This window comes from Sinohyriopsis cumingii, chromosome 19, assembly GCF_028554795.1.
Source record: "Sinohyriopsis cumingii isolate HCF-2022 chromosome 19, ASM2855479v2, whole genome shotgun sequence".
NCBI classification, from domain to species: domain Eukaryota; kingdom Metazoa; phylum Mollusca; class Bivalvia; order Unionida; family Unionidae; genus Sinohyriopsis; species Sinohyriopsis cumingii.
The window spans coordinates 70,586,215-70,730,393 of NC_142979.1; the positions used below are offsets into that span (position 1 = coordinate 70,586,215).

General features: G+C 35.2%; 1 protein-coding gene across 6 annotated transcripts; it reads left to right on the forward strand.

The window, feature by feature from the left end:
- Window positions 1–6,979: 6,979 nt before the first annotated feature.
- Window positions 6,980–91,798, forward strand: LOC149775923 (uncharacterized). 6 transcript variants are annotated; one of them, XM_089943550.1, is made up of 14 exons: window positions 21,293–21,760; window positions 22,562–22,653; window positions 28,138–28,218; window positions 30,008–30,131; window positions 57,997–58,044; window positions 59,353–59,456; window positions 62,420–62,540; window positions 63,076–63,207; window positions 70,859–71,020; window positions 73,124–73,351; window positions 82,171–82,206; window positions 84,443–84,530; window positions 87,180–87,227; window positions 88,927–91,798. In XM_089943550.1, exons 4-14 carry the CDS (start codon window positions 30,074–30,076, stop codon window positions 89,522–89,524), a joined length of 1,623 nt encoding a protein of 540 aa, XP_089799676.1. In that variant the 5' UTR covers window positions 21,293–21,760; window positions 22,562–22,653; window positions 28,138–28,218; window positions 30,008–30,073; the 3' UTR covers window positions 89,525–91,798. The 6 variants fall into 6 exon arrangements, with proteins under 6 accessions (XP_089799678.1, XP_089799680.1, XP_089799676.1 ...); XM_089943552.1 differs by lacking the exons at window positions 21,293–21,760; window positions 22,562–22,653 and adding an exon at window positions 6,980–7,087; XM_089943549.1 differs by lacking the exon at window positions 22,562–22,653.
- The last annotated feature ends 52,381 nt before the right edge of the window (window positions 91,799–144,179 follow it).

Here is a 144,179-nt window from a genome sequence, read left to right on the forward strand (position 1 = left end):
ATGTATTAGTGGATTATAATGTGACACTGGTTGTCACACAACGCGACTTAGATTTCGTGGGATGATTGGCATCACATATTCAGCATGGCCCATTTTACCTTCAATTCCATGATACGATAATTGCATTGGATGCTGGTATGCCATCTGATGCAGACTCATCTCTCTCAAGAGTGATGCAGTGCTTATTTAAATTGAATGAACATAGAAAATGACTGCTTATCATTCAAGTAATTCGTACGGTAGTAAAGGTCAGTGCTGAAATATTTGATCTCAAGTTAGAATGCAATGAGATTAAAGTTTTTGGTGGAAATGGATAAAATAGACAAATTAAATCTCTAAAACTAAATGGGAATTATCAAAATCTGAAATAAAGATCAATTCTGTCTGTAAAACCAACTTGTGAAGAAAAAAAACACAGTTTTGAATACTTTAATTATCCCAAAGTTTATTTTTTTTGTCTCGTTGCAAAATCATACGTAGATGCTATCAGTTAATGAAATGTTATTTTTCGTCTTTATATATATATATATATATATATATATATATATATATATATATATATATATATATATATATATATATATATATATATATATTAAGGAAACATGTTTACGTTTTGCTAGTGTTCCTGAAACATTAATGCTCTTGTTTTGGAAAATGTAATGTGTTAAACAGTCTATGAGATGATGTATGTCTGACTGGATTTGGAATAAAAGGCACACTGGTGCTGTGCTAAGTGTTATAACTGCTGTAATCGAAGATACACAAATAAAAGGGACATGTAAGCAACCTTGTTTCATTTTCCTCCAAGCTAATACTATATGTGTAAAACGGAAAGGAATACACCCAAGCAAGATGAATTGAAACATTTTCTTAAAGACAACTATAACTTAGAAAAATATAACGAGTTTCACATCAAACTAAACACATAATTCTTTAATTTATTTGGGATCTTAGGAACAAAGGAAATTTCTTTTCTAGTTATTACTCATTATGATTGATTTGAAAACTGTTTTTATTCTTCCTCTCTCTCTCTCTCTTGATTCCAGAGAGAGAGAGAGAGAGATTGCTGCGCGTTAAAAACTAACACCTTAATATGACAAATAGGCTACTCTGGCGTATGACAAATAGGCTACTTGAATATTGCACCTGGTCCAAACTGACTGCTGGGGAATGCCTGCTCGTTTGGAATGGAAAATTGGCATTCAGTAGTTTCACAACTGAGTCATTGCCCTGTAAGATTTTAGTATCCATTGATAATTTATCACACCTTGGTAATTGCAATCATTTCAATTAAATATTGAATAACTTTTTGGCCTGCTTTAACCTTCTGATTTAATTATACAATATATAAAATAAAAATTCTACAACATTTTCAACCGAAAAGTGTTTATGTAAATATCATTTTTTTTTGCTGAGAACTCTTTTAAGATTACAGTAATTTTGACCGTCTTTATTGATCAATTCTATAATGTAGTTTCTTAATTTGCCTTACTTAGATAAGAATAGATATTTGACAGTTATTGATGAAACACATATAGGGGGAAAATTTACGAATTACTATTTTGCAGTCAATATCAAAATAATTGGGCTAAACATTACACCATACAGCATTCAGGAGAGAGAGAGAGAGAGAGAGAGAGAGATGCTGCAGCTGTCACTGCAACATCTCATGGCAGTATCTGAGCCCATTACCAGATAAAACCTCCGGTTTTACAGTTAAACTCAGATCTTACATTTCACAGAAACCTCTCTCTGTCTATCTTTTTGTCTCTTTCTCTGTCGCTAAAAATAATTTTAAGAATCATCTTTTCGGATTCCCTTTGCAAAATGAAAGCTTTGGAAGACCTTAAATTGGACAATTCATTATTATCCCATATATGTATGTAAGTGCAATTACAGGTATATATGTATACATGTACGTATAAATATACGTATGCATGATGTGTTGTGTGTGCAAGCTTGCTCAAGTTACTTTTGCTCTTTCGTCGTTAAAACCAAATGATCAAATATAATACCCAAGGAAACACCACAGTAACTGTTCCAAGTTAATCTGATGACAGGATTTGAATCATCCTGTAGTTAAGGCTCATGGGCTGTAGCTCAACTGGCAGGTCGTACAACTTGCGGTCTATTAGTTGTGGAATCTATAACGCCGAGCCAGTCCTCGTCAAAGATTTCAGTTTGTCCTGGTAAAGGTACTGTGATACCATTCACTTGGCATGGTATACCGTTAATGTGTTAAATGAACAAACCAAATAAACCTAAGATGCATTGTTCATTGGATTATATATTTTAAAAGCCGGTATATTAACCTTGTCATTCATAGACCCAACACAAAAACATTTACATTTTAACTGACAATGTACAACAAGTTGATAAAACTCATTTTTAATATCCAAGAAGATCATGGTCGAAGCATAGAGTGGGTTCTAGAAGTAACGGGGACTTCTGTGTCCCAAACGGGGCATATCAGTTTGAAAAATTACTTCCTGGCTTATGGAGATTCATTCACTTATTGTCAGTTCAGCAAAATATTTCTAATATGCTTTGGACAGTATGATTTTCCATAATAAACCCAACTTTCTATCTCTGTATATCGCAATATTAATCGGCTGTATGAAAAGGTACTTTACTTTAGTAATGAGTACCTCCTTCTTGTTGAACATGGACTCATATGTTTGGAATAAGCATATTCCCTATACTCCCGAACTAGAGTAAAAGGTACTTTTTGTCCCTATGGAGTCTCGTCGAACTATCTTTAAATTATCATTTTCTTGTGAACTCATCTCTTTATATTTTCTGCTTTGTTTTCACATATATAACTAAACCAAAAATATTTAACTATTATCAAAATTTGCCTAAATATGATGACCTAAATAAATTGTATTTCCCTTGTGCCTGTCGAAGGCGTGGCGAAATTACACTGCTCACACCTCCTTGATCTTATTAGTGGATGCATGTGCTGTGACGCACCACCGTTCCAAAAAGCTTCAGACAGAAGCCCTAAACCCGAAGGAATACTATACCCCTTTGAGATAGTATACTTTGTGATAATTATTGAGTTTATTCGTGTTATGCGCTTTAAATATATGCCTTATTAATCATTTTGTAAAGAGATGAATTCACATTAATCCTCGTAAAATGAATTTGTCCAAAAGTCAATAAGCACTTTATAATTCCAACGAATAATTTAAATTGATGAATCCTCTCAAATTATAGCTGATGACGACTAAATCTGATTCCACAAATTACTGATGCTAACACAGGAATGAGTAATTCTGATGTGAGCTACCGTTATATAAAAACCTAAGACACGATTAAAGACCATGAGTTCATTTCCAGAATATTCTATGTTGTAGACAAAGAGGAGGTCAGGTCTTTTATTTTAGTAAAGAAGATGATACTCATTAGGTAGACCAAGAATACCCAAGAAGAAAATCAATGTCATGAATTCAAATCCAAGTAAACTTGTTTACCTACAGGAAATAATTGTCCGAAAATATCATTTGCATTCAAATTAGGTATGTATTAAGTATTGAGTCATTTACAAAATGACCCTGACAATCTGCAATCTTAAACAAAATTAAACATACTCACTATATATATATATATATATATATATATATATATATATATATATATATATATATATATATATATATATATATATATATATATATATATATATATATATATAATCTTTGATAAGAAGATTGATGCGATTCAGTTTGACATTCATGCGAGTTCAAAGCCTAAATCACATCAAATACCGACTGGATAAAATGCCACTGCTAGAATCCTGTATCCAGGTTATTTATATAATATGTTGACATTTTGTCCTTTGGGCTCATACCCCCTTTTGTCTTGAAATTATAATTTTAATTCACTTTCTTTTTTATTAACCGCCTAAGTTTAGTAAAAGAGTGGAAACTTTATGATGCAACCCGTTCGTATAATGTTAGTACTTCACACAGACATGAAACCCAAAGTAGCCATTTAGCAAACATAATACCAAAGAAAACATCAAGATTATAACAGAAGGCTGATGTCTCATCATTTGTCAAAATAGCTTGCATGTCGTTGTACGGTGCTTTCTCGAACACATCCAAAATATTCGTCTGAGTGTTGCTGCTTTTTAGTTGAATTTGAAATTCAGTTGATTTACAGAGGAGCCTAGTAATAATAATCCAGCTGTTAAGTACACTACCAAATGAAATTTAATTCCGCACGATGGTGCTGGATCAATAAACGTAATGAATGGATAGATGATGATACCTACAGACAGACACAAAATAGAAGATGACACAATGTTCCCGACTCTTAGTTTCGAAAGCACATGGATAACACAAACGGTGATGTGAGGTAAAGAGGTATTAGCGATATTTATCAATTTAATGCTTGTCATCCATTTCTTATTCTCTTCCATTTTTTTGCTTAGCTCGTGCCAAATGCATTTTCATTTACGACTTGAAAAGATCAAAATTAAATGTGATTTTGTGTTCAATTTTGCAAATATGAATATCATGCAAGCGGAAAACACAGAGTTAAAGGGGGATCAGAAACTGTATTCATTGTTATCAATATACACTGTTCCTGTTTCTCTTGTAACTATTAAATGTGTGATAAATACAACAATATTTTCACTTTCAGGGCCGGATCAGGTCAATTATTTGGGGGCTTTCCAAAATTTCAAAAGTGCCCTGTCTTTCTTCGAAAGGGCACCGAAGCAAAAATGTATGTGTCTGTTTACTCAAAGTGTACATAATACCCAGTAAACTTGCGCAAGAATAAAATGATCGTCATATTTCAAATGACAAGTGTTACATGTTTAGGCTCTTAAAAAACGTAACAAGAAAAAAGTGACCACAACAAGCTTTGTACAATTTAACAAATAATTTAGTTCCCTAAAAAAATCAGGTATAAATGAGAAAAAGAACTTTTCCAAAATTAATCAAAGCATTAAGAAATAGAAGTCCTAGTAATAAAAGGTCCTAACGAAACTGAGTTCGAATCCCTATGAAATCCAGAATGGAAGACGATGACGTATGCAGTAGTCAGCATCGTACTGATGTGTCAACAGTTCTTTGTCGAATCACAGAAGATAATATTCCAGTTTTATTTCTGTATAAACTTCGATAACTGTCTTTGTCCAAGAATTAATTTAAAGCACAACTATTTCCAGGGGAAAATAATCTTCTTGGAATCCAAATAATTTGAAGAAAAAATAGAATAATTAGCCCCAAAACTGGTCACAACATAGACTTTGACTTCTCAAAATGTTATTGCAAGAATGACTATTATTTCTCAAAACATCAATAATCAATCTAGCTACAAAGCAAAACAGATGCCCGGATAAGGGTCAATCCTCTGGAAAAACCATACTACTTGACACGTAGGCCAGATATGGCCTTGATTCCACTTTATGAATCTTACTCTAGGAAAGAATAATAATAAAAAGTGGTTTACTAGAAACTATCACTGGTTCTAAATCAAGGTCAAGAACTAGGTCAGCATTCTATACAATGTTTCTATTATTAGTTGTTTACTTTGATAATAATAAAAAACCAATCAGAACTGAAATCTATTCCAGTAATTAAAGTTACGTTACGATAGCATGTAATGGAATAAACAAAACTTAAAACTAACAAACGAACAATTAAATTAAATCAAATATAAATTAAATCAAATATTCGTAACACAAGTGATTATACGATTGTGTGTGTGTAGGTTTTTGTTTTAGTTTGGGAAGCAGGAGGGTCCTGATACTCTGAAAACTCCCCAATCTGGCCCTGACTTTATTCAGCCGTCATTTTACAACTTTTCTTAGGGTCTTCTTCGTTTCCTTTTTAAAATAGTTTTAACACATTATATTATCATTTCCTTATTATTAGTTCCCTATTATTATTATTATTATTATTATTATTATTATTATTATTATTATTATTATTATTATCATTATTATTATTATTATTAGTAGTAGTAGTAGTACTAGTAGTATCATTATTATTGTTATTATTATTCGAAAGGATGGTTTCAAAGATCTCGGTGCTCTTTTCCCTTCATGAAATTTGTTTCTATGAGATATATAACGTTCAAACCAGTCGTTATATTTTTCAGTATTGTTTCATCGTCGCTTCAAAACAGATCAACACTTTTACTAATATAGTCAGTCCCTCTAGTTACCGCCTTTGTATCAGCACTAATATGAATTTAACCATTTGGTACAAATTTGTTCGAATAAAAGAGCTCTACAACAATTACGTTCTTTATGATAAATATAACAGAGTTTATGCTACGACTCTTCGTCTGTTCGGTTCGTTTCGTGTGTTGCTATTGACGTTCTTATCGTAACTGTTAACAGATTTGCCTTTGGGACACATGCATCTTAATAATGGTTCCTGTCACATCATATGTTGCATAACTAAAAAATATTACTAGTTAATCAATTGCAAATGCATAAAGGAAGTTTATTAATTCTTTTTAAATCAAGAACATCCATTTCTATTTCACCCTTTTCTCTGTATAATCATTTAAATTTTACAATAGTTCTGTCAAACGGAAAAAAGTAAAACAATGAAAACTACTCGTAGCACGTGTGATTTGCATTTAAATGTTATAGGAATATAAAAAATTGAGTCTTGCATGGAGGAAATGTGATAAAACTGAAAAAGAAAAAATAAAACGTTTCGAATCCAATGCACATAAAAGTACATTTCATTATCAAAAGCACAACATATTTATAAGAAGCAATGAATACTACATATATTAAATTAGCGAGTCTGTATTATGTTCGTGAGTCAGGTTCTTTAGCGTTTTCCGCTAAATCATTATGTAGGCGAAATTACGGCATGATTATATCTGGTGATATTGACAAAACTCCGTGTGCTTCATTTTATACATTGAAAAGGTGAACAAAATCGTTGAAATAGTCACTTCACTTAGAAATGTGTATATATTTTCTTTCGGACGGGAAGTACTTGTTTAATGCTGTTTACTCATTGTTCACCCTGTACGTGAGGCTACACGTTTCAATCCGGGAAACGCATACTGGTCGGGCTTTGAATACTATCCTATCAAGAACGGGGTTTGTACTACACATAAAGGTGTTTTAAAGACTTTTTATCCGATTTTATTTTCTTCTGACACGTTAACTTCTGCGTATAAAAATTTTTTAACTTCATAACTTTTCATCGTTACATGAATGATTGTACTGGAAATATCCTCTTTGTGATGTCAAATTTCAGGCTCATGCTTGTCAAAAGATATCTAAAATAAAGTATGTTTAAAACTTTGACAAAAACAACAGCGCTAAGTTACTACGTGAGATGAACATCTCGAATTAACTTATTTCGGACGACATATTTCTTCTGTATTGATCTTCGCATATGTAATTCACTATTTGACGGACCTCAAATAAAATGGAAGAAAATAAAAGCGGAAACATATAAGGTAATTAATGGCATTTGTGTATTGAAAACAAAGAAGAAATCTTAATATTTTTAATCTATTATTTATATGCTAGAGCAATGGTTGAGCCTGGATGTAATATGGGCTTAATATCATACGTAGGTTTCACTGCTATTCGTGATAGCACGAGGATTTACGTTAGCAGTCTACTTTATCCGAGCTGTTCCATTAACATTGCTTAATGTCTCTCTGTATATAACGTTTGAGACAGTCTTAATATCTACGATTGACCTATGCCGTCATATGCTTTTAGATATTTAGTGATTTTGTATTATAGGTTGGTGTTTACGAAATTACATTACGTTGTTTTAGAAACCAATATCCATTTATATTTCTTGGTCTGACATGTATAATTTGTGTTTTTATTTATGCATGTTTATATACCATACCCCCAAGTGATCAATTAAAGTTTATTTTTTCAAACAAACTTCTAAACCTATATATATGTTTAATCTTTCAAATAAGGTAAAGGTTATGAAAGAGTTATCATTCCTCGTAATAGTTCATCGATGCAATAATTTTCCACAGTAAAACAGCCTAAATACTGACAACTTAAACTCGGTTCCACTACATAATATTTTACTACAGTTTGTACAATAGAAAGTATAATACGATCCATCTAGCTTTATTTTATACAAATAATCCTATGAACTTGTGTGATTTTCTCTGCATTATAAACAGAAGATGTGTGATTGACATTTATGGATGAAACATAACTACGCACAAAACATAAAAACTTTTATTTTCAACGATATTTTCGAGGTAATTAGTGAACCATTATGTTCCTTAACATAGGGTTATAAAATTTACATCGTCCACTATACGACTGTGATATCATTATGTTCCTTAACATAGGGTTATAAAATTTACGTCGTCCACTATACGACTGTGATATCATTATGTTCCTTAACATAGGGTTATAAAATTTACATCGTCCACTATACGACTGTGATATCATTATGTTCCTTAACATAGGGTTATAAAATTTACATCGTCCACTATACGACTGTGATATCATTATCTTCCTTAACATATGGTTATAAAATTTACATCGTCCACTATACGACTGTGATATTATTCTTTGATACAAATCATGCCAAAATCGCGTACGTAAAAGGAAGAAGTTAACGGGTCCGATTCACGCTTAACAGTTGAAAGATACTTTAACTTCAACTAAACTAAGAAGATTGAATCTATTCATACTTTCTTATTACATCAGATATAATTATATCTAGCATCCAGGTGGAGTAATACAAACTGAATTGCCTATAACAAAGTTACCATCATTTTGATAGGAAGTATACATTTCTATTGAATTGCCTATAACAAAGTTACCATCATTTTGATAAGGAAGTATACATTTCTATTGAATTGCCTATAACAAAGTTACCATCATTTTGATAAGGAAGTATACATTTCTATTGAATTGCCTATAACAAAGTTACCATCATTTTGATAAGGAAGTATACATTTCTATTGAATTGCCTATAACAAAGTTACCATCATTTTGATAGGAAGTATACATTTCTATTGAATTGCCTATAACAAAGTTACCATCATTTTGATAGGAAGTATACATTTCTATTGAATTGCCTATAACAAAGTTGCCATCATTTTGATAGGAAGTATACATTTCTATTGAATTGCCTATAACAAAGTTACCATCATTTTGATAGGAAGTATACATTTCTATTGAATTGCCTATAACAAAGTTGCCATCATTTTGATAGGAAGTATACATTTCTATTGAATTGCCTATAACAAAGTTACCATCATTTTGATAAGGAAGTATACATTTCTATTGACCTTGAGTATTGGTTATACACTAGTTCGATTGCTTTTTAGAGAAGAGGTGGTTTAGTTGTTAGCATGCTGGATCCGAAAAGTGTGGGTTCGAGTCCTTCAATCGGAACAGCCTGTGCCGTATATCGTAGTGTGTCCTTGGGCAAGACACATTACACAAATTTCCCTGTATTAAATAATCTGCTTGTGCTGCTGTGCCTTAAAACACATCAAATCAATATTAAAGTGACCTCATTTTATTACGTGGCTTCGATGTATTAACATCGCATCTCTAGTTTCTTTAGACAAATCTGCATATAAAATTGAGTAGATACGCATAGAATGACACTTCATAATATTTCCACCCATCCACCCACATATCCACCCATCTGTCCATCCATCCATCCATCAATACATACAAATACATATACAAATGCATATATGTAACAAGATAACCACGTTTGGGTCGGATTTATAACGAAACACTAATGATGGTGATACAAATAAAATGTTTATTGATGAATGACTCAGATGAAAAAAGAATTATGATTAATACGTGTGTGTATATGAACCAATTATTGGACACATTAACACATTCCGTACAAACCTTATAATGTAACATAAATGTGAATACAAGTAATTGACCTTACATAGTAAAGGACAAATGTTAATGATTTACATTAATTTCACACGACGAAAAAATTATGTGTTTTACTCAAATAGTAAACATGATGTAAAAATGGGACAGATATCATACAATATATCTTTACAGTCCCAAAACACTGGGTATAAGAAACCCCAAAATTAGCCCACGGCTAAATGAATACCACCTGTACGAAGTTACACAAAGCACTCCGTCGCTGGAATACTTGGCTACCAGTAACACTGGTCAGTCAAGCAGTCAGCTTTACAGGTAATTACCGATCACCATTCATTCACTTCTTCAATCAAGCAATGAGCGCCCACCAATCAGTCAGCAACGTCAGATCACAATGCTACTCAACCAGTAAAACACTGTTTAGTCAGCTCTATGGCTGCTATTCAACTAGCTTTGTCTTCAGCTCTATGGCTGCTATGGTCAGCTTTACAGCTGCTATTCAACTAGCTTTGTCGTCAGCTCTATCGTCAGCTCTATGGTCAGTTTTACAGCTGCTATGGTCAGCTTTACAGCTGCCATGGTCAACACTGATCAGCTCTACAGCTGCCACCCCGTCAACTTTTATCAGCTCTACAGTTGGAGATCTGCAAGTCCTTTTATTGGTGTGGTCCGTCTCAGAATATACATCATTTGACGGACCCCCTAGCGCCGAAAGATTAAAGGATTTTTGTTGTTGTTGCTTCCCCCTCCGTGTATGTGTAATTAATTTAGATCTAGGGTTTGTACACCCTCCCTATTCTAGTGTATAATTACTCCTCAACCCTGGCTGGTCTTGGAGTTTATTTAAGAAGCAGTGTTCCTTGCCAGGGAACGGTTGTGTCCAATGTGTGCTATGTGTATGTGCTATTGTTTGTATATTAACTTGTTTAGTTGTAAAGACTGGCCATATATGGGTCAAATTCAAAGAGTTGTCAATTTTTTAATGGTTCAGTTGAAACTCGGGAAGTTCGGTTGTGACGCGAACGTCGTCTATGCCGTGCTTCCAGGTCTGTATAACCTTGTATATTTTTAGTTATGTGCTATGTAAGAGAATGATAGATAGGTATGAATTTTGAGCATATGTGTGTGCATTTGTATTATTGAGTGTGTGTATGTCGTGCGTAATATACAGTGTTTCTGTGTTCGTAATGTTCTTATTTCTAGCCTTTGGGAAAATCCGGTTCGACCTGTACTACCACACGTGAGTCACGTAGCACAGGCGTCGTACCATCATATTCTCCTTACTCAGCAAGGCCATAATCCTGTTCATTGTATATGTATCTTAGTTTTGATATGATAGTGAGAAGAAGATCTCAGGTACAACATTGTTTGAAAGTTAGCAATTAAATAATAAATAATTGGAATAATCTATGAATTACAATTCGAAGTCTTCTCTTAATGTTTCCATATTTGAGTTAATGTATAGAACTAAATCCTTGTAGATTTCTTTATCAATAATATTATTTGTGTAAAGTAGTTGTTTATTAACTCCATACTTAGCCTTAATTTTGTCTTTTGACACCTGTCTTTCTATTGATTTCTAACAACATATAGTGATTAAATGAGTTTTAGAATCTATAGAGTTTCCGCACAATCTACATTTTGGTAAAATAATTACTAAAGGTCTATTAAAGGCAACTTTACCCGTCAGCCATATGTCGTGCACATATGGGAACAGTCTCCCCTGTATGGATGCTGATCCTATACCAGCCCAATGTTTCCAAATGGACGTCCAGTTTAAATCAGGGTAACGGAGTTCAATTTCCTGTTTATCCTGGGTAGCTACATCATTCAGGGTTGCATAGATATTGCTCATCCTGTCCCATACTCTTGGGTTATCTCTATAAATATATAAGAGCTCACTGACTCTTCTACATGACCCAGGGATTTTTAATAATTTGGTTAGTTTATTGTTTGTATAAATTTCATTATTAAAATGGCATACATAACCGTATAAATAAATACTTATTGCTTCCCATTGTTACTTGGGAGAGCTATTTAGTTGACTAAACCTATTTAAAATAATGGCTTTTTGTTTACTGCTAAGGTTGGGCAGGGCTATCCCTCCTTTTTCTTTAGGTCTGCATTTAAGTTTTTTTCTTCAAGTTATGGATTTTATTGTTCCAAATGTAGCTCAATACTTTTCTTTCAATGTTGCCAATCATGGCTTCCTTGAGTTGCACCGAATTCATCATATAATCCAATTGGATGTACATGTAGGTTTTAGCGACCTGTATACGGTCTCTTAAGTTAATATTCGTGTGCGACCAAGTTCAATCTGCTTTTCTATCCTAATTAGTAATTCACTGTAGTTTTTGTGAGTAGAGTTCATTCCGTAAATTATCTCTAGTGCTTTTGCATGATCTTTAATAGAGTTTTATTTTTTTTGGGGGGGGGAGACCGGGATGGTTGCCCCTCCAGTTTCCTGTTAATAAAATTTCTGTTTTATCATGATTAATCGCGGAACCAGATGCTTTTCAAAATTGTTGGATTTCATAATGTAATATTTGAAGGATGGTCCATCTCTGGTGAAGTTTGTACAGTCATCTGCATGTAGTATAGTTTTAAGATCATGTTTCAAATTTGGTATTATGATTCCTTGAATATTAGTGTCTTGGTTGATATTTATATTCAAGGATTCAATTGCTATTACATATAGCAATATAGATAAAGGACAGCTCTGTCTTACTGATCGTTCTATTTGTATCTCATCTGTAATTACTCCATTAATGATTATTTTAGACGTAATATTAACATACATGGCTTTAATCCAATTTATGATATTTCTACCAAATCCACACTTTTCCAAGGATTTAAAAATAAAGTCATGCTCTTATTCAATCAAAAGCCTTCTCTTGATCTAATAAAAACATGACTCCCTTTTCATCTTTCATTTTTAAATCTTCTATTATGGCTGATATTGATAACGTATTATCAACAATTTTCCTTCCTACCCCTCCACAACTTTGATTTATATCTTTTATTGAATTTAAGCAATTCCTTATTCTATTGGCGATAAACCTACTTTTATTTTATAACCATTATTTAATAAAGTTATAGGTCTCCAGCTTTTGATTTCTTCCCTATCCCGTTTCCCTTTATATAATAATGTAATGATTCCCTCCCTCTGGCTTTTTTGGCATTTCCCCATTTAATAATATATATTGTTATAAAGCAATTCTAAAAAGTCCGACATAATAACATCCGACCCTGGAGATTTTCCTTTTTCGAATCCTTTTATAGCCTTTAAGATTTTCTGAACGCATTTTTCACATTCATTTGTAGATATTTGTTTAGATTTAGTTTGCTGTAAATAGCTACTTATAGTATTAGCATCAATATTATGAGTTTATATATATATATATTAGCGTAATAGTTTTTAATACATTCTAATGTGTCTTTTTTATCCTTGTTAAGCTATGTTGTTAAAGCGAATTGATTAAATTGTTTGTAGTTTCAGTTTTATTTCTAATCTTTTATACAGTTCTCTTTCTTTCTTATATAGATACTAATGTTTTCCTGCTCTAGTTTTGATACCTTGAGTTGATTCTTTTTCTGTCTCCTCCCATTGTTTAATAACTTTGTCATCCTCTTGTGTTAGAGGTTCATTCTTTGTCTTAATTTCAGAATATCTCTTTTTAATCCATTGTTTACAGTTTTAATTTTGCTAAAATACTTAAGTTATTCTCCTAACCTCATTTTTTATTATTTCCCAATCCCTCATTATATTTCCTACATATTTAGTTTGAACACTATTCAGGTGAGTACGTATGGTATTTACGTACTCCTCGTTTAGAAGGTGAGCAGTATTCATTTTTCTGCAAGTTTAAGAAGACAAAGCGTTTCCGTAGTGTAATATTTTCGTCCTACGATGAGGTATTTATACACAGAATACGTAACCCTAAATCATCTGTGCGCTTGGTGAATATCGGTTATTCCCATCTAAAGCACTTCGCACGTGTTGCATAGGATGAACCGAACTCATTGTTTCAAAATATTTTACAATATACATAAATCACCCTCGGGCATCGTAGTACATAAAAAACGAAACTCGAGTACATGTATTTAATAATTGACAAAGGGATTTATACATTTCCTTGACAATTTATAAAAATATACCTTCATTGTTAAATGTTATAGGAATGTTTCATTTAACCTAGGTTGTAAAATGTTTTAAAAAAGAATATTCTATTACATTATTACAAATGACCTTTTACCTTCGCAGAAGGTCCTAGGTTGCACAAATGAAAAATATAATGCCATACTACAGTATTACAAATATGTTCCATACATACATACATACATACATAAATACATACATACGGACAGACATACATACATACGGACAGACAGACAGACAGACAAACATAGTTATTTGTAGGGGATTTTCTCATTGGACCTAGAATGTACAAATTAAGCAGAAAACCCAATTACTCTAATGCAAATAATATTTCTACTTTGTACAAAATAATGTGGCTAGATATTAAAGCCCCAGTCATTCAATGTGTACAAGCTGCCGATCCTTTGGATAACCGTATCTATGTAAAGCTATTTACACAGTGAATGTTACTAAAATTTCCCATGCCCTCCTGGAGCTTTATCTCTAACAAAACTAAAATACATTGTGTCATTCAGTGCTGGATAAGGTCGTGATTAGCACTATGGATCTTGTTGTGCATTTGGTTATAAATAATTATATTTCCTACAAATTGTTTTTTCGAGTTTTCTTAACATACTTACTTTGTTCCTTTTCGGAGCTTCATAACACATTTTCTTATTTAGTAACAGCTAATGATATTTAGATGATTCTTATAAAGCCCAGGGGAATTACAGCAAACAAAATACGTCACATAAGCAATAATTTACTCTTCGTATAGGAACATAACTGATGACTAGTTTTATAACTGACTCACTATGTGACAATAGTATTAAAAGAGTGCAGAATAATCGTATGGCTCTCCCCTCAAATTAGTATCCGTAATACAATTTAATTAAATGTTAGATAAGGAATGAAGATTTTATTCCTGTAACATTTCATACAAATGATGTCGTTTCCTGCTCCTATAATCCAGTATTTAGTATTTTATATGAAAAGGCAGTGTAAGCAAGCTAACCTGCATACTACTTGGAACAAATGTCCTGGTCTCGGGAGAGTGAAGAGCATTTCTTAGCAATTTGTTTCAAAGTTCACTCATAATAAAAGTCACATGTACCTATGCTAAGCATAGCGAAAAAGTCTGTGCTATATGAGAGCATACTATCTACTTGCATGGTGCGAGTGCGACAGAATGAGAAGGGATGTCGTCTGCTGTTGCCCACGCACAACAAATGCAAATAGCATACATCTCGTAGTGGATCCGATCCGATCTTCAGCCAGTTCCTGATACTCGTCTTCCAGTCTATCAAGCCTCAATTTGTTTAATATGCACACAATATTGAAAGAATGAGTTACAATAACAAGTTAAAAATAATTGCCAATATTACAATACCCCATAAAAGCTCGTGCAAACATCACGAACGCCACAGAGATCTCTTTTACAATACTTCATATCAGCTGATGCAGAAATTAGGGTCACTAGAGAGATCCCATTGAAAATGCAAAATACACTGTGCCTACCACTGAGAATCACTAATGAATGTATATACTTAGCTAGTAAGATTGACACAGAGGAAAAATACACAAATGCAAGCTGCACCGTTGATCTTTATTCAGCTCGATTGAGTAATATAGGAGTCAGTCATATAAAAAGAGGGAAACTGTGAGGGTTTGAATTCGATTAAAGCAACTCGGCCTAATACCAAGATCTAATTACCTGTCCATGCGATAAAGATCTTGTACGATTATTGGCATCACATGTTTCAAAACTCTGCATATATCTCAGCACTCCTGCGCTAAATATCTAGACTAATGAACGAGGAAAATCAATATGTAGCGTCAAATAATGAGTGTGTCTTTAATGGATAGTTACTAAGTATTCGGAGGTGGTTATGGTTTCTCATTATAATATTCGTATACAATGTCCTGCAGAAAGCTTTAAAGTTTGAAATTGGAATTCATTCTTTTGGCTAACATTACACGCCACCCTATCAGTAACTCCTGAAAGGATTCTAATAAGCTTTGATGGTACTCTGTTGGTTCATGGATTTGGAGAGGAAAACTGCAGCACTCTGAATACGCAATTAAGGCATGGAAAAAAAACTTCTACTTACGCGAAACTACTTAGTTCCATTGTAGAATTCAGCGCATTTTTATGCATTGGTAAGTCCCAAGGAACAAATGGTAGAAATGTGCAATAGGCTTGATCGTTTCTTGAAAGTATTGTATTATAATAGGCGCAATTGTTATGCATTATGGAGAACAAAAACAAGCATCCAGTTGGTTTGTCATTCAAATATCGCGTGGTTTCTGGTTGTGATTATTATTAGAAATCAACATCGTAGGTATCAAAATGCGTACCCTTTATTTTAATAGTTAAAAAGTAATGTGAATGTAGTTATTCATTATATATGTGCCAACATTTTTATTTTAATTTCTACAGAAAAGAAATGGCTTGGAATAAATAGTTTATTTTGTAGTTTGATTCACCGGGATAAACAAAATAGTGTATAATGTCGATGCAGTAATATTTATTGCCGTGACCTTTAATAACAGTTGATTGAAAATATTTTCATTAAATTCTAAAGATTGACTTGTAAAGCCTGCCATATGCTTTCTTGGGCAAGCTGGATGAATGTTGGATTGCAGGAAGGTCAGTGCAATTACATTGTTTTAATTTTTAATGGGCGAATTTAATCTGGCGGTTGTACATTTTAATCGGAATTCACATGGATGGGTGGGTGGGAGTTTGCTGATGCTTTCATTATGGTGTAAGGCGTTGGTATGGATAAAGCTTTACATAAAATGAATCGGAAACAGAACTAAAAGTAGGCTGCATAATTTAGTGATGTGTAAACATTTCCTGATCAGTATCACTGACCGTTTGCATCCAATCAGATTATAGAAAACTTGGTGAATTCATACAAACTGGATTGTCATAAACTAGTAAAAGAGCCCAGTTAACTGACTTCATGTGACGTTACTGATTGATATAACTTTAGAGATATGTCGCAATGCGACTCCCATATCGTTCATGGCGTTAGCTTATAAAACCACTCTACGTTGCTCGATATAAATCTTGATTGTTTTCGCTTATTCTCCCTTTTCGGGTATATGGTTAGGATTTCGCAAAAGCTTCAATTCGATTAACTGTAGATTTCAACTGAGAGTAAAATTAATGGTGGAAGGTATTTCAAGAAGTAAGTAGTGATATGTTAATGCAGCAAATAATCAAGTGTTATAAATAATTCTTTCTCTTCTGGTTAACTTACAATATAAGAAGAGTACGGCAAGGATACCAATTTACATCATGTTTTTCTTTTTTATTCTAAAACCTTACGCTTATTGACTTTGATATTCAAATTCTGTAAGCATGAGTCAACTACAAAAGATGAAAATAGCTAACTTTGCTGATGTTAGAAATTCGAATCTTACAATTATTGAGTCGGAGTGGGAATGGAGTTTCCTATTTTGCGACAGTCTGACGTGGCTTCTGGTCTAGAAGTCGATAAGAAAAGTTTTGACGCAATGGCGGCTGGATGGGTACTTGAGAAACAAAAATTATGATAATTTTGATTTTATTATGGAAAATACAATACAATTTTAGGTGTATATAATTAGGATGGTGAAAACGTGATACACGGTTACAACTCAAGTAAAAAGCAAACTCTATTAAGAACAATATGTCAGGAGAAAATCAATAAATTCATTATGTTCGGGGAATCACTTGATAGAAAAGTCATTGAAATAATGAATTGCCCACTGAACTTAGACACAAAGACAGTGATCCCATTCAAGAGTGCTCTCAAAACTCACTTATTTCGACTGCAAGAACAAACTTAAAGACCTAATAATGTTCCCTACCTTAAATATTCTCAGCATGTTTTTTATGTTTTCTAATTTCATGGTGTTTGTTTTTGTAATCATATCTTTATATATGTTTTTATCTTATAGATGCTGTCTAATGTTGTAAAGCGTTTAGAGCTTCTAAAGACTGGGCGCTATACAAAGTCCTCATTCTTCTTCTTCTTCTTCTTCTTCTTCTTATTATTATTATTATTATTATTATTATTATTATTATTATCATTATTATTATTATTATTATTATTATTATTGATTCCAAGTCTACATACTTTTGGATCATTTCCCACAAATTCATTCTATACAGCAAAGAATTAAATGACAAATATCACTGGAGTATCTTTTACTAAGAAACCCCGTTATTATAATTATCATATTCTTTGTATCACTCCACACTGTATTATTTCTGTAAAAAAAGAAAAAATCAAATGACGGGGTCCCTTCTGGACAAAATTGGTGCGGATCATCAACTGTGCACAGATGTTGTTGTTGTTGTTGTAGGGTTAAACGCCATTTTTCAGCACACGATAGGCTATACATGCGGCCAGTATGGTGGAGGAAGAACCCGGGAAAACCCCGGAAAGAACCACCGACCCACGAGAAGCTACTGGCAAGCTTTCTCACATACCCACATTGGCCGAATCCGAGAATCGAACCCACGCAGAGATGAGATGGCAGTGATCCGTAACGGAGAGCACATTAGACCACTCGGCCACTCGGGGCCCCGTGCACAGACGTAAATCTTTATTAGCAATGCATTTCACCTGCACTCATTTTCACGGTGTTGACGATTTTGTCAGATAACAGCACATGTGCATATAGTTAATCATCTGTGCACTGGCTTAGTGAAGATGGAATGATCAGCTTTGCAAGTAAGTCAATGTCAATGATTGATGGTGGACCAGGTTTTTAATTAAACAGGTCCGTTTAATGAATGGTGTACGCAAGTGTAAGAGTGTTTTGAAATTACTGCATAGAATACAGCATTGATGATGTTTGTTTTTTTAAATTACGCTTGACATTATTGGTGTAGCGAAAATGTTAGCCATATGGATAACATAGTGAGCACATTTCGGTTATCGCTTTGAACAAAGAAATAGGTTTATCTTGTAATTTTGAATCTACAACTTATGTTGTACATGCTTTTTTCAAATGTATCATAACCTTTACTGTTTTAGAACATGTAGCTCCATCAACTTCTTTGCACTGTCTGATACTGTAGATGTTGATTGGTTTATAGATATTCTTATTTGTAACCGTCCAATCAAAATGCAGATTACGTATCAGCTAATAGTTTGACTCAATCTAAATATTCCCTTATCTGTCAGGACATTGCTGTATTGCAGGAAAAGTCTGAACAACGAGTAGATTATTCTTTGGTAGCCATGTAATCTATTTCATCAACTGGTAGTGTCTTTAATTATTCAAAAGTACCTTCTGCATGGTTATATTTAAGTGTGTAAGCAGATAACATGACAACAGAAATATGTTCCGAAAATTCTTGACATACGGTTTTTCTCTTCTTCTGGCCCTATATATCGATCAAGTACTGGTGTTTGACTTTGACATATCCACAATTATGATTTAAAAATTGCTGTAGATCAATTTCGTTCGTTTCAAAGCTAAGCTGTAATTAATTTGTTTGAACGCGTTGTCTCTAGGCCGACGTAGTTTACATTCAGACCAAAGCTTTCGCAGCTGGAATTAAATGTGACTTTATATATTGATTTTACTAAATTAGGTATGTTTTTATCTATCACATTTGACCGCTCCAGTGGTCAATGTGGTTAGAGCGTCCGCCTTGGATGCGGTATGTAGCTAGTTCGAACCCCGGCCAATTCGTACCAAAGACTTATGAAAATGGTACTAACAGCAGCCTCCAGTGTTAGGACTGGTCGACCTGGTGTGGGAATAATGTGACTGGGTGGGGACATCATGCTACATGTCTGTGGCATGATGACCCAGTGCTAGACCACACTATAAACTGCCACAGTACAGACATCGTAGCGATATGACTCAAATTGTCAATGCTACGTTAGCACACACACACACACACACACACATTCCAAGATCAAGTACGCTACCCAGTTAAGTGGTTTCATTTCATATTACGAGCTGCATCTTTTATTTGACTCTTCTCTGTCAAACTAAATAGTATAGTTTTCAAAATGAAGCCCGGGTAATTGTAAGTAAAACATTGTGTTTCAGTGTATAAAATTTATATCTCATTCAAATCCGTAAATTATCTCGGTTGACTGGAGAATTAATATGAGATGTTGGGCAAATGTACAGTGTTGTACTGGCTAGCATTAATAAAGGAAAGTGAAGTTCGATATTTAAAATCAAGAAAATAGCGTCAAATCGGCTTCTCTTGTACAAATACATTAAGCCTTTATTGACTGTTTTGTTCACACTCACATGTAAGTACATGTTTCCTCCATCACAGTATCATATTAATCTCGTGTCTCTTTGCGCAATCTCTGCTTCTTTTATAAGCTGCATTTTTTTGCCATTTATTCCACCAGATATTCCACGTGACATTTGTAGCTTTTTAATACAATTGGTACCTATACTTGTTTAATTTTTTTAAACAGCTTTGTTAATTACTTGTTGATGTTTGTTAATTGAATATAGATTCAAAATATGCATTTATGCACACAGTGAACTAGTTACTGGTTTGTACCTCTTCTATGATGTCATCAAAGACCTTGACAGAATACTGTCAATATTGCACCTGGCAAATCACGCGTTTCCAGTGTACCATTCTTTTGTGTATCTGCTATGCTTTTAGACGTAGCTGCTTATCTCAATATGTCCATCATCGATGCCATCTGCCAATGGTTGAAAACCATCTGTCAATCATCATCTTTGCATAAACACTGTAGGATTTGTTTTTAATGTTTCAAATAGACAAGTCTATATTTCATAATCTTGAATGTTGTTTTGCATCTCATCTAAAGTGTCCACATTATAATCCCATCTAAGTTTGTAAACAACCCAATACAAAAATATAAAACTATTTTAAATCTAACAAGTAGTCTTCTAAGTTCAGATTCTCACCTGCTATTATCGTTTTTCGCGCATCATTTTTAAACAAACTGTTTCAAATTCAATATCCATTTTATTCGCATTCATACCATCTCTGCTTTTTTCCTCTGTTTCATACTTCAACCAAACCTCTGGACCAAACGTATATACTTTCAGGTAAAGTAACAAGTGCTCGTAAATGTAAACTGAAATATAATTTGTTTTTCAATTGAATCGTGTTGTGCATGCATGTAGCTTCCTTATTATGAAATGCGAGAACTGTCATCGTTTGTAGGTTATCCTGTTGATTTATAAGCATAGACTTTTCTAAGGAAAACTGATGGAATTTTCATCAGAATATGACGTTACGAGTTGAGTCATCCATTGTTTATCCGGAAGTACAATTTTTGTCAAAGTTGAGGATGGTTGGGAGTATTGCAAAAGATATTCTAGAGATCCGTTGGAAAAGTATTTGAATTTTACACATTCAAATCACAAAGGGAAACAAGTTGAACTAGAGACACTACTTCGATTGTGTAACCGCGCCTATCACTGATATACCAGATTTATCTGTTGATATGACACACGTATTCTCGGGAGGACAGGTTATGAGTTGACAGTAGATAAGCACGGTTGCTAGAACGACGCGTCTAGGGAACTATCGCCAGGCAGATTTATTTCAAATCTCACCAAGTAACCATACCTAATTCTCCGGACACAAACCATTTGAGGTTGAGAAAAGTGGTTATTTTGTTGATACTTCATGGATCGGATTTACAGTTTGGAAGCTAATTTGTGCATTTCCTGAAAGGTAATATAACATTTTATTCAAGCTGAGTTTCCACTGATGGCGGACCAAACGTTACGGTGAAGTCGTACCTATCAAAGTAAGTATCTGTTTGAAAGTGAACTTCTGTCAAAAAAATCGTACATTCTATGCAAATCTTCCTAATACATTCGATTTAAACAATATATGCAAATCTTCCTAATACATTCGATTTAAAAAAATCTACGAATATTTAAAAGTTTCAGAAGAGATAGTTTTTCTAAAATCCAATCCATTCGAAAGGACATAACGTAATTCGTAAGGACTAAATATTGTAAGATTTACGATATGTAGCGAAGGCTTATTCCACAAAATGCATTGCAATTATCATGAAATTATTGACCGTACTTTTATCGTCGATGCAGCACGTAGCAAACATCATTTTCTCTGAGGAAATTACCCTAATAAATATCTTGAAGATATAAAATATTCAGTTGGTTTTATCGACTCTAAACTAACGACACTACACACTACTAGATCAAGAATTTCTCTGATCATTTTAGAACATCAGTGGTTACAATAATAATTAGCACTCCTTTGACATATTTCCGCCCTCAGAGTGTAACATATGCTTATACTTAATCTCTTAATTGATTGATAATTAATATGATCACTGCAATTTAGGACACGATAATTAATGAAATCACACACTTCGTACAGCATTTCTGCAAATTGTGTTTTCCTTAGAGAGAAATGTCAAAAAGGGAGACATTCCCTAATTATATAAATGACATGTTCTGCAAAAGTGCAACTAATTTTAACTCAGATTCTAGTCTACCAACACTACGTTTTGTCATCTAATAAAGGTCTTCTTCCTAAGCCCAAAACAGAATTGTATAAGGACATTTTATTTTTGGTTCAGTCATTTGGAACTGTCTACCGCAAGGTGGTAAGAAGTGTCATCAGTGCCTTCCTTTCATCGCAGATGTTTGAAATGGATGCAGTCTAGATAATGTAAGAAAAGGTTATGTCCAACTTGAATGATTCTTGTTAGATATATTTACCCTTACGTATGTAAATAATTGAATCACAGAAGAGAGACTAGTTTTGTATATATTGTGTCGCCCTCATAAAATAAAGACTTTATTATTATTGTTATTATTATTATTATTATTATTATTATTAAGTCAATGTACACTTGGACAAATTATTTAAAAACGGAATCGTTTGAAACCTTCCCAAACTTGGAGCAACGACTATCCCATCGTAATAATTTTAAATCATAAAAGCGGAGAGAAAAATAAATAGAACAAATACTATTGTTATCATTTTCGATTTACTTTTGATTCGCCACCTGCATATGTTTTACTGCTGTTCGTTCGTACGTTGTAATGTGAATGTTATTATGTCCATACGTTACTCCTGAAATCGTTTCTAAAAAGAATGCACACACACACACACACACACACTTATTGAACGTAGAACTATGAAATTTTACACACTATATTAAGGTCAAAGTACACGTGCTGATAAGAATTGCAGACGATTAGATCCCATGTTCCCTTTTTATAACATTGAAATCTGGCATGCACGTTTCTATTTTTATTGAATATCTTGAACTATTTAAAAATAAGAAACATTGTTGATATGATTGAACAAACCAACTTGAGGTAGACATGTTAAAACTGTTAGGCTTATTTATATTAAGATGTACGTTTCTAAGTCCGTTAGACAATATAACATGCCCCACACCCCTATCATCCATCCCACCTTTTAAAATATTTTTGACTTAGACTATTGTGACAAAAATATTGCTAGCAGGATTAAGGAACCAACACTTGATATAATCACACTAAGTGTATCACGCTTCTTTGTATTTATATGTGTATGAACTAATTATATGTGCGTACCGCTACAATATTTTTTTCAATTTAATTTAGCAAAAAAAAAAAACCACTCTTGAACCTTGACCTTTTGAACGTAAACCTTGCTAGCACGGTTAAACAAAATCAAGAAAACGCAGACATTGAAATCTGGCATGCACGTTTCTATTTTTATTTAGATGACCTGTTAACATTTTCAATCCATTACAAAGAAACAAACAATTGCAAAAAAATTTCGGTGGTAGAGGATTAGGACATTTGTGTCCTCAGCGCAAACAATCTTTTTTCAGAGACGTATACTAACATCATTACATGTATCTGGGAATATGTTTAATAAAGACAAATTTCCAGTTTATTAATCTCTCATTTGTTGTAGTTATCTTTATTTTATTTCATCTCATTATTCTTCTGCAAATGTCAAGCTCAGGTGGACATATTGTTACCAAGTGTGCAAAAATCGTGGAAACGTGGAAACATGTAGATCAATTTGTTCTTTTATTCAGAACAATTTTAAGTATTTCTATTCTTGTACACTCAAGTATGTCATACGTATCAGTATTCCCACCAGAGATCACATGAGATGTAGACAAGCGTTTCTACATACAGTATTACCACTGATGAAAAACACGTTTAAGTGGATCAACCTAATTTGTTTTCCAGGGGTGGGCAGTGAGTCGGTTGGATGGAGAAGTGGTAGTTTGATAAGGTTTTCCTGGGGTAAACCTTGAGTGGGTAGAATGGATTCGTGGTAGATGGATAATGTTTTCCTGGGGTGAGCAGTGAGTGCATTGGAAGGAGTTTGGTAGTCAAATAATTAAGCTCTGTACGAATAGATTAGAATCCTGTCCAATAGTAAATGGCAAATACGAGTTAAGCAAAATCATAATCTAATGGACAAGTTAGAGGGAAAAAAATACGTAGAGTGCGTTTTAATAAAATGTGTATATCGTACTAGTATTTAACAATAATGGGTAAAATGTATTAGTCATAGACAAATCATATTATTTACTTATAATGAGATACTACAGTACGTTTTACTACAATCAATTTTGATTAATTTATCCGGATCATGCGGCAGGTCGCCATCTTACAGTTAAATGTATGAATATTGTAAAATTACGGCAATAATATAAATTTTAGAGATTTTTTTCCCATGGTTTTCTGGATTATTGTTACCAAAATAATGCAAAAACAAAGCGTTATGATTAGACTCAAATTTGCATGTATATACTAAAATGCAGTATTCCAAACTGTTTTAAATGGACTTTTCTGTGTGTATGCGTATGTTTTGGTGGTACGAGTGGAGTTTGCCTCACCAGCCAGTCAGGGTCTGGATCTGTCACTGACAGCTGTCTTTGAAGTTGTTTCCATTCTCAATCCTATATGGATAAATTGTCCATTGAAGAAACATAGTATGCACGGACAAATGAAAGAGAGAAATATTTATAATTTTTGGAGTGAACGACAACCAGACATAAATATTTTGAAATTAGTGACGGACTAATTTCCGGAGAAGACGAACAATATAAATTGATAGGTCTCAAGTTGACCTATTAGTGAGAAAAAGAAGGGAATTCCTCATAGGTACTGAGTACACAAACATCAACGGCGGCATTTTGCCGGCCTTCTTTTTCATTAATAATCAGTAGACTTGGATAATTTATTGGAAGTGGAAATTGTAGAAAACATGTTTATAGTGACTGCTTAAAGCATATGCTAGAAATATGAGTATGTAGAAATTATCCCACCCACCCCACAGAAAAAAAAAGAAAGAAAAGAGACCTGAGCCCTGTGGCGGATTCGTTAACAATAATTAAGAGATAAAAAGTACTTCGATGTCAAAGTCATATCTACAAATATCTTTTTCTGTAGAGAGTAGAATAGTGTATCTGTAAAGTACAAACAAAAATAGTTAATGTGTCCGCCAACATTTGACTGTAACATATTGATATAAGACAAAGTTATGTTATAATGACATAACAGGGCACCCGTATCTCTAAGTCACCGCCCCAATAGAAAACAAAAAAGACCCCCAAAATACCCCCAAAACGAAAGAACAAACAAAAAATCCAAACGGAAATCCACAAAAACAAAGAAACAAAAGAAACAAAAGAAGAAAACAATATAAACATGAAAATTCATTTTATGGATGATATTACGTCCCATACAGCTTCCACTATATACAAATATTTTCAAGTATCAGTAACAAGCTGAAATAAACTAGCTGAAGCATAATAAAGTTGTAGCTCTTGTAGCTCAGATATCAACACACTGATGTATGCATGAATTCATATTTATAACTTACGTTCATATTTATCATTTATGTTAATGTAAATAAAAAGGAAATTGAGGTTCTGATGATCTGTATTTCTTACTAAACTATGTTAAGTGTTAGGATTATGTACTATGCTTGTTCATCTTTTGGACAGACCATACACTAAAAAGCGTGACAGAAGAGAAAAATAAATGTTTCATTTTGCATGAATTTATATGTCATGCAATATTTCTCCCTTGTCTTATTTACAAATGGACTGCTCCTGTAGTGGTTAAAGCGTACGTTCCGGATGCGAGAGGACAAGGGATCGAACCACGGCCGAGTCATACTAAAGACTTAAAAAATGGCACTAACAGCTGCCTCGCTAGGCGCTCAGTTTTAAGAGGTTAGTGTTAGGACTGGTCGGCCTTGTGTCAGGAAAATGTGACCGGGTGGGACATCATGCTACATGTCTGCGGCATGATGCCCCATGCTAAACATCAGTATAAACTGTCACATTGCAGACATCGTAATTGTATGACTGAAAAATTGTTAAAGCTAAGTTAAAAATCTAAATCACACACACACACACACACACACACACACACACACTTTCCAAATGTAACAATTGTATTCTGAATAGCAACTATCAGGATTATATAGATGAGCCGTCTTTACAGATGTTCCTGATTTTACTCGCACTTGTCAGCTGTGGTTAAAGATAAAGACGTGCTCAACAATGCGAGGTGGATTACAATATTTATTTAGCACTTCAGATAACGTCACTCCTGTGATGAGTAACGTATGTGCAAGCATGTATGAACGAAACCATGTACTACGTTGCAAGGAATATGTATGCATTAAATTACACAACGGCACAAAGATAAATATTCATGGTTCGTTTCTTACAAACTGTCGACTGTTTTGCATAAAAATATATCTCTTTGTTTCAGATAAAAACCTGGATTATTCTAATTATTTTGATTCACGATTTCTTTTGTTTGCAAACATCCGGTACAAGACAGATATTCAAAAGGTTGGGTCGGCATGACGTCACTAGCTCAGCGACCTACTTTCCGCCATATTGCGGAGGTGAAAGCAATTGCTTAGAAACACTACGATGACGTTAGCTATGTTCGATATTGCAAACCGTTTTAGTTTACCTATATTTCGTTTATTATTTCTGTTTTCTGTTCAGAAGTGCTGCATAGTCTTCTGTATAAGCAGGATATAAAACCACGAATGAATGTCTGTCGAATATTCTTATAAAATAATAAAATAAAATAGAAACAGACATACATATAATTATATTGTTATAAAGGTTATACAGTATATCAATTTTAACAAAAATATTACAATTTTATATAGTACATTGGCATTAACCCCATTAGGATAAGAAGCATCTAATTTATGAATCCAATAAGTTTCTTTTATGAGTCTATTCATGTCACCATGAACAATATCTATTTGGATGAAAGAAAAATCGAGTAGAGAGTGACTATTGGTGTTAAAGTGTGTTGAAATATTAAAGGAAAACTGAGGTTTCACAGGTTATCAAATAAATCATATCAGTTGATATGCAGTCAGTGTTATCACGTAGAGGAAATACAGTGGCAACGCTAGGGGGGTGCGGGGGGTGCGGACCGCACAGGGTAACAAAATCTCAGAGGGGTGACACCAAAATGAAAAATTGCAAATTTTACAGAGCACACACTGCTCGGTCTAGTCGGATTTCATAAGCGGATAACCGATCATAGTTAAATACAAAACTAGCAGGCACAGCAGTGGCGTCGCTAGGGGGATGCGGGGCGGGGGGGTGGGGTGCGGACTGTACCGGGTGACACCATCAGAGGGGGTGACACCAAAATGACATTACTAAGGATTCTGTATGGTCTGTTACGGAAGAAGGACCATGGGGGTGACACCATGAGCTACCGCACTGGGTGACGCCAACCCGAGTGACGACGCTGAGGAAATACAATCTTTTGTATTAGCGCTACTGAAAGAAGTACTTTCTCTTATGTTTGCACAGAATTTTCGGCGTTTGTGTTGTTTAAAAAAGAAATCCCAATTCTGAATATAGTTATAGAGGTAATATATTTTGCATTTATAAGGGTGGCAGTGGTGTGTACGTGTCACGTACATGTGTACACGACAATATACGCCAATTAGTGTCAAGGCAGTTTGAAGGCTGTGTTGTTTATATAGTTTGTGTATTAAACACTTTATAAAATGACGAATATAAATTCATTCTTGCAATGTCTTACGTTTACAAAGAGACGCTGGAGATCGATGCTAATGCACGATATTTACAGAAACTTAAGGTTGTGGAAATTAATGATTGTCTTTATAAATTTCCAGCAAATGTTTGGGTAAATAACCCAACAAAATGGCCTGAAGTGACATGGAATGATGTTTGCAACTATCTTACAGATACAACTGGTAAGTTTGTTTCTCAACAAAATATTTTGTTGAAATCTTTTTCTCAAAAATATATTTCTTTCCATAAACTATATCAGAATCTGAAATTTTCAGTCTGTATTACCTGTGATCCTAATTATTTTTTAAAGTTCACATTAATTTATATTTTTCCATTATTATTATTCCTTAATTGTCCTATTAAACTTTTATTAATAAGTACTGAAAGTTGTGTATTTTTCAACCTATGTACATTTATCCACACTGCGTTTATAATAATAATTGCCAATCTTAGGCATATCTTAAAATGGTGTATAAATGTCACCCACACGTTACTTAAGGAACAATGGCGGTCGTTTTCACTTCGGCGGTCGTACCTATGCACTGAAAATGCCCAGATGTGAAAAAGTGCCCGGATTCCCGACCCAACCTATACTATACAAGCACGCAAGAAATAGCATTCTGTGGAATTCTTATTCTTTGTTTCATGTCCTTTTATTTATCATTACAATAACTAGTAGCTTATTATTTAGAACAATTTGTTCAGGCGCTAGGGAGCGAGGTTTGTCTGGGCTCAACATGCAGCCTGAATCCGATAATGTCGAAATTTGCAAATTAATTCAAACAAAAATGAACGTTGACACAAGCCCAAATACTAATGAATGCAACATGTGTCGGTATTACCTACTTTCCAAGAATGCATACATATTTGTTACAATGTCCACGTCTTTTAATCCATTGCCACCAAATTCTCATTGAAAGCGCATCTTGCGATGAAGCTGGAGTGGTACACCAATACGGATTACACTCAGCTATCTTTTAACATTTATAGAACACTCCTTAAAAGATGCTGATTCATGTCAAGGAAGCCGGGTTATCACGTGACCTCCTGCTCACTAATAACCACTATGGAATTTACAAGGTGTCTTGATGCTGCCGATTGGGTTTTAAGCTTTAGACAGTACGTGCGAAATTACCACAAATATATATATATATATATATATATATATATATATATATATATATATATATATATATATATATATATATATATATGTGTGTGTGTGTGTGTGTGTGTGTGTGTGTGTAGATATAAAACATAATGCGGTTCCTATAGGCCAACACCTATCGCCAATATACACAAGAACCTAAAAAACACAACATCAACCTCAACTCCCACCTGGAAAACCAAAATAGAAAGACTGAGGATAGAACATCAAATGTACATTTCTTCACATAATCATCATGTACCTAACATATACTATGGAATCTAAGGAAGAAATGATTTTTTTTCATTTATTTTGTATATTATCGTCAATCTGAAATTAATCTATAATGCGTGTACCTTGCATTTCTTGAGTATTTAATTCCATTTGCTGAGTATTACATTTCATTTGCTGAGTATCAAAATCCATTTGCTGGCAAACGAAGTCTCGTTCACATTAGATCATGTATCATATTTTATGAGGGATAGGCGCCTGGTTGTTGTTTGTTAGGGCGCTGGTACATTAGTGCTAGGCGATAGGTACCATTACCCGCATCATGGGTTCAAGTTCTGCTTGGAAGGAATTATGATCCTCTAGCATGTTTAAATATAATCTTGTTTCCATATAAATTCCATTCACGTATCCAACCTATCACGTGACTCAAGGGATAATACAACTTTTGTGTTTGTTGGGTGGGTATATATATATATATATATATATATATATATATATATATATATATATATATATATATATACAGTATATATGTGTGTGTGTATGTGTGTGTGCCAGATGAAAATTGTATCTCTTCCGTTTCTTTATTTTAGAAAAGCGACTACTGCCATTAAAGAAGACAGTTATTTAGGAATAAGAACAACATATAGGATAAGACAATGACAATGAGGAAACCTGGATTAGTTTTTATTTTATGTGTCGGCATGTTGCAGTTGGGTAAGTAAATGCTGAAATAGTATTTGTCTATCAGATGAAGAAAATTAGCAACAACAAATTGGATGTCATCATACTGTAGCTCATGAACGTTTACAAGTTCAAAAAATATAAAAGCGAAACCGAACAAACTGATGAAGGCCCGATAAGAAGTGAAACATAGAAAAGGGAATCACGCACACGTTGTTATTTCGCTTCTTGCAATAGACATTCAGCAAAAACAGAGATAACCATGCAAAATACCAATTTTTTGGGAAATGTGTCTGTTTCAGATTCACAACAATCTGAACAAGGGCTATTTCTATGTTTAGCAGTTGCAAATTTCTGCATCTGCGCCACCAACCTCAACCGCACAAACCCCCTAAACTCACTCTATACCTGGTTAGTTACCCAAGTGCCAGAATCATCATCAGACATATAATGGGGTTTCCTGCCATGACTTTATATGAGCAGTTTGGTAAAAAGTACTTAAACATTCATACTTCAAGCCATCTAACAATGTATCATAACATTTGTCAAATCGAACACGTCCCCTGCTTTTCATTTTTTTTTTTTGTAGTTATTCATTACTTTAATTTGACTTGGTATCAGACTTCTGTCAATGACATACTTTGTACACCTAATCCAGGTGCCAAAAATAGGCAATACGAATGTGGTGTGTCTTGAATTATTTAAGAGCAAATCCAGAAAGAAACAGAGAAAGGCTATACAAAAAATAGAGTAGAGATGTATCTTTGACATTGTTTTAATGTAGGCTAGATGGGGTTTGTGTGATTGGGAAAGGTGGAGCTAAAGGTTTCCTAAACATAATACTAACCTGCATTCCATTCGGAATACATTTATATCGTTTGAAAGCTGTACCATAAACAAGCAAAACATAGTCTTGGAGTCTACATAATACCAACAACAACGCTTTTCATGACATTCTGATTTTTGTTTATGTATTTCACTTTTAGTGCCTGCCTCTGGACTCCAGAGGCTGGTGAGAGGATAAAAGCCCAATCAACGCTAAAGCATGCTTACTTTCTCTTGATGTGACACACATATAGGTGTGTCGTTGCGATATAATATATACCTTGCTTCTATTGATCTATTTGATTCCTTAATCCGGGGTCCAAACATCATTAAGTCTGAACCTGAGTATGAGGTTTAAATTTCAGCAAATCAAAAGTGACATTTCAAATGTAATGTCATTTGTGATTAGTTGACACAAAATTTTAAGAGCATTTATCATTCAATATAGAGAAAATGCAAAGTTGGTCTGTGGTCATACACCATCAGACAAACAAAACCGTAGGTGCTCGAGAATAATAAGCATTGATACTATGTAATAATTATTGAACTTTTTTATTAATTAATTCAATAAACATTCTAAAATTTCTGAAACGGTGACTTGATGATGGGTGTATTGTAACCCCTTACGAATTCTGAATCTATTGTAATTACTCTCACACATGATACATAACAGTTGATCTAATTGGCTAACGTAAACGAGGAAGTCGGAATCTAATTGGCTAGTAAAAATGAATGAAGTAGGAATTTAACTGTCTAGTATACATGGCTAATTTGGGAATTACAAAGGCAAGCAGATCATTACTTTATCTCAGTTCTTTTTTCGAGCTCACATTTAATGAGACTGGGTATATTAGTCTTATCTAGTCTTCAGTTTGATTTGTCAGCATTTCATCGAACTTTGATAAGACGATTTATTAAACACTGCAAAGACAGTAATCAATACCTTCTGAACACTATTACAGCAAAGACCCTGCTTGCAATGTGAATGCTATTTTAGATTAAATATTCAGGCATTACAAAACATTACAAGCTTTAGAGCCATGAGTAGTGAAACTACATCTTTTCAACAATTTCAATCAATGAATTAAAATTTAAAATTTATATGAATGTAATGAATAACAATAATAACTTGCCAAGTATACAATAATGAGAATTCAGCTAGTGCAATGGAAAAAAGGAATGCAAAATATCATAATCTGTGTGCGTGTTGAAAGGAAATGGTTAACGGGGGAATACATACATGCTTTCTCTACCCATCGTAAGTCATTGATTGCTAAACATTTAAATGTCTGTGCATCAGGACAATAAAACGAAGAAGAAAATTACGGATAAATAAAGTTCGTTTAAATACTGATTGCAGATGGTAGAGAAGCGTACTACGCCGGACTAAAGGAAAAGCACCACCCCTCGAAAAATATCCCCAAAACAGCACAAACAAAAACAAATCATATCACACAACTCACACTTTAAAATTATGGGTAGATGTTACTATAAAACTATAACCATTATAAGCCTTATTTTCCGTGTAGTTCCCACCCACGTTATTTTCCGGAATTGATACAGTCTCTTAACCACGTCAATACAAATAGCAGCTCTTGTTTTTACGCATTTTCGCTGGGTTTTTTTCCACGATGGTCCAGAGAGAGAGAGGTGGAGGGGAGTAAAAACAACACGTTGAAACTGGTTTTGATGTCATCGTAGCAACAATCGATTGTAAGAGCGCATACACAGACTTATAGACTTGGAAACAGTCAACATTATCACGGATAGGTATCTAGTACTCAGCTAAATTATATTCTTATTTAAAACATCAAAGCGTTTTAATGCTGTCATAGCCCTAACATTGCCTGCTAAACAAATTGGTCGCAATGGTGGTACCTTGCTAACAATCCTACTTCTGGTAGCCTGAGCTCCAAAATATTGCCCGTTCTTGGTTCCGTAGGAATGGCTACGGCGAATGGAACGATATCTGTTACAAAATAAAAGGTAAATATCGGTTGAGAATTACGGCGACTAAAAAGATGTTTTTCTAAACATTCTACATAGAAATGTCGTAACAGGAAGTGGAAAATTCTCTCCCAGAAGTATAACACAAAACGTTGTTACTGGTGGCGTCACGTTGCTGGCTGCTATCGTTTGGCAAACATCAAAATAATTATCTTATGTCAGCAACAGGCTCATGCTTACAGAGGGGAAGGATAACGAAAACAAACGGCGACCAAAAATGGCATTGCCATTGACATGTATGCAGCGCTACTAAAGATGCAAGATGTAGTCTTACCATTTCTACCGACACTTGCTGTGTTGTTGCCAGGACAAACTGGCAAGCTTTTTGGACGCGGGGTTAGAGCAAGCTCCCCCCCCCCGCTTTAAAAATATTGCGAGGACTACAATACCTAGCAACATCACGCCGCTGAGCAGCTATGACATCGGAAAGGCATTATGTTTTCTAAGGGTAGGCTGGCCCCAAAATCTGAAGAGGGAAGAATGATGCGTCATCAATATCAAGAACTATTTTTATGGTTTTAGGACACGATATGTTGCAGTGGTCAACAAGCCAGAACGCGATTAACGTTTAATCGTTTCGTCTACCACCATGCTACGCCATTACAATGCATGCTTCTAGTGCAGGGTGAGGTTGTGCATATAATTCAACTCAAATTTAACATATGGATAGCTCAGCTGGTGAACTTTTGTTGTATTTATTTTCTCAGAACACGATATGAAGGATAACACTCATTAAACATACTAGTAGAATTTAACCTTCATTAATCGCTAGACAACATCAATCTAGTTTGGAAGCCGGTTTTATCTTCATGCTAGCAGGAACCTAATGGAGCAGCAGGGGGGGGGGGGGGGGGCGAATCCGACAACTTTTTCGACAAAATTTGATTGAGGCTTTAAAACGACAAATAGAGCCTTCCTTCGAAATCTCACTTTTCGAACAAAAAAAAAATAAAGTCTCCGTTTGGCAAATGGAGCCTTAGCGTTTTTTGCTCGAAAACGCTATATTTCGCGACAACATCTCGTTGGTGTTTTCCCGTGGTAATCATCGGGCGTCCCGCGTCGATGTCATCGCCCCCCCTGCTGCTATGATTTAACCGAATATTTGGTCAAGTCCGATACGATATCGTGTCCGAGGATCATGTAAATTTATCGTTACAAATCCATGTGGGGTCGACTGAGCATGACTAAAAAAGTTTCGAAAAACATTAAAGTCCATGTCACCGCCGCACCATGTCTGCCAAATATTTCGTAGCGTGTGTGTATCAACGCCGTTGAATACAGCAAGAATATTACAGTTGTCTCTGATTACTTTTGGAATCTGAGTGTATCGTTGAGTGACATATATCACGTCAGTGTTTTTATGCCTGCCTCTGGAAAATATCCTAGCTGGGTTTTTTTGATTGTCTAACATAACATCATCGTACACGACTAGATTGTTAACGTCGCCATCAATATCATCGATACCTGGTGCTTCATTGATATCTGTAATAAACTCAATAACATTTTTTTCAGCGATCGCTGATGCATTCTCGTTGAAATCTTTCAACACCTCGTAGCATCGTTGATCATCTACGCTAGGAGCAACCAAATACAACTTATCCCACTTCATCCATCTCATTATTAAATTAAGTAACAATTGCGTCTTGCCGGATCCAGATGGTCCGATGATAATCATCCGGATCGAGTTTGGTAGCGCTGCAACATGCTTAACTGGTTCTCTTGTTTTAGTCGCTGAAAAGTCAATTATATTCATGTCTCTATACATAAATTATGGATCTATATTGTGTAAAGTGTAGAGTGCGTACTGGCACAAATGATATGACAACCGTTACAACAAGAAATAACAGATCGGCGCTTACTGGCAAGTGTGCACAATGCGGTACAAAGAAATTTAGATTTATTTCTATTAAACCCGGGGATGTTTTAAAAAAAAGCGAGGAGGTGATATTGCAGCCAAGTTATCAAAACTCCCCGGAACCCCGTGGGCAAAGTATCCAGGAGAAAAGCACCTCCCAGGATATAGCTACTGTGGCCCCGGAACACGATTAGATATCAGACTCGATGATCAAAATCAACCCAAACCCGGTGAGTACCCAATAAATGCTATCGATAAGGCGTGTCATGCTCATGATGTTGCTTACAAAAGTAGCGATCTGCAACAGTGCCATATCGCGGACGTAAAATTAATTCACGCGTTAAATGCTATTCCTGATAAATCCGTCAAAGAAAAATTAGCCTCATGGTTGGTAAAATCGGCTATGAAAGGTAAATTAATGATGGGTGCTGGTAATTAATAACAACATGGAATCCATCTATTATTCTCCGAGAGGATACTGGAAGGGGAAGGCCGCAATTGGTAAGCTTGCAAGCGCTGCAAAGGTAACAAAGGCCACTGCGGCTAATTGGTTATCCAAACAGGCTATATGGCAAATCTATCTACCACCGCCTAAACAAATCAACTTCTCGCGCTTTGATGTCAGCGTACCTAATGAAGTTCATCAGGCTGATATACTATTTCTGCCGCATGACAACGGTTACAAATACGCGCTAACCGTAGTTGATGTTGCGAGTCGATACAAACAAGCGGAGCCGTTAAAAACAAAGTCAGCAACTGAAGTGGCCGATGCGTTTGAGCGGATTTATCGAAGAGGTCCTCTGCGCTGGCCAAATCTATTACAAGTTGATCCTGGTAGTGAATTTCGCGGCGCTGTTTTATCAACGCTGAAACATTATAGCGTCGCGATACGACGAGGTCATACTGCGCTACATCGTGATCAGGCAATTGTTGAACGATTCAATCGGACTCTTGCTGAACGGTTATTTGGGTATCAATACGCGAAGGAATTCATCCAAGAAAAACGATCTCGTGAATGGGTCAAAAGGTTGCCAGGCGTAATTGCAGCGTTAAATAACGAGATTACCCGAGCAATCAACATGAAGCCCAGCGACGCGATTAAATACGAGTATATACCCGGAAGATCAAAAATAGATAGCGTTTCCAAGCCGATTCTCGGCGATGTCACTGTTAGATATCTGTATGAACCAGGAGAGCTTGAAGGCGGTAAAAAAAGAGCTACTGATCCTATCTGGAGTGTTACCACACATAACATATCAACGATAATACGATCAACTAATAGACCACCGATTTATAGACTGGATTCAACTGCCCCACAGCGGGGGTTTACACGCGAGCAACTACAAGTGATACCTGACGATACTCAATTACCCCCGCGTGGTCTTAACTAGCGCCGTTGCGTCTATTACACTCAAGACAAGTCAACCTCACATTGTTTTTGACATGACCGAGACTGTTATCGATCCTGTCCACGGTAAATTGGCGAGTGTCTTTATCCGAATAACGCCAACTCATTATACAATTACAACTCGCGCAGTGATTATTCTGTTGTTGTCGTAGCGAGATTATTAATTCGGCATCAATATCAAAACGCCGCTGTTTTTTTTTATCCTGTTGGCGGTAACCCGAGAGTTTTCTATCAATGACGCTTGCATCGATGGTGACTCCGTCACCGGCTTCGTCACTGGCTTCGTCAATAACAATTCTTCGAAGCTGATTTATTCTCCGTACTCGGGACACCGCAAGATAGACTAGATTGGACCATTCGATGCGATTATCAACCATCCAAACAATTGTATCCGTGATAGTCAGTCCCTGCGAGGAATGTATTGTTGTTGCGTATCCTAGCGTCCACGGGGATTTATCAGCACGTAGCGCGTCCTCGACGACGCTGATATCAACGAGCACAATATCATTCAGCACGAGAATTTGTTTTTCTGTCCGGCCTGGAATTTCAACTTCAATGTTCTGCCGCCGTGTATCCGCGGGTCTATAACATAACGGCACTGGACGCGTTGGAAACTTTTCCTTATGCAACGTAAACAACTTCCGCTGAAGTGTGTCCCTGACTATCTTTCTACTCGCTACAATCAAATCGTTTGGTCTCCATGTTTCCCAGAATTCATTTAACGGCGTTTCCGGAATCACCTCGCGGATTATTTCACACTGAATTCTATCCGGCTGTAATCTGATTAATTTTTTAACCCCGCGCAGTTGTTCATCAAGTGCTCGGTAATCAGTATCGGTTTCTTCATAATAGTCCACGAACCCGCTCAACCAATTATGTGGACCCTCGCCGACAAATGGTGGTGGTTGGCCATGGTCACCACACATGATTACCGCTGTATTCGCGCGCAGCAACCACTCAAGAAACATTTGTAAAACGTCTAACGAAACAGTACATATCTCATCCCAGATGATAACTTCAGGAATAAATTTTTCACCCATTCGATCAGGAGTCCACTCGCCGCCGCTGTATCGAAAAAAGCTGTGATAAGTAACGGCGTCAACATTTCGTTGTTTTATCTCTCGCGCTAGTCTATGGGTCGGTGTAAGCACGATTATACTTGCACGCGTTCGAAATAATTCAATTGCCCGAGTCGTCTTTCCTGACCCGCCACAGCCGCTTAAATAAACCGTCTTGTGTCTACAAATTGGATCAGAACACGATGGTGCATTAGACCATTCTGACAATTTATCACCGCGTAGGTAATTGTTTTCAACGGCGACATCTGCTGACGGGGAATAATCGCGTCGTATTTCATTTTTAATTCTCCATGTACCCCAACTCTCGTCCGGACTAGTAAACTCGGCTACGTTTTCCTTATACGCTACGTCAACATAAAACGAATCAACGGCTACTCTAACCGCGGTGTCAGGAAATCTATTTATCATCGAGAATAAATTGATAGCGGCGTAACCCAGCATAGACGCCCTCAAATGCGGGTATGCTGGGCTGTCTCCATCGCTGTAGGTAACAACTGTACCCAACTTTGTTCCATTGGACAAGAAAGCTGTTTCGCAGTTCACGTATCTATTTTTCGCCACTGCGTCCTTGATTACGAAATCATATTCTGCGTCATCTATAATCAGCCGTGAGCAATATCGTTTGTAATCGCAGTTTTTTCCACCTTGTGTGAACTTACCGATTATTCTTCTACCGAGATCTTTTGCCTCGCGGTTTCGTTGGTTGAATATCCTCCTGGACCATTCGACGATATATTCCTCGTCGGCATCGATGTGTTTTCTGGACTCGTCAATTATGCTATCTAGACGCTCCGGTTCTGGTAACCAGACTTCAGTCTGCGCTCGGTATGATATAATCGCGTCACTGACAATCAACGATACAAGCATGCTACAATCAATCATATACCGTAGCAGCGCTATTGGCAACCACTTCTTTTCAGCCATGTGTCTACCGATCCAAATATAGCAACAGCGATGAAGTCCTGCCGCGAATTCAAATGATACTATGCGAGCGAATCCGGTTAAATCAAAATCAGGCAGTGGTCCATTAATAGCAACACGAGTCATTTCATGTCTGGGGTGTCCAAATCGTTTGAAATACTCAGCGGCGGATCCATACCCGAGAAAACTCGCTGGATAACAGGCAACCATATCAACGGAAATCATAGCGTCGCGGTTGTATTCAGTGTTCCATAGTCCACCGTGATAGTATTCCAAACAACTGGATTGTACATCCGGTAGAAATTCCTTGCGTGTTGGACTCCACGCATTTTTCCTCGCTGCAACATGAGCTGCAACCGATGGAATCGTAAAACAATTTGTTAACAGTTGTTCATCATGCTCTTCAAATTCCATGGCGGTTTTTTTCATCCTGCTGTGAAATGCTTCAGTGCGATATAATTCACCGTTTGGTCTTACAAACTGATCAAAGGTATCAGCGCTGCGAAGTAACCACACTGATACAGGGTCGTTTTTACACAAATAAGCGATAGCATCAAATAGTTTCCTCTCCGCGAGAAACCCGTTCTTTTCCAGGAATTCTTCGGGTATATACTTTACTGTTCTATCCCGTGGAAACACTGTGATCGCGGGCGTCCATGCGTGTTCGTTATGATCAATAATTTTGATTGGGGCTCCATTTGATTTGTACTTCGATTCGTATAATACTTCACCAGTTATCGTTGTAACGGTTATTGGAAATCTCAACGACGTTTCTAATCTCGCTATGTCGCTGATGGTTGCTCCACGCTCGCGCACTGTCTCCTCCCACTGGTTGATTTTGCTACGTCGTAAATCAGTCAATTTGTTTCCTCGACACGCATTTGTAAAATGCTCTATTACTCGTTCTGCTACACAATTTATCCCCGTTGACTGTTTCATTGGTTTCAGTTTTCCGATATCAGGTTTCTTATTTAACGGGTATATTCCATAAACAACTGCTGTTTCAGGATACGCTCGTTCATAGTATGGTCTGTCAATTCCGGTTAACAGCCCCGGCTTGGAGTCGCGGCTAACAATGACTGTTTTCTTATCGCTGAGAACTGGTTCAAATTTATCACGTATGATCCAATCATCTGATTCCACCCGGACAATGAATTTTACTCTGAAGAAATACCTTTTACCGTCAAGTTGTGATATTATCGTTGCTGCGCGGTTGTCGTTCATGGTAGCATCAACAACGCCATCAATTCGAAATGTTGACCAACTATGAGATGCACCATCACGCTTGAATTCATCGATACAATCGCGTATTTTACTCAACAGGGTTCTATCGTTTATTAACGCTTTTGGTGCGTCCTTGAGGACTCTATCAAGATTGAACTTAATATTTTTCCAGGGCTTAATTGCTGCTAATCTCTCGAACTCATCCATATAATTAAAACAAGTATTTAAATGAAAGAATATAGTATAATGAATCACTGCAAATGGTTGATGATTGGGTCGACAACCCCGTGCAATAAATCATGTAGAGGTGAATTCTGCGGGTACCATTTACAAAGCGTTCGTAATGGTTCTCTTGGCCCCCTCCCGTGCTTGGTTTGTCACGTCGGTGTAAGAGGAAAATCGCAGTTGTGTATCAATTGTGGCGGAAAGCGATACAGGGAACTAAAACGCTATTATGACAAGCGAATTAAAAACGCCGTCATTGACCCTACCGCAGACTTCGTCATCAAAACCCCCCAGGACTACGTTGAAAGATTCATAATTAAACCAAATAATAAATTAGACAAGTAGTATTATTATACAAATGAACCAAGAATTTCAGCCGCATCCTGTGCTCGTTAATTACGAGGTATCTCGCGACGGCGTTGTTAGAAATCGTAGACTGAAGAAGCCGGTTGGTACCGTAAGTAATCAGGGATACTTGCAATTTACTGCAGGAGGAAAAAACTATTATGTTCACAGGATTGTATTTGAAGCATTCAACGGATTAATCGAAAATGGGCTTGTGATTGATCATATTAATAATAATAAGACTGATAATTCTCTTATAAACCTGCAAGCCATCTCTCAGAGTGAAAACAATAAAAAAGGCCAAACTGGTAAATACTCAAAGAAAGCAAAACCCGTAAAGTCATTTGATACAACAACTCACGAGGAAAAAATATTTCAGTCGATGAATGAGGCAGGAAAATATTTTGACATTTGTGGAGCCTCGATACGATTTGTTGCAGAAGGAATACAGAATTCAGCGATCTCAAAAAAGACCGGGCATAGAATTCGATTTTCATATATAACAGAAATCAGCGAGTGACAAGGTCACCGGCGCCTATGGCGCTGACGAGGTCACGTCTAACGAATTATTAAACACCTTCGGAATTGATACACGGGGGTTTCATTTTTTTTTTATTTAAAAACAAGATGTTTTATAAGAATAATGAATATCGAAGACATCAATAATATATTAGCCGAGATTTCAAAATTAAAAAATCAAGGAATTGAATTATCTGATGGTCTCGACAGTGAAAAAATATTATCCGATTATGAAATTATTAACGAACAATCGAAACGGGGGCGTTTTACCCTGGCCCGCGAGTATTTTTTTATAAAACGATTACAACATACGATCAATGAAAACTTGTACCACAATGACGCAAATGCATTCATTGGACTATTTACCGCCGTTGAAATAATACGAAAAAAACTCGGACGTGTTTATGAACGACGCCGGGAGATTTCTAGCAAGATCAAAAACATTAGAAGGATTATAGACGAAAACTCCGTGGAGCCCCCGATGGTACACTCGGCGGGAAATTAGAAATTGCTTCGCAATTGCAATAATGGTAGGTGAATCACTCACTACTCGGCTAGCCAGAGAGCGGCTAGCAGCGCTTAGAAAGTTCATACCGTTACGAGACAGGGTACGAGAGCAACTTCAAACGCGGCAGCAACTACAAACCGATTTTACTGTTGGAAGCGAACAACTCTTTGCCCCGGTAACTAAAGCGACCAAAGATGTTACGGCGGAAACTGTACCCGTCCTCGATGCGCTTGAAAAGATAGCGGCTCAGACCGAACAAACAAAAAGGTCTTTAGAAACACTAGCGGCTGCTACAACACGGAGGCCACCACCACTCGCTATAACCGAACCACAAGAACCTTATGTTACAATGGCCGACGAAGAAGAACTAGGTGCTACCGCAAGAGAACCAGAAGAAGAAATACCGGAAGAAACACCGGAAGAAGAAATACCAGAAGAAGAAAAAGAGAGGAATATACCCCGTAATGTACTTAAGAAGAGCACAAGGGATCAAATTAGAGACCTCAGCAACAGGAGGGGAGAATTAATTGATTTTGCTACCAACAATTTTGCTAAGAGCATACGAGATAAGGAGCATATCAATAGCGGTTACGAGAAAAATATAAAGTCGTTAAAGGATTGGACAAGAATAGTGTATTTAGCGAGTAAACATAAAGATGTATTACTACGTAGTGATGGTCCCGATTACGACGCGTTCCACAATAAAGTAAAAAGTAGAATACCAAAAAAAGGAAAAGGATACTCTGTTGGTAAAGAATCCTACGGCGTTACCTGTCCTAACAGTGTTCTCAGTGATATATCACGGCTAGAGGTACTAATCGGAGGAAAACGAGCCGGAAATAACTCTCCGGAAATAATCAATGAGGCCGCTGATATTTGCAAGCGGTTATTTACGGGCGGTATCATGGACGTTAGTGCGTATCGAACGCTCATAGACGAACTCGTGGATGATTAAAAAAATTATCGTTTTTGTTAATTCTGGCCGTTTTGACCGTTTTTGGTCGTTTTTTGACCGTTTTTGGTTGGTTTTTGAGGGCAAAAACCCCAGGAAATCATTTAGAGAAAATCGATGTTTTTGCTGAAAAATCGAAAAAAAACGGTCAAAAAACGACCAAAAATGACTAGAAATCAAGAAAAAACCGGAAAAAAACCGGATTTTTATCGAGGGCAAAAACCCCAGGAAATTTTGATAAAATTTATTCCGGTTTTCCACACGGCGGTGGGAAGGGGGGGGGGTGATCACAATCACTAATTGAAAAACCGGTGTTTTTATAATAAAGATGATCATACACTACAACCACGATAAACCAGTACTCGTCTACGTGGTAAACTCGCGATTGCCTGTTTACCGCGCGTACTATGGAGATGGTCTCGGTAGCACCATTGCGGGGTTATTTACAAGAATGGCTCCAAAAGTAGCGCCGTTAGCCAAACAATTAGGAATGAAGGCTATTGATGTTATTCGTGATAAGGGTATTAGTGCTATTGGAGACGTTGCCGGAAAGGCGCTTTCTGCAGCAAAGGACAAACTAATGTCGTTGGTGAAATCCAGGGGATTTTCGAGAAAAAAACAAAAACCACCGGTGATGCCATCAACGACAGTGATGCCTGCAAATGTCAGTAAAGTAATAAATAACGCCGTGGAAGAAAAACTAGAGTCGTTGGCGGCTCAGTCATCCACCAACGCGCCCATGAACACAATAGCGGGAGAGTGGTCTTAAACAGAATTCAAAGAAAATCGCAATTGAAAACATCAACATGATAAATAATAAAATGTTTGCGCGAACCGCTGACCCCGCGTTTGATATGGATGCCCCAGTGCGCAGGGATGATTCTGTCCGTGATTATCAATATTATTCTTATTATGCAGCGCAACCCGACCTACGATCGCGAATTGAACTTCAGGTCCAAGATACCAGTAGATACTTTCTGCCATGTGAAGCGTTTATCGAAATTGAGGGAGAACTCGTGACAAATGCTGCCGATAATGCGCCATACGCAGATGACAATCGTGTTCGAGTTGGCTTTGTCAACAACGGTATCATGGCGTTATTTGAGAGCGCCAGATATCTTATTGACGGGCGAGAAATTGAATCAATAGAACGCGAGGTTGATGTTGCAACAACGATAATTGGGTTAGCGAGATACTCGGATGATTATACAAGATCGGCGGGCCCATCTATGATGTTTGCAAAGGACACCACCGATAACGCTGACCATATTCAGTACGTTAACGTGCTGGCGAAAAAAGAGACCGCAGGTGATCAGGCTGAAGCAGCCAATCCAGACCGCAGAGCAAAACCGGACACTGATTTCAATATTATAAAAAGTCTTAACGATAATTACAATATGGGATTCGCAGCACGAGTAACAATGTTGCAAAAACCACGCCGACAGTTTTCATGCGCGATTCCACTCCATCACATATTTGGATTCTGCAGAAATGTCAGAAAAGTTATCTATGGGGCTAAGCATACAATCGCGCTGACGCGAAGGGGCGATGATAACAATGCAATATGGCGTGCTGCTGGCGTCGCTGCCGGTAAAGTCGTTTTAACTAAAATGGCATTGTGGATGCCGGTGCTGACTCCATCAGTTACCACGGAAGCACAATTGTTATCATTTATGGAACAGGGAGGGAAATCGTTGTTGAGTTGGCTAGCGGTAACAACTGATGCTAAAGAGGATAACGTCGCCGATACGTTTACATGGCACTTGGCATCAAAACAGGGTGTTTCAGCCCCGCGTCATATTTTTATAGCGCTACAGAATAGGGAACGATTGGGTAATCAAGAACACAGCCATATGATATTTGATCAATTAGGAGTCAGGGATGTTTCGCTGAGAATAAACGGACAACAGGAACCATCCGAGGATATACAGCTTAATTACGGCGACAACCATATCGCACGTGTGTATCATCGATTGCTGTCATATATGGGCCGTGATCAAAACGTCGACACTGGTTTGCAAATATCACAACTTGATTTTAAAAAGCTGTATCCGATTTATTATTTTTCGTTGGAACATCTTGATTTAACGAGACAATCCGTCGTTGATATACACTTCCGAGCTCGTATAGCCCCGGCTGGTGCCAATTATAGGGCGGTTGCTGTCATTCTCAGCGATAAATCAATGCTGTTGGAAGGTGTTGGTGGACGAATGAGAATCATTGATGCGCCAGTGGAAAACATGTAATTGAAAGCACAAACACGTTTACAATAAAATGTCGTATAGTGTCGTCAGTGTAGAATTGACTGATGGTCAAGTCAAAAAATTACGATCAAAGTCGGCTAAACAATGCGGGGCCACAATAACGCTGAAGCCGTCACAGATGGCAGGTGGTAATCATAAGATATCGTTGACGGCGCGTCAAATAAAACATTTCAATAATGCGATGAAGAATAAAAAGGGTGGGATATTTCCGTTGTTAGCTGCGATTCCGGCGTTGATTGCCGCGGCCGCACCAGCAGTGGCTAAGGCGGCTGCGTTAGGAGCCGTTGGTACCGCGGCGGGGATGGCATTGAAGAAGGCAACCGGGAAAGGCTATAAAAAAAAACGATCCGTGGCCGGAAAGGGTCTAAGACTACCGGGGACCCCGTATTCATGGTACTCGGGAAAGGGTCTAAGACTACCGGGAACCGTTTATTGACTCGGGAGTCTATGACTCCCATGTCTAATTTTGATTTAATAGACGCCGCAGACGCGCTAGCGATAAAAAACTTCAGAGGTGTTTTTATGAGGGATCAATTACCGGCGGCACCAAGGAATATTGAAACCGGCATAATTAACCTCGATGGGTCCTCCGGAGCGGGAACTCATTGGGTTGCATACGCGATTGATCCGCGTGCGATCGTCTATTTTGATTCATACGGGTTAGCCCCGCCGAACGAGTTTATGCGGTATATCCGGACGTGTTCAGCCCGGGTTTTTTATTCCACGCTGCCAACACAGCAGTTAAGCGACCCGCCGATATGCGGCCGTGAAGTATTGAACGTACTCGCGGCGATTTCATCATCGCGAAAACCACCTCATGTGGTTGTAAACGAATACACTAGTGGGGTCGTAGAGGCCCGGCGGGTTAATTAGAAACGCTGTTTTTTTTTACAATAACGATGATTGATATTTGGGGACGACCGGTTTCGGCGCTGAAAACGCCCGCCACCGATGACATAAAAAAACTAATCGAGGATGAAATCGCTGATATGTTGAATTTAACCAGTGTTGACCCAGGTGAAATAGTTGTATTTCAAGACCGCCAGGGTAAACTGAAATCCAGTAATGTGTCGCTGGATGACGTTTTAACACGACAGCGTGACGCCGCCGAAGACACTATCGCGTTGTATACCAGCGACGGACGACTCAAACCGGGTGAACATATATCGGCGGTAACATTAATCCGAGACGGTTTTACAACGCTGTCGGGTCAATTTTACACGTTACGAAAAAATTTTAACAGGATCGATAACAACTTTGATAAATTCTTTGGTAAAAAAAGTGTCAAGCTGGATGAGATTACAACAACTATAAATGATATCACTGCGTATGGACAGGAAATAAAAACAATCAAAACTGATGTTGAAATGAGCACAGGGAGTATAAACGTGCATGCAAGGGAAATAATAGCGCTCAAAATCGAGGTTGACGCGAACACAAGGAGTATAGACGCGCATGAAGGGGAAATAGCAACGCTCAGAACCGAGGTTGAAGCGAACAAAGGGAATATAGACGAGCATGCACAGGAAATAGCAACGCTCAAAATCGAGGTTGAAGCGAACACAGTGAGTATAGACGCGCGTGCAGGGGAAATAGTAACGCTCAGAACCGAGGTTGAAGCGAACAGAGGGAATATAGACAGGTGGGTAAGGAAAATAAATACACTCGCTGTTAATACTGAAGTGAACAAAAAAAATATCGACGAGCATACACAGGAAATAGAAACGATCAAAACTAATGTTGCAGCAAACAAAAAAAGTATAGACGGGCATACACAGGAAATAGGAACAATCAGAACTGATGTTGAAGCGATTAAAGACGGACTACCGAGAGTAGCAGAGCGATTCGAAAAAATAAAAATCCCTCATGAGAACATCATCAACATAGTATACACAATTCGGCATGGATCATTCGATTGGACTCCTACACAGAATACAGTAAATATCACCGCAACTGTTAAGGGCATTTATCGATTGACATTGATTTCGGCGATGCAGTTTAGTATATCATCGTCGAGTTCATCCGGGTTTAACAATACAGTGTCAACAATCATTGACAAGGATACAATTGAACGGTTTATAATTAAGGCCGTTGATAGCAGTCTATTTAGGACAAACATCACATGGTATGTGGAATTTGTAGCGAATCTAAGTAATTAAAAACACTAGCTCTTTTAAAATAAAAATGACCACCAGGGTAATTGAATCAGAGGTATCACCGACGTCACATCAATATCGATTCGATACCGCAAAAGAATTCTCCGCGAATTTGAAAACGCTTTCCGAACAATACCGCGCAAAAATAAAAAAATACCGCAGAAAAATAACCACCATCGACGCGGTCGTGTACTCGGTGTCGGGTATAGTAGCCGGTACCGGTGTTATTTTATCCACGGTAACCACGATAGCCCCGATCGCTGTTCCAATCGCTATCTCCGCGATGACAACAATTGCTGGAGTCGCCAACGCAATCACTAAAAAGATATCATCGTGTTTTCAGAAAAAACTCGACGAGTATACAGTAAAACATCAAATAGTATCCGACGCGTACTCGAAATTATCCGGGTTGATCTCGTTATCGATTGATAATTTGTTCATATCCGATGTTGAATTCTCCACGATGGTCCAGTTGTATAGCTCCGCGATGTCAAAAATCGAGGATTTTTAACTGGAAGTCGGAACCACCTGGTTGTTGAAATTAGACACTAAAAACAACGAATAATAATAATGTCGCTGAACCCCGAAGGGTCTCAATTACTTCAGCGGATCGCGGAGAACACCACTCCGGTACAAACAAGTATGATATCGATAACGTCAACGAAGCCAGAATTCAGTGTGAACTTCCCGTCGCCGGTTCCAGTGAAGGAAATAGCGCTGGCAAAATTGCGAGTATATCACAGTTGGCCTAATATTCGAGCGGACGCATTTAACGGACAACAACCTAATAACTCGCTGGTTTTTGCATGGACAAATAAGCCCGATGGGACCCCAGACTGGAATGAGGTTACAATACCAACTGGGTCATACCAAATAGAACAAATCAATGGAGAATTTCAGCGCAGGATAAAATCGATCACAGGAAAAGAATCAAAAATCGCTATTACGGTTCATGAACCGACGTTATCGTCGACGATTGAAATAAGCACACCGGGGTATATGGTTGATATTTATAACAGTTCAATAAGAACCATACTAGGATGGCCTAAGAATCCACCCGAGGACTTGCACACGAATGCGAAATCGTATCATGAAATTACCCCCCGGTATCTTTATAAATTATCTACTATAAAAAGCACGTTATCACCCAGTTGGTTTTTATTTCAAGACAGGAATATCATGCAGTGGTATTTTCAGCATAAGGAAACTACTGAATCGGTCGCCATATTAACATTTATTTTAAGTGATATCACTGATATGTTTGCCGAGATTGATTATTATTACCAATTACAACTAGAACAGCTACGGGAAACAAAAGAACGAAAACACGTTGAGGTGTTAAATCAATTTATATCAGACATGGAATATATCAATGAACGAGTCGTTAAAATGATATCCGATAACAGCGATGGTAGTAAACAAAAATTCCTAACCGAGTATAATATCACAGAAGCCGATTTACCCGATTTCAAGTTTCCAGGATACAACGCGCCAGAACTAAGAAAGTCTCTTAATGATTTTCTCGGTCCATCAACTTATATCCTCAAACACGATAACGGAGATGGTGGTAGGCATATTGCCCCGTACAACGTAAATATCGCATCAGTGATAGCGATCAATCTAGTGTGTGATGTTATCGAAGGGAGTTACCAGGTGGATACCAAGCAATCAAATCAAGCTCAACAGGGATATATCCTTTATTCATTTTCACCAACAGCCCCTCCGGGATTTTTGATCATTGAGAGTCCGATTAATCCGGTCTATATGCGATGCCATAATCGGTTTTTAACGAGAATTAATTTCAGACTTACCGATCAGTCAAATAACCTAATTGACCTACAAGAGGAGGAGTTAGTGATCACTCTGTTTGTAAGATCATAGCAGCAGGGGGGGCGATGACATCGACGCGGGACGCCCGATGATTACCACGGGAAAACACCAACGAGATGTTGTCGCGAAATATAGCGTTTTCGAGCAAAAAACGCTAAGGCTCCATTTGCCAAACGGAGACTTTATTTTTTTTTTGTTCGAAAAGTGAGATTTCGAAGGAAGGCTCTATTTGTCGTTTTAAAGCCTCAATCAAATTTTGTCGAAAAAGTTGTCGGATTCGCCCCCCCCCTGCTAATGGCCGCTGCCATACATTTTGTCTGACAACAAGCCGCTACATATTTTGTGTTTTTTCTTCTCATCGTACAGTATAAGGACATCCTCCTGGTACGTCTTACTTTTTGCTGAAAGAATGCAGACAGCGTAGATAAATCTGAATTGCAAACTATAAAACGGTCCTCAAGTCATAAAGTCGGTGTGCGCTGTTCGCAGCATACAATATCAATGTTAGATAAAGCCACTATTTCAGTCGACTGCGTTGAAACCTACAAACCCATTTTGTCTTAGACACTTATAATATGTTTGTATTTTAGCTTTGTATACAAGCACGCATGTGGTGATGCTATTTGCATTAAGGGCAATCACAGTAGTTGAATAATGTGGTCTCTGCAAACAACATCGAATGCATAGAGCTGTGTCACTGACTTCGACAAACTTTATTCATCTACTTCTGAAACTAAAAGGCGGTTGGACTTTGGTAGGACGCAAGTACATCGGTCTCTTTAATATTCCGCATGAGTAACTGTATACCAATTAGTAACCGCTGCCTCGTCAAGAACCATATAACCAATTAGCAACAATACGACCAAAGTTAGTTAGAAAACGGCTAGATATAGCCTTTGTGAGGGGCTCCACAAAGGGATTAAAGGACGAATTTTGAACAGGATTAGAAGATTAGAAGATATGTTGCGTAAACCAGTAAGAAAACGCTTTTTTTTTTCTTTTCAAAACACATATCAGTTGCTAATGGTGCTGGTGACATTTGGTCTCCTGATATGATAAATGTCAGAGAATATTCTAGGAGTAAAGATGGAGCTAAGTATTTGCTGAAAATTGCAGATATTAGCAACTCAACCTACCACTCAAAAGTGAACAGGAATTGCTACCAAAAATACTTTTGAAATAGCTTGAAGATTACGCCAACCATCAAAAGTCTGGGTCGAACATGGTGGCGAGTTATACAAGTAACACATCTGAAAACTGGCCTGATCAAAATAAGATACATAAGTAATCTACTTTCAACGAAAGAAAGGCAGTATTTGTATCCAGATTCAACCGTACGCTAGAAATGCAACGAGGAGTCATTTTACAAATGACCTGGGGTGCGGCTGTTAAGATGTCTAAAGTTCAGCGGGAATTAATTAGAATGGAATATCAATGGTCTAGACCAGACATTCGATTGCAAGAAACGGTTTCATGCCAAAAGTCAAGCAAGCATATTTGTTTTACCAAGATACAACCAATCTTTACGAAGGACTACGTCAGAAAAGGTTCTTGTTGTCAACTTTGGTTCTTTATTTTATTGTATTTGTAAAACTATCCAGGACGATTATCATATAATTTTATAAATGCGCTACAGATTTTTTACTTTTGATTTAAACGCTTTCGTACACCCATATAGTGGGTCAATGAAAACTTGTACAAATGTTCTAGTGATCCAGACATTTTTAGTTTTGTCGTATATACGAATGGGTTGATGTACACATTTGCATAGCAGTAGAATGATGTGAAATGTTACAAGTGTACTAGCCTTGCTCGTATCCATCTACCAGCGTTGTTATATGTTTGCTCATTTCTTGCAAATGCGGAAGATCAAATCTCAATATGCGGAGTTTAAGAACGTTGTTCCTGTATGTATACAGTGGATACAAAACACTTGTTTGTGTAGCAATTGACGAGTGCCACTTTGTTTTATTTTACAAATATATTTAATTAGTATGCAGATTCTTTTAATTATGAAAATGTTTCCTTGTAATATATATATATATATATATATATATATATATATATATATATATATATATATATATATATATATATATATATATATATATATATATCAAAAGCAAAACGCTTTGCAAAATTCAACAGGTAACTTATTTCTCTAGAATTAGAAAAGAAAATGAGAAAAAAGTACTTACGGTAGTGCGAATTAAATTCCAAAATTATCCAAGAATTACAGACACAAATCTAAATAATTTACCGTCCCGAATAACATTCAGTAGAATTCCAGAATAAATCCAAAAACTGAAGACGCTGATGTGACTGGTAGATTGTAGAGTGTTGATGTGTCAATAGTCTTTTGTTGAATCATAGCAATATGATTCCAATTTTGAATTCACTATAAATTCCAGTGAATGTCTTTGTCCAAGAATTTTATCAGAGTACGTTTGAATTTTCAGAGAAAATAATCACTTGAATTCAATCATTTGTAGAATACCAGTTTCAGCAAAAAAAAAAAAAAAAAAAAAAAAATAGTGGACACAACATATAATACAAAGGAATAATCAGAACCTGGATAATATAAAAGAACCTAAGGAAATTCCAAAACGTGGACCTAGACCCCAATAAACCAATTCACTTCTATTCATAATTATACTGATTTTAAACCCATACAATTAGATAATAATTTCCCTACAGATTAGTTGTTTACAGAATGAAGTCAACTTAGGTCAAGCAGAAATGAACTCAATTTTGGACAAACAATGCAAATTAAATATACATATATATATATATATATATATATATATATATATATATATATATATATATATATATATATATATATATATATATATATATATAATGAGAACTTGTATAGCGCCTAATCTTTAGAAGCTCTAAGCGCTTTATAATATTAAACAACACGTATAACATAAAATGAAAACATATATAATGATATGATTACAAAAACAAACACGATGAAATTAGAAAACATAAAATACATGCCGAGAATATTTAAGGTAGGTAACATTATTAGGTCCATAAGTTTGTTCTTGCAGTATAAATAAGTGAGTTTTGAGAGCACTCTTGAATGGGATCACTGTGTCTTAGTGTCTAAGTTCAGTGAGCAATTCATTCCACGTTCCTGGGCAAGGTATGCAAAAGAACGCTGTCCATATGACTTTGTTTTCACAGTGGAAATAATGAGTTTACGATTGTCAGAAGAGGAGCGTAAGTATCTTGCTGGTGTGTACACATGGGTGAGGTCGGATAGGTATGTTGGACTAGAGTCCGACAGTGAAACGTAGCACAGAAAACAAATTTTGTGTTTGATTCTGGATCGAATGGATAGCTAGTGTAGGGTACAGAGCAGCGGGGAGATGTGCATTGATCGTGGTACTATAAGTATTATCCGAGCAGCTGTGTTTTGGACTTTATGAAGTTTCTGGAGCAGATATTGAGATGAACCAGACAGAATTGAGTTACAGTAGTCCAGTCTTGAAAGTAATAATGAACACACAAGTGTTTTAGTGACATCAACTGAAAAATATTTGCAAATGGAGCTGATGCGTCTCAGATCAAGATATGCAGCCTTGCATATGTTCATGACATGTTGGTACAATGTGAGAGTACTGTCCAGAGTAACACCTAGGTTTCGTATATTTAATGTTGGTGTTGCTGATATTTATTGTTTGAGGTAAAGGATGTGAATGAGAAAGTCTTTGTGTTGTGATCAGAATAGCCTCAGTATTATCATCATTTATCTGCAGCTTGTTACATGTCATCCATGATTTCACATCAGAAAGGCACCTCTCTACACCTTGGATGGTAGCATCAGCTTCAATTGGGTGGCTAGATTTGTATATTTGGGTGTCATCAGCGTATAATTGGTGAGACACTGGATGATGATCTATGAAACTTGAGAGCGACTGAGTGTATAGAATGAAGAGAACAGGTCCAAGAACACACCCCTGTGGAGCACCACAACATAGATCAACTGGGCTGGAGTGTATTCCATTTGCAGACACAATTTGTGTCCTGTTGACCAAATAGGACTTTAACCACAGTACAGCTGTATCATGAATGCCAAATACTGCTGGAGACGGTGAAGTAATATATCATGGTCTATTGTGTCAAATGCTGCAGACAAATCAAGGAGGGTAAGGACTGTAATCTTTCCGCTATCCAAAGCAGAAAGAATGTCATTAACTAATATTAGAAGAGCAGTTTCAGTACTGTGGTAAGGGCGATATGCCGATTGTACATTGCTTAAAAGACTGCTTGAATTCAGATGAGATACAAGCTGGGATAGAACACCTTTTCTAAGATTTTTATATGAATGGGAGATTAGAAACTGGGCAGTAGTTCTTTAAATCGTTATGGTATAGTGTTAGTTTCTTCAGCAGAGGCTTTACAATGGCAGTTTTGAAAAATGATGGGAATTCCCTGGATGAGAGAGAGGTATTAATGACATCAGTCAGTGAAGGCAATACTGGATCGAAGCACTCAAGCAGCAGTGATGTTGGAATTGGATCAAGTTCACATGACTTTGGCGTACTCTTCATCAGGATTGTACATGCAAAATCCATTATGACAGGTTCAAATGTTGCTAATGGTTGCCACTCAAATTCGTATTCCAACTGTATGGTAACGACGAGTCAATTGAAATTGTGGTGTCAAGCTTATCTCTAATGGTTTGTACTTTGTCACGGAAGAAATTTGCAAACATATCCGGAAAGGTCGACTGGAGAGAAGGTAGTTGGAAGTGGTGTGCATTTGTTCCTCGACGTTAGCTTGTTAGTAATCTCAAAGAGCTCCTAACAGCTGGAACTTTCCATAATCTTAGTTCTGTAGTGGGCTGATTTCGCAGCATGGACTATATTTGTGACATTCTTCTCAGCGGCTTCATTGATTTGCTTCTGAATAGCGAGTCTTGTGGAAAGCCAAAGTCTCTCAGCTTTACGGCGATCTCTTTTAGCAGTGCGAAGCTGGTCCCTAACATTGCTTTACCATGGAGAACACTTTTGAACTGATACTCTGCACTTGGTAGCTGAGGCATGTTTGTCGAGCAATGAACGCAGGCATTTATCGAGTTGTTCTGCTGTAGGAGGTAAGCAAGTTGTTAGGTTTGCTTGGATGTCTTACATTAGTTTGGTTCTATTTATCATACGGAGGTTTCTCTTAGTAGCAGATAAAGGTGGAGGGTTAGGGACTGATATGTCAAGATGGCATATAATGCAGAGGTGATCTGATGCAAGGTCATGGGATACCAGGGAGGACCGTATAATGTTATCATCAGGTCTATGAAGAATCCAGTCTAAAATGTGACCATGTTTATGGGTGGGTTGGTTAACTGGCTGTTTGAGGTTGAAAACATTAATAGAATCTATGAGTTTTGATGTGTTTGGGTTTCAGGGATAGTCAAAGTGAAAGTTGAAATCTCCAAGAATAACACTGGTCAACAGTGAAATCATTACTGACTTGAAAAGGCCCTAATCTGTAGTATTTTGGTGTGCCGAACACGAATATAACCGTGAAAAATTTGTATTGGCTCTCGTTTTGAAGATATTCATATACCTCATTTTCTATGTTTCACTGTGTAAATTTCTCCAGTAGGACTGCAGCAACATCCGGAATAATGATGTAACATTGCATAATACCATCATGCTCACATCATCCACAGTTGATTGCATCATTTTCTGATGCAATGCAATACTAATGCCATGCGGCTGCTGAAGTAAGTTGACGTCAGCAGTGTACTATACATGTGTAGGCCTATTATACTAATGCCAGGCGGCTGCTGAAGCTGACGTAAGCAGTGTACTATATAAAGCCCAATCAGATAGGTTCAGCATTTAAAATATTTTAGACGTTGTGCGAGACAGTTCAAGCTACTGTTACATAAAACTTATTATTTTATCCATTTACGTACAATAAAGAACAGTAATGCCTCGAAAGTGTGTTAATACCGCGGACAATTTTTGCTATATTTGTGGGGAAGTGACATTTGCCAACCAGAAGAAAAGTATCAATTCTCAAGTGAAGAAGGCATATCATCTTTACTTCGGATGCAAGGTTGGTGACCAAGACAAGCCTTGGGCTCCGCATATATGCTGTGCTACATGTACAACACAGCTTTCACAGTGGTTGAATTACAAAAGGTCATCAATGCCGTTTGCAGTCCCAATGGTGTGGAGAGAGCCAAGCAACCACCTAAATGACTGTTACTTCTGCTTGGTTCCTCCTCTTTCCGGCGGAATAACGAAGCGAAAGAAGTCGAGAATAGTCTACCCAAACATTCCGTCTGCATTGAGACCAGTTCCACATGGTGAGGGACTTCCTATTCCAGAACCTCCAGCAGAATATTCTCTTGATTCATCTGACGAAGACAAAGGTGAGTCGACCTGTTCTTCTCCTGGTCCATCAGCATGCAGTGATCCAGATTTTCACTGTGGTGCATCATCAACCCCACACAGAATAACACAGGAAGAACTAAATGACCTGATTCGTGATTTGGACTTATCAAAGAACAAGGCAGAATTGCTAGGATCAAGACTCCAACAATGGAATCTTCTAGAAGAAGATGTCACAATTACTGCATATCGAAAGCGCCACCAGCAATTGGAGCCTTTCTTCAGAAAGGAAAGTAATCTGATATTCTGTTCCGATATTGAGGGCCTCATGAATGCTTTAAAAATCACTCATGACCCACGAGAATGGAGACTATTTGTGGACTCTTCGAAACTGAGTCTCAAGGCTGTGCTTTTGCACAATGGAAACATTCTTCCATCTATTCCAGTAGCGTATGCTGTCCACATGAAAGAGACATACGATAACTTAAGGCAGCTACTGAATTCCATTGAGTATAACAAGTACAGCTGGCACCTCTGTGGTGATTTGAAGGTAGTTGCCCTTTTAATGGGACTGCAGCAAGGATATACAAAATACATGTGTTTCTTATGCGAGTGGGATAGCCGAGCAAGGGAAATGCACTACATGAGGAAGGAATGGACTCACAGGCAGAATGTAGCCATTGGAGAGAAGAATATCCAACACCCAGCTCTGGTTGAGGCTCAGAAAATCTTGCTACCACCCCTTCACATCAAACTAGGTTTGATGAAGAACTTCGTGAAAGCCATTGACCGGACTTTGCCAGCATTCCGATACCTGCATGAAAAATTCCCTCGACTCAGCGAAGCAAAGATTAAAGAGGGAGTTTTTGTGGGTCCTCAGATTCGAGAGCTTTTCAAAGATGACCGGTTCAACAACTTGCTGGAAGGTGACGCGAAACAAGCATGGAATGCTTTTCGCCTAGTTTCTACAAACTTCCTCGGAAATGTTAGGGCAGAAAACTATAAGGAACTAGTAGAAGACATGTTGATGAAGTATAAGAAACTTGGCTGCAATATGTCTCTAAAGATTCACTTCCTTCATTCCCATTTGGATTTCTTTCCTAGCAACTGTGGTATTGTTAGTGATGAACACGGCGAACGTTTTCATCAAGATATCACAACAATGGAACAAAGATACCAGGGAAAATGGTCCACTACAATGCTGGCTGACTACTGCTGGACACTCCTCAGAGATGCTCCCGAACAGCTGTACAAGAGACAGGCGAAGAAATCTAAGATGTAGTCAATGACTTGATTTTTTATAGGTAGGCTATTACAGTTGACCTTTTACTATTGGAATGCATTTCGTTATGTAAACATTAATTTCTTGCAGATTACAAAAAAACTAGAGCCAATTTTGCAATTTGACTGTCATATTCGTGTTCAGCACATAAAAATTGATAAGAATTGACTAATTTTATTTCAGTAACATGACTTTTGTAAAAATTTGTTGTCCAGTGTAATCAGGTTGCCACCCATCGAAATTTCATACTCCAGGATATTCGGAAACTGCTCCAGAAAAAGAGATTCAGTCAGCTTGTTTTTTCTACTAAGAGGAGGGCGGTATAGGCAGAAAAATGGACTGACCTTTGCTCCGGTGTGAGTGTGGTTTGGACTAGTTCAAACGATGTGTGGTCGAAATTGAATGTTGTGGTGTGGTTAAGACGTTTGATCATGTTCTTTGTGATGACAGCAATTCCACCTCCGCGAGAGTTACTGGGGAACGAATTGATGGAGTAACTAGTGGGTGTTAGATCCGCACACTTGGGCTAATCGCCTGATGTTTTTAGCCATGTTTCTGTCAGGATAAAGACGTGAATATTCTGGTCGTTGATAAAATTAAATATTTATGTGCACTTTTCCGGTGGTCCTGCTGATTGGGCATTGAATAATGCAATACGCAGAGGTATCTCTTGGATAGTTAACACAAAGGTTGACGAATTAATAGGGATTTGAATTAGGTTATCTAAATTAACGATCGAATTTTTCAATTGTTGAGCCGGAAAGGGCATAAGGGAGATAAGTGGAATTCTACTTCCTGTTCTACGCCGGCCAGCTTTGAAACAACGTTTCTTTTTTCGCTTCTGTTTATATTTAGGTAATGATGAATGTAGTCCCAGTTCGTTTAGTTTAGAGCACAACGTAGTGTGGAGAGCCAAGGAGTGATCATTTAAAGCAATTAATGAGGGTCCATCGTAACATAAACGGGTTGACTGGCGAGTATCACGTGATGGCGGTTTGTTCAAAACAAAGGAAGCAGTGGAGCAAGACAGCTGAGATAAAGTCTAATTGTTCTCGTTTCCAAAACACGGAGATGAAGAAACACATACGAACTGAATGAACACAATAACGTAGATGAAGACAGGCAACAATCACAAATATCATGAAAAACGGCACACAAAAACGGAACAGCTGCTTCAAGCCGGTTCAACGATAGCTGCCATCTTGTTTTTCTTATATAATAAAATAAGATTTCCGGGTGTAATCTACTGGATTAAATAATAGTTTTACCAAAGCAGCTATACGTTTCCGAACGTTCTGCAAGCTAGTATTAAGTCGGACAGCTGCAATTACATTTTTGAATGTATGTGGCTTCGACTTGTTTGTCAATTTCGTCTTTACCCTTTCGAGATGACATTCATCATGCCGTTTACTTCTTTAATCTGATGTTTAAATGATTTTTTTACCTGCCTATTATTGTTCCTTTTGGAACACTTCTGACACTTCATGGCCCATACTTGGTTCCAAATCCGCACATATCAAATTTTCATAGTCTTTCTTGATTTCATCAATTCATCTCTGTTGGTTGCTATATACAAGTACTACTGAACATATATTTTGGCTATGACATGCCAAGGTAATGAAAACGATGTGCCATTCCAAAGCACACATAGAATGAGGTAGATGGGCGACACTCTATCTAATAATCTACCACGGCTTCCGATCCAGTTTTTAACCGCAGTTAACAAAAAATGTTTCCCAGTATCTATCTATCTATCTATCTATCTATCTATCTATCTATCTATCTATCTATCTATCTATCTATCTATCTATCTATCTATCTATCTGTCTGTCTGTCTGTCTATCTGTTTGGCTGTCATTTTGTCTGTCTATCTATCTGTCTACCTACCTACCTACCTATCTATCTATATGTCTGTCATTTTTTCCGTCTATCTATCTCTCTGTCTACCTACCTACCTATCTATCTACCTATCTATCTATCTATCTATCTATCTATCTATCTATCTATCTATCTATCTATCTGTCTGTTTGTCTGTCTGTCATTTTGTCTATCTATATATCTATCTACATATCTATATATCTATCCATCTATCTATCTGGATATATTGGTAGAATGATGAAAAATATGTTTAACATTTGTTTTCAGTGCCGTATACGAATGGCGAGGTAACACCACCATGGATTACGTTGCTAGGTAATATTGCTTCAGAGGCTATAGTGGACATTACTATAAACATAAAACCTCGTAGGCTTTTTTATATGAAAAGAATCATAACCAAATATAATATTTTGATTTCTGCTTAGTAGTACCATGAATTATAGTCTCCTGATGCAAATTAATCGTTAATAAGTGTCTTGTAGAAGAAAAGAAGTGCGCAAGACATAACATATAGTTGCTTAATTATCTTTTACCACATATGGAGCCATGTTTATAGAACAATGTGGGAGGTTCAATTCACAATTTTACTTCACTGAAGACTTTCACTAAATTTGAATTAATTTAATAAAGTATATATTTGGAGATCTGAAACGTTCCATTAAAAAAAAATAATTTTTTTTTCATGTATTCAGTAATTATCTTTTAATTTCACCGAAATGATCTTGCTTATGTGTCTCCTTATCTTCTTTAAATATCCTAATACTATAAGAGTCAGGATGACAATGTTTAGAAGCCTTCAAGAAAATGGCTAATAAGGTATAAACACCTACGTTAATTAAAGATTTAATAACTTGGAAAACATGCACATGTCTACAAGTTTATTTCTGATTCAGGTCGCTTTACTTTGGCTTTATACTTTTAGAGTTGTAAACTCAATAATGAATTCCTATACTATATTATTTTGTACGAATGATTGTTTAAAAACTATCATTTGTAAGATTATTGCTATCAAGCCGAGACTCTTTCTATCTCTCTCTCTCTCTCTCTCTCTCTCTCTCAAACGCATAATAATTTTACTGCTAAAAACAATATCCTATTTATGCGCTTTATCCCAGACGAAGTGTCTTCGATCTGCTTATATTTAATGACCATATAACAATAGGTGGGAGTATCTATTTGGCTTTTGGCCTACTACCCAATCCTTTTGGCAGAAATTTACATCCATGAATCTGTTGGCATTTATTGGAAGTAAATGAATGACTATTATTTTCATTATTATTATTATTATTATTAGTATCAGTATTTCTATTTATTATTATTTATTATTATTATTATAAATTGTTTTTATAATTTATTATTATTATTATTATTATTATTATTATTATTATTATTATTATTATTATATTTATTATTATTATCATTAGTAGTAGTAGTAGTAGTATTAAATACTAACGACGTTTGTATGCATTGAATTCTAAATGACTTCTTTCTAATATTGTTATTAAAAAAAGGCATTTGATTATGATGAAGATTTTTTAAAACTTGTTTTCGAAATACATGCTGACCACATTTCTGAATAAAGTTTATTTAAGACTATTTTCTAAGACTAAAATATATTTTTAGGATGCTTCGATGCCGAAACTGGATCTCAAATCATACCGTTGTCAAGCAATAGTCCTACAAATTGCTTCAAGGAATGTAAAACCTTTTCATATGTTGGGATGCAGGTAACCGAACACAGTCTTGCTTTGTCGGTATCTGATAATACCATATTTTTAATTCCTTATATACTTTATATGCTGTGTTCAATATAACGAATGATAAACTCAATCATCCTTAAAATGTGCATCTGAGACGTTATTTGGCAAGACAACTATACTGGCAATATCATTAACAGTTCTTGAGTTCCCTTGAAGTCACTGAGGAAAACGCCATAAACAGGATTAGCACAGGAACAAGGAATTTAGGCGACTGGTAGTTTACCTTATTCGGCTAGAGATCTCCAACGCCTATTTTCGAACGTGAAAGGCGCTTATATATATATATATATATATATATATATATATATATATATATATATATATATATATATATATAATTTAGTTCAGCTTTACTTAACTTTAATCATTTTTATGTTTTCTCCTCTCATTTAATGTATTTCATTTATCGACCTTTCCCAAAAGAAATGCGTATCTAAACTCGACAAAGATTCTGAAGCAAGAAAGAAATTCAGAGATATGACTGTACCTTTTGTGAACATCAAAATGACCAAATCCTTCTCAATCTAGAGCTAATATATTGGGGGTAGACAACTCGACATTTTGCCTAAACAACGAGGAAGATAATTATTGTATCATTTTGAAAAAAGTGGAGTACCATCTATCTGAATAAATGATACGCATTATAATTGTAATATGAGGTCAGTATGACATTAGATTATGACTTGACTTTGAAGGTAGTGTAAGTACATATGAGGAATCGGAATAATTTTCAGGAACTATAGCAGTAAATGAACTCTTACACTCTTAAAATACAAGCCAATGACAAGCGGGTTTGAAAACGATTGCATAATAAATACAAGTTAGTGTTTATTTTTTGTTTTTCCTTGACGGTGACGTTGGATTCCTGATAACTATAAAATCTCACAATACAACAAGTACGCGAAAGAACATTGTGGGTAAATATTTTGTATGTCGGCAATGCAATACATTCGCCGTTTGTTAAGCATGGTAATCTTATAAATGCTGTCTGCAATGGATGTAAAGAGAATTTTTCGCAATATAGACCTAATTGACAGTTAGCCGATGACACATTGCAAACAGAAATGTTTCGTTGACATATTCAACTAGTTCACAACAACTGATACTCATCCTGACATTTTTTTTAATCAGTTCAAGGGTCGTGTATCCAAGGATAAAATCATGTGGAACGATATTGGCCAGTAGAGTTTTAGCCCTTTCCTATTTACTGATCACATTTTCAAACAATGAAGCAACTACTCATTTTATTTTTACATTAGTAAATAATTAAATAAAACAGAATATAAATATTGGGTTACTTTCCCTCTGCACATTAAAAGCATCCTCGACTTTGAAAATGGCGTAAAGTTTATTTCTGTCATCTCGGATTTGCAATGCTTTTACGGATTGCATGGGAACAACCGTCCCATACAATCATACTACCACAGAGGCCGGGTGATTAGCATTTATTATTATAGGCTAAGTATGATTTGTAACAGTATTTTGAATTTCATCGATAAAACTGACGAATATTGTATTGCACCCTAACCCTATAATAGACAGATAAATAGATAGATATAATTCTTTCGTCATAAAAGAAAGACCAAAACCAAAAAGTTCATTAAAATTGAACAAATAAATTATTTCACTATAACAAAATGTCAAAATTTAAAAAGGAATCAACATAATTAAATCCCAAATAATGCTAACAGTTATATCAGAAGTTCAAACTTACAGTGTGTTCGAAAATAGTTCCTGGGTTGCTCCGAATACATTCCAGTATTGAATGTACAGATGTGCCAAGGGTCACAAATGTGCTGATCTGCAAGCATTCTTGATGTATCACAACGATATAATCCACAATGTCCTTGAATGAATTGATAATAATTCTAAGTGTTCATTGATACTTTTGGAACTAAATGACTTAGTCCAAAATTATCAACAAGTACTTTTTAATGCCTAATTCATTTAACTGAACTAAATAAACAAATCTTCTCTTATTGTAATTGAACACAACTAAAAGTTTGATTCCTCTACAAATACTCTTTTAGGAATGAGTAAGGTAATTCTCATGTAAATAACCTTTAATATAAGAACCTGACGCACAATTGTCTGCCATTTTCTTACATCCCTGATATAATTTCGAAGGCCAATGATTTGCATGTACATACATCTTACAACATGTGTATCGTTATCGTCAAAACTCTATAAATAAATGCATATTGATAACAGAACTACCAACATGTTTAATTCCAAAACTTAGTATTTAAACGATTTTTCTATATAATATATGCTTTAATGCGTATTTAAGAAATTACTCCCCATCCCTCACACCATTATTATAAATTTCATTTGAAATGAAGCAGTATTAACATCAATAGCATAAACAGCAGTGACCGTTCACTTTAGTGATCATATTGCTGTTCGAATAGAAATTACACAAGTGCATTATTAACAAATATGTCATTAAAAAAACACAAATATTTACCTTTAATGATCACTTTTCTATGAAGTGCTGGCTTTACTAATAGCCTATATTTATTTGTTTCCTGCCTGTTATGTTCTATTACGTGCATACCTGGAAATCTTAAAATAACTAAAGAAATTTAGAAATTTTATAATTCCGTGAGAAATATTCAATGAAAAGTATTAAAACTGGGGCATATGATTTAGCATGAGGTCAGGGGTTAGGTTAGTATATGGCTCAAGATACGTAGATAATTTACTACTCTCATTTTACCTAGCAGCTGCTAGATCATTGTTACTAATCGATGAATTTTACCGATGCGTATTGATACTACGTACCTGTTTGATTGCGATTTCAGGTTGCATGTGGCTTTTTCGGCACAGTGTCACAAACATTTTAAAATGTTGCAAATTATAACTTGGAATCTTTACATGACGTTTGTGACAATGATTATAGGATTGATCCTGTCGTATTTTCTTTGCAGGTCAATAACTGTATTTGTAGCAAGCAGTTTCAAAGTATGATAGACATAAAAAATGCGCAACTTAGATCTGACGCTAAATGCAGAATGGGAGATAATACATCTATGACCCTCTATGCAAAAGGTTTGGTATCACTTATCTTTTATTTTACCGAAAATAGCAAAACGGAATGTTGCTGTTAGTAGTGATGATGATGATGATGATGATGATGATACCACTACTGCTAGCATTAATATTATTATTATTATTATTATTATTATTATTATTATTATTATTATACAAGGAGACTGGTAGAGAGAGATTTTGACTGTGAAAGCATGTTTTTGCTTTATCTTGCATGGATTTATTCAATATGTTTTATTGGAGACTTTCGATATAAGATATTAATTTAAAATTGATCTATAGAAAGTGACAGATGTAGAATTGTACAAACTATTTCGCTTGCTTAGTGATTAAACTGCATTTTACTTCAAACTGTATTGGGAAACGTTTCATACAAATGTCACTAGCATTACTCGACATGCAATAAGAAAATAATTGAGTATTTTACATCCCAAAAAAACGATAAAAAATCTGAATGAAAATCATTATTATACGCATGTAGTAGAGCAACTAGATATTTTCATACCGATTTTATTATGTATTTTCTTACAACTAGTGTCTTCACTCCCAAACACGATCAACCAAGATACAGACTATGGACATGTGTATGTAAATATATCGTCTTCATCTTCCTACGAATTTCATGCATCAAAAGAGTCACCAGAAAAGCATGCTTTTATATGCTATGGTAAATATTAACTTGTCTATCCTAACCTATAAATGAAGATCTTTTTAATGCAAAGCACTAAACACTTTGCATTCACACTGTGCATTACTGCAATCATTTTTGACAAGTGTCATTGTATTTAATATTCAGATGCAAAAGAGCTTTGTTTTAAGTGTTAAATTATTTAGATTGAATATGTTGAATCATATATCTGTTGCAAATATAATTAAGTTCGTGCAAGTTCCGATAGCGTTGTTTATATCCCTATTTCTACAAGACACAATCAGAAGAAACTCCAGAAGGTCTGCCATTAAAGCTCGCTACGACCATGCCCAACCAAAGCATTTTAGAACAGGTATAATCTTTAGAAATAATGAAAATTACAGGAGCAGTTTTTGATTAATGCAATGGGGTGATTTAACTTTAATTTTAGCCACTTGGAACGGGGGAGATTGGTTACTATGGGATGAGATGGAAATTTAATACTACTGTTCAGTCGATATGGGGGTGGGGATAGGATGGTGTGGAGGTCATTAGAGGGCGAAAGAGAACTTAACATTATAGTTCGGTCGGTATAGGTATAAACATAGGTCATGTGGAGACAAGATGAATTTAAGTATTGTCGGAATGGGAATCTGTGGGAATCTAACATCAAACACACCACCCAAGTTTACCAACTTGATGAAATCAATTCAATAGGGTCTTAATTGATTTAAGATTAAAAGATCATGTGATAATTGTTATATCAAGATGAAGACAAATTAACGTAAAATAAATGTTTTACTAAAATTCCAAAACTGACACGGATATAGCCCAAACTAATAATCCAGGAATCGTTTATTAAAACTTACGAGACTGAATGTGATAGTACAATTTCGAAACAAAACAGAATTTTGCAGAAACTACAAAAGCATTTACAAATTTATAAATCAAAACGGAGCATAAAAGTAATAATAAAATTTAATATTACATGACAACAAAAACAAAATTACTTTTAATAAAATACAAATTTTAATTAACTTCACAGCATTTCTACGATTCACTTTCTACATCGCATATGGCTGATTTTAAATCAAACGTTTTGGGTAGTGGTTAAGCTGCAGAGGATTATGCAGGAGTACAGTTACTACAACTGATGATATTACTACTATTACTATCTCGATAACATACTTTATTCCGGCGAATCTATTACAGTCGGATTTGACATTTTGCAGCTTTTTTTATTATCACAGTAATTTTAGATGTCACCTGCTACAGCGTCTGTGTTGCTCGAAGAATATTTACATTTTAAATTAAAGCAGCAAAAAGAGCTAGAGGAAGATATTTTTGCACCACACTAAAAAGATAAAAAGTAAACAACAGATGAAAACTATGACCTCGAGAGATGCAGAGTGAAAATGAACTTCAGAAACTGCTAATGAATCTTCTACATGAAATTCTAGTTGAACTGAAATAGATGAGATCGGGGTACGATACCAACCATGAGATACAGACTTGCCTCGCAGAAAAATCCCAAACCATCCATAGCAGCAACCATCACTACAATCACGACTACAAAACCAACAGCAGCAGCAACAACAGTGGCACTGTGACATTCTCTCTGCTTTGAATAGCGGAAAGATTACAGTCCTCACCCTCCTTGATTTATCTGCAGCATTTGACACAATATACCATGATATATTACTTCACCGTCTCCAGCATGTATTTGGCATTCATGATACAGCCTTACTGTGGTTCAAGTCCTACTTGGTCAACAGGACATAAATTGTGTATGCAAATGGAATACACTCCAGCCCAGTTAATCTATGTTGTGGTGTTCCACAGGGGTCTGTTCTTGGACCAGTTCTCTTCATTCTATACAGTCTGCCGCTCTCAAGTGTCATAGATCATCATCCAGTGTCTCACCAATTGTACGCTGATGACACCCAAATATACAAATCTAGCCACCCAACTGAAGTTGATGCTACCATCCAAGGTGTAGAGAAGTGCATTTCTGATGTGAAATTATGGCTGACATGTAACAAGCTGCAGATAAATGATGATAAAACTGAGGCCATTCTGATTACAACATATAGACTTTCTCATTCACATCCTTTATCTCAAACAATAAATATCAGCAACACCAACATTAAATTCACACAATCAGTACGAAACTTATGTGTTACTCTCACATTGCACCAACATGTCATGAACATATGCAAGGCTGCATATCTTGAGCTGAGACGCATCAACTCCATTCGCAAGTATCTTTCAGTTCATGCCACTAAAACATTTGTGTGCTCATTAGTAGTTTCAAGACTGGACTATTGTAACTCAGTTCTGTCTGGTTCATCTGAATGTCCACTCCGAAAACTTCAAAAAGTTCAAAACACAGCTGCTCGGATCATACTTAGAGTACCATGATCAGAGCACACCTCCCCGCTGCTCTGTACCCTACACTGGCTATCCATTCGATCCAGAATCAAACACAAAATTTGTTCTCTGTGCTACGTTTCACTGACGGACTCTATCTATCCGACCTCACCCATGTGTAGACACCAGCAAGATATTTACGCTCCTCTTCTGACAATCGTATGCTCATTATTAACACTATGAAACAAAGTCATATGGACAGCGTTCTTTTGCATACTAGGGCCCAGCAACGTGGAGTGAACTGCCCATTGAACTTAGACACAAAGACACAGTGATCACATTCAAGAGTGCTCTCAAAACTCACTTATTTCTACTGCAAGAAGAAACTTAAAGACATAATAATGTTTCCTAACTTAACTATTCTCAGCATATTGTTTGTTTTTAATTTGTTCTAATTTCATGGTGTTTGTGGTTGTAATCATATCATTATATATGTTTTTTTATCTTTTAGGTGTTGTCTAATGTTATAAAGCACTTAGAGCTTCTAAAGATTAGGCGCTATACAAAGTCCTCATTATTATTATTATTATTATTATTATTATTATAAGCATAAGACAATCGCAGTGATAAAGGAAGATCCATGAGTAGCTGATTTTGTTTCCAAACAAACAGCCTTGTATATGGCCACATATATCTCACGAAAAAAGAAATACTGAATCATTACAGCCAAAATAAAAAATCCAAACAAATCCCCAAAATTATGTGTCAATATTTTAAAATCAACAATAACAAGAAGACCAACAATAATACGAATACTTCTACTACTCCTTCTGCTGTTGCTAATAAAAATAATACAGCCAATTTTGCTTTCACTTACGTTCGGTATATTCTTGCTAATTAGAATCAGAGTGGAGTTTAAAACGAGTCCTTTCACAATAACTCTTGTGTTTGGTCTCGTTACAACCTTACTTTGATATTCCGTGTTTAAACGGGTTCTTCCCCTTATACTTCTACTGCGTCTGAAATCTTTTCGTTCCCTTTACGTTCTCGTGCTTTATTTTCAATTGGCTTTCTGAACACTTTTAGGATTAACGTCTTTTCTTGCGACACACTAAGCATTGGTATTTACTTTTGTCTCGATACTTAGTTTCTCCTTTCTTAGGGTAAATGGTTCCTTTCTCGTTGATGTTGCGTGCATGATGGGACCCAATGGTATTCCTTTGATAGACGTAACAGATATCTCCACTTTTCTCTTTTGAGCATGATGGATTTCCTTATTGGAGAATGACTTTCTGTAAATAATATCTCACCGTAGGTCTAACCGTTTGTTGCTCAGCCATCTTCTCAGGTTGATTGTCAAAGTGAAACTGAATGATTCCACTATATTACGATGTAAATACGTTATATATATATATATATATATATATATATATATATATATATATATATATATATATATATATATATATATATATAAAGAGAGAGAGAGAGAGAGAGAGAGAGAGAGAGAGAGAGAGAGACAGACAGAGAAGAGTCAAATTAAAATCGCAGTTTCTTAGTCCACGAATACCCGACTATCATGAAACGCTCACATCATTCTATAGAGAAGCCAGAAGCAAATCGACCGAGATGAGCCAGCATTCCTTCTGAGCAGGAAGAAATTTCGAAAGAGACCATGTGGTGATTCCGTCAGTTGCAGAAATTCCCCAAAGTGTTAAAATGGTTATATTCTTACTGTACTTTTAATCTTTATTCCCAAAGTTATTCTGGAATGTCTTCTAGTTGATTACCTGATTTTTCCAGACGTAAATATATTTCCGTTTATCTTCACTATTACCAATATCAATGAATTTCTCGGATACTGATGCTATTGTGATATATTGAGACCAAGAATGTAACAATTGTGAGCAACATTATATGGTATCACGCCTGTTCATCGTCGATTCACTGTGTTCTTGAAAAAGGGAAATATTTAGCGCTCTACCTGTATACAAAATTATGAGTCAAGTGTATTGCGACCAACAGCGATCGAATGAGTTCTAACCCAAGAAAAGTGCTTGAGAATTACTGAAAAGGTGTCGACAATGTGGCCGTAATGTTCATACGTAAAAGAAAAACTTACACATTGGACAGAATCGATGGTTTATTTGTCATCAGGTCGACGATTTGGGTCATAACCGTCACATTCAGCGATATTCAACTTTATTAAGGATGGCAAATTAATCATGTTAGTTAGGCAGAGCACTAGCATTATTTGGTGAATAGTCAAGGAGAAAAATTAGACTTTTACTAGAGCAAGTTTTGGGCTCATTTTCAAGAAGAAACTCTTGAAAACATGGTATAAATTCTTGCCACGAAATGTTAAACCTCCACCAACATTCTGACTGATATGTAAAACGAATATATCGAAGCCTTCTCGCATGAACCTTAGAAACGACCATAATTATCATGGAATTAAGCTACATAGTTTAAAGAAACGTAAAGTGTGAACAATTGCTAATAATTACTCGTATAGAATGTGGGTGAAACTGAAGGGAAATTAATGACCGGGAACTCTAATTTCTCCTAACACCCAATTTGTAAACATCATCTACAGTCCAGGGGTCTGTGCAAAAAATGCGGTTCCTCATCAAAGAGTTAAAGATGATCGGGCCTATGTCATTAAAACAGGCGACAGTCACCGAACACACTCCAAAGAGAACATGAAGGAATATTAAGATTCATATGCATCACTCCCACAGTAGATGTTATCGGATACTTATGGTTCTTCATCAGTTAAACCTTGGATCAGTGAAACCTTGGATCAGTGAAACATTGGATCAGTGAAACCTTGGATCAGTTAAACATTGGATCAGTGAAACCTTGGATCAGTGAAACATTGGGCCTCATTAAGAGCAATTTATAACTCATTAAGTTGAGCTACATTTCCATAGAATTTATGACAAATCAGTATATTTTGGTATATGATCATTCTGGTTATTTCTTGCCTCTGGCTCTGAAACGTAGTTTCAATAGATGCAAAGGCAAAACCATCCTGTCATTGGAAACATGGTCACATGCATCAACAATGTGTAACTTACAGATGCATTTATGTTTTTTTAAAAAGGTTAGTTATTTTTATTGGTACTGATTTTAAAAGTAGAATGTTGCAAATGACGGGGAGCGACTGCCTTAATTCTTCATCTTTTTTCCTTTGTTAATGACAGAGTGAGCGGGGTTTATTTGAAAACAAAATGTTTATTTTTAAAGAAATAATTTATTTCTTAATTTTGGGTCGTGTCTTGGAAGGTTTTGTATTCGCTCTCTGTTTCTCTAGCTTTCTTTCTTCTTTATAACGGGGATGGTTTCTTTCATGTCTAAGTGTCTCGTCAGTAATATATACGGCCTCCTTGTGACATATAAAATAGTGAGTTCGTAAGTCGTACCATTTATCTTTGACCTTTGAAGACAAAGCATGAAACAGTTTATCCATAGATAACTGACTCTGAACTCCTGTCATTGCGAACATTTCAATAACTTCCTACATCCTTGAAAGAAGAGACGCAATTCTATGCCAATAATGGAATATCAACAGAGAAATAATTAGTTTGAAGATGAACGCATCACACACAATGGATCTGTTAGAAGAAGAAAGGGGAATTCAGAAGAGTCTAATGGAAGAGGATAAGTGGTTGCGGCTGAAACAGCAATATATATAACAACAGCAACGCCGAGAAGAGCAGTGGTAGCTGTTCAAAAAAGGCCGCTGCGGCAGTAGTAGCAAAAACCACCTGCAAAAGAACATCCGACCCAAAGACTACAGGATGTGAAAAGTAATACTAACGAGCCTCTCTTTATCCTCTCCTTTCAATTAACCATTTCGACTGATATCAGTGGAGTAACAATTGGATTAACAAGCTGTGTTTGACCTGGGAGATGAAGTCTCCAAAAATTAGCCCTTTTCAGGAATAATCAACCGCCCTTTTCGAGGCACCAGGGGCTCTAGAAATAGCTAATTTTTTTATATATTTATATGTTTTTGTTTGTATGTATGTATAAACGTGTCTGCATTTGTCTTTGAAAAAGATAAAACATAATTTAACACAACTGGTTATACATTTTGAGTTATATTTTTTTAAAAGCGTTGTAGAAATAGTTTTGTATTCTTTTACTCAAACGCGATTACTTTTCATTTTGTTTAATGTTCTAAAATTAGTTTTACCATTGCAGCATTTCCAAGTTTATTAAAAGTGTTTATTTTTGGAAATTTTACAGTATCTAGTATTTTCGGATATTTATTTTAATGTGTTTAAAATTTGTGGATCCTTTTTATTGTTTTGAACTTATATTTTTTTAACTTTATGCTCGTTTAACCTTTTAATTATATAGTTATTTCTTTTCAGTTACGTAAATTTAGTATGACCATTTTAATAACCTATTCATTATATTTTATCCTGCTAAATTCTGTGTCTGATTCAGAATCTTAAATTCACATTGTCCACCTAGTGACACTTTCTACCATATAGCGACCCAACCATAATGTTCAAATCCCATTTATCTCCATAGTACCCCAAACATAAATTTCGGTTTCTCCCACTGAATCTCCATAACTACTATAATGGTATGATTTTAAAATCTAAGATACAAAACTCATTTATATTCATTTAAGGGGCATTAATACTAATTGTTTTCATAAAGTTGCATCCTCTCATTCATTCATTCATTCAGCGTTCACTCAACCCATGAATCCATCCAAGGATAGAAGCATGAATGCCTTAAATCATTTCAACTTGTTGTGATGATAGACTTCCGTTAATAAAGCAAACAGAATGATTTTTTAATTAAAAACAAGCACAAATAGAAAGCAAAAGATATCGTATCTAAGTTTACAATAGCCATGCACGATTTCACCAAGTTTAATAAATCTTGAAGTCAAAATTAAGTGTATTAAAGTTTCAAATAATTAATGTTGGATAGCTGTACATGTTGTTCGTCTGAGCCCTAGTGCAGAATACTGACCTAACACTTGCTTTTGACAGCGTATTAGGTTAGTTGTCATGACTATGCTCACTTTAGCAAATAAATATACAAAATAAACAGATTTGCATAAAACGTTTAAATATACATAGAATATACAACAATATTCTAATAAATTCAATCGCATTTGCTGTCCGTTATGGCTAAGAAAAAAGTTGACAAGTAAAAAGAAAAGTGTCGTTATCCAGATAGTTTCATTATTTCGTTATAGAACTTCTATGTTTGGTCTCGATTATTACGTCGTACTTACACAATTGCAGCCTGTTTTCAACATTCTCCATTTGCATTCAATTTTTTATTTCAGAATTCTTCTCAAGACAATGTAGATACCGTACCAGTAATATTGATCACATGAATTCAACACTTGCTTGGAAACAATGCAACCTTGTTTCATACTTTGACTTTGATTCATGTCAAAACAAAGAAAACGGGGTGTTTTGGATAGGAATGTATAGGGATTCACTAGGTAAGAGCGATCGTCCTCCCTTAGTCCTGGCATTTTCTCTTTTTTTAGGCTATCACAATTACAACAAAAGTTATAACTGTAGCAAATTTGGACAACTTTTGAGGGTGTCGCTGCTCCTAAGACATTCCTTTGAGCCACTCCCCCCATACACAAGGGTTGAGTAAAAGGATGCCAATATTTGCAAAATGCCTCACGTAGAAAAGTGTATCTCAACTTTCCAAAGAAACGCCTCGAAGACGAATCGCGCTATAAAAAACAAACAACAAAATAAATCAAAAACAACTGAATCGAGAGACAGCCCACCATCTCTTTGGCACAGACTCATATATAGAGGTGAATAGTCTTAACATAGCCGCTTGTCATGAAAGGGATCATCAGGATGTCTAGGAGATATCTACGGCTTTCACGAAGTCTGCAGGTCACGACACAATTTAAACATTTAAATTATTGCGATCCTTTTGTGTGTTTGATTAGAGTCCGATTATATATATATATATATATATATATATATATATATATATATATATATATATATATATATATATATATATATATATATATGTTTCTGGCATACTTATTAATATTTTTCAATGGCGATGCACAATTGATTCAGAACTTGACTACATTTCATGAAATACTTATTTTGTTTCCATAACTTTCCTCAAAGACAAAAATTAACTACGAATATATATGAAAATATGTTTTCTATGTCAGACATATTTGTCCGTGACACCAAATTTTTTCAGATGTTAACGTAGTTTCCTGGTCGTGCTAACGCACGGTTTAGAGTGCTAAGATGCCCCATTAGGCTGCTGAAAAGTAGCTAGGCCTGTCTAGCGGCTCAGCAAGAGCTACACGGCATTTAGTATAAGTGAATCATTGACCAGTAAGTGCTTTCAACTGCTCGCGTACGATTAGTGACCATTCCGCATGTGACATTTTGCAATAATCAAGAATGGAACCAATCTCTGAATGGGCGCGTGGACATTTCTCAATTAAGTAATGACAAAGGAAACTGTTTCTACAGTTAAACGGCATTTCCGCAATAAATCTCCAGAATAACACAAAAAAGCTACTGAACGTGGTATTCTTCAAAAAATCCCATCCTTGAAAGGCTATTTTAAATCCTCTCTGAACTTTTAGGAGAGGTACACCCATTAATTGTTACCGGACGAGACACTCAGTGGACGCATGTTTAAGACAGCTACTCAACTGTAACTGTTAATATAAACATGTATCTTCCTATGAAACTTATTTCTAAAAGAGCTTAGTTAAATAAATTAAAGTGGTGTGCGTACATAAGTACATGTACCAATGTCTAAAAGAGCTGTTAATATTTCTTACACTTGTTGAGCTATGTCCAGTTAGAATGGTGGGCTGTATCTGGGACTCTCATTGTTTCCATTTTGGCGTTGTGGGGCCTTCAGCTGGAATAATGTGATCGATTGTTTGTTGTGGAGTTGGTACGGGTGAGGAAGACAAAGAGAAAGTGGACATTTCGTTTCCCACCCCACACCAATCCCCACAATTGGGGCGGGGCTAGCTGGACACTATTTTCATATTAGACAAATTCAACCTTTTTGTTTACTTAATGCACATACTAGAAAAGAAGATTCCAAGACAAGAAAAGTTTACAATTAAGTACAAGGCATGCTACAATTACTAAGAATAGTTAGGTAATTGCAATTTTCGGAATGAAACAGATGCTAGTTAGAAAACTATGTGGTTGAATTTCTACAAAATTTCTGTTGTTTGCCTTCGTTTGTCTTCACTTTATCGACCCTATAAAGCCAAATTAAGCTATCACAAGTGTTTAATTGTCTAACATCGGAAGAATGCTCTTCACTTTGATTGGAAAACACTCTTTAATACTCATATGTCATTCTTACAAGCTACAAATATCAAGGTATCATGCTTAAAATTATATATATATATATATATATATATATATATATATATATATATATATATATATATATATATATATATATCCAGGACACCTAAAGTATTGCGTGTTCGTTGTTATATTTTAAATGCAAAAAATATATTTAAGAAAACTAGGAAATCCTTCTTTACTAACCATGTAGCATTAACTTCTTCCAGATTTCAGCTCGACATCATCAACTTTATTAACCAAAACATCGCCACTTACATCCTCATCAATGCCAACGACAACACCTGAATTGACAACAGACCCACCAGCTACTACATCCCTTAAAGTGGAAACTAAAGCACACACTACCTTGCCCTTTGCATCTACTACATCCTCTGAAGTGGACTCTGTAAGACCCACTAGCTCGCCCCTTCCTACAGAAAAAAGCGTTTCTCAAGGTGTGTACACTATAATGTCTGAAAGAACAATTTGTCAGAACTGCCTGATGTTGAACTGTAATACATATATGAACTACCTAATATAAGCAAACGAAATCGAATGTTTCATACAGCAGCTAGTTTTTACTGTAGTTTTGGTTCAATGTCATCTGTTATAGGAATCAGTGAAACTTCTAGAGCGTCTAAGCCAAACCATTAGTTATGGGATACACGTTCTATCTTATTCTTCAAGAAGGAATATCCACGAGAGAGAGAGAGAGAGAGAGATATGAAAAGCTTGTTTTTCTTAAAGGCACACGAGTACAACTGGAATTTAATCTTCTTATTTTTCTTATGACCGTATTGTGACATTGTATATTAATTGATTAAATACTATGTAAAATGCAATGTTCGATTAATATGAAGTTCGTAATGTTTCCTATTATGAAATACGAGCACTCAGATACATTTGCATGAAGCTTAACGAATCTACCCGTTCCATCTCGACACTTGCGCTCGGCGATGATCGGTGACATTTTGACGCAGAAAACAGACGCGCTACCAAACCGCACAACTTGTCAACAACGGTGAGTACGATATTCTTCTGCTTCTGATCCCTTTCCTAGTTACATTTTATTTTTAAATTGATGTAGAACTACTATGCGTAGTTCTATTTAACCATTATTTTTTGTACGATACTGATGTAAATTCAAGTACTCTGTAAAGTATTGCAACAAATCCACTGTTACTCCTTTTCTTATTGTTTTAAAAAGTAACATTTCAGTTAATATCTTACAAATTGTACAGCTTGCCTGGGAGTAGAAAAGAATCTGAGTTATTAAAATATGCGACTGGAGTAGGGAATCCAGGTCATGAACCTCCGTCTTATCACAACCTCGGGTGTGTTAATGTGTTACTGTCCATTTGCACATTATACTTAGAGATTTGAAACTTACTCATGAAAACACCAGTTGTAAAATATGAAATACGTTTAAATATCAAAATTAACTATCGAGACAACGGACCCACATTAACAAGTAGAATGTGTAATAGAGAAGATATACACCATATAATAAAGTCAAATGTGGAAACTTTGTTATTATTCAGACTGAAGAAATCAGGCTGATTTCAGGCTCAAGTCAAGCGTGACCTTTAAGAGGCAGAATAATTCGTGGAGCAAGAACCAGAGAGGGAAGAGGAGGAAGACGTGCAATGCAGCCTGGCTGACTAAACGTTACACATATTTGAAACAAGGCAGGCAAGAATGGGAGTGGTTTGTTATTTATGTGATGCTTAACAAGTATTTCTATATACTGGAAACTGTGTGATAATTTGCACAGATTCTAATATGGTCATGTTAGTAGTGATTTGTACTAGTTAGTGAATGGATACGTTCATTGGAAGACTATATATTTTACCAAAAAGTGCATGTTTAACCTGCATTACTGATACCACCGCCATTTCCCCACATCATTTGATGAATTTAGTCCATGCACACAGATACCAGAGAAAATACATTGATCACCTCTTTTATATGGCAAGCTTTTCTGACACCAGATATAATAAATTTAATCTATTCTGTCCCTATCATGAACGGCTACCCTTTTTAATAGGTTCAGAAATTGTCTTCTTTAACTGATGTAGGGTTATTGGTTTAGCAATTCAAGCGACCATACTTACCTAAATACATAGCATGCTGCAAGTGAATTTTAATTCATGTGACCATCTAAATATAAACTTGCTAAGCATATATAGGTGCAAAGTGTTCTACAGAAGTGGCATACAAACGAATATTTAAATTGATAAAGCAAACTTACACTTTTAATAATTCATATAAAAAAAAACATTAATTTAAAATAAAAATACAAAATGAAAACATAAAACCGTACCATCTTACTTTGGAATCTTGTGACTAGACCATACTAAGAAGTATGTTTACAGTTAAAATAACAAGAACAAAATTTACACTTGTATAAAATTAATATATATATTTAAGTATTGCAAAGTAATGACTTCGCTTTTATTCATCTGCTTTAAACTCGATGCGTGCCTTAAGGAGAATTTCAAAAACCTCAAAATATGTTAAGATAATATTGTGAATGTAGTATCATAATATGATAAACATCAGGACTCCAAGAGTCACAAATATAAGTACTTGCCCAGAATTTAGATTAACATGAATGCGTACAAGAGAAATAAATTTACTCCATATTTTATATAACAATTTGGATAATAATTTTAATTACTCAAGCTGCTGGGCATTCAATTTGCTGTCTAAGAGAAGGTGATTACTACAAATGATTTCTGTATTAAAAATTTTAGTTGATTTAATTTCTTTAATTCTCTCAAGAACTTGCATGCATTCCTTGAGTATGTGGATGTCTAAGTTTACAGCTTTCATGTACGCAATAGGAATCACAGAACAAGTACTGCACCACTTGACAGGTGTATGGACTACATAAAACAGTTGCACAGTGCATGCATTTAACAGATGCATATGTGAAACCTTCCTTCCGTAAAGATGCAAACAAAATGATGCATACATTTACACACAAATTTACACAACTTTGGTAGCTAATTTGACAATACAACATTTACAACCACTGGGGAATCTATTTCCAGCGTGGAGTTGAAAAGATTGATACCTGATGTAATTGCATGATGCTTCAAGCGTTGAGGTTTTCATGGTATTGTGATTTTAACTTTAAAGTCTTTTGCACCACATACATGCAGGGATCGTGTATGCTTAATCTCTAAAAGAAAAACCAGATCATACAAAATGTGGAGAGAGACAGACTGCGGGATTGTTACCATGTTACTCACATATTTTGCAATTACACCCTAACGATGTATTTTATATGTTCGAACCCAATCCGAGACATTGTGGTGGTTATCATCCAGCAGCAGACGTAGCAAGTGTGGAAATGAAGGGAGATGCCCCAATACCTAGAAAAAGTGTGTTGTGAGAGACAGCACTGCATATCAATTCTGTCAGTAAAGAAAATATAAGATTCTGTGTGGATTTTGCACTCTCTCTTATTACTGTGTTTTTTTTTTCTTCTAATATGTCAAAGAGTATACTCTACGTGAGAATTGTCAAGACCTTTTGCAGAGACCAGTTTCTTATTTGGAATTTTAGTGTAGCTTTAAAAAATTTTCAGTTATATCGCTACGATGTCTGCAATGTGGCAGTTTATAGTGATGTCTAGCACTGGGGCATCCTGTCGCATACATGTAGCATGATGTCCCACCCAGTCACATTACCCTGATACCAGGCAGACCAGTCCTAACACTAACCTTTTAATGCTGAGTGCCAAGCGAGGCAGCTGTTAGTACCATTTTTGTAAGTCTATGTTATGACTCGGCTGGGGATCGAACCCACGACCTCCCGCATCCGAGGCGGACGCTGTAACCACTAGGCCACCGGAGCGGTCTTACAGAGACCAAATGAGACATATGATTTAGCTATTTCTTTGCAACCACTACAAATTAATTTTAAAATTATCAACCATCCCATCAGACATACCTACATATGATAAGAACTTGACATTTTTTTTACAATTGATCCTCTTCTTGAAGATTCTTTTCATTACTTGGTTTCAATGTAGGTACTGAAATATGCTGAACAAATAAAGATGATGATGTTACAATGATAGGCTTCTTTGTTGTGTAAATATCTTTATTTGTAATCAGAAGTTTCTGTCTGATCCAATTGCAGGAGTCTGCGACTTCTAGAAATGCTTAGACAGTACTGTTACGACTCTATGGTTTTAAACTAAGTTACAGGAAAAAGCAAAAACCAACAAGTAAAATTCAACAAATAATTTATTTGCCTAAAACAAAAAGTGAAAATGTAGAAATAAAATACAGTATTGTGAATTAAATCCCAGATAGTCCTAAAAGTTCAATCACAAGCCCAATAGTATAGAGTATTCCAAATGAGTTCTAGAGTGTTCCAAATGAATTCAAATATATTGTGCTGATGTGTAAATATCCTTGAACAATGTTGATATGCTAACAATCGATGTGTCACAATGATCTGATTCAAAACGTCTTTAAATGAATTCATAGTAATTCCAAAGTAGTTAGTTGGTCCTGACGTTTATAAGTATCTTGAAGTTCCAAGGAATAATTGAAATAATTGAAATAAATAAATCCACTCAAATAATAATTGAACACAACTAAATGGTTGTCTCCACTACAAATGTTTATGATAGAAGTAATACTTCTGTTATTCATGACCTTATACAAAAGACAGACACAATTTGAGAATGAGGATGAGGGCCAAATAATGATTCCCAAATATTCGATTTGTCAGCAAGATCGGACCTTTTAACAGCCAATAATCCGAAATCATGTAAGCCAACATTTTTTAAGGTGAAACCCATGACCTGAACAAAAACCTCATCAAATGTATCAACAAGAGTAAGATTTACACCTTCAAAGGTCCAAAGGCCACAAACTGTGTTTACTCAATCGAAGTTACCTCATCCGATATTACCCCACCCCAGTGGACAAAATTAGCTATTTAATATATTGTCTACCTAATTACTCCTGCAATCCGTAATCATCAGCAATAGTGCATACTATGGGCATACATAACAATACCTGGAGCTGCCCATCTTAACATAAACTGTAGTTAATGTCAGTTCCAGTTGTGAATGAACTATCAGTGCTCATTTCAAAATAAAAACCTTGTAAAATGTGAATTGCATATTAATCCATGTTTATTTTAAAGTGAAATCTTATGACTTAACATGAATAAAATTTGAATAAATGCATATTTCTATCATTGTTTTTATTTATATTCTTTTTGTATTTTAGGAATAGCATATTAAATTGGAATCATTGTTAGGATTTTCAAGTTCTAATCTAGGATGGGGCTGTCCTTGCCATATCCAGTATGAAGAGATGAGTTATTCTAGACCTTGATGATAAGGTTAACCTGATGGGTGCCAATAGACACACTTACTGCTGACATTTCATACTATGGCAACATGGTATGCTGAGATCTGGACAGAGACATGTAATCCTCTCATGCTGTGCCTGGCATCTACGTGACAAATATCCTGATGAAATTGGGCGGTATAATGACTTCTTCCCCTTTAGGCACTGGCATTTTCGTGGTTTTAAGGATTTGTATGTAAATGAATATAAGCGATTTTTATTTGTTTCCTTGTAGCTACACATAATATTATCTCTTTATTGCATCAAACAATATACCTTCATTCAGATTTTCTAAAACACTAGTCTTTTTTCTGCCCTATAAACACTGTAGCCATCAAGGTCAGCAATACTTAATATAGAAAGGTTTCAGTATTTTCAGATAGCATATTATACTTTGTTTTCAGCTGCTCATATTTACAGAAGATTACGTCAAGTATAATCTGCCATAACATATTTAAATTCATTTTGTACGTAGCTAATGTCAAAATTGAAAGATCATCACAAAAACGTAAGTTGATGCAGTGCTTAAGGCGCAAGGTTTCTACTAATTCTCTTTGGACCCTCCCCCCTGAGTTCGCTCGTCCATATTATACCCTGCTTGCCTCCAAGTAAGGGATGTGTTCTTCTCCTTGCAAGGAAAAACAGACCATCTGCCACTTTTCTTGTTATAGTATCGATGATACCTGTTGAAAAAGAACATTTTCTAAACTTGTGTGACAGATGTCCTCCTGTTAATCCATAATGACTCTTCATTAAGTATGTGAGCAATATTCCTTCAATATTCCACATTACTCTGATATTTGAAAGTAGATTACTTCTCATAGACTACATACGTACAAGACTCTGTGACTTTTTTAAATAAATAATTATTTTGCTCAGTTTATCAATAGCCTGCAATAGATGGCTAATATGATAATAAAGGGGTCAACGAAAGAGTCATATAGTCGATTCGTTTTCACAGCTCTGCCTGTCTTTGTGATTTTACTCATTGTAAGTTCACATTTAATGAAGCAAATGCATACGCACAGTTTTAATATCCCGCTTGTAGAGGCGTAACATTGTTTCCCATCCCAAGATCTCCAAAGTTTTATTCCAGTTTAAGCTGGTCTGGTACATATACATGTGGGTCCCAATAATTAACTTCTTCTGCAACATTAAATATGTAGAGCAGTATGTATTATGCAATTTAGACGTTGGTCCCGAAAATTAACTGAAGTTGCAACAAACATTTAGTGCAGTATAATGATGCAACATAATTAAAAATACATTTGAAAGTTAAATTCCCCTGCTTAATAACTCATCTCTAATGAGCTCTTGTTCTCGCTCTACATCAACATCTTTATTATTCAATAGGATCAGGACTAAATCTGAAAGAATGTTTAGATGGAAAATAACCGGCGACTGAAATAAATATCACACGCTCTCATTACATCAAGCATAAGAAATTTTCAGGTGCTGACATGTTTATTTTCAAGTATTTTTGTTGAGGGACAAGTAAGTTTATTTGTTTTATTTGCTTGTCCATAGTTTGTTTGTTATCTTAACAACACGTCCAGCTCCATTAGCTCTGGATAATGAATTAGCAAGTTGTATCAGTGTGTCTGTTTAAATTTTATTATTCTTATTTGCATTTATAACGAGCTGAGTGAATAGATGGGGGAGGGTGCTGATAAGGATTTCAAGTCGGACTAGTTATAAATGGGAACTTACATATATAAAGCATATTGGGACATGAAACATAATTTAAAAATATACATCACTGGTACTCTAAGGACTGATGTACCAGTAACGAAACGTGTGGGGGAAGTTGAGGGTGGAGAAAGATACCTGTGAATACCAGGTTAGCCAGCACATTATACTGGAACCAATTACAGTAAAGATTATACAAATTTTATGCATTAGGTGGCATAGTTCAGTTCCCCAAACCACTTCAGAGAAAGCACAATTCATGGTATTTTTTTTTTCTTTTGAAAAGAAACGCATATAGTGAGGATTCTACTTACTTGCACATTTTGTAAAATAAACTATCAGCATTGCATTTGTTACATTATTCGTTTCAGTGAAGTAACAGTTGCAGCTTCTAAAAATAATAAAAGGTTACAAGAAAATTACAAGTAATACCTCGCTCAATAACCAATACTTCAGATACTCAAGGTGTCTTCCTCTCCGTGTATTGAAAAAGGACTGGTCCAGGTTTTCATATGAAGCTTGTTGTGGCAACTGGTTCTACATGATTGGGTGCTTCTGTTGATACATTATTTTGAAATTTGTAACTGAAAAAATGTGACAAATTTTCAGTTGGTTGTGATGTATCATTTAACACGATTTCTCTGCTTTATATTAACCATGTCTTCACTTACAACTGATATACTGAATTTTAGCAAGAGTACATTATGTTAAAAAATCTGACGTTTATTCAGACAAATAAAACTAGCTTAATTGCTGCTCAAAACAGTAAATAGTAACCATGAAAACCTGCTCACCCTTATACTCTTATACCACTACAACATCCATTCCTATCATGGCTAGAGAACTTGTCATACTTTTTGTCATTTCAGTGCTTTATAAGGAATTTACTATAGTTGAAAGTTGTACAATAAATCCATGAACCCAGCCTATCCTAAACACGAGAGATGAAATATTTACATAATCAGTTGTACAATCATATCGAGAAAACCCAGTGAACAGTTCGACCTCAAACATGTATTATTTGTTCTACACATTTACTTGCACAGGTTATTAATCCTTTGTGCAAGCAATATGTTTGTCCCATTACTCAAGGCGTGTGTGTATGTGTGTATGTATGTGTGTGAGATAGAGACAGACATACAGACAGAGCATCAATATTCGGAATAGCTGTACATGTATCTTAGTTTTTAAACGTAATTTAATGAACCGCTCTCATGAAGGTAATGTACATGTATGCAAATGCACTGGGCACGCTGTTAGATACCCTTCTCCACCCCTCGCACAATGCAAATAGCTGAGTGAACTATCGATCATACAGAGTTTTGGAATCTTACAAAACAAATTAAGTCCTTGTCCAATTATAATAATAATGCAACTGTGCTTTCAAACATATCAACAACACATCGACAAGTGGAGAACACTTTATAATGTAGAACTTGGCCTCCCTGTCCGACAACAACTATTGCATTTCCGTGTCGATTGACAGTTCTAACTCAGCCATCAATGCTCTACATCAAACAGACTGGTTCCCAAGACGAACCCTTGATAGGCTCCATTCGGTTTCTCGAAAGCTTTTCGATGTACATGCTGTATAAGTTTCAATTAAAGCATCACCACCTTTTGAATTTATATTCTCCCATTTACTTAACAATTATCCTATCGAATCTTCACAAACCTTATCTTTTTGTGCATTATTTCAACTATCTGATAAAAAGAATTTCAAATAAGTAATGATTTAATATTAAATTAATGAAATACGTTGGCTCACAAAAGATTGACATTATTCAACTAGAAAATACATGTAACTGTAGAATTAGTTATTACGTCATAATGCATCCTTTTCACTTAGACGTTACTTTGCAAACCGAAAAAAAGTATGTTAATAAACTTAGTTGTCTTTATATTGGTATACAGTATTTTGTTATACAATAATGATTAAACGCGTTACGACAATTAGTGCTCTTTGTTATCTAATACATTGTTTCCAACAATTCACATTAAATCAATGAAAAGTTATAATAATTTAAAGAAATATAATACAACTTTAACAAGTGACAGTAAACCAGACATATTATTATGGAAACTTACTGAGTTGTTGGGTCTGTTTTCTTAAAAATATTGTTGTATCATGAGAACCTTTTAGGTTCCAAATGTATAAGAAAATGACTTTTAATTAAAAATTAAATATCAGATTTATTTTCTAGGAATTCCTGACAGCACATGGAAAATAATTGCTGCAGGTAGGTTGAATGTCACTGGCGTAATTTATTCGCTAGCTTTTAACAGTCATTACCCCTCTCTCACACACACACATACATACGCACAAACATACACACACATATTGGTTTGCTATAAACATGTGTTGATTATCAGCAGATGTTTAATCTATGAATATTTTCGTTTTAAGCATGATCCCATGTAGTAACGGCTCAAGATGGTCTTGACGCCCAGATATATTTATAATTACTTTTTAGTTTGAGCTGCTTGGCGAGTGTTGAGTTATTGTCCCAATGTTCTATACTGAATGAGTGTGTTCAAGCATTACATGACATTTATGATGCAATTATAGTAGGGTTCCATGACACAAAATTGTATGTAATTGATGGTTTTATTTTTTTGTTTATTTAAGTGTTTTTTTTTTAAAAAATATTTCCATTCTTTATTTTTTTGTGCTTTTATACTGTGTAAGAGCAGTTTATTGTTCCTAATACTCTTGATGAGAAATAAAATGAAATTCAAAGATCGGAAATAAATGTTATAATTTAATATTTGTCTGTTAAATTTACTTTGCTGATTTTTTGATACAATATAGTGTTGTGTCAATATTCCTGTTTTGCATTTTGAGTTCAACCCAAGCTGAGTCATACCAAAGACTTATAAAAATAGTATTAACAGCTGCCTCTCTTGGCGCTCAGCATTAAGAGGATAGTGTTAGGACTAGTTGTCATGGTGTCAGGATAATGTGACTGGGTTGGACTTGATGCTACATGTCTGCGGCATGATATTACAATGCTAAACATCACTATAAACTTCCACATTGCAGACATCGTGGAGATTTGCCTGAAACATTGTTTAAGCCAAATTAAAATTCCGAATCACACACACACACACACACACACACACACGTTTTATCCTGCTCTGCTCAATGCACATTCAATGGATAACATAGTAGTTTTGGATGTAAAGAGTGATGGTTGTAACCACGAATTGTACATTATCATCGCACAAAAGTGAGAATTTATTGCAAAGCAATGTCATCATACTCATACATGTTTAAGTGTTCTAGAGACAAAGATGATTACACGAGTTGGTCACCCTCCTTACTAGATGGGTCGAATATTGACATATGTTGCTTCAGTATAAACTCAGTCTTTATTTTTAGCATTGTGTTTTAATATGCCACTATTATGTCAACATTCCAGTGCAGAATAAGTTTATACTTTAATGCCAGCGAGAACTATTTGCAAATGGCTTGCATAGACATTTAGAATGTTAAGGCTCAATAAGGTCGCAAAGGTAGGGCTATACTCATATAATAAGAATAAAGATCCACTAGTTTCAAACATGGATATTTTAACGTTTGTGGAGAGGAAAGCACGGTTTTGAACTACATTTAAACGTTGAAATCAGTTGTTGTGTTGTCTCAAATGCTGAAAACTTGTTTTAGCATTTGGAAATAAATGGACTCACCATTCTCAAAGGTTCGTTGATACGTCATTGTTGTTGGTTGGATTTTAAAAGCAGTCTTTTCTTAGTATGGCAACATCATGCCCAGAAACTGTATACATTTCTCAAGGACGTAATCAGGCAGCTACACCGGCATGACAAGAGATGGTTCTGAACACACGATTCTTTGATTACTAGTTCCTTTGTCAATTATATGAGCTACTGGGGCGCTTCCACGCATACATTATCATATAACCTTTATTTATCGTTCAGGCTAATAACAAACAATTCTGTCAACAAAAAATAGCCACCATTAAAACCACATCTTAAATATTTTCAGCATGTTTTTTGTAATAATATCATCATATATGTTTTTTATGTTATAGGTATTGTCTAATGTTGTAAAGCGATTAGAGCTTCTAAAGATTAGGCGCTATACAGAGTCCTCATTATTATTATTATTATTATTATTATTGTTGTTTTGATGAGACAGATATTTATGTTTTGACATAACCCGGATGTGTCATCTTATATACATAGAGCTAAAAGTAAAAAAGGTAAAATATACGTATCTATATAAAAGGTTAATTATATCTGCTAAATTAGCTTGCTAATTGCATTCCTGTTTACTGTGCAATCTAGGTAAATGTTGAAGAGCTAGTTCTTCTTAACATCTTGAAACGTAAAATATTGAATTCCACTTTAATTTAGGTCTTCCTCTGTGTTGTGTGTGTGTTTGTATGTGTATTGTTTTCTTGATAATTGAAGCTAATTCTAACTAAATGGAAACTAATATTGTTCTATTTTAAGCTTTCATAGCTATTTCCGTTACCTTGTTGATTTCCATCATTGCTGGGCTTGTTGCGTTCCTTCGCAAAAAGAAAGAGAACCAAATCAGGTATGTATTGCGGCAGGAAGAGGACACGAAAAGCAAATATTGCAGAGTGCTAACATCTGGACAATCCAGTTGATAATTATATGCAATGATATGGTAACCAAACATTTAACTTTGGCCAGATAACCTGTCCTCTCTAATGCACTCGTCCGTTTCAGCCCCATCTCGGTAGTATTAACAGCTAATTTGCACAAATAGAAATAATAGGATTAGCTATTGCAGCTTCAAACACATGATAAATTCTTCTTGAAAGAAACGTATTACCTCGTACCAGCCGTATATTAACCAACTGTCCTGATCAATCAGCTTGCTCATACACGGCCATTCTAAGGATCTCTTCTTCTTCTTCATTTATTATTATTATTATTATTATTATTATTATTTCTAATATAAACAGTTCATCTACACCTTTTCTTTAACATTATGACATTAGTCTATTCAAATAGTCCGAGATATCCGAATTATATCCGAAATTTAATACGACATGGGGAACGTGTACACTACCAAAGATGCATATCCCTGTAGGCACGGTGACCCACACACGTGCCATGTTATGTGTTTCATCACAAAACATTTGTCTTTATTGTATAAGAATCAGACTATGATTCCTTACAAAATTGTTTACACTTTCTTTCAATAGTTCTGACATTGTTGTGTTATTATACATATCGTTGATTCTCTCTTTCTTTTCTCAACTTAGATTTTTCAAATTTTCAAATTGTACATATTTGGATGTCGTAAAAGTTCTTTTGTTTATCCAGAACCCGATTTTATGGAAATAAAATATCAAAATTATACATCAAGACAATCTTCCAACCACCCTAATTACTTTTGAGACACGTATCTTCTTCCGTCAAAGGCAAACAAACGCTCACAAGACAGACCATATATTCGAATATTAAAGAAAGCTTTTCCTCTAGAAATATGTTTGGAGAGAAACTTTTGTAATTTTGATAGAGAATCACCCTCCGTTTACGTTAGCTCTTCCACCCTTCTTATTTGGACCTTGTGCAGGTAGAATTCAATGTAATTGTTTATTTTTATAAGCATATACGTGCTCATTCTGTATATTTAATAAATATTGCATAGCTATCAAATTCTATATTTACAACATTGAACAAAAGCTAGCAAAAGAAAGTCAATAAAGGCTGGAAAGGAGAGGACGGACACATTTAACCACAAGTGATAAGACATAATGCTAAGTACTTTATGTTTGATTTTAAACTTTTGATGCTCACTTTGGGATGATGTATGCAACTTGTGCACGAGGGAATTGGATGATTTTATACTTGAATCGCATGTTTCAGAAATAATTTCTAGTTAGGTTCTCACTGACATTAGTCTATGTATAATATACTAAAGGAAAATTATGTGCATCATTAATAGTACGGTTTTCACACGTCGTACAATAAATTTCACTTCTGTCGATTCTGTGTAGCATTCCTGTAAATTCTCAGATTATGACAAGGCACTCGGAGTTGTGTAAAATCGGATCTCTCTGACCATTTATTCGAGAATCTTTATAATTTCGGAGGCCGACGTCCGTTTTAGTATGCTTATGTAGAGAAAATTATCAGAACCTGTTGTATATTGCCCTGGGGTGATACAATTAAATGTGTACAATACTTTCTTCAAAAGTTAGAATCAACGTAAAGCAAATTAATGATTTAGGAATGATTCAAACCTGACTGTCAAACTATGTTTACATTACCTTTTAGGAATACAACCTTGCTAATATTATTATTTCATATAATTTCACACTGTATACGCAGTACCCGCTATAATAGTTTGAGAATTGTTAATTCTAAACATAAATCTTTAAAATGCATAACTAACCATAACTATTAGGTGGAATTCTTTCAAGTTTAATGTATTCTTCGATGTCAGAAGCATGTATCTTTATATTTAACAAATATTTTAAACAAAAACAATGATCTTTGTACAGTTACAAAGGCGTCTATGTGGCAAGAAACAAAGCGAAAACCAACCAAACTAGAAAATGAAAGATTACACTGCTTTTTATATTACTTCATATTTTAATATTGTGCATATCTCTGGCTAGAAACCGGATTATATCATTAATGATTTGCATTGTTACTAAGACAAAATGTGTTTATTCCTCAGTGAAGCCTAATATCAGTCTCATAACATATAACGAATTCTATGATATAATAACTATTATAAGGTATCATAGTTTTAGAATTTTAATGGAAGCGATGATTTATTGCGAATATGTTTATTTGATGAATGCAGTTGATAAATGTCATTTAGTATCAATGTACAATATTTTTAATTGCCACATGTATTTATATTGACATTTGATATTTCGTCGAAGCCAAGAACATATCACATGTACTTTTTTATTTATTTTCCTTTAGATGGGCGATGACAGTGGCAAATAAGTCATTGTGTAGAATAATGTGTAACCATGAGTTAAATTGAAATAATTAATTAACAGAAGACGCATTGCCCATAGTAGCAACTTGCATCGGAAATTATCAATAATTTCAGAATGTGGAAACTTTCATGCTTTATGTTATTTCTCAAAAGAACCTAAAAATATTTACAACATTTATCTTTTTATGACAGATATTCTTAGAAGTAAAAATATGATACTATTTTCATATTCATTCTCGTCGTACATTATTTCAGTCACACTGATCAAGAGAGCATAATTAAACAGCCCAGAGCTTCTACGCAGTAAGTAAATGAATTTACAATACTTTATATTTGTAAATACTTCGTAATATTGCATCCATATATATATATATATATATATATATATATATATATATATATATATATATATATATATATATATATATATATATATACATACATACATACATACATACCAGAGAAAGATATTAAATATAGATAGTGGACGATTCCCTGTGTGAAGAGTAAGATGAGTCGTTTTAACTTTTTACGGACCTGATACCTTTATATATTTGGTTATAACGAATAAAGTATAAATAGTTAATAATATAGAATACATTTCAGCAGGGAAGTACGTAAACCATTTCCCGTTAATTACACCATAAGATACAGGAAATATAGCACCATGCAAGTTATGGGGAAAATAAATATGTACATACGTGTCCATTTCTACAAGTTTCAAACAGTGTGAACGGTTACAATGTATTTCCTTCTATCTTCTGTGCATCCAAGTTTGTGTTGATTGACATTGTCTAGTTATTGTCTTGAGAATCAATATATTTTAATTATGAAAGTAGGAGACATTTAAAGACATCCTCTGAATCAAAGTTACTGATCCCTAAGTAGCTGAATCAAAGTTACTGATCCCTAAGTAGATAAACGTTTACTTAGCACATTAGAAATTTTCTTCCCCCGAATTTTCACTCTTGTCGACTCAAAGCAAATACACTTCTGCTTCAGGCAATGCAGCAATTCCTGAAAAATAGCATTTCAAAGTCATTAGTGGTGATGGTTATATTTCCTGTAGAAAACTTAACACAACTCTCATTTTCTGCTGCATACATACATACACATACATACATACATACGTGCGTGCGTGCGTACGTACGTACGTACGGACGTACATACATACATACATACATGCATACAGACAGACAGAAGGGGCCCCCAGTGGCCGAGTGGTCTAAAGCGCTCACCGTTCGAGATCACTGGCATCTCACCTCTGTCTGCGTGGGTTCGAGTCCAAGGCTCGGCTAGCGTGGGTACGTGGGAAAGCCTGCCAGTAGCTTCTCGTGGGTCGGTGGTCTTCCCTGGGTTTTCCAAGGTTCTTCCTCCATCAGTTATACTGGCCGCCACGTATAGCCTATCTTGTGCTGAAAAATGGCGTTAAACCCTATGAACAACAACAACAACAGACAGACATACAGACAATTCGTACAATCAACAAAGGAAATATCTCAACTCTGCTGCGTCTAGTATGTACCTATTTGTGTTGCATCTTGTTTTTGCAAAGGAATCGTTTACTTCTCTTCAATGCCTGGCATGATGTCAATTGATATCCATGGACATTATCAATTTACCTCAAACTATCACAACTGAATGTTGTGGTGAGGTTATACAGACACGTTCAGTTCAGGAAAATTTCACCATGTGCAGAAACAACCGCACGAATCAGACCTGTATGAGAAGATACACATAATAATAATGTGTGTGCGATATGCAGAGTTCAGATCATCTCACCCTTTTTCCTCTGTTTTGGCGATTGGTGCCGAAAATAATCATAAACGTCATACTCATCATATAAGCACTAAATTAAAGTCTTTATTACCGTTGCTCTCAACCTATATTTGCATACATAAATCAATGCTTAAAATATAATTACTGGGGAAAATATAATAAAAAAGTAACTCTCATAGAAAGACGCAAGTGGATTTCATTTTTAGTTGACATTTTTGTTTAGCAGTGATCACAGAGGCGACAATGCCCCTAGAGATGGGGATACAGAACATCTGGAAACTGATAAACGAAGTCAAAATAGTTTGCCGCTACGTATTGAGATGTATCCAGAGAAAGAGGGACACCACGTTTTTGAGGAACAAGCAAAACATATAACACCAATTCAAGTGGGACAGTCAGACCAAACGCTCCAGAATCTGGAAATCCCAACAAAGAGACGACGACATAGGAGATCTCATCATCCGCAAGATAAACATGTTACTGATTTGCCAGACAGAGATGAGGATCATATTCCTGATATTCGTAAAAGGACAAAAAGACATAGGAAATCGCATCATCGTGAACAAACAGATGCTAATAATATGTCAAACACTGCTATGGAAGAAGGAAAAGAAAGACATAAAAAGAGAAGAAAACGTCGAAAATCACATCTTCACTCAGAAACAGATGTTACTAATGTATCAGACACGGCTTTAGAACACAGTCTATTGGATAATTTAGAAGATGACAATAGCAAGAGAAAGGAGAGTAGGAAGAGTAAGAAAAGAAAGCAGAAACACGCTAATACCGTAGAAGAATCTGACGGAATAAATGTTTCTTAGAATAAATACTTTTGTTGATTGAATCGAATTGAAACGAGTAGTTTTCGAAATACTATAATAGGCTGAAACGGTGAAAAATTTGCAAGAACTTTTTTGTATTATGCCACGTGTCTGAATTCCCTTTTCACATCCGTTTTCAGAATCAATGATACCAATGTAAACCTTACGGAATTACCACTTGGCACAAGTAACAAATTGACAAACTTTGGAATAAGACAGCCGGGAATTCTGGATGTCATAAAAGCAATTACCTAAAAAAACGTTTCTTGCTCCTTGAAGATAGTCGCAATCTTCTACAAGATGCAACATCAACAATAATAAGACATGTGTTTAACTCAATATATGTCTTAATTAGATAATAAATATCGCTGGTATAATTGCTAATACACATGAAAGCTGCCAAACTGATACAAGCAATTACGGATCCAATTATTTGCTTAGCTGTGAATGTAAAATCATGGAAATGTCATTTTCAAACATGCATATAATTATTTGTAAACATCAGTGGGACTTTCTGTCAGATCACCCAACCTTGTACCAACTGTTAGATATGTACCATGTTTTTTGAAGCTCTCAACAGTAAAAATGAAATATGTGTACTATTTTGTGATGTGTGGAAGACATTCCATCTTGTGTGGCATAAAGGTCTTATCCATAAACTTCAAGCTATGGAATAGAATCAGATCTGATAGATTGGTTCACCAATTATCTTATCACAAACCTGTTAAAACTGCAGAATCTACAATTAAGTCTATTACATATATATCGAGCACGTTCAATGACCGTTACTGATTCTTGCACATGTCAGTAATGTTGCTGATTGTCTACCTAGTCTCGCCAGATTCTTTGCCGACGACAGATCTCTCTATTATGTATTTCAAGATGTCCAAAACACATGTATTGCTGACTTGAAAAATTTAAATGACGCGTCAAAGCAATGGTTAATAAGCTTTAACCCAGTAAAAACCGAAGCCATTATTTATTTTGTTTTCTTTGTATGTTTCTTTTAGCGAAAACGAATCACTCACTTTACTTGGAAATCATAAACTCTTTAACCTTATACTTAGTAAATGTGCACGTGGAGCCTACATATTAAAAACATACTTAAAGATCTTTTATGCTAGATATTTTATGATCCATTAAATACAAACTGAGTAGAAAATCCTTAAATATAATTCTCTTATCATACGTCAGGCCTATACTAGAATATGCAGATGTCGATTGGGAAGGATGTTCAATGTACACTCTGATAAATTAAAGAGACTTCCGTTGTAGGTTTCCGTGATTGTTACAGGCCTAATATGAGGACTGCGATTGGTCAACTCTCTCAGAACGAAGGAAATCGTATAAATTCTGCACTTTTCATATAATTATTTATATTAATTCACCACATTATTTAAACAAACTGCTTCCTTGTATAGTGGGAGAAACGTTAATATACAATTCGACAAAACGTCTTTAGATTGAATGCCACACTTGAAATAACAAAAGTAATAAGTATATTCCCATAACCTTTCTTGTCTCCTATGAAATATACTAACTGAAAATATCAAAACGAGAAGTAGAGAGTCAATGCCGTTATATTGTCTTGATACACAGTTCAAAGGAAAACTCTAACGCATAGTCGAACTGAAATGTTTGTTGTCATTTCTACACATCAGCTCCTAGTCGACTCTGATGATCTAAGAACTGATCACAATTTGAGTAACTTTCTGCTGTTTGTGCTTCCAATATGCACCGTATTGTACTTTTAATCAGAAATTACAACTGCCAAGTGAAGTTTTGTAACACATTTGTTTACTTTCTTTAAATGTCTTCTTTCCATTCCAGAACCATTATCTTTTAGTTTCAAGCATATTTTTGGTGGGGGTTTTGTATTTTTTTTTTTATATTTCTTTTTGCCGATATTTTTGTTAAGAGAATTCGTACTGATATAATTATATGGAAATGGATTTACTAACTTTGTGTGAACGTGTATCCATATTGATTTTGCATAATGCAGCAAAAACAAAATCGTTAAACCATAATCATTATGTGTGTCCAGATTTAGCCATTTCAGGGGATTTCCATATATCATTTAATTAAAGTGAACAAGCATTGCCCCGAGATATGAGTTTTCCATCTACAAACTCTCAATGATAAAATAGCACATGTTTAGTAGAACGGTATTTTGTTTTGTAATTATTTGTTGGAGTTTATTTTTAAATCATCTTTTTCTTTCTAGCTCGTATATATTGCCATTAGGTCTTGCTGGAAATAAAACAATACAAATGAGATGGACTTTTCGTGTATCAAACTAAATATGTTGCATGCATATATATATATATATATATATATATATATATATATATATATATATATATATATATATATATATATATATATATATGTGTGTGTGTGTGTGTGTGTGTGTGTTAAAAAATGTTTCTAATGTAATTAATGGAAAGCAAGTATTATGCGGATTAAATAGTTTGTCGTTCATCCTTGTTTTCAATGATAGTGTGTGCGATCGAAATCTATGCCATGATCGAAATCTAGGCAATTACACCATACATTCTTGCACTACAATATAGTTCATAATAGACAATATGAATGTATTTATCTGACCCGTTATAACATCCCACAGTGAATGTTTTAGCACTCCATCATTTATTAATCTGTTTGAATTTGCATGCCATGGCTCACTACAAAACAAATGGTCACTGGTTTACTTGTGAAACAATTAAAATTTTTCTAGGTGTCTAAGGATATTTTTGTTTGTCGTATGTTTCTAAAAGCAATAGTTCAATGAGTCAATGGATGGAAAGCATCTTTACTTGGTGGATACAACACTGAGAGTAACTGGTTTTGAAAGTCTGTAAAGTTTTCGATGCAGCTGAATTTCTTTATGGCAAAAGTCGATGCCAAAATCTAATACTGTTTGAACGTTAGAAGTGGTCCAGCAATCCCAGTATGTTAACATAAGTCTGTTGAGATGATAGGTCTCTTAATGCTTTGATCACGTTACTCTTACGTACGTTCTATCAAGAAAGGTAATATCAATGATACGCAAAAATCAGGTCGTAAAGGAAAGTTGTAAAATACCGTAACCTTCTGTAAGTTCTCAGTAGATCGTACAAACACAAAAATAGATAAATACGCACACATACATACATACATACATACATACATACATACATACATACATACACAATACCACACACACACACACACACACACACACACACACACACACATATATATAATGGAAGGCGATGACGTATGCTATAGTCAGCATAGCACTGATGTGTCCACAGTTCTCCGTTGAACCACAGAAAAAAATATTCCGGTGTTTCAATTCCGAATAAAATTTCAATAAATTTCTTTGTCCAAGAATTTTGTATGAGCACTTAAATATTCCCAGGGAAAAGAATTAATCTTTTAGAATCTAAATAATTTGAAAAAAGAATGAAAATTTATCTCCAACTGGTCAAAAAAATCCAACACCTTGATATATCAGTGTTTAAAAGCCAAACTAATATTATTTCTCATTACATCACTACTAAATATGACTACTGAACGATTCCGGTAAAACCAGAATTTCGAAATAGAGGCTATTCACATGTCTAAAGTCACATACACCAGTACATCCTCGATTTCTCCCTATGAAGCAGACTGTTAAAAAATATAAAAAGAAGTTGTTTACTTCAACTCTTATTAAATCTGACTCAAGGTCAGGAACTAGGTCAGCATTAAGATATAAAGTTTTAATATTAGGTGTTTACGAAGAACAAATGGTCAAACTAATTTTTCGAAAATGTCAAATTTAAGCAAACAAAATTACATTACTATAACATGTACTGGAATAAAAAAATTGATACTAAGAAACAAACAACTAAATTAAACACTACCGACGTAAATATCGTAAGGTAGGAGAGAGAGAGATAGAGAGACAGAGAGAAATAGAGGGAGACAGATAAATTGGGGTATTGCATCACCAAACCTGGTAATAAAGAACAAATGATTCAAGATATTTTGTATAGATTCTTCAACAAAATATTGTACATCATCTAGTATATAGGAACTATCGATGTTAGAAGAAATTTTGATAATGTCATATGAAGATGATCATGATGTGATTTGTCACACCAAAAAGAAAATAATGTCCACGGAAAGGTACATGGGACCGGAAATATTGCCATAGCTTTATGTATGTAGGTTTAAGCTAACGTCTGTGAAGGGCTCTTCAGTCATGGAGGCCAATAACAAAACAAGCTATCGGAGTTAGATTTTTCTAATTGTATGACTCTTAAAATAAATATAACCGTGTCTGTCAAAACCAGTTGTGTCATGCTTATGATTATTCGCCCCTTTATGCATCATGGTACTGCTAGCAATATTATATATTTCATGAATAGACAATCCTTGCTACATTATAATTAAGTTGCTATTTTAAGTAATTATTTCTTATACCAAGATTTCAGTATATTTTTCAGTATAACAGCCCAGGCCAGCATCGGCGTGGCCATGGGAAAAGCACTTATCTCCCATTTGTATGGCACTTTATAGCCAGTGATGTATTTAAAGTATTGATATAACCAACCATCCAAAAGTTTTTAAGCTCATATCAATGGAAATCACTGTGTGCAAATTGAACTGCCTGGGCAGAAAGTCATTAATCATTGGTATGTCGTTTCAATATCATTGGAAATTTCTGGATCAAATTCAAAGAACATAGCTGGGTGAATGCAGAGTTGTAGCAAATGCAAAGATGTGGCATCCAATGTTGCAGTGTAATGGTCTTGTATCACACACACACACACACACACACACACACACATTACACATGCACATGGCATGGAGAAATCTCATGTGCCTGAACACGGCTTGGTTGAACAATTTGGAAAGTTAAAAAATATTTTCACGTCAAACAGAACTGTTCTTGTTTTTTCACATATAACAGAATTTTACCAAAATGTTTAAACAGAATTTTACAAAAGTGTTACACACTGTGGATCTAAAATTTAGATCTCTTAAAATGATATCCTAGGTTAGATGGGGTTCAAGCTATTCACACTCACCCACATATAGACACACACACACACACACACGCACGCACGCACGCACGCACACACACACACACACATATATATATATATATATATATATATATATATATATATATATATATATATATATATATATATATATATATATATGTATATATATGTATATATATGTATATATATATATATATATATATATATATATATATATATATATATATATATATATATATATATATATATATATATATATATATATATATATATATATATATATACAGAATATTGAAGAATAGTGTACCAACAATCCAACTCTTGTTACAATGGACTGATTTGATTACATGAAAGTTGTAAAAATGGTTGATACTATTTACCACAAAAATACAAATAAAATGGTCACTGTACTCTGCAATTAAAGTAACAACTACACAATGTTCATTTCCATGCACTCCTTAGATTCAAGGATGCTTTCCCACTCCGATCGAAAGTCAGGGTAGTTTGCATAAGTTGAAGGAAGTTCTAACATGAGTCCACAAGTGTGGACACTGGGAAGTCTTCCTTTTCCATGACGTACATTAAACTGAACATCAATCTTATCGACACAAATTACATCTGACCCAGTCAGAAACCTCAGTAACTTTCTCAGATGCCATTTATTTCTTCCTCAAATAAATCCATGAAGAAATCCAACAGAAGCGTTTTCCTCCTTTGTTGTTGGTGAAGCATGGAGTAGCTCTATTACTTTTGGGATGGTTGGGTCTAGTCTCCCATACAGGGTTATGATTGCTTCAGTATCTGGAAAATCAATTTTCCAAACACATTCACCAACACCACTAATATCATCTAGGGCATATTTAGATTCTTGGATTAATACTATGTATGCAATTTGTATATTTGTTGATGCCATCTCACTCAGTTCTGGGATTTCATGACATTGAAAGCGGTCAAGCAGACAAAGTAGCTCACCTTGGTCATACTGTGTTCCTGTTAGAACAGCCTCAATAACATCCTTTTCTGACTGTCAAATATATAATAGGAATGAGTCTTTCAATAATTGTGGAGTGATATAATTTTGCCCCTGTACTACTGCAATAAAAATAAGCTGGAGCCAAACTTATTGGATAGTATTTGTGTTCCTTGTATCCCTTGATCAAAATTCTACCTACGGACACCCATTCTGCTTCGCCTTAGCTATGATATAAAACAGGCATGCAAAAACCTCACCATCTGCATTTCTCAAGAAAAATGATTCCCAAAATGCTGCATAGGCATCCTTTGATACTCCATCTGCATCATACCCACACTCATTTACATAACTTGAACTTTAATGTTGTATTCAAAGTATCAGATGCTTTCAAATACTTCTTTATACTAAAGCTTGTATCATAATCTTCTTCTCATCTCTTGCTATGAGAAGGGATTACTGATAAGTTAATAAATTTCTTTGCCCATGGTTAGAGAGAGAGGGAGAAGAAGGAGTTCAGACTCTCTAAAAAGGGTGCCACCAATAACTACGTACATGCGGCTACATCTTGGGGAATGAGGTACGGAATCGCATTAAGGAAAAGACAGAGCTGTTCTGACTCCTGGAACGAACCAACTCTTCATAAGCCCGCCTCTCTATTTATACAGATTTTGTTTACGCTCAGTCCAGTCAGAACAAGTATCTCGACTTTTCCCAGGGCAATCGTGTGAACCATCTGAGTAACTCATCCATTATTGATTTAATTTGCCTGTTCAGCAGCTTCCCCCCCCCCCGGAAATCTAAATTGCTGACATTTAGATAGAACCGAAATGTATTTTATGCTGACTATTGTTTTCATTCAGGACCAATTAGACATCAGAAGAACTCTTCTGACGAATACCCATGTCAAAATGACTTTCCATTGAAGAGTAGAGCAAAACTTTCCTAATGACCATTTGGGTGGTCAGTTTAGCATCTTTTTATTTATGACCAACTAGACATCACAACAAGTCGTTCAGTTAAAACACCATGCTGATATGACTATTACAGTGGTCAATGTGGTGGCCTGAGTGGCACTATTTTCATTAGATACCTTAAGTTTTTAGTAAAATCCCCACGTTAATAAGAAATTCATTTAAAGGAGTACTGATGACAAAATTCCCGAAATGGCCACTATGATAGGTATATTGGAACTATGAACAGCACCATTGTCCCAAAACTATTTGCTATGGAGGAGTAATGATGAAAAGGTTTTACGATAGATCGATGCTGGAACTTTGGCTATAATGGAACTCAGATCAGCACCCTTTTCATTTAAGACCAACTAGACATCATGAGAAGCCTTTTAGTTAAAAGTAATAAAACATTATATCACCATCCATTGAGGAGGAGTAATGACAAGATTTTCAACTAGATGATACATGTATGTTAAGACTTCTGGTGAAAACTCTGTTTTCATATTGACTGTATGAGCAGCATTGTGACCAACTAGACCATGAGATGAATGTGTGCGTAAAAAAAGGTTCACTGCCATCCTCAAAGTAGTTTAGGAGATGTGATAACAAATTAGCAGTAACAGAAAAATGGATGGATAACAAATGATACATGATAGACAATCATACAACCCCTTCTGTTCTATGACAAATAGATCTGATAACAAGTTTTAATAGTGCCTAAAGTAGCGTAAACCATGCCAACCCAACCCATCACCCATTTGTATCTAAGCAGATCTAAACCAACACTTAGCAGTACAGAAATTTTACCATGTGATCCACTGATTTTCACCGAAGTATAGGAAATCTCTCATTCACTACTGAAAACTGTCATTCCTTTCTGACGATCTTTCTTCAGGTAATTTCCACTATCTGATTTGGAATCACCAATGTTTAATCATCAATGACAGATCCAGATGGGGCTAGATGGGTAATTTTATGCTTGTTCTCAAGATGCAGTGTTCATTTTTCAGAATGAACGTTCATCATTTGTTTAATTTGAAAATGTGTCACACGTTATGAGTTGATAAAATAAATCACTGATATATATATATATATATATATATATATATATATATATATATATATATATATATATATATATATCATGATACCAGTGGACTCCATCATGGCAGGACAATCATGTGACTATGTCAGTGCAAATTCAAAAACAAAGGTCATGCACCAGAAGCCTGGTCAAGTCAGGTACAACAGATACACGTAGTGGCCAAGTAAGCCAGTAATTATCCTTGATTATATTAACAATCACACATATAGGAAAAGAAAAGGTTTTATTTGAATGATGGGGTTTTAGTATTTGGTGATAGGGTGTTTAATTAAATGAGTACGTTTTAATGGATGTCAGGAAACATTAAAGTGTAACAGTGGGTTCTAAAGTGTCACATGGCAAAAATGATAGCGCAATGGGAATGCTACCATAATGTTGGGCCCAATGAGAACACAGAACACTTTCAACTGTTAAATATATCTAGCAAATAAATTTACTGTACTTTTCCAATGATAAGCCCTGCTGTGATGGACATTTTGGTCATCCGATTAGCACAGTTTTCATTTAAGATTAACAGGACATCATACAAAGGCATATGGTGAAAACCCCATTTCATCATTATTTTCTGTTTAAGTAGAGATGCCATTTTGGATGTCAGATCGGAACCATTTTTATTTAGGATCAGCTAGCCATCTTCAAAAGTCTTTTGGTGAATACCCTATGTTGACACAACCATCCATAATGGATAAGTAGAAATAACAATATTTTCAAAATGGCCACTGTGCATATTATGTATTTCATATCGAGGCACAGCCGAAACATCTGTCTTTATTATATAAGAATAAAACTTAGACTTCCTTTCAAAACTGTGTACACTTTCTTTCAATTGTTCTGATAGTGTTGTGTTATTATACATATCGTTGATTCTCTCTTTCTTTTCTCAACATACAGTTTTTAAAATTTTCAAATTGTACATATGTGGGTGTCGTATAGGTTCTTTTGTTTATCCAGAACCCTATTTTAATCGTTCTCCGCTACCATCCTTTTTGTCTTTAGAAAACGAAACTTTAGAAATATACCTCAAGACAAGGTTCGAACCATCCTGATCACTTTTAAGATCTATGTTGTTTCGTCAAAGGCAAACAAGCGCTCACAAGACACATACCATCTGTTCGAATACTAAAGGAAGTTTTATCCCCATAAATATATTTGCAATGAAGCTTTCCTACCTTAGATGGAGATTCTCTCCCCTTTCCCATTTGCTTTTTTATCTTTCTTATTGGGACCTTGTAACTGTTTATTTTTACAAGCATAGACATGCGCATTGTATACATGTAAAAAGATATTGTATAGCTATCAAATTCTATGTTTACAACAATGTACATTCAATAAAAGCTGGAAAGGAGAGGACACACACATATAAACACTAGTGATAAGACATAAATTTAGTCAGATTAATTTATGTTTGATTTAAACATTTGATGCTCAGCTTGGGCTGATGAATGCAACGTGTGCTCGACAATATTAGACAAAGCTAGTTGTTTTGAATTTATACTTAAATGGCTTGTTACAGAAATAATATCTAACTAGGTTTTCACTAAAATTAGTCTATATTTAATAAACCTAAAGAAAACTATTTGCATCTTTAATAGTACGGTTTGCACACGTCGTTCAATATATTTCAGTTCTGTCGATTCTGCGTAGCATTAGTATATATTTACAGAGTATGACCAGACACTCGGAGTTGTGCAAAAACAGATCTCTGTGACCATTTGTTCGGAAATTTGAATAATTTTGGAGGACGATGTCAGTTTTGATATGCTTATATAGAGAAAATTATCAGAACCTTTGCATATTGCTCTTGAATGATAGAATCAGATGTATACAATACTTTCTTCAAACAATAGATACAACGTAAAACAAATTACTGATTTATGAAAGATCCAGGCCTGATAAAGTCAAACTATGTTTACACTATTAGAAGTGTAACTTTTGCTAATCGCATAATTTTATGCACATTCGAACTGTATATGCTGTACTCAGTATAATAGTTGTATGATTTTTAATTCCAAACAGAAATCCTTAAAAAGCATAGTTAACCATAAGTATTAAGTGGAATTCTTTTACGTTTGACGTATTCAGCGATGTCAGAAATATTTACCTTTACATTTAACAAATATTTCAAAGAAACAAATCTTCCTTGTACAGGTACAAATGGCTTGATGTTGCAAGAATCGAAGCAAACCAATCAAATTCGAAAATTAAAGATTACCATGATTTTTTTATTATTTCCTATTTTAATATTGTGCATATCTTTGGCGAGAAACCGGATTATATAATTAATGATTGGTATTGTTACTCAAAATAAATGTGCTTATTCCTCACTGAAGATGAATATCAGTTGCTTAGCATACAATAAATTCTATGATATGATAGTCATTATAAGGTATCATCGTTTTATAATTTAATAGTCATTATAAGGTATCATCGTTTTATAATTGAATAGTTATTATAAGGTATCATCGTTTTATAATTGAATAGTTATTATAAGGTATCATCGTTTTATAATTGAATAGTTATTATAAGGTATCATCGTTTTATAATTGAATAGTTATTATAAGGTATCATCGTTTTATAATTGAATAGTTATTATAAGGTATCATCGTTTTATAATTGAATAGTTATTATAAGGTACCATCGTTTTATAATTGAATAGTTATTATAAGGTATCATCGTTTTATAATTGAATAGTTATTATAAGGTATCATCGTTTTATAATTGAATAGTCATTATAAGGTATCATCGTTTTATAATTGAATAGTTATTATAAGTTATCATCGTTTTATAATTTAATAGTTATTATAAGGTATCATCGTTTTATAATTGAATAGTTATTATAAGGTATCATCGTTTTATAATTGAATAGTTATTATAAGGTATCATCGTTTTATAATTTAATAGTTGTTATAAGGTATCATCGTTTTATAATTTAATAGTTATTGGAAGAGTTGAGTTATTGTGATTATAAATCATTGATGAATGAAGTTGATAAACGTTATTTAATATCACTATAAAATATTTCTAACTGCCAGCTGTATTTATATAAATATTTCGTCGAAGCCACGAATATAATACAAGTAACATATACATACACAGTTTCCTTTGTTTTTGATGGGATGACAGTGGCAAATATGATATTCTGTAGAATCATGTGTAAAGATGAGTTACATTGAAATATTAAATAAACAGAAGACGCATTCCAGATAGCAGTATCTTGCATAGGAAATTATAAATATTTTCAGAATGTGAAACCTTTGATGCTAAGAAGTTATTTCTCAATAGAACCAGAAAATATTATGACAGCTATTCTTAAAAGTAAAAATATTTTAATGTTCATTCTTATATATTAGTTCCGTCACACGGATCAAGAGAACATAATAAAACAGGCCACAACTTCTACGCTTATATATATATATATATATATATATATATATATATATATATATATATATATATATATATATATATGTATATGTATATATATATATATATATATATATATATATATATATATATATATATATATATATATATATATATATATATATATATATATATATATATATATATATATCTGCATGATAAGAGAGGAAGAGAGAACGAAAGAGATTATATATGGATCGTGGACGATTCCCAGTGTCAAGGGTAAGATGAGTCTTTTTAACAATTTACGGATCTGATATCTTTCTGTATAAGGTTAAAACAAAAAATGTAATGAGCTAACGAAATAGACGCCACTTTGGCAGTGAAGTAGGTAAACAATTTCCCGCTAATTAAACCATAACATACAGGAAATTGAGTATCTTGAAAGTTATCGGGAAATAAATATGCACATACGTGTCCTTCTATAGAAGTTTCAAATAGAGTTAACAGTTACAATGTATTTAATTCTATCTTCTGTGCATCCAATTTTGTGTTGATGTAGATTGTTCATTTATTGTCTTGTCAACAGTATATTTTAAATATGCAAGTTAGAGACATTTACATACATCCTCTGAATAAAAGTTTACTGATCACTAAGTCATTCAAGTTTAACTTAACACATTAGAACTTTTATTCGCCGGAATGTTTATGATTGTCAACTCAGATCAAGGACGCCTGCTATTTCAGGCAATGTACCAATTCATAAAAAGTAACTTTTCAAAACCATTAGGGATGCTGGTTATATTTCCTATAGAAACTGTAATACAATTCTCATACATACATACATGCATACATACAGACATACACACACACACATACATACATACATACATACATACATACATACATACATACATACATACATACATACATACACTATTGTAATCTAAGCATTAATACTGTAAGTGCAACCGTGTATTTTATTTTATTTTCAGGGTTGTGATATGGGATAAATCCCGCTAAGCCAATAAACATTTATAGAAATGAATTAGAGACTAATATTAGGTTTATGGTCAATACCAAAATGTATTTTTTCTTCATCTGAATTCATATATATATATATATATATATATATATATATATATATATATATATATATATATATATATATATATATATATATATATATATATTGATTTTCGTGTTTTTGTTACACCTTTCGTAAGGATTAAGATAATATATATGTTCACTATCACCTTGGACGATGTTATGCTATCAATGTTTAAAAGGTATTTTGACAAATTCTTCATGCATTTCATGGAATAGTACATAACTACAGCGGAGTGCCGTATACATCACTCGGCATGTGAAAAAAGAAACAATAAATAATAGAACCGTTTATTGGAGATACGTCTGAAAATTACATGAATATAAAATGTGTTGAATTATGATCTTCACTACAACCATCAAATTATCTATTTTCATTGAAGTAGTCGTTGTCATCTTTTTATTTCCTTCTTATGCCTTGTTAAATAACCCCCAAAGTTCATGGATAACACAACAGCATGGTCTAAGCAAAACAATTATATTTTGTCATAGCTTTATGTAACTTTTTAATTTTAGAGAAGATAGTTTTAAAATATAAAACAGTCTGTGCAAGACATACATATTATTTCCATATAATTAAGCCAAAAGACATTCAAATGTTATGATATAATTCTTTAAAAACAGTTATTAATGGCTCCTAATGTGCACCTGCAAAACGAGTTGTCCTTTCAGTATGACAAATAATTTAAATAGAAATACATTTTTGCAGTTTAGTCAGTCCTGAACAGTGAAATAAACGTTTCATTAAAGTCTGTATATGCTTACTTCATCAAATAATAATGTCGGTTTTCTTCTTCATGTTTTAATTGAAATTGCAAAGTTATATAATTTTAGTCGAATTTCAACCTAAGCATATGGTATCCGTTCCACAGTTTATTTCATTTTAATATGGCAATTTTTATTTGTGGCACTCTTTGAAATCTTGAAAGAACATTATGATATTGTATTTTAAGGAGTTTATGGTATATGATACGTATCAAAGACTCTGAAAAATTCTATCCTCACATTTAAGTAGTGTTGTAATAACAGCAAAATCTATTTCTTCCGTTCCTTTCTTCATCTATCGCTAATCACATCTCTTAGAAGTCTGGATTGAAAGTAAACATACCTGGCAATATGTTACTCGTGTGATCACGATGAGCGAGGGGTTTATGATTTTGAATCCCCACTCGCAGTCCCTGGTAGACTGGAAAAGTTTCCAGTACATACACATTGCAAAGAATTAGATTGAGGTTCCATTTGGGTGGGGTGGTGGGGTGGTGGTATAGGATGAAAAGCGTGAGGTTTACACTGGGGATAAATGGAAATAACCACGACTTTGTATTGATTTTATGGTTCGTATATTAGCTCAACTGTTCATTCAAGTCCAGAAATCACAGTGAAAAGATTATTCTGTTGATTCCGCCCATGTTTTGCTCAGCTCTAATCGAATGCTTAAGTTATTTGGCATTTGTCAAGAGAAAACAGTGTCAGTAGAAAACTTATTACTCAAAATTAGTCGGTGATATATCTTATTAATTCATTTAATTGGTGAGTCTAATCATCTCAGTCTTGCTTAAGATTACTGACTGGTGATTAGAATACATTCTAATATGGTCACAATCAAACTTTATAAAATGGTTTCAGACGACCTAAATACGCTGTACTTCTGTATGTTTCTGGTCAATTCATACTGCCCACAAAGGAAATAATTGGACTCTGTTGCGTCTAATATGTATATATTTGCGTTGGATCGTGCTTCTGCAAAGAAATCGTCGACGCGTCTTCAATGCATGGCATGATGCCGATTCATATCCACGGACTTCATCGATTTACTTCCAATTATCACATATTAAATTTTATGCTGACGTTGATTGGACAAATTCAGTTAAGGAACATTTAACCGTGTGCAGAAACAGCTGGTACCAATTTATATGTGTGTTTCTGAGGAAAACATATGATTTATTTTTTAGCTATGACTCGCATCAAACATATTTGTTTAAATTTATATATCTTGAAGCAAGCACATATGACCCCACCCTTAGAGATGTGGATATAGAGAATTTGGAAACTGATAACGAAATAAAAATAATGTACCACTACATATTGATCTGCATCCATAGCAAGAAACCCTCAAATACAAACTGAGTACTAAATCTTCAGACATAATTCTCCAGTCATATGTTAGGCCTATATTAGAATATGCAGATTTCGTTTTGGGATCGATGTTCAAATGCACATTCAGATAGATTAGAGAGACTTCTGTTATTGGCTTATGGGATAGTCACAAGACTACCAGAAATGATCACGCATGTAATGTGATGACTGTGGCAGGTAAACTCTCTCAGAGCGATGAAATTCGTATAAACTCCGTACTTTCTATGCAATTATTTATACAGATTCGCCAATTTATATAAAAAATGTTTCCTCCTTTGGTGGGAAAAATGGTAATATGTAATTTACGTAATCGACATAACGTCTTTGGTTTAAAAGCCACCCTTGAAATAACAAAACTAAAAACATATTCTCATAACTCTACTTTTCTTCTCAGTATTACCCTAACTGAAAAGATCAAAATGGAAAGTGAAGCCTTAACATTTAAAAGGGGTATAACCCATCTAAGCAAGAGATTCCCTTCTTATGACCTTTCTAGTGAATCCAAATACTATATTATTCCTACCTGGAACTGAAACCAATATGAAGTTATATTTTCTTGAGACATAGTTCAAAGGCAATCTAGACGTCCGCTTCTAGTAGTTGGCTCACATGTGCTCAAAATTGAACACAATTTAAGTATCCTAATGCTGGTTGATGTTCCAAACATACATCTTGTTTGATTTTTACTCAGACCTTACAATGACCAAGTGATAGTTGATTGCATACTAAGTTCACTTCTTTCTGAAGTTTTCATCACAGTTGTTTACTAGCTTTGGATGTCTTCTCTCCTGTCTCGGATCGTTATATTTTAGTTTCAAGCACTTTCATTGGATTTTTATTTCTTTTTTGCGATTTTCATGTTTAAAGCATTAGTGGTAATATAGTTATATAGAAATGGATTCCTAATTTTGTGCGAACATCTAGCATGACTCCTATTGCATAATTTTACAAATAAAGAATGTTTCAACCATAACCGTTCTATATTTCCAGATTTAGCCAATTCAAGGAATTTCCATATATTATTTACTTAAAATGAACAAGCACTGTCGCCAGAGATTAACTTCCAGCTACATACTCTCAATGATAAAGGATCGCATATTTTGCTGCATAATGGTATTTTGTTTTGTAATTATATCATGTAGCGTATTTTTAAATTATATTTACCCTTCTAGTTAGTAGATATTACCAGTAGGTCTAGTTGAAAATAAAACTGTACAAACGAAATGGACTTTTGATGTATCGAAATGCTGTTTTGCATGCAAGCATTTTCTTGTACAAATCATATTCATTAAATAAATTTCCTGTCCCGAGGGCCGTCACATTGAGTTCAACTAAGTTTTAATTCTGAGACCACATCACTAAGGAACGAATCATCGTCATAGTAGGCTTTGGATACAGTGATTACGCGTATAAATAAGTTAGAAGCATGAATATATAAACTATATGCATGTTCTTTGATAACATGTGAAACCCATTGATGACTCCAGTATATGAAACTTCTGCCTTTGGTGTTTTATCGAAATTTCAACCCTGACCACTCGCAGTCTCTTTCTACTATCTGAAATCGAGGTTTGTTCCCGGTATCCTTGTATATATTACATTCTCTTTCACGTAACTTGTATGTTAACAGCGGAATTATTTTGCTCCATTGTATACTTTCCCTTTTCTTTTCAAATGTTTTGCGTGCAATAGAGATAGTCTGACCTTTCACTTAAGAATATATTTATTGAACTAAGTTCATTATGTAATACGAAACCAATATTATGCTAATTAAATAGTTTGTCATTAATCTTAATTTTCACTGATCACGTCTGCTCGAAATCTATACGATAAAAAATACTTTTGGCAATTAAACCATACATTTTTACATAAATGCACGATATTCCATTATGGAATGTATGAATGTATTTACCTGACGTCAGTTATAGCACACCACATTAAATGTTTCAGCACTAAATCTTTTATTAATCTTTTTCGCATGCCTTGGAATGCTACATAAGAGTAGGTTACTGGCTTTTTTGTGAATAGTTCACTTGATTTGTGGTTTGTGTCGATAGGACTTAGTTGTTTGAACATTATAAACATCTAAGGCAGGGTCTCATAATGTCACATTTCGCTTAATGCTGTTTCAATAAAAATGTAGAACATCCTAACCTCGTGTACCTGGTGGAACTCTAAAGTTTCACATAGATATAACTCTCATCATGAAAAGTGTTTCACTGGGAAGAGAGACCAAGTTTTGGTTTTATCCGCCAACTCCAGGGCAGGGACACCAACGAGAGCTCTCTTATTTTATGGTTTCTAAAGACTCGCACACACCTTATTGTTGGGTAGTTATCGTGTGATAGATCTTGAATAAATTACTTATGTCATTGTCTTTAAGCTGAGCTTAAATTAAACTGCAGGCCATAACATAGTTAAATCTCATTTGATGAGATGAAAGTTATCTCAGACCAGTCGGGGAGGTACAAAGGTATTAAAATAAATAAATACATACAGATTTAAAATGTGTATTTAAACGTCCTAAGTAACTTCCAGTGTGCATTAGAACTGGTAGAGGCTAACACTGAAACTATGCGATTATACCAGGAGAGAGAACGAAATCTCAGTGAGGATATAAGCATAAATGTTATTAGTAAATGAAAACATGGTTGCCTCTATAAGACTATATCATTTCAGGCTAATGTTGGAAAATATGGGATATGAGATCATTTACATTCTGAATTTGACATTATGGCAAATATGGGACTTTAAGCGGGTCTTTGAAAATTTATTATTAATGTTTCGAATAGAATATAATCTATTGGCATTTAACATTTGCGCTTTAGGCGGTATAATCTTGGTAATTTGACAACAGCGTTTAGAAGGGTATGGGAGTACTGAACATATCACATAAAGTAACATTATTGCAATTACAACATTACATGTGACAATGTGGCCATCTATTTGAAATTAACTTTATATTTGGGATTGTGTAGTATTATGAACCAATAACGATGCTGATATGGTCCTCGCCAGAAAACATTCTTATCATGAAAAAAGTATAAATCTATTGACAGACAAAATCTATGCTCTATACAGCATTGTCTGTCGAACTGTACTTTTGAGAAACTCGATATTAGAACATCTATAATTTCGTTAAAACAAGGTTTGAATTTAATAGTTCTCACGTTATTTTTGTTTTTAACAAGGAAAGGAGAGAGCTAATTATTAGTGATAATGTTACAGAGAAAAGATAAAGATGCAGACAGACCGACACAGAAGTAAAAGGATCAAATACTGGTTATAAACAACAATTAGAAAGAAAAAAAACATTTCAACACTTTAATAGTCCCCCTGTGTGACAGTCATTGGGATTTTATAATGGCGTAATAAAACCATATTCCATTCATTCAATAATTTCTTTTGCTAGATGAATCGTTAAGCTTTCTCCAGATAAACCCAATAATTTTCTTATTATGTCAAGATCTAAGATTCACTGTTCTGTACTTGGCAATGACAGGCAACATCTAACTACCATCTCTAACAATTCCTTTTCGTCAGTTGTTTACGCCTCACAGTTTTGTCTTAGGAGTGCCAATTGTTACGCTAGAAGCAGTAATAAGAGAGAACGACGGATGGGAAGGAGCAGATGATGTTTTATGAGTCAGTATGAATTTCGGTACCATATTCCACAGAGTGTGAAATAGCTATTTTAAATTAGTTTCAGATATATTTATAATAACAGAGAATAAGAACTTACCGATGTCATCTTGAACTCGGGTCGAAATTTACGCTGATACGTGCTCGACCTAGTGACAATGCCTTCTTTCTTCTGGTAGTAGGCTAGGGCTTTTCTTTTGTTTTGGCCTTCTGCTTTTGGTTCCTCTGGTGGCCGAGTTGTCTACGACGCTTGCCTTTACAGATCAGTGACATCTCACCTCCGTCCACGTGGATTTGAGTCTTGGGCTCATCCAGTGTCGATATTTAGGAAAGTTTGCCAGGAGCTTCCTTTGGGTCGTCCGTTCTTGTCAGGGTTTTCCCGGGTTTTTCATCCGCCAGATATACTGGCCGTCATGTGTAGACTATCATGTGTTAAACAAATAGTGTTAAATTCACAAAACCAAACATGTTCCTATTCATTCATTTACTTTCTTGCTTTGTTTTTCCAGCTGATTATGTTAGTATGCCTACTGGAGATATTTTCTTTGTTTCTTTTTAAAATTGTTTCTTTTCCTTGTTGTTATTTTTGCATTTGCTTCCAAATTCTGAGAATATCGTAAAAAAAACAAGATAAAATCACTTCTACAAGAAATTAACGTCCACTGGGTTTGAATATAGTTCATTTCTTTTGTAATGAACGCGCCGTCTAGTAAACCATAAAACACTTCTCTTAATCAAATGCAAATACACTTATGCAGATCTGTATAGCTGAATAGCAATAATGTGCGATTTAGGTTAGGATGAAACATCTCATCGAATGAGTAAGTAAATGAGGTATGTGTTGTAGCTGTGAGGGGTTGGGCGACAACTACACTGGGGAATTTGATGGTAGAGCAAACAAACAAACATATAGGTTACATATTTATTTAATTCAAATTCAAAAGCTCTCTCTAACCATTTCTGCCTCTGTCTATATATCAGCCTAGCGGACTTCACAGGAGACATCCTGATATCATATTTCTATAACTGGCTTGATTGTTTCTGGTACACAGATCCGTGTTTCCTACATTAAACTAAACAGTTGATATCTCACTAATTAGTTGTCTAGAAGATGATTTGAAAACATAAATGATTATAATATATCTGATCCGGCTCACACTTACTTTCAACCTCTTCCTTAAAATATAAATGTTAAATAAATGTAGTTGAAGTGTAAGTGTTGACAAAGATTGTCAGAGTTCAAGTATAAATTATCTGTTTCTTTAAAATCTATATATAATATACTCTTGCTAATTAGAGACACTTCATTTACTATCTTGTCTATAATGTCATCAGTATTTTCAAAATCTAAAACTAATTATAAGTCCTGTAAATAATTATTTAATTAATTTACATAAACACAAACGCCTGTTCTCACTTACATAGACCATAGAGCTATACCTGTTAAACCAAATGATTAATGTCCATAAGGCCATGGGGTGAGTGTGCTGTAGAGATTCTGCTTGTATTGATTCGGAAGATGTGGGTTCTATTCAACATGACTATGTACAAGACTAGAAAATTGGAAAACAGTTAAATCATATATAAAGTCCCCACTACATTTCCCCCTCGGTTCTAAAATTTGGTTCCAAACTTTTGTTAAGAAATTTGATTACAAAATAAGTCATATCATACACACAATCTCACTGCAAACTTAGACTTTCTACCACAAGGTTATATATTAATGAAGCAAAATATTCCTTTAAAGGTGGGCAGAATGGTTCCTAAATACAAAATAAATTTTCTTTCATAAGTGTTACGTGTTTAGGTTCGAATAAACAGTAACACAAGAAAGAGTGTAAACAACAAGCTTTGAAAAATATAACATATAATTTATTTCCCTGGAAAAATACTGTAAAAATGAAAGCAAGAGATCTTACGGTTTCCAGAATCATATCCAAAAATAATACATGAATAATCCATGAATAAAGTTGTTGCAGTCCTAATATTGAAATGTTATAATGATTTCAAGTTCGAGACCCGACGAAGAATCCAAGATGGAAGGCGATGACGTATGTTGTAGCCTGTACTGTGTTGACGTCTACAGTTCCTTGTAGAAACATAATAATTAATCCTCCGGTCTTGGAAATCCAATTTTCAAGAAAAGTCTTTGTTCAAGAGTTCTGTATGAATATTTCCAGAGAAACGAATTAATTTTCTAGAGTCCAAATATTCTGAAGAAAAATTAACATATTACTCAAAAACTCAATGCTGGTCACAACAGAAGAAAACAACTTGACTTCAAGTGTTTAAAAGCCCGGACTCTCCACTATATATGTATATATATATATATATATATATATATATATATATATATATATATATATATATATATATATATATATATATATATATATATATATATATATATATATATATATATATAAACATCACTATTAATACTAAGTATTTCGCAATTTTGGAAATGCCTAATTGCGAAATATATTGCGAAATAGAGGTTAACGTGATCATGTTTACATGTAAAAGTCACATAGCTCCTGTATGTCCTTGATAAGAACCAATCATTTTACTCCTAGAAAAAGTTGTTTACTTGACCCTCATTTAAGGCCAGGAACTAAGTCAAAAATAGAAACAAGTGTTTATATGATTAGGTATATAACTTAAAACTCATGACAAACTGAATTTTCTTGAAAATAGCAAATTCCTAGTAAACAAAATTACATCATATTGACATGCAAAGAATACAAAAAGATTCCAAAACCCACAAACAATCAAATTAAATCAAATACAACTTAAATCAAATATAAATTAAATTAACACTTAACCGTAAAGAAAAAGAATGATTTTTAAGATAAACCTTTCTTTTTACCATAAATTAAAGAACCACATAAGAAGATCTCTTATGAATTACACACAGTGTACCTGAAATAATAGACGAGAAAGTGAGTCTGCTATCAAATTGCATTTTCCCTCGATGTACCTGATGTCATGATTATATTCCTGTAACAACAAACTCCACCTTACAAGTCTTTGATTTTTTTTATTAGATGAATCAGTTCTATCAATCATAGGAGAAATTGTTGGACGTATCAGAAGAAATGGAGATATTATGTTTGGCGATTTAAATATGAGTAAAAATAATTAATGGGAGAGAACCAAAACCAGACGATGACAAAAATATATGTAGACAGCAACAACAACATGATCAGAACTGAGATCAATGATTGTTTATTAATCGCAGGTGATACAATGACTGGTTCTCTCAGTATGACTAATAATACAATTGCTGGTCTTGGAGAACAAGAATCAAGCCATGACTCTGCAACGTTACGACGATGAACGTGTTAATGATAATCAATGATGGGATGACCACATTTAGATCTGAATACCTTAAGCATGTAGAAGCGTTTACAAAGTTTCGTAGAAACACAAATAGAGACATTAACGAATTTTTTGAAAGTCCAGCGGTTATTGATATTAAACTCTCTGACATAAAAGTATTACCGACAGTGTAGTATATACAGTAGCGTCTGGACTAGCATTGTGATCACCACTCAATAAATCCATTAAACATCGCGCTGATGTTACCTGGTTATACATGATTTCAATGCTTGGCACTACAACATATTGAATATCTACTACAATTTCACAGCGTGTTCCACCAACATGATCCTCTGTATATATGTTAGTGTTGTTAGATCAAACGAACCCGAAGAAAAAGGTAACCCAATACTGTATTATTGGCGTCTTGAATTAATTGCTAAACTACCACCTACTTAAGCTATATTGAGCTCCCCAATCAAGGTTCAAGGTGTTAGATACAATCAAGCACGTGAATGGCAAACTAAACGAAAAATATCGTTGACAAATATAAGTAAAAGTAAAAGAAAATATCGTGGACATAATCGTATATTCGCCGCCTGATGTTATTGCTGGAACCGGCATATTATTATCAACAAATACAATGAAATCGCCAGTAGTTGTAACAATTGTGTTTCAGCTGCAGCAACAATTCCAGGTATTCTTAATATCATTGCAAGCAATGCATGCACGTGTACAGACACAAAACTGCATGATTATATAATAAACTTACACACAACAACGGTAGCATATTCCAAATTATTCTCATTATTATCAACAAATCTAAGTGATTTTGAGTTCACGGAGTTGATTAAATTCAACAACGAAGCAATGACCTTGTTACAATCGACGCCTGATTTAGAAAATCTGGATTCAGATAAACACGTCGATTTAGGACGAGCTACTTCATCAGACTGTCGTTAATACAAACACTACGATGATACCAGTGAGCTCAACTAATCCAGAATTTATTGTTAACTTTACAACTGTAATTCCAGCAAAAGAAATAGCACCAGCACAATTACGAGTATGTTACAGCTGGCCAAATATCAGATCCGAATCATTTGGTGGATTACCAGCAGATGATTCACTGGTATTTGCAAATAAAAATAAAGATTATAGGACTCCTGATTGCACCTTATCGAATTACCACATGTAATTATCAAATGTTACAAATCAATGATGAATTCCTGCGCAGAACCAAATCTGTAACTGGAAAAGAACCAACAATAGCTATAAAAGTGCACGAACCAACGTTATAAGCTGCAATTGAAATAAACTCTCTAGATTATGTTGTAGATATTTATCAATTATCGATCAGAAGTGTGTTAGGGTGCCTGAAATTCCATCTGAATATCAAGGACCACCACAACCAAAACTTGCTAATATCTAAAGGATAAGAAAATATTTATAAATCTTCAAGAATATCGAAACGAATACCCAAGGATTACGATAGGACGAACAAGAGATAAACCTTCTTGTCTTGAAAACAATTTGAGTACATCTGATGGTCAAAAGCTTCCTAAATTATCAAGAACATTATATTAATTTTAAGACGAAACCTTTCTTCCATGGACTGGCATTGGGCCTGGTTTCTAGAGAGTTTGCCCATACGGGCACGTGCGTCTGTAAGGGTATTAACACTCTATTTCTGTTTTACAAAAAAAGATCTAAAAGTAGCTAGCGCAAACGGGTGAGGCTTATTTACTGCTTGTAGTTCTTTAGTATTATCGCTGATAAAATATAGATGAAGCAGGAAACATGACAAATTCAGAAAAATAATGATAATATTTGTTTTGTTCCATTTATATGTAATATTATTTGTTTAAGTTTTATTAGAAAATCTAGCTAGACAATCTTTCACATTTATTATACCTTTATCATTATTATCAGTCTTATTCTTTTATCATAATATATTTTCAGTTGTCTCTATTTATTACCACCACACTGCACACACAACTGCGTTAACTTCTAATTCCAACACCACACTTCAAATATGGTTTTGGTCATAAGTTCTCTCTCCGTACACTTTGTAAATGATAGCCGCAGAATTCGTTTACACAAGATTTGTCACAAGGAGTTGTAACGCCTATCATAAGCCATATATATATATATATATATATATATATATATATATATATATATATATATATATATAATATATATATATATATATATATATATATATATATATATATATATATATATATATATATATATCTATATATATCTATATATATCTATATATATATATATATATATATATATCTATATATATCTATATATATCTATATATATATATATATATATATATATATATATATATATATATATATCTATATATATATATATATATATATATATATATATATATATATATATATATATATATATATATATATATATCTATATATATATATATCTATATATATATATATATATATCTATATATATATATATCTATATATATATATATATATATATATCTATATATATATCTATATATATATATATATATATATATATATATATATATATATATATATATATATATATATATATATATATATATATATATATATATATATTTATATATATATGTATATATATATATGTATGTATGTATGTATATAACATTTCAATTTAAATATATATTTGTTTTAATTATAATACGAGTAACAGAGATTAAAATTGAGCACTCTAAACATAAATTTAATCTTGACAGATTACCGATGTTAGCTCTGGTTGATCCGACGAATAAAAGTTTGAGTGTTACTATTCATGACGCCAAAAAAAGAATTTAAAAAAGATGGTGCATCTCATGTGTGGTCAACGTTCAAATTCTTAATCAACACTGATGATGTCGTCGATGCTACAATGAACGACGAGACAGCGACAACGATTATTAATTATCTCGACAATGTTTCAATCAATTAAAGGATTTGTTTCGCCTACGCAACTAGTGCTTTCGCGACTGATTAAGTCTCAAAGGTCGAGATTTTCGATTGATCGGGACTGTAGGAATGGAGCCACTACAGTCCCGCTTTTATGTGCGAATGTCGCACTTTTTAATTCATGCTCATGTCCAGGCGATGAAGGGAGGCAAGGGGCCCACGGGACGTGAAACGCCAAAGAAAAGCTGTACGCCCAGAAACGGCTAAGCGCGTAAGATCAAATCAAGTCCAGTTGAGCTAGTGGACAGATATCTATTGCAATGGTGTGCAAGCCACTCGTGTAATTTTCCTAATCCTTTGAATTGTGTAATTTCACCACTATTTTAAATTAAAGTTGGAATTTGACGTACATGGTGTAATTTTGATTTTACTAAATGTCAATCAGCTTGGTGTCAGGCACCCTATTCATGTTTGGGTCACGCTGTGTTTACTGTCGGTTTTCACTTTTGATTTTGGTGTACAAAGGATCGAGTTAGGGTTGTGGGGATAGAGTTTTTAGAAAGAGGTCTTCAGTCGCCAAAGGAAGAACCTTATTTAAATTGGCAATTTGAAAGTCGATGTCCGTTTTCTTCTTTACTCCTCCATTCTGTGTTAGCCTCTTTCTTTCTTCTTTGTGTTTTTGTAGTGTTTGGCTGTTTTGCTAGAGTTTGACGTTCGACTCGACTTCCATTGCCTTAGATATTTATGTTTGCGACTGGTCTTTTGTCGCCACGATTCTTTGTTTAATTACTTTATTGAATTTGGAAGATATATTGTGACCCTCTTTGTTGTATAAATTATTATGTTTGGTCGGAATATCAGTGTTGGCTTTACATGTCGTGTTAATAATTGGGGATTGTGTTGATTTTTATTTAGTTCCGCCCTGATGACCGGGTTTAGGTCACCTTATAGTCTTAAGACGGCTGGGGCCTAAGAAATTGTTGTGTTTATTTATATCTTACCACTTTTGTTGTGTATATCTGGGCCTGGTGTTTGCCACCTTTATAATATGTATAGATATTTATGGGAATATATGTGTTGTTGTTCTCAGACCATGATGGTTAGTATTGTGTTAGCTGCATGCCTTCATGCGACGAAACAAAAATGAAGGAAAAATGGACCTCCCCCCCCCACAATAACACCATAGGCTTGAGCTTCAACTAGCAGTCCTACCTTACTGCTTTACCCTTTTAGTAATAGTTATTATAATTACTTGTGGGTGTATTTATTTGTTGCCATGTTTTGCAATGTGTTTGAGGTACCTTATTATGTTAACGTATGTGATATCGATGTTTTTGTTGCGTACATTTTCCAAAAATCCACGGTATGTTGTAGTGGAATTAATTTCTTTTGATAATCTTGGAAACAGACTCGTTGATTATGGTATCTGGAACAGGTGTTGGATAAGTGTTCCATTGTTTCTGTAGCAGGGCAATGTGGACAGTTAGTTGTTTGGTTCACTTTCTTCCTGAGTTGTTTCCCATAGCTGTTTTGGAGCAGAGGTTTTTCCTGCTTTGATCCTACTGATAATTCGGATGTCCACGATTTCCTGGATTTTAGGTGTCTTGTATTTCGCCCTTCGGTCAGCTTTTTCGTTGCCGATAAGATTGATGTGAGAAGGTACCCGTAGGAATTCGATGGTTTGTTGTTTATCTTCGATCTCCCTGATGGATACCATAGTGTCTTCTAGCATATTTGCTCTAAGGATCTGAGTACGCTTAGATAGTTTGTTATAACGTACTGGCTGAGGTTTTGGCTCTTAGTCTATTTCAGGGCTCCATTTATTGCCCAGCATTTTGCTGTGTAGATGTAGCAGCCATCCGGAGGTCTTGCACCAAATGCAACTTGTTGGTGCGGCACCACTATTGCAGCAGCAGTTCCGTTTAGTTCTTTCGATTTAGATCCGTCTGGGTAGATTTTAAGAAATCCAGAGTAAGTTTCTTCGATGATTTTCTGGATTTCTGTTAGTACTTTTGGTGGATTTTGTAGTTTGCATCCTAAGTTCTGGGCAGACAGGTATATATTGGGCGTGGAGTTTTTCGAAGCGGTAGGATCTTTGATTTTATTTTGTTCTGCTTGAATTTCGGATTGTTTAATTTTATCACAGATTTCGAGTATTTTCTTACCTGTGTGGGTTAGAGCTCGTTTTTCTTCTGAACGGAATGTTGCACTTTTTAATCATCATTTTGGTTGTTTTGGTGTCTTGATGTATTGAGTTACTGGTATGTAGCTCCTCGAGTGAGATGTTAGATAGAGTTCCAGTACATAGCCTAAGTGCTTTATATGATATCCTGTCCAGTTTCTTAAGCAGGTCCTCGTTTAACCGAGGCATACACTTGGCAACCGTAGTCCAGTTTATCCCTGATTAATGATTTGTACAGCATGAGCATAGTTTGTTGGTCAGCTTAACACTTTGTCCCCTTGATATTTGTTAGGAGGTTGATGTCTTGTCGCATTGTTTTATTAGGGTTGTTATGTGCGTTTTTCAATTACGTGTTTCGTTAAGTAGCATTCCCAAAAAGTATGTTTCTTTTACGAAGGGGATTGGTGTATTTTGGATGTAGAGGTCTGGGTATGTAGTAGGTTTCCTGTTTGTTGGGGAGAAAAGTATTCCTACTGTTTTAGTGTCAGAAAATTTGAATCCATAGATGTCTGCCCATTTGCCGATGGCGCCTACTCTTTACTGTAGTTGCTTGATGTTGCTTTGGCTGTTGGGGTTGCCTGCCTTCCATATTCCACTATCATCAGCAAATTGGGACAGCTCGACTAGTTTGTTGGTAATATTATTGCAGAGGTTGCTGATCATGCAGTTGAACAGTGTTGGACTTATTACGATTCCCTAGAGAGTTCCGTTGTCATGAGGGTAAGTCTCGGAGAGTGCATCGCCAACTCTGACTTTGATTTGCATCCCCATTAGGAAGTTTGAGATCCAACGGTTCATTCTTCCTGGTACGACGAATTCATAGAGTTTGGAGATGAGCCCTTTAGTCCAGACCATATCAAACAATTTTTCAAGGTCTAGGAATACTGCAATTAAGTGAGTATCTTTTTTCCGTTTGGCATTGAAGGCAAGTTTATTGCTGGGGTCTAGTCGAATTAGTGGCAATTTGTCAGAGTAAAGTTTATTGTATGAGCAGAAACAAACAATAATACTTGGATTATCAGTGACAAACGTGACCCTATCTTCATCATGAAAACATTCCCTTATTATGTCAAAATGCCAGACCAGGAATGTTGACTGGTATTGACCGACGTATTATGAAAGAGCGTATCCTGTGACCGCGGTAATTTATGGAATTTGTCTGATAAATTATAAACCCAGCATTAATAATCTAAAACCGATGAAGTTTTCAAAAATAAATTGTATAGCTGAGCGACTAACGTAACATTTTACCAACGCGATACGTGGAAATGGTTTAATGGATCAGCGACTTGAAAGCTTAAACAAATGGGCTGAATCAGTCAAGGATAAAAGAGCAAAATTTAAACTATGTTACGAATAAGGAAAGAAAGAAAAAGTCTATAAAAATAGTTAGAACGATAACTCGAGAGATTTTATGCGAATCAAAGTATGAATCGATAGTAGCATTGATTGAAATTATTGATCGTAATGCCCATGCGTGGACTAATGCAGTAACAATATTTCTACGAAATCGACTTGTTAAATTTTATAACGGTGATATATTTGATTTTATTGATCAGATTAGTAAACGTAATCATTTATCCGTGTGGCTGTTTCAAAGCTCTAAAGATGATATTGATCTGATAAGGCCTGATGGAAGTATCTGCATCAAAGAAAAAAGCAGATTTCGTCAGTTTGTAAGACCTAATGTTGAGATTTATCGAACATAATTTCTTCAGACAAAAATGAAAAATTTGCGTCAAATTATACCCATGACGATATCATACATGAAAAGTTACTCATTAATTGTTTTACAATTTCATCAGTCGCAACTAATTTTGCTAGAGAGAAAAATTACTGGAAGCCTACGAAGTTTGATTTTCTGAATGCTATAATATCTAGTTGTGTCGAATACGGACACGGTTGATTATATAATACTAAAAACGATTATAGGGATGTTATTTCGGTTGAAATGGTTGAATGTTATCCAGGAAGTTTTCTTAGCATGGGAGAGTGTTCTAAGTATTTTGAGCGATTTGGACATCACACACACGAGATAACCAGATTATCGATACACGGACCATTGCCAGATTTTGATTTGACTAGATTCGCTTGTATCGAGTAATTTTAGTTTGCTGAACATCTTCTTCCGATTTCTTATGTCTGGTTTGGCAAACATTTTACAGAAAATATGAGGGTTCAAATAGTTTTATTACGATATTTGATGGATATAAAGATATTAATATCGTTGGTTGTAAGTGAAGCATTTATATCTTATCGTCCGCAGAATTTTTTTACTTACCACCACAGAAGAAATATTCCGATTATGAAAATCCTGATATAACTGATTTTGAAAATAAAATCGCAAAAGATCTTGGTGGAAAAAGAATTGGAAAAACGACATTGTACAAAATAATCATGGACGATGCTGATTTTATAATTGCTTATACAAGGAATAGAAACGCATTTATAAGTCGAAGTAATGTTAATTTATCAGAGGGAACTAAAGTAGGTACAGTTCTGAGTTATATTCATGGTGAATCATCGCAGTTTACTCATTTAATATCTTCAATGCTCGCGTGCGTTTCGATAAATCTATTATCGATGATAAATAGAGTTTCCAAATTCACTGTCTGTTTCGCTACGGGTATTAAATCACACGCTTATCATAAATTCAATGGAATGGAGATAAATGGACTCCTGAACGAATGGGTGATACATGTAATCCAAGGATTATTATTTGGGATGAAATATGCACCGTTTCATTAGAAACGTTAAAATATTTCTTGATTGGTTATTGACAAAACATACTGATGTAATGATGTGTGGCTATCATGGTCAACTACAACCTTTTATTGGTTTGTCTCCACGCGAATGGTTAAAGAATGTTGTGGATTATTATGAATAAATAAATGATGATCATAGAGCACTTGATCCAGAATTAAGACAGTTTAAACAATTAATCAGACTACAATCGAATACAATTCAATGTGTAATAATGCGTGAAATACTTTCAGAAACCCCTAGTGACAATTTTTGTAATTTATGGAGACCAAATGATTTGATAGGGGCAAGGAGAAAGATAGTTCGTGATACAGTTCAACAACAATTATTTATGCCACATAAAGAAAAGTTTTGAAATCTACCCGTACCATTGTGTTATCCATCAGTAGATACGCGACGACAGAATATCGACGTTGATATATCAGGATCGTCAGAACAAAACAAAATCTTGTGTTAAATAATATTGTCTTAGTTCCTGTCAGTGTTGTTAAGAGCGCATTAACTATGGTCAAAACTGCGTTATCACAAAGATTATCCATCTCTGATACATACGTCGGAATGGTCGATGATCGCATCGAATGGTCAAACTTAGTTTATTTCGCAGTATCTCGAGTCAGCAGAATATCTTCACAGAAACTACTGCTAATAGCGTTGCTAATGAAAATGATATAGAAAGAAAAACATAATTAGTTATAAACAGTGACAATTATTTAGCGCAACTTCGATCTCGATGTTGAATTTATCATGACATTGAAACAACATCAAAATAATCATCGTGCGAACTGTAACACAGTAATATTGTGATAGTATTCAAATAATAATCCAAGACAATTTACCTTAGACATAATTAATAGTAATTGTGGTCATACAAGCGCAAATGTAATGCTGACCTGTCTTGAATGTAATAGACGTCGCAGTACTAGTTTACAAAAGTGAACGCGGTGGTAATTGATTCTCTTCAGGAATTATTTGTAATTGCTCGCGTACAGATCCATGCGGAGGAGCAGTTGAATCAAACCTGTAGATTGCAGGTCTACAAGTAGATCTTACCACGCTAGAAATTGTATGTGTTGTAATATTCAAAATAGGATCATTCGCTCTTTTTTCACTGCCTTCAAGTTCACCGGGTTCATATAAATATCTTACAGTAACATTACCTAATACTAGTTGTTTTGAAACGTCATTTCCCTGTATTGGTATATGTTTTTTTTTGTAATCGCATTATCGGGTTTCATTGCAGTTGTTCGAGTAATTTCATTATTTAACGCAGCTATCACACTTGGTAATCTTGCAACCCATTCGCGAGATTTCATATCTTTCTGAATTATTTCTTCGCATATTGATATCCAAATAATTGGTCAGCAAGTGTTCGATTAAATCGTGCAACAATTGCCTTATCATGATGAATTACGATATGTCCTTGTCTGATTTCAACGTTATTTTGCTTCATCGAGGATGATACCACACAAGAAATTCCTTGCCAGGATCAACCTGTAATATTTGTGACCATAGTAAGGGTCCTCGTTGATAAATTAGTTCAAAAGCAGAAGAAACGTTAGTTTCTGTTTTAGTTGATAACGGCCCTACTTCCTTATATATACGTGCAACATCATTGACAGTCAACGCGTATTTGTATATTAATTGACGTCTTCCGATTCCAATAGTATCATGTGGTAAAAATAGAATATCTGCTTAATGAAGTTCATTATGGGATCTGACATAACAATGTGCATGCTGATTTTTTAAAGGTGGTAGTATATAAATTTGCCATATTGCCTGTCGTGCTAACCATTTTTCAGCAACAGAACCTGTAACATTTGCTGCATCAGCGAGTTTACTAATAGCTGCTCTACCCCTCCAATATCCTCTTGTGCTATTATAAATCGATTCCATTATTTTATAATAATGGTTGATTAATTATCAGCTCCGAATACTAACGTATCTTTCATCGCAGATCTTACCAGCCAAATAGCTAATGATTCTCTGAAAGAATAACTGTTTTATACAATTTAATGCATGAATCATCTTCACATCTGCAATATGTTTTTTGTTTCAGATCGTTACTTTTATAAGCTACATCATTAATATGACATGCTTTATCAATAGCGTTTATTGGATATTCGCCAAGTCAAGTCTAATATCAAGTCGATTTCCAGGACCGTAAAAAATATATCCTGGAAGATGTTTTCTCCTTTTATCCCATGGAGGTCCTGGTAATTTTTCCTAATGAAGCAGCGATATCACCACCAGATATTTTGTGTCCGGAGATAAATTTATATATTTTTTACCACATTATACACATTTACCTATAAGTGCACGCTTTTTTATTATTGTTGTTATTCCACTTGTGGGGGTGGATGCTCTACATCGAACACAGTATAAATCTACATTATGTAATATGTTTGTACGACATGGATGTCGTTGATTTTCTACCGACACGCAAACAAAAACCAGTAAAACATATTTCAGCGCTACCGCTTTCCATCAGAATGACAATAATAGGTCCACATGTGTCTGGTGAAACGCAAATATTACTTAATTTGATAATGAGATGGTTCAAATGGGATAAATTGCATTTAGTAGCTCCATATGTAGATGATCAGAGATGCTACAATGTACGTAAAGATTTTATCGAAAATGCAAAGTTGTGGGACGAAGATGGTAATAATATTTATTAATTTTATAACAGATACTGATGAAGCACCGTCGGTTCATAATCCAGGAATAATTTAGTAGTTTATCACGACGTAATGCGGGACAAAAAATCAAATCAAGCTAGAATATTTTATCGAGACATTCATAAAAACACTGATGTGATTTATGTTACTCAGATATATACACAAATACCTAGTGATCGGAGATAATTGTAATATTTTAGGCGTGTTTAATGGAGTTGATACACATACTCTGCGAAATATTCCTAAGACTTGGTGTTCAGGAGATATGGACATGATTTGATTCAAAAACTTATTTTCAAAAGCACAATCTAGTCCACACAGATTTGTAACAATACATTTGCATGATCCTCGATCACGATAGCGTATAGGTCCTGATAAAATATTTGGTTGAGAGATTGATTTAATTGCGCATTTATTTATAGAAGCAGCTAGGGTGCGACTTCAGTGCAACGTCCGGCGGGTTAACAAACGCACATACAAATGTAGAAAAACACTAACGACAAAAATAAAGTGACACAAATACATGATCTAATTAGAGAGATTCTCGGCAAGTTAGAGGCTTCTGTTTGGCGTTATTACGCTTATATTTTTTAATTTTGTTTAATTGTAGGAGGTCTTATTGTTCTAAAATGAAGTTTCAGCAAAAAGTATGTTCACCCTCTCTGCTGCTAGTACAATTGCTCTATGGCAAACTCTGGGACGGAAAGCACGCTGTTGGAGGACAAAAAGGTCTTCAAGGACTTCCTCAATGTATCATTGAAAAGCTGTATATCGATCGTCCCTCATGGGAGATCTTTGCGCAAGACCGTCCATCTAAGCGCAGCAAGATCACTTCTGAGACCCACGTGACAGAACAGCGGAAAACTGCTTGGGACTGAGAAAATCATCCACTCGTAAGGACAGAGTTGATAACACCTCTACTTCTATTACAATCCTAGTGTGCTGAACATGTCTGAGAGTCTCTTGTGCCCGTACTAGCCTCATTAATCATCTCGGTACACACCACTTGAGTAATAATAACTGTTCTTTTTTCTGGAAGTGACGCACCCCTCCAAGAGGATATATTTACAGCTCATTATCTTAAAATTAATCTTGAATATGCAAACAAACGCATGACTTGTATCATCTGCAGTCATGGACAACATTACTGCATGCATTACTGTGATGTTTTAAGAAATTGCACGATTTAAGCTACGCATGCAGTTTTCTAAGTCAAGACTACTTCATCGATTGTATTAAATGGTCCTACATATATGCATGTTTCTGAAATATGTAAAGTCAGTTTCTAAAAAGTAACAATGATTAATAATCAGCAATAGTAAATTACCCATGATTCAATGTTATGCTCAAGTGGCTAATTTACTCCATATTTCGTAATAAATATTGCAAATCCCCAAATTGTACTTCTGACAACAGAGAGTAAATACAAGACATTTAGAGATGTTTCCATATTTTCATCAGCTTTGGAAACACTTGTCTTAACTTTTATTTCATTAATAATGGAGGAAACATTGGAGAATATGATAGGAGGGTTGTGACAGACTGCGTGTCCAGTATGTATTCGTGTATAGGCATTCAGCACCGACTATTTCAGTAATGGGAGTCATGTTTTAGACTTTGATCCTGCATACCTTTAAATGGCCAGTATTCACCTTATTTGGATACTTAGTTATCCATATATCTTTCATTATGAACATAAGGCAAAGTTAATGTTAAACTACGTGGATATTTTTGGATCAGATCAATCTAAAGGTGTTATCCAATCCGATCTTGATTGAATGTTGCGCGCTAAGATGTCACATTGAAAGCTACGCATGTTGATAAACAAATTCCTACTACCCTATATTATCCCTCTTCGCTAGCCCATGTTCCCATAAACCTACATACACCTTGGCGTAACGAGCAGACATTCTTATGCTTCGGGGTGTGAATTTCATTGGATGCGGAGGCAAGCCACTGGATCCGATCAAAATTAAGTTGTTCAAATTTGAACACTTTCCCATGTGAAAGAGAGCACACAACTTGAATGGGCTGATAAATAAGCAATTTTCCAGTGCCGGTTTGTGTTGGCTCAGATGCCTTTCGCTCCAATACACCATGATGGCTTCCCTCTGGTACATAGTCATACTTTTCGTTGCTAAACTTAGAAGGTATCCTTTTAGATCGACTGCCCCCACCTTTTTTGGCCGAATTACACTGCATCACGATATTGGTTAGTTTGCATTACATGCTAAGGAAGGCAACTTATGACATCCAATAGATGTCACTACGACAAAACACCATTATATATGTTCGATCCGCCAAGGTGTATATTATCAGGATTAGACTCGACGTGCTCTTTTCATGACCCATTTTCGTACCAGGCCGCCATTGAAAAATGAAGCAGCAATGGATAATTCTTGTGTGGAAGTTTCTTGATGAATCTAAAGGTGCAGGGCATTCATTAATCAGGATTCAAAACACTTAGGTTAAACAAAATTAGTGTTTTATTTTCAGACAATAATTTATAGTTAATTTATGATGTACTAATGTGCTACATGACCAATATGACTTGTAGTTTATAAGGTTTAACCGATAATAAGCACATCCTTTGCCTCATAGTGCCAGGTATGTTTTGGTATCACAAAGTGGCACGCAAAGCAATGCTAAAGACCAAAATACATTGTCCAATGGTTTAAATAAATGCACTATTTCAAAACGACAATTGCTTTCACAGCAGGAATATCATTACAGGACATATTCCATGACACATAGGTGTCTCCATTAGCTGCATCATGCGAAATACAAAGGGAGAATCTGACATATTCTGCATCCCCGAACCATTCGGGGTATATGTCTTTGACCAGTTAAAGTTCCGTGCAATGGATAATATTGCTTGATTGATTAAAATGTCCTTTTACTTATTTTTAATACATTTAAGTCACAATATTTCTAGTAAAAAAACACAGATGATTTGGAGGAAACCATCAATTTTGAGTTCCAATCTAAACAAAGTGGACTTATGTATCTAATAGTATTGTTATCTTACCCATAATATGAGCCAATCGATTGCCCTGGATTGAAATTGCAAGTGATAAGCACGGAATCCTTTTCAAATAATAACTGGCCTGGACAAAAAAGTGCTAACGGCGTACAATTCTCGTACGGTAGTGTATGAGAGAGAGAGAGAGAGAGAGAGAGAGAGAGAGGTGTTGTTGTAAATGATGAGCCATGCGCCTTTCCCAAGGCACCCTCTCCCTGCTGGCATGGCATGGCATGGCATGGCCTGAAATGAACCCACAACTTGTTGTCCACAAGCGCGATTCTCTACCAACTAGGTTATCGCGGCTTACAAGAAAGGGAGAGAAAGAGAGCGAGACAGAGAGAGGAATAAATTAGTGGGATGCGGGTAGGAGTGGCCATTGTGGAAATCCATAACTTTATCCATCGACGTTAACCTAGATTTTGTAGATAAGCTCAGTCATATGCCTATATAAGACTACGTCAGGAAAGTGCCTTTCATTACTTAGCACATGGTAGATGCCAATATTAAACGATATGTTTGCAAAGTCTTAAGGAGATTACCAAGATGTATAATTATGGTTCAAAAAAATAAAAAAAGAAGCCTGGACTAACCCTTTCTTCCCGATAAAAATCACAAACCTGTGAAATTCGTCTAACGTTTACTAAAGGACTATAATAATGAGGGCCCATTGCTGCCCATTCTCCAAAGTTTTCTTCATATGGAGCATTTTAATTTCTGACACTGTCTAACCATAATCTATACACAAAATTTAAAGTGACTATACAGTTGTATTTATTGTATGGCTATGAGAGAGATTTTTTTTTTTTTTGTTATAGGGTTTAACGCCATTTTTCAGCACAAGATAGGCTATACATGGCGGCCAGTATTAATGGTGGAGGAAGAACCGGGAAAACCCCGGAAAGAACCACCGACCCACGAGAAGCTACCGGCAAGCTTTCTCACATATCCACATTTACCGAGCCTTGGACTCGAACCCACGCAGACAGAGGTGAGATGGCAGTGATCCGTGACGGACAGCGCTTTAGACCACTCGGCCACTCGGGGCCCCCGGCTATGAGAGAGAGAGAGAGAGAGAGAGAGAGAGAGAGAGAGAGAGAGAGAGAGAGTTGCATTATCGTTGCATAATGTATATGTTTTGATATATTCGATAATGACCTGAAGAAAGAGAAGAAAAAAAACACGTGTAGCCTAGGATGAATAAATTTAACTTATGTGTAAAAATGTAAATATTTTAATAAGACAATGATTGATAAAACAACAACATTTGTGTGTTTGAAATATTGTTTAAGTCATATGGACAGCGTTCTTTTCCATACCAGGACCCATCGATGTGGAATGAATTGCCCACTGAACTTTGACACAAAGACACAGTGATCCCATTCAAGAGTGCTCTTAAAACTCACTTATTTCCACTGCAAGTCCAAACTTAAAGACCTAATAATGTTTCCTACGTTAAATATTCTCAGCATGTTTTTTTATGTTTTCTAATTTCTTGGTGTTTGTTTTTGTAATTTTATCTTATAGGTGTTGTCTAATGTTGTAAAGCGTTTAGAGCTTCTAAAGATTAGGCGCTATACAAAGTCCTCATTATTATTATTATTATTATTATTATTATTATTGAATGATATAATCGTTAATTATACCATTTTAGAAGTTCTCTTAAATGATGTTTGCCTCTTTGTTCCTGGAAATGGTATTTTTTACAAAAATAATATTTCTTCATTTCTTGTCATTGTACACACGCACACACACACACACACACACGCACACACGCACACACACACATAAATAAAATGTTCACTGATGTTTGTAAAAATCCTTTCTAAAATGTTATATTTGTCAGTACATGAATCTGATCTCATTGCAGATGTAGAATTATTTATTGTTACTAAAAATTAATATTGTTTGCTTAAATTTGTAAAAGAATTAAAAGAAATGTAAGGTTTGTAGATTTAAACTAATTTTCAGATAATTTGAACTGTTTGGGGTATCTTAACACGGTCCAACCCTAACCGCTTAGTAGGATCACTTATATTTTAATCAAAGGAAAATTATCACTCACTGTCGTACACAGATTCTGTGCTGTCTAAACCTGATGAAAGGAATTATTTCTTTGGGAAAAATTAGGGACCGCTGCCTACGATTGGGCAGAATAAATTAGGGCGTACACTTTAGAGCAATCAGACCTTAAAGTGACAACCTTAGTCGAAATTCTTTAGTCTGAAAATTTCCTGGAAGAGGAAAGAGTCTCGACTCCGTGGAAAGCATAAAGAGATTAGTGCTTTCCTCGTTAAACAAAAAAGGGACCAGGTGACCGTCTTGTATAAAGAAAGACATGTTTTAGTGCTAGGACGCACAAGTTATGAAAGAGAACAGCAATAAGGTATGCAATTTTACTTTCTCGTAATATTCTATTATTTCATTGTTTTTATGCAAATGTGTTTGCTATGACTCGGTTCCCATATTATGTATCATTTATTTAATTTCATGGATACGAGTTCATGCAATTTAATTTATTCAATTTCATGGAAAGTGTTGATGCTAGAATTGTTATTCAATTTACCTTTTAATTCTACAGTTATTAGTTCATTGGTAAAATTGATTGCATGCGATCCAAAATGTTCGTATGTGTAGGATTTCATAGGGTTATATGAAATAACTTCTTTTGTTCGTTAGGACGATACAGATTATCGTGAGTCAACAATACTTACCTAAGTATATCTGATTTTGTAATGTGAATTACAATTTGTGAATTTCATGCAATAGTAATCGAATATGTAGTAGCATGTAAAAGAATATGGTATTATTCGATAGACGCTCACGTGGTAATTTAACTCCTGCCGCTGGAAGCGAGGTCAACGTCCTATCGTATTAAGTCAGAATTTACGCAGTGTTTGGATAGCCCACGTGCTCTGAATAAAGTGGGGGAAATTTTATATACGTCTTAGAGAGTGGGATAAACAGGAATCATGAGGTAATTCTGTCCTTTAAGGGACATCTTTTTAGGATAGAGACCAGACAGTCTGGAGACATAAGTCCAAGGAAACGAAGGACGAGATCAGAAAAAAGGGCCAGGAAGGCCATGAAGGGACATAGCATATAGCTTAGGAAGGATGAACTAGGATTCATTGATATACGGTCAAAGGGAAGGAAGGTGATGCACATCAATCGTGGACATTGCGCTCTTTTCACCTCTCGTTATGATGATGGAATAAAGCCAAATTGGACACACCTGATAAATTACATTGATATAATCTAACTAGAATTGGAATTGCCGTTATTAATTTGTTCCTATTAAATTTGTTATTTTTTGTGAAAAGGAGGCTCATATCGCTTCATTTCTCTCAGTATCCTCGCTCAGTTTACTTTTAAAATTATATTCTTCTTTCCCTCCAACCGGACTATAATATCCAGGGAGTTCATCATCTAGATAACGCCAGCCAAATCCAATTAACCAATCCTCTTACTAAGACGGCGACGTTACAGATGGTAAAATGGTATAAAGATGTATTTCCTTTTGCATCGTATCCAGGGAGGTTATTTGTCAAGTGCACTACGAATCGACTCTATCATTTGTAGATGATATGTTTATCAACTGGATCAATCGGACTGGGTGTGTACTTAGTCTCAAACGATGCAGCAAACTTCACCAAGATTTGCCGCATGTTACTGATTAATTAAATTTTCTGACCTCAAAAAATAATCCAATTGCTTAATCGAAGGTAGGTAATTCATCATTCCGATGTGAGCTCTCTCTCTCTCTCTCTCTCTCTCTCTCTCTTTGACACACACACACACTACCCCCTCACTACCCCTAAAAACCTACTACCCTCACCAACACACACGAACATTTCTGAAAAGAATTGTTTTTTAAAGAATTAAAGCATTTTTCATACAATTCATTGACTGAGACTGTTAAAATAACATCAAATGAAGCTCGGTCGATGACATGAATGATGAGAAATATTTCATGAATGAGTCCTACAAAGAAAGGAAAAACTTTACTTTGCCAATTTTATGTACATAAATACAATATCTAATACATTGAAACAGTTGCAAAAGCTCGACAAATCCTACCATAATACACTCAGTTGTCGTTTCAAATCTGTGTGGTACTTATTTTAACTTCTTTCGCCTGTGTCCATGGTTTTAGAACTCACGTGATTGGTCGGCCGATAGCATAATACTTCTCTAAAATTAAACAAACTGTTGTTTGCTTACTGATGCTGAATCTAGACCAGGAACTCAGTCAGCACATGATACAAAGTTTCTATTATTAGTGTTTGCAACATGCAAACAAAAAATTGTCAGAGCTAATTAATTTCTGGTAAATTTCAAATCAAGTAAATAAAGCTACAAAACAATAGCATGTAATGAAATAAAACATTTTAAACTAACAAACAAATAAATCAAATGAAATATAAATTCAAACAAATATACATAACAGATAGCATGTAACATATTGCACGTAGTCTAAGATCTTGTTATGAACGAAGTCAGTGAGAAAGATAAGTTCAGTAAAGTAAAAGGAAACGGATTTAATCAATACAATTAAAACAATACATATTGCGTATGATGCCACTTTCGACGCAAATATATATATATATATATATATATATATATATATATATATATATATATATATATATATATATATATATATATATATATATATATGAATGAAGATAAAACAAGATGGCCGCTATCGCTTCACCGGCTTGAAGCTGCTGTTCCTTTTTTTAGTGCAGTTTTCACGATATTTGTGAATGTTGCCTGTTTTCATCTACGCTATTGTGTTCATTATGTATTGACTGTTAAATTCGTATGTTTTTATTCATCTCCTTGTTTTGGAAATGAGAACAATTACACTTTTTCTCAGCTGTCTTGCTCCACTGTTTTTGAACAAACTGCCATCATGTGATACTCGCCAGTCAACCCGTTTATGCCACGATGGACCCTCATTAATTGCTTTAAATAATCATTCCTTGGCTCTCCACACTACATTGTGCTCTAGACTAAACGAACAAGGACTACATTCATCATTACCTAAATGTAAACAGAAGCGGAAAAGAAACTTTGTTTCAAAGCTGGATAGCGTAGAACAGGAAGAAGAATTCCAGTTATCTCCCTTATTTCGGCTCAACAATTTAAAAAAGTTCGACCGTTAATTTAGATATCTAATTCAAATCCCAAATAATTCGTCAACCTTTATGTCAACTGTCCAAGAGATACCCCTGCGTATTGCATTATCCAATACCCATTCAGTAGGACCACCGGAAAAGCGCACAGAAATAGTTCATTTTATCAACGACCAGAATATCGATATCTTTTTCCTGACAGAAACATGGCTAAAAGCATCAGGCGATGAGCCCAAGTGTGTGGATCTAACATCCACTGGTTACTCCATCAAATCGTTCCCCCTTAATTCTCGTGGAGGTGTAATTGCTGTCATCACAAAGTAATCCATGATAAAACGTCTTAACCACACCACAACATTCAATTTCGACCACACATCGTTTGAACTAGTCCAAACCACACTCACACTGGAGCAAAGATCGATCTATTTTTCTATTTTTTCTGCATATTCCGCCCTCCTCCTAGTAGAAAAACCAAGCTGGCTGAGTCTCTCTTTTTGGAGCAGTTTCCTAATCTCCTGGAATATGGAAACTCGATAGGTGGCAACCTGATTATTCTTGGAGATTTCAACTTTCACTTTTACTGTCCCGGAAATCCAAATACATCAAAACTCATAGATTCCATTAATGTTTTCAACCTCAAACAATCAGTTAACCAACCCACCCATAAACATGGGCACATTTTAGACTGGAGTCTTCATAGACCTGATAATAACATTATACGGTCCTCCCTGGTATCCCATGACCTTGCATCATATCACCTCTGTATTATGTGCCATTTTGATGTATCAGTCCCTGACCCTCCAGCTTTATTTGCCACTAAGAGAAATCTCCGTATGATAAATAGAACCAAACTAATGCAAGACATCCAAGCAAATGTCAAGGAGCAAATCAGCACCACTTCCAACTACCTTCTCTCCAGTCGACCTTCCGGACATGTTTGAAAATTTCTTCCATGACAAAGTACAAACCATTAGAGTTAAGCTTGACGCCACAGTTTAAATTTACTCGTCGTCACCATACAGTTGGGATACATAATTTGAGCGGCAACCATTACCAGCATTTGAACCTGTATCTGTGTATTTTGCACGTACAATCCTGATGAAGAGTGCACCAAAGTCATGTGAACTTGATCCAATTCCAACATCACTGCTGCTTGAGTGCTTACATCCAGTATTGCCTTCACTAACTGGTGTTATTAATACCTCTATCTCATCCGGGGAATTCCCATCATTTTTCAAAACTGCCATTGTAAAGCCTCTGCTGAAGAAACCAACACTAGACCATAACGATTTAAAGAACTACCGCCCAGTTTCTAATCTCCCATTCATATCAAAACTCTTAGAAACGTTTGTTTTATCCTTGTTTGTATCTCATGTAAATTCGAACCGTCCTTTTTGCAATGTACAATCTGCATATCGCCCTTGCCACAGTACTGAAACTACTCTTCTAAAAGTAGTTAATGACATTCTCTCTGCGATGGATAGCGGAAAGATTACAGTCCTCACCCTCCTTGATTTGTCTGCAACATTTGACACAATAGACCATGATATATTACCTCACCGTCTGCAGCATGTATTTGGCATTCATGATACAGCCTTACTGTGGTTCAAGTCCTGCTTCGTCATCAGGACACACATTGTGTCTGCAAATGGAATGCACTCCAGCCCAGTTGATCTATGTTGTGGTGCTCCACAGGGGTGTGTTCTTGGACCTGTTCTCTTCATTCCGTACAATCAGCCGCTATCAAGTGTCATAGATCATCATCCAGTGTTTCACCTTTTGTATGCTGAAGACACCCAAATATGCAAATCTTGCCACCGAACTGAAGTTGATGCTACTATCCAAGGTGTAGAGAGGTGCATTTCTGATGTGAAATCATTGATGACATGTAACAAGCTGCAGATGAATGATGATAAAACTGAGGCCATTCTGATCACAACACAAACACTGTTTCATTCACATCCTTTACCTCAAACAATAAATATCAGCAACACCAATATTAAATTCACACAATCAGTACGAAACCTAGGTGTTACTCTGTACAGTACTCTCACATTGCACCAACATGTCATGAACATATGCATGGCTGCATATCTTGAGCTGAGACGCATCAGCTCAATTCGCAAATATCTTTCAATTGATGCCACTAAAACACTTGTGTGTTCATTAGTACTTTCAAGACTGGGTTATTGTAACTCAATTCTGTCTGGTTCATCTCAATATCTGCTCCAGAAACTTCAAAAGGTTCAAAACACAGCTGCTCGGATCATACTTAGAGTACCACGATCAGAGCACGCCTCCCCGCTGCTCTGTACCTTACACTGGCTATCCATTCGATCCAGAATCAAACGCAACATTTGTTCTCTGTGCTACGTTTCACTGTCGGCCTCTAGTCCAACATACCTATCTGACCTCACATATGTGTACACACCAGCAAAATACTTACGCTCCTCTTCTGATAAAACGTATACTCATTATTCCCACTATGAAAATAAAGTCATATGGACAGCGTTCTTTTGCATACCAGGGCCCAGCAACGTGGAATGAATTGCCCACTGAACTTAGACACAAAGACACAGTGATCACATTCAAGAGGGCTCTCAAAACTCACGTATTTCGACTTACATTTAAACTTAAAGACCTAATAATGTTTCCTACCTTAAATATTCTCAGCATGTTTTTTAATGTTTTCTAGTTTCATCTTGTTTGTTTTTGTAATCATATCAATATATGTTTTTATCTTTTAGGTGTTATCTAATGTTGTAAAGCGTTTATAGCTTCTAAAGATTAGGCGCTATACAAAGTCCTCGTTATCATTATTATTATTATTATTATTATTATTACTATTGTATATATAACCGGTTTATAAGGGCTATATTTGTGTCTGTTATTTAAATATTTGCATACTCTCTTCTTTCTGAGAGTAAAGTTTTTCTAGCTTTGATACCTATTCAATTCATGGTGACAATTAATCTTATTAAAGTACAAATATGGCTCTATATGAATGGATATTTTCACACATTGTAATTGGTTGTCGTGTCGTTGAATATATGAGAGGGGGATATGATTTTAGGTTCTCCCAACCGCAGTCCATATTTGGGTACGAGGACACTTAACATATGTTCCGAGGGGACTGGGGTTGCTGTGCTTTATATGTGACAAGAAGCGTGGAGATTTGTAACTGCGAGGAATGAAAGAAGCTGTAATTTTATATTCGTTTCGGCATTATCGTACAGTATCTAGACTTGTAATTAAAGTCTAACATTTCAGTAAAAGCATTATCAAAGTTATTCAGTCTTTTACCTCCTAGTTAAGCATCATAGTCATGTGGTACGCGAAACTCTCATCTAAGATTTAACAGTTTATTTATTTGGATTTTGACAAGAACAACAAAGTGTCAGTAGAATAATAATTACCCAGTAATATCCACTTATCTATCAATATCTTGTTAAAATTAATTTTCTTAGTTGCTGGAAAGGAACCAAGACTGGTGTTTTGAATGTTTTCTGTTATGGAGACATGCAAGATTTATTTCTGCTGATAGTTTATACCCTCCAGTCAAGAATGTCTAAACAGGCTGTATTACTGCTTGAAAACCACAACCGGTTTATATGGGCTATATTTGTGTCTGTTATTTAAATATTTGCATACTCTCTTGTTTGTGAGAGTAAAGTTTTTCTAGCTTTAATGCCTATTCAATTCATGGCATGATGTTAGTCAATATATGTGGACTTAGTTGATTTATCTCAAACTGTCAAAAGTAAATGATAACAACTGCGTCTTCAGGTTACGCAGACAGGTTCATTTAAGGATCCTGTGATAATGTCAACGAGTATAAAGAGGCGTGATATTAACTATGAATAGAGTTGCTGAAGAAAAATATGATTTCTTTTTACCTATATCTTGCATCGAAACTATTTGTCTACATTCTATCAATTATTTAGCCTGATTTGGGGAGTTTATCATTTTTGGAGATGCGCGGTGGAGGAGGAAGGGGATAATAATAAAAGGGCTGTACACACACACACACACACACACACACACACGCACACATATATATATATATATATATATATATATATATATATATATATATATATATATATATATATATATATATATATATATATATATATATATTTGTGTGTGTGTGTGTCTATTAGCACACCTCCCAACTGTTCTGAGGTAACTTTATTCTCATTCCTTATTGTTTAGCTCTGTTCTGCCCTCCAGTTTATTAAGTTCAGCCTTAAGCCTAATGCCATAACATTTTCTCAAGAGCTATATCACATGATAAGTACGCTGTCATCTTGCTTGGGGGTAACGTTAGCTGTCTCGCAAAAAGAGACACGTTAATAGTTCCCCAGGAATTTAGCAGTAAATCCCATTAAACAGACTATTATAATACATCATTGTCGTCATTACGATTTTCGTCAATAATTTCGTGAATAACAGCTGGTTGCTAAAGGTACGAGAATAAATCCATAGATATGCAAAAGTACTTGAGTCAGCAAAAATAATCCAAAATTGTTTCTTCATTAGTTCCTAAAGTCATGATGGTTCAATACATGTCTACCAAGATAACTGCGATGTCGGCCAAGTTTATCCTGATTTATGTATTATTATAATTTTGAAATACATAGTTCACTAAAGTAAACAATCGTCTTCACTTAATTCACTTTCAAGTCCACAAAAGTGCACTCTCATTTTTATAAAATGCAAAACCTTGTTCACCTCGTATGTAGATTTTGGTGCACTTGAAATGTAAATTCAATCCGAGAAGTGAAATATAGGTAAGGTTTCATTTGATCGTAATTGTATATACTTTTATTCTCAACGTGGAGATGAATTTACATAAATATTTCTCCTAAATAATCGATTAAACCACACTTAATCGAATATTGTTATATGTTAAAACAATTATTAAACGGTAACACAATATCCTTCTGATAAATAATGTTCTCTTCCAATGAGCTTCAGAAAACTGCCCTTCTTCCGTTAAACAGATTAAACAGATTTCTTTAATATTTACTGACAAATCTTTAATGTTTTTGTTTGTTTTCATCTGTCTCAAAGAAAACCGTTGCAGTTAGACACTTTTACATATATTTATGTGAAACAGCGACAGTATTTATGTATGCAATAATGTTTTACTGTTCATCAGCACAAAAGTGGCTATGTTGTATTAACGAAAAATTAAGAATAAGTACCAATACTTTACCTACATTGGTCACATCTGATGGACGAGGCACTTATCTTGGGAAAATAGCGTCTGATTATTCTAAGCTTGACAGCAATACCTTTTTTATAGACAAATTTCAATATTGTACAAATGGTTAATATTAATAGGAACGTGTGCAAGCAAAGTAACAGATGATCTTTACTCAACGCTGAAGTTACTAATAAATTATAATTAGTTATAATCTCTCATGAATCGTATAGTATTAATTGTAATTTAAATTAATAAAATTTAAATTAACATAACACATTGAAGAGCTATAACGAACTATATATTTTGATTAACAGTCAGCTAGACAGCCAGACAACTCGGTCGAAAAAATGTATGGACGGAATACAACTTATATTACCTGTTCATTTGCGCAGGGGATGTGTCGGCTAAATGTACAATGCTCGAATTTATCTTCTTTTCTTTATATGTGTTTCTAGATGTGCATGTTACTAATGTGTTACTAACCGTATCTCGATGAAAAGTGTTTACGTAGAGCACGTTGATAAAATGTTATGGAACTTCCAGAGCATTGTCTCTGATAAAATGAAACATCTTGCATTATGTAATGTCAGATGTCTTTGGAAATATTACGTTTGCATCCTAATAGCTTCTGCGTGGCAGAATACAATATGTTTGAAATGCGGTTTGTTTTAGAAAATTTGTCTTTTTTCAGTTTGCATTAATTTAAAAGTTTTCATTTTCTTAGAAAATGGATGTACAATAGACGTGGAATCGATAATCAGCAATCATGTCCTCATTATCAAAGAAAGGAAGCAAACAAAAAGTATTCTATAAAATGGAAAATCGTGTTAGGAGTTTTGATCTCATTCCAACCTACAGTGAAAAGTACAGCGTGGCAGTGTTACATTAAGATGAAATGAAACACAAAAGTTAGTTATAAGGTTATTATGAATAAGTAAGTATGAATCTTTTTAGACATGAACATTATTTTAATTTATTATGGTTCCTCAGTGGACAACAAACTTTAAAGATGAGACACTTTGACCCTTTTTTGTCACGGGTTTAGTATTGTAGCTCGAATATTAAACGACATTACATTTCCCATCATTATACTATAAAATAACTTTGCTTGTGACAAAAGCTCCACAACTCGCGAAAGGTACATACACGTTTTGACCTTGTGTATAGAATCAAATTGTAACTAACTGGGTTTTATTGAAAGATGTGGAGATCCGTATAAATTCATATATGTCCCTATCACACCTATCGCATGTATGTGGAATGAAATTGGCCAGAATCTATATGGTTTGGAGAGAGAGAGAGAATGACAAATACGTAAAGAGTGTATACATTTTTATATCGAACTGCCACAAAATACGCATGGATAAAACCAAAGAAAAGACTCTTGAAGTTTCTATTTTTATACTAATTTACATTAGTGAGTAGATGGTCCGATCAAGAATCCAAACATTTTGTTTAAAATTATCTCTCTTAGTACCTAACTGAAATGTGGTCTTTCTTTCATTTCATCACCCACAAGAATGCATTATTTACCCAAAAGTAACATGATTAAGGACTTTTAAAAAAAAAATACAGGCATAGGCAGAAAGCTGGGTTAAAATATAATAGGATGGTACTTCAATTTCTTTTTCAGCTCTGCATTATCAGAATAATAATAAAAATAATTAAATGTATTTTAAAACAAACACAACAATCAGATAAAAACTCAACTCTATCAGTATCAGGGCATAATGTCATTAAAATCTTTTTCCGCACTGTGGCATACAATTTTGCAATGTCACTGAAGTATACATAGTACTTAACTGTGACAAAATCTAGTCTTCAAGTGTCCATAGCATCTATTATTATTGACTTGTTTATTAAAATGTAATATGAAATAGATACTATTCTATGATTGCCAATGTCTATTGTTTATTTTTCAATTGCTTTCTACTTCTACTTAAAAACTGGAAATTAAATATTAGCCGATATTTTGAGACGGGTGTAGCTGTAATCCAATTGTCTTAGTATTGACCGAAATACTTATCTTATAATAAAGATTTATTATAATCTGTCAATCTCTTAATAGGCTAATGTGCTGCTCAGTAAAGAGCCGCTGAATAGATTTATCTGGTGTTATCAAGTTGCCACTTGAAAGGTCTGTCATCTTGGTTATTGGCACCGCATATTGGCAGAGCAATTGACACCAAGAATATTTAAAAAAGTAAAGGCTTTCTTTGGATCGCGACATTTATATAATGGGGAAAGGGTGTATTCGGAACCTCAACACATGTAGGTCATATGGTGTCGAGTTAAGTAAAATAATGTGTCATACCCAGCGATACAATAAGACTACTGCCCCAAGCTGATTAGATAACATAATCCTCAAGTCCGATGTTCTATTTCGTGCTCCATTGCCGTATTGTTTATAAGGGAGATGAAGGTGCGCCAATATCGTCATAATATACACAATACATTCTTTAGCGTTGCAGATACAAAGCAGTTCCCCATATCGCAGGCAAATCAAGTACTTATGCGCACGTATAATGGTTCCTAACTTGGGCCATCATTAAGCATACTGTTGGTAAATTAAGTGCGGTTACGATTAAGTGAATGCCGGTTTAATGGTACACCAAACCAAATATTTTAATTAGTATTCAGTACCAACATTTAAGTAAGAACTGATAACAACGTAAATATTATTCACATATACACACTATTACCCAGACCAAGCCGTGACCTGGACATATTATAATCTGTTGGATTTTTATTCTTTCGCATAAGATAAGAAGCTTCATTTTGGCCATGAGAAACTTAGATTAAATGAATTTAGGTCCAGTCATTTAGACGACGCCTTCCGCTTTTTAGTCGACATAAATGTAAAAAAAAATGTTACATTGTCAACACTGACGAGGCAGCATCGCTGTGGACACGCCTAACCAATTATTATTGACACGAAACGCCCTTTTATTTTAAGAAACCTGTATAAAAGCTTGAAATGTTTTCCACAATATATTATTACTGTTAGAAATAAAAGTGGTTATGAACCTCGTATAGAAAATGCATAGGGTCGAGCATGGCGGCTATCAGTTTATGGCATCGACACATGTGCTCCTGTCGTGGGATAAATAATGTGACTCCTTGATTGGAATTTCCATGTCTCGGGGTAATCCCCAACATAGATTCTCTTAATCTCTCTAAATATCAGTAACTAATGTATTATATTTTCGTTTTTTTACAGTACCAATATAATTATGAACTATCACAAAAAAGTGTGAAGTGGGCATTTCAATACATGTATTTGGGCACGATGTTAAGAATAGCAGACTACTCGACATGCAAACAGTGTTTGTTTATTGCATCACTGATTGATTCACTGAGTGATTTACAGGGACATTCATTTTCAATATGTTCAGTCTAAATAATGCAAATAAATGAGATTTTATAAAAATGTTAATATATAATCTACACCCAAGTCTTGCTGTTTAAAAATGGTAAGACGAAACCAGAAATGAAAATATACAGAATCTAAAACTTTGATACAAAATACACGAAACCTTGCATCCATTTTGCTTGCTATCTAAAGAAATAGAAATATTGTAATACTGTCTTTAGCTGTGTGTTTATTTTTCTATCAACCTCCTGTATAATGTCTATAGATTGCTGTTATGTTTTGTATGTGTGTAAGCACTCCAACTCTTTTCTATTATTTTGCTCCAAGTATGATAGTTTATGTATGTGCATGTGTATAGTTTGTTTATAGTTCTACCATTTACTTTCCTTTCATGTCAATCTTACGGTTTTACTGGTCACACACTTCATCCGATCGAGGAAGATTTATTTTCAGTGATAAACTGCAGATTCACTGTAAAATATGTTAATTTTACACATTAGCAGCGGATAAATACAGAATTACTGATCCCGTTTAAGCGAGAGAGCAGTGTGTATTGGCACCCGTGCCAATTCCAACTTCACCAAACTTCTCCATTTAAATGAACTTATTATCTTGAACCGAACGGAGCTGCTAAAGTGATGCATGACGTAAGTCACTGCCAATTCAGTTTATTTTCTGCGGCAACCCCCCCACCCCCCCCCACCCCCCAACAAGTTAACACTTTGCTCAGGGGGCAGGGTCCAGTTTTTATGTACAAATTTAATGCCGCAATCAGTGACCTAGTATAAAAAAATCATAAAAAATCAAATACACAAGTGAGGTCAAAAAGGTCCATATTTTTAGATACCTATATTAAAACAGAGCATAAGAATAGTATTCACTTGACCAGAGAAGTCAATGGCAGTTCATAGCAGAAGAGGTTTATGCACCCCAACCCCTATTTTATACCTGCATTTTTCACATCCAAATGCCATTTTTGACAGCATGTAGTACTCACAGTGCAAACGCAAGCCCTTTCCCTGGATGAAACTTTTGAAAAACATTGTCTACTAAATAGTTTGATGCAATTCAGAATAGTTGTCATCCAAGCCGTTTTTGAGATACTCGGCTTGCCTTGAACCCACGTGTCTACTGCTATGGGAAGCTAGCTCTTCTTCCTAGCCAACTATTGGTATTTCACTATCAACATACTGCAGAGCAACTATGGAAGGTGTACATGACTGACATCAATTTCAAGAACAACACAAGCCCAAAACACCTAGTTCACAAATATATCCATATCTGTAAAGAGTAAACAATAATAGCTGAAAAAGTCACACCATAGCCTTAAGTTAAGAAATTTGCCAGGGGCCAAATTACGAAACTGGACCCTGCCACCTTAAGGATTTGGCTCAAAATGGTTTATGTCAAAAGTTGTGTACATATCACATATTTAGACATTATCTAGTACAATGGTATAAAGGAAAACGTTTTGTGCACAAAACTAAAAATGGTATTATGCTTTTAAAAAAGTTACCTCTTTGCGGCAAAAAGCACTGCATTATTTACATTGTGAATTATGACTGACTGCATTTCTTGAAAGATTTCAAATTGTTTGCAACCTACAATGCTCTTGGTCTTTGTTTACCACCATAGCATCAGTACAAAATCAAAATTCCTTTACAATGTTTCATGAATGTCAAGAAGAGATCTGGAAGTTATACATTTTAGGAGGGAATAACAGAAATGCTATGTTAGGTGTCAGTGACAGACGTGAAAAGTTTCTCTAAACTCTTCTAGCAAACTTAAAGAAATCACACATTTAAGTAAATCATGAACTTTAGAAGTACTCTTAGACTGATATAAAAGAAGTGGTTCCTAACTTTTCATTATCATTCTGGAGATGCTAATAGCAACATCAGTGTTGTGTGAGTGTATATTGGGGGGGGGTAATCGCAACACAAGTCTAGCTAGTCTGGAAAAGTCAAAGTTTAATCAATTAACATTAGACAATGCTGGAATATTGATATACTGATGTGTAGGATCCTAAAACTTACAAGGAGTGACATATCAGATAAATTCATTGATACATAGCCAATGAAATTGACCATACATATACAAATTACTCAATACAGTTTAACAGAAATTTCTTCTCAGACACTAATTTACTTACAACTGACTTTAATGTTTTCTGGAGTTTACAAAATCATAGTAAATAATAAGATAAGGTATAGAACAAATATTTATAGTGGAAAATCCAGTTCAAGGTAAAAAGCATATCACCGGCTTGGCTTTTGATAAGCACGTACCATAAAACAACTCCTGCAGAAGCTAAGTCAATCCGTCAAAGTCACTCTCTTGTGCACTTAGATCAGAATGACTATCTGGATGAGATTGAAGCTATTGTTTCTTTCAGCATGACTAACCGATTAATCCTAATCTCTCACTATGCAAACTGACACCTGCAAAAAGAAAATAAACAAGTGATACTGATGTACTTTTAACATTCAGTGAAAACATAAGACTTTCAGAGGAGAAACTGTATGTTCATTGTCAAATGCATGAAGCTGCCACTTAATTTTAAGCTTTTCCCCCTTTGTTAACTGAACCTAGAAATTTCAAGATATATACATAACACTGAAACATTTTCTACTATCACCCAAGTGTGAGATATGAATCTCTTATGTCAACTTCAGAGTGGGGTCATGAAGGTAGAAACTATGTCGGTGTGCTAAAACTTTCATTCTTCTCACCAAAATATACCAAGTAATATGCCATATGCATCATTATTTCTAAGACTGTTCCACTGGTGACATTCAATATTCACAACAGTATGTTTATGTATGATTCCTCTGAATTCTATCTGCTCCTGTGGAGTTAAATTACTTTAAAGAATACATGTTGACATGCTATGCAATTGTTTAGGTGTGTCTGTATTGAAATGTGAATAGTATTCATAAAAATAGAGGTGCAAAACCTTGACAGCTACAGAAAGTGCAAGACTATACATTATGGTTACCATTTTGTTCCCATATTTAGTAAGTTATATCCAAAATATGCTACTTTGTCATGATGTAAACAGTCCTCACATGGAGGTACAAAACACAGTTACCTCCCTCTCCAAAGAGCATCACATACAACACTATGTAATATATGGAAAAAGGAAGGAGATATAATAAAGCTAATGCATAAAAATTATTTAAATATACACAAAGAAACAGAAAAGTGTAATAGATGTGGCTGACTGCACCATCAAAAAATGATCAATTTTCCTTAAGGGGGCAGGGTCCAGTTTTTATGTACAAATTTAATGCCGCAATCAGTGACCTAGTATAAAAAATCATAAAAAATCAAATACACAAGTGAGGTCAAAAAGGTCCATATTTTTAGATACCTATATTAAAACAGAGCATAAGAATAGTATTCACTTGACCAGAGAAGTCAATGGCAGTTCATAGCAGAAGAGGTTTATGCACCCCAACCCCTATTTTATACCTGCATTTTTCACATCCAAATGCCATTTTTGACAGCATGTAGTACTCACAGTGCAAACGCAAGCCCTTTCCCTGGATGAAACTTTTGAAAAACATTGTCTACTAAATAGTTTGATGCAATTCAGAATAGTTGTCATCCAAGCCGTTTTTGAGATATTCGGCTTGCCTTGAACCCACGTGTCTACTGCTATGGGAAGCTAGCTCTTCTTCCTAGCCAACTATTGGTATTTCACTATCAACATACTGCAGAGCAACTATGGAAGGTGTACATGACTGACATCAATTTCAAGAACAACACAAGCCCAAAACACCTAGTTCACAAATATATCCATATCTATAAATAGTAAACAATAATAGCTGAAAAAGTCACACCATAGCCTTAAGTTAAGAAATTTGCCAGGGGCCAAATTACGAAACTGGACCCTGCCACCTCAGGGCAACGATCTCAAACAAATCATTAAGTCGAGAAGGAGGTTACAGACTGTATAAACATTTTGGACCCGATACAACTTTTGGCACTTAATATGTCCCCTATAAAAGATTACATGTGTAAGTCAACTTGTTTCCAAGACTCATGCACCCACTTAAAGGTTAAGCGAAAGTAATTATTCCATATTAATCTCTATAAAGTTTTGTTCTTCACAAGATAATGAAAAAATCAAGCTAGGGTATATTCAAACCTATCTGAAAGAACTTATTTATATATAAAATGCATATTTGATTAAGGATTCGTCCTACTTGACAGAACTATTCAGCGAAATATTAGATATATTATTGGACTGTAAGTACTATACGGCAGGGGAATTTACGCGCTTGTACTGGTACTGGTACTGGTGATGGTGCTGGACTTTTCATCAAGGTCTTAAAATCTTTCAGAGTGGGTAGAGCTGTTTCGTCTAAAGCTTTCTGGTGAAAGAGTTGCAGTCGTTGCAAGAGTTGACCGTACTTTTGCGATTTTTCTGTTTCGGACAAATCTTGGCGATCCATCAAGGACTGCAATTCGTGTTGTAACTGGGACATCTCGCTCAAATGGGTATCGGGAGGTAAATGCGGGGTGTTTTGTTCTTGCCACCGATGGTATTCCATCCATCGTTTGTAAGGTACTAAAGCTAGTTTTCGTCCTTCCATGGGGTTGTCAGGGGTCGATTCTGAGATCTTGGAACTTCCGAGGCCTTTTTATCTTGTCCCACCAGTCCTCCCAACATGGTTCCCAAGACTCCTTTCAGTATGGGGCCTAACAAGAGAGGTAAAATACCTCCACGTTGCACTAACATCTTCTTTTTTTGACGAATGGGAATTTTCTTTTGAACCATTTGGCGAAGAACGTGACGATGTTTGCCTAAGCATTGTTTCTGGTGTTTGGACAAAGGGATCGTGCCTTTCAAAACGTTCAAACAACATTCGCACACGGTATCGATGACCTCTTTGGAGGCTGTTTGAATGAGTTTTTTTCGTAGGGGTGGAGAAGCTTTGGACAGAACAGATAACATGTCCCCATGTTTGGCTAAACGTGGTGGCAGTCTTTTCCTTTTCTTTCTTTGGGGTTTTCTGGAGGGTGACATCTTTGAGTCTTCAGGAGCACCAAAAAAAACACTGATACCCGACTTGGTCACAGGCCTTTTTTATAGTGGAACGCGTCGCCACTGATTGTCTTTACGTCGTATTAGTTTGAGGACAGGCATGACACGTCGTGCAGGGGTACGTAACGGACTAAATCAAGCCAGTTCTTGCTTGGACAAATCCAGCAAACTTTGTAACATGCCCGATCTTTCTTGAACTTTGATTTTGGGAGAAGGTACTTTGTGAGCAGCAGCCACTGCCACTAAATTGGAAGGTCCCGCCACTGGGGAAGTTCTTTTGGGGGTCATCAACGGAGAAGTTCTTGGTGTGATCAACGTCTCCAAGTACTCTTCAGTTCTGGGTGTCATTAACGGAGAAGTGGACAAACGTGAAGCTGCCGGAGACGCAGTCACCGCCGTGGCAGGTCGTGGTTTGCGAGTGTAAGGTTGCGTCCTGGCCGAAGTGCCTCTCTTGCGACTAGTTTTCTGTGGACTTTTCTTTTTCTGGGGGCTTCTTTTCTTTTTCCGGGGTGGTGGTGGTGTCTGGTAAGAGGAGGGTCCTGCCACTGGAGAAGTTCTCCTTGGGGACCTGGTCTTTTTCTTCTTGGGGCTTCGTTGGACTTTTGTCTTGCCGATAACTTTGGGGGCATTAGGATCCCATCTTAAGAGTGAGCGAATGA

What these genes read in the sequence shown, in the direction of transcription:
- LOC149775923 (XM_089943552.1), top strand. Translation starts at nt 30,074, where the DNA reads ATGACAATGAGGAAACCTGGATTAGTTTTTATTTTATGTGTCGGCATG. An exon ending in TGTCGGCATGTTGCAGTTGG is followed by an intron (nt 30,132 to 57,996) that starts GTAAGTAAATGC and finishes ATTTGTTTTCAG; the next exon opens with TGCCGTATACGAATGGCGAG. An exon ending in AAGAAAGAGAACCAAATCAG is followed by an intron (nt 84,531 to 87,179) that starts GTATGTATTGCG and finishes ACATTATTTCAG; the next exon opens with TCACACTGATCAAGAGAGCA.